At 32.3% G+C, this 144,179-nt stretch overlaps 2 protein-coding genes and 1 pseudogene across 2 annotated transcripts in view; all 3 read left to right on the top strand.

Annotated features, from left to right (window-relative positions):
• Window positions 1-38,997: 38,997 nt before the first annotated feature.
• Window positions 38,998-98,805, top strand: LOC148612226 (FMRFamide receptor-like). The gene is made up of 2 exons (XM_088593481.1): window positions 38,998-39,181; window positions 96,442-98,805. Exon 2 carries the CDS (start codon window positions 96,481-96,483, stop codon window positions 97,558-97,560), a length of 1,080 nt encoding a protein of 359 aa, XP_088449607.1. The 5' UTR covers window positions 38,998-39,181; window positions 96,442-96,480; the 3' UTR covers window positions 97,561-98,805.
• A 41,429-nt stretch (window positions 98,806-140,234) lies between these two features.
• Window positions 140,235-141,440, top strand: LOC148612227 (uncharacterized; annotated as a pseudogene).
• A 1,733-nt stretch (window positions 141,441-143,173) lies between these two features.
• Window positions 143,174-144,179, top strand: part of LOC148612228 (uncharacterized) — a 5,619-nt gene continuing 4,613 nt past the window's right edge. The window contains exon 1 of the mRNA XM_088593482.1: window positions 143,174-143,389. Within this exon, the coding sequence (XP_088449608.1) occupies window positions 143,249-143,389 (141 nt within the window). The 5' untranslated portion in view covers window positions 143,174-143,248. The remainder of the gene's footprint in view (window positions 143,390-144,179) is intronic.

The following is a 144,179-nucleotide window of genomic DNA, read 5'->3' on the forward strand; positions in this document are numbered from 1 at the left end:
CTAGAAGATTTATTGAATCGAACAAAATATACCTAGTATGCGTACTTAGCCTGGAAACAACCCATGAATAATGTACTTAATATCAGTCACGTTTGTAATAACCTTGTCTTTTTCAATAGATCAGTAACAAACTATATAGTGAGTTAAGAATTAAACGAAATTTAAAAATAAGTATTAATTTTAATTCTATTCAAAATTATTTTGAATACAACATTTGTGGGTAAAGTATTTGTATTCTTCCTAAATTTTAAGCACATATGAATTTAATAAAGCGTAAACAGTAATGAAGATTGGAATATAACTTGAGTACTTTTTTTTCACTGAACACCGTGTGGGTAATATGATTGTTGACATAGACAAAAATAAGGAAAGTACTAAAATGGAATTGACCAGCAAAATAAAACATTAACTTAAAACTTCAAAGAAAAAGAATTGTGCTTGTGGAGATTCCGTTGGTCTTCTTGAAGTATATTAAGTAAATATTTCATGTGTAACATACCAGCAATAATTAAGTTATGGAATGTTATTTGTGACCAAAAAAAAAATATTTCTTAACTACATTTCTTCACACTGTTTTATATATGTAACAATGATGCATCTATGAACGGTGCTTCACTGTAATAAAAGGAACAATTTATCAGACAAGATCTTTATTGGTATTGATGAAACTAGTTTTACTAACAAAACAGTATTAATTTTCATGCTACCGATCTACTTGAGCATTATGGGTTGAAGGTTATTTGTTATAATCATAGCTATGCGACTCTGTTGGTTACAGCTTTTATTTTGACGAATTTATTTATTTTAAAAGCAATCCTAAGTGACCAACTTTCCAACGTATTTGTATTTACCCCTATTGTAATTGTCTCAGATACCACTTTAATGAGATTTATACGTAAAAATCTTTGGATTTGATTAATTTACAATCTGCTAGGAAATATATTCACAATAGAAACTCTGTCGTTGTCAGCTAAAAAGAAAAGAGTTTTTTTTCTGAGTTGACTTTCAAAAAAAAATATTATTGCCCTAAAATCGTTTAAAGGTAAGGAAGCAGAGTTGTGGATAAAACACATTTCTGTTTTACTCATAATCATGTCCAAATCCGCTCTGACAATACAAACTAGATATTTTCGACATCCAAATCTGTTTCTTTTAGCAATTGCAAATACTTTCTTTGAAAGAACTTTTATTCGTGGGTACAATTTCTCGTAGTTTGGGAAAAATATCATTTCGTAGTTTCTAAAATTCCTTGATTTGACATCTCTATCATAAAATCGAATGGGAACTTTCCTTTTCGATGGAAACCAAATATCGTGGTTTACCAAACCCACAAAAACAAAGAAAATTAGAACCCACGAACAATATTACTTTTACAGTACTTCGAAATCCACTAAGCCGCAATACAGAGAAATTACGATTTGGTTAACATTCGGCAGTCGTCAAAGTAACATTTTTCGAATGCAAACATTTTTTTAAAAATGCTATTCAGAAGAGTTTTAAAGTCAAAGTTAATTGCTTTGTAAAAATATATCTAAATTATGTTTAAGAAATAATTCCTGGATGCCCAGCTTTATGCTAATTTTAACACGGTAATGCACTATATTTGTCATTATATTCCACCGAGCGAAAGCGAGGTATAAATCTTGACAAATATATTGTTTATCCAAAACAAATATAGTGGTCGGTCATGTGTTACTTCGACCTCGTTACGAATATTTGAACATATTAAAAACATTCGTAGTGGGGTCGTGCAATGGTCAAACTTGCAGCGTATTCAGGTCGCGAGGAAAGCGTAATATGATCGGGTATCATCGTGCCGAATTCGTGGTACACCGTTCTATGATCGTCACTAAACTGTTGAATCGGACCGTACTACACTGACGTCACGATCGAACCATGACTGTCAGACTATGACCTGTACAGTGTTCACACGTTTTGACTACGGCTTTACCACGATGCTACCACTCTCGGTGCGCCTTTACTACGATCACACTACGAATTTACAGCGACTAAGATGACCTTTAAACGTTTTGTGTAAATTCTGTAGTTGATATTCCTCCTCTCTATGACTATCCCCAATAAAATACCCCAATTGAAAGCATCGTCTGCAAGTTAAAGTATGGCATTTCTCAAGAAATTCAATGGCACTGTTTTCAAAACATATCATTAAAGATCTGGCAGTCTGATATGGGCCCGATTCATCATTATCGACAAAAAAGAACTTGTTCTTACCATCTTCATGTGCCTTATAAACAATAGCAAAATCTATACAGATAAAATGAAGACAGCCAGTATTAGGTGGACATCTGCAAGCAACATATTAACCAACGAGGCTTCCGTAGGCATGAGGGATTTTCCATCTATTGGGAAACTAATCATATAGTTCATGCAACATCGAAGTGTCAAATACTTAATACTTATCTCCAGCAAAACACCTTACAGTTATGGTTCTAGCAGTGGTCCGGAGTTGTCTTACTTCTGTTATCCCTTTCCCAACTAACTGAGGACGATCATAAAACATTGTTGGCTCTATCTGAATAAAGTCATAAAGTAAAGGTCCGTGCTTCAGCCGTATTTCGGTTATCAGTTGATTCCCAATCACTGAAATGCTACCTTCTTCCTGCTGAAAGCTAAGGCTTAACCCAAACTGACATTTGTTTCGTAAGGCGATTAAAATGTGATTCAACTGCAATATGCCCGTTGTCTTTGCAATATTATAGCTAGCTGAGCGAGGATTGTCTTGACGAAAAACATAGTTTGAATCGACGCATTCAAATAAAGAGTGTGATAGAAATGAAATCAGACCATAGGTGAAAATTGGTTGCTCTTGGTAAGCGTTGTAAAATCGTAATATAAACTAAAAAGTATAATTATGTCCTTAAAACGTGGAATGGACACACATACAAACAAACTTTATCAAATAAACGATCGAGCACATGGATATAATTTCAAGGAAAGTGTTTTGATACAATTCCTTTTTTCTCCAGTTTACAATTCTTTACTTCTCCAGTTCCCATACAAACAAAACCTTCCATAAAAGAAGTCTCGATGACTTAAGTTACAAATCAACAAACTTAATATATGGATTAGAATGCAACTTATGTGGTTTAGTATATGTCGGAGAAACGCAACAATGAATTAACACAACCAAATTCCGGACAGTTTATCAATACTTTAATCAACAAGATCATTCAATCCTCTTTATGAAAGTTCGTATTTTAGAAAAAAAATTACCATCCTACAAACAGTCCCGTTCTAAGTAAAAACTATCGTAGGGAAAGAGAGGAGTACTGGATACGCAGACTAGGTACTGCAATCCCTTACGGATGCAATGGCAACATCAAAAGTATAGGAAACCTTTCAAGCCAATATAACAATAGCATAAATGTGATAAATTTATTTGACAAAAATACAAGACGGGAAAGGGGTCATTGCCTTGGTCACTATACCTCACCTAAGTTACATGATGTCTCCATAGATGATCTCCTTCCTTCCATACAAAAACCTCTCGAACTTCATCACATTAGAACCAAACTTTATTCTATACCTCTCACTTTACTACGCTCCCTTTACAAAACAAGTCTTGACACTCCTGTTTCTGACATCACCTCATCATTATACAGACTTGTTGCCATCATTTTGGATATTTGTTTTCACAGACTCTTTAAACCAGTTTGTGTGAAAGGTCAAGATGAAGAAAAACGATCATTTCTTCCATTACCGTTTGTCAACAAAGGTATAGATGCAATTAATTTGGCTAACATCCTCCATCACAAAAACGTTACCAACAAAATTCCCTCATATTTCAAAGACAAACCCATACCAGTTATTTCATATTCCTATACTTCACCCATTGCATCCAAAATTTTCAATTATAAAAGGCTATTGCAGAACCTCGAGATTGGAGACTTCAAGGCTAAACCACCTGACTGTTCTTGCAAAAACTCTCCATTCAAATATGATCCTTCTGGTCACGTCGTTACAGGAGATTTAACCATCATCGAAAACGAATCTCTGCGTAATATCCTTTCTAAAGGTCCCAAGTACCGTGAACCACGCTCCATAAATTGGAATTATAACTTTAAAGTTCTTACGGATGCCGTAGAGGACTATGCAAGAAAATAGATAAAACGAGAACAAGACATTGATTCTCTGACAGACTGGTTAAAGGCCTGAGGTCTTTAATTTTGAAACGAATGAAAATTTTAAGTAAGTCAATGAGTGCCAAGGCTACATCGGTTTTCAAAGACCCCGATGTAGAAAAACATTGTCTACTATAAATGACAAATATGTTGTCGTACCAACAAACAAAACCCAAAACAACGTTGTTTTTGTCTGCAAAACGTTTTACATCCAATGTTTATTATCAGAGGTAGACGTAGAAAATAATAGCAGTGATAAGACCTATACAGCTACCACACTCTCCAAAGAAGAGATTGTGGAAAACCATAAATCTGTGCTATCCTCTTTTGGTATCTCTATCAAGGACGATGATTGTGGTTTACCGTCTATGTACTGGATTCCTAAACTCCACAAGAATCCATACAAACAACGTATATGCAAAATGTCCCACCAAACCTCTTTCAAAACTTTTAACTTCTATACTTCAAACTGTCAAAGAGGGTCTGCAATCCTTCCACAATACTTGTTACTCCCGTAGTGGTATTAATTCAATGTGGTTCCTGAAAAAATCGAAAGATCTTTTGGAAACAACCAGTAAATTATATCTGAAAATAATAGCATTAAAACCAATGATTTTTCAACAATCTTTACTTCTATTCCCCATACTAAGTTAAAATCCCGACTTAAAAATTATACATCGTTGTTTTTTCCAAAAAATGGTCGTCATCATGCACTTGTGGGTCCTTATGGTGTATCCATCTGTACCATGAAAACTGATTTTTTTCAACGAGTCATAGTTTTCCTTTCCTCGTTTGTCTACCCCGGACTTGACTTTTTATGAGCAACTCGGCGAGTGTTTCTAGAAAAGCAGAGGACGCTTACCCTACCCGTGCACCTGGTCCATGCTCCCAGTTTCTAGTGGAGTCCGAGTTGCTCATTTGCTTTTGTTACTTTGTATGTATGATTTTAGTTACTTTATGTTCTTTGTTGTGTATTTCTGTTTTCCATTTCTGGTCTTTGTCCCTGGATTACATTCTTTTGATTATCGCTATAACCTTGGTTCCCTTGATTACTCTTTAATAAATAAAAAACACAAAATTAAGGAGGTAGACCTAGGGTTAGGGACATAACTCTTGAAATCAGTGATATGTTTGTATCATATTCAATTTCACCAAAGCCTATCAAGCTTCCATTTGAAACAATGAAATCAGTCAAAGTAACTTTGATGTTTACTGGAGATTAACGTAAAACACTGAATACAAACGTTCCAATGATTTGTAAGAGTTGTGTCCCTTACCCTAGGTCTACCTCCTTAATCGAACTCACTTGTATCGCCTTTGTCATTAAATAAAGGGCTGAAGTTCATTCAATATAAGGAGAGTTAACAAAAGACAACACAATCATTGTACTATTGCTAAATAAGAAACTTTCACTTGGTTGCATATACATGTACATAATTTCATTTCACTGTAATATTATTTCTAATTGGTTTAGAATCTGGATCATAGATGTTAGAGACAACAAAAAGAAACTTGTTTTTAATGAACCGCACTTTCGAATTTTACTTTCAGAATAAATGTAATTATTTTTTATTTTAAATCATACCATATATATGATGTAAAATGCACATAACCTGTCAAAGCAATTTTTTTTTAATACAAAGTCCAACATGGTAGGTTCCGGAAAAGGGCGTCAAGGTCAATCATAAATATTATTTTTGGTTTTATAGAAAAAGAAATAGATATGGTGAAACGCAACAAATGCACCATCGTAAAACCTTAATGAAAATAGTAAATACTTACAGAGACCAACAAAAGCTCTTGAATAAGTGTAAACACACCTTTAAATATTGCTCTGAGAGGTCCCGACAACAAAACTAATAAAATCCATGGTAACCAGAACAATGACAATGACACCCCCTGACTGTGGGCAGGTGCATGTTTGCGGTCCAACTCCCCTAACTCAGTAATACATCGTCCATTTGGTACTTTAGCCACGGCCCAAACAACTGAACTATTTAAATGGGGGTATCTCAATACAATAAAAACATGCATGAAATTACATCTGGCGCAATTGTGATTTTATTTTTGTTTCCTGGTTTTTCTGAATTAAAACCTCCGAATTATTTTCAATTTCTGCTTAGATTATGGGATTTAAACGACATTTGGTCGGTTTACGATTAAATTTTAATAGTGACGAATTAAGATAGCATAGAGAATCTAAAAGCTATTCTAAATAATTGTCGTTAAAATTAAATTATGTTTTAATAATAGTATACTATCGTATATGCTTATGTTTTCATAAAGGCATTTTTTATTGCTTTAACCAAACTGTTTTGTTCTTGACAATCTAAAAATATCCATTTAAGTTATATAAACATTTAAGCACCATTTTTCTCTCCTTGCAAATTACTTTTTTAAAAATTGTTCATTCTAGTTTTCTGTACATGGATTTGTGTTAGTCTAAGAATTTATTCAATAATAATTTTGTATCACATCAAACATTCTTGAAAAAATAAATTACTTGCAATGTTAATTTGCAAGATGTCCAGAAACAGATGCTTTTCATTCCATCGAACATTTTACAAATCCACCCCGAAGTTATTTATTTCAATCCTAACTTTTAAGTTAAAACAAAAACAAAAAAATATATAACTTCGGCCTCTTAATTTGTAATTCCGGGGAATGGAATGTCTATCAATTTATACCGGGGTTGGAATGTTTAAATGTGTAACTCCGGGGTTTGGAATGTGCCGAACTTACAAATTGTCATTCCACGCATAACGGTCGGCTTTCAGTATGCGTGGAATGTGCGAAAGCTACACATTTTGGGTTTTCTACGCATGCTCCAAATACAAGTGTTACTTTCTTCCGTAATGGTGCAAGCAAAAACTGAACAAATAATCCAGAAACTGGGGGCCAGTATGATAATATGTAGAGGTAAAATGCTTCATTACGGACGGAGTTCATCATGTTCCGTTTGTTGGATATGTAAGAAAAGTATCAAATGTGTCAGTTTTGTGTTAGGCGTTATGCAGTAAAGACTTGACAGCTCGACGATCTGAGAAAATTATGAACCCCGTAAAGATCTTGCAATTTTGAAAGGAATGGAAGATATATATATATATTTTCCTAAGCTACATGTGCATTTTCATTTCAACCGTACATGATTTGTAGGAGTAAATCTAATCCCTTTTGGGATTCAGTTAGTCCGTATTTCCTCTGACCCTGCAACCCTCCTCTTTTTAGCTCACCTTTCCAAAGGCCATGTGTCAGTGAGCCATTGCCGTTGTCGTCGTCCGTCGTCGTCGATAACAATTATACAAAAATCTTCTCCTCTGACACTACCCGACCAATTGAAAACAAACTTGGTATGAATGTTCCTTGGGGTATCCTGCATAGAACTGATGAATTCGTCGAAAAACATGGTCCCCATTACTAAAATAGAACATAGGGGTCAGACAGTAGTTTTTCACATATATCTCCAAAACCGTTAGGTCAATCCAAATTCTTTCAATAGTTAGAATGATCCATATTTATAATTATTAGGACTACAAAAGTCTTCAGATTCCTTAAATAAGAGTTATTGCCCTTGAAAGGGGAAAACTGACTTTTTTAAATCGTTTTCAGTCAATATCTTGAAAATTATGATAGATTAAAAGAAACTTTCAATTGTTGAAAAGATCTTGTGATAAGTCCTACCAAAGACTTCTTGAGTCAAAATTGTTGGACAACTTCTTGTTTACTTATTGCCTTTGAAAGGCAAAATTCAACAAGGTGAGAGATTCAGGCTCCTGAGAGCCTCTTGTTTATTTGGATATTGATATGTCGGCATATCAATATCCAAATAAAAAAGAGGAGGGTTGCAGGGTCAGAGGAAATTCGGACTAGGACTCAGTGTCTTGAGCTATTTTATGATTTGGCCATCAGTGTCTGCCCAATCAGAAAATAGCTCTGGACACTGAATCCCAAAAGGGATTAGAGTAAATCATTTGCTTTAAGGCAGCAGTATTGTCATTTCCATAAAAAAGTATGAATGATTAGCTGTCTAATCTGTTGTTTGAATGGCATGTGCAGATCCAGGAGATGGGTTCATGTAGATGGACCCTCTTATGCTACAAACTGAAAGTAATAAAATGATTGTCACTGCAGCGAGTCCCCTCAAGACTCAAGTCAAACAGCACCCTCTCAGAAAGTCTGGTAATTTCTTATTACCATACATTCCTCCTTCTTTTTCTTACGTGGGACTTGGGTATTGATGTGTCAATACCATGGATTACCAATGATACACATGTTGTTCTGATGCTCATTTATTAAAAGTTGTGCAATATGTTTGATGAGGACCTTTAGATGTCAGCTGACCGTATATTATGTACATGTACTTGTACAAATGTATATGCACATGCTATTAGTTCTTTCTATGTAAGTAGATTACATGTACAAATGTACATGTCTAATAAGTAAACTTGTTTGAACATGTGGTCTGTTGGTCTGTCCATTCACCTATCCGAATATCTTATAGTAAATTTTATAGTTACACTGTATATGTACATGTATATGTATGTTAGGCATTATGCATCATACATTTGTATATATGATTCTAATGCTGCTGATTACTCCTTGTATGATTGATATTTTTGTAGTGTAGATGCACTTATAGAAACTACTCCGCCATTTCCGTTACACTTAAAAAAAACTGTAGATGCAGAACTTTCAAAGGAGACTTTTGCTCATATTATAATGATACTTGTACATGTACATGGAACAAAGTAGTTCCATCTACCAGATGCAATTGTAAACAGCTAATAAAATAAACTACAGGTTCATACACTGTGCATGTACATTGCACACATTACCAGAAATAAAGAGCCATAAACATTTCGAGAGTTTTTGCATGAAAAGAGGAGCTGAGAAAAATTGTAATGGTAAAAAATTCAACAAGCTACATCTACACGTAAACTAAGATTGGATAAACACCAGACAAATTCTTCTTCCTTATCAGCCTGTGTATATGAGATTTTCCTCCGTTTAACCAGAAAGGCTTAAGTAGTCTTGTTCTGATTGTTGTAGATGTGTGTGATAAACATTTTCCAATTCATGTATGGGAGTTTTGTCCTCACTAACTACATCTTTTTCTAATGTTTTCATTAAATGTAATAACATTGTTAAAGAAGTAATTTTTCAAAGTTTCACTGAGAATTCTCAGGACAAGTGGTGTTTTAGAAGTGAAATCATTGCACAGCTTGGAAAATAAGACTTTCAGAACTATTACACTAATGATACACCATGCTAGTAGAATTTGTTTTTTTTTAATAAAAACCCTAATACTTGTAAATAATACTGAAAATCTACATATCAGGCAGATACCTTTTGTTGATAACTGAAAGCATGGAGGCAAATGACTCACATATGTAAGCTATATTCATTCACTTTCGAAGTGTATTACAAATATTGTTTTAAAGTACACAATCTCAGCTTTTTTTACTACTCTTGATCAACATACACACAGATTAAACACTTACAGGCACAATGTATACAGGTTGATCTTGGTTCAGTGTGATTTTGGAATTAAAAATGTACATGTACACTGTACATAAATGGATGGCCAGCCTTGTATTGTGTCCTTACTTGCTCCAAGTGAACAGAGTTTGACGTGCTGCACCCCCATGAAGCTATTTGTTGAACATGTTATACCAAATCAGTTACCTTCACTTTTAATAAGGCTTCATGGTTTATAAATGTAAACTGCCATAAACCAGGTTTATTTTGTATAACCTGTTCAAAAATTAGAAAAGTTCCTTAAAAGTTTGGTTTCTCTCTCCCCAATGTACAAATGTATATGCATTTGTATTTCTATTGAAAGTTTTGTGCATGTCCACCAGCATATATGATAGTGGATGAATCTATTTTAAAAAAAAACACTGAGAAAGTTCTCTAGTTACTACATGACAACTTGATCCATGATTGGTTTTTAATTATTGCCAATTTAGTTAAGATTCTATTGTTCATGCGCATGTTTATTGTAACTTTTTTCAGATGCTGGTAGCAGAATATTGGCATCCGAGGCAGATAGAAGATTTACTTCTGAAAAACTACTGAAGTTCTTCAAATTTCCCTAAATTATAAATCATCAATTATTAAGTACCAGACCATATAAAATTCAGCCACTGCCTATGGTAAGGTGATTCATGGTGTAGAAAACAAGATAAACTCAGGGATCAGATGATGCTTTTTTGGTGTACATATGCTATATATTTTTACATGACGATAGTCCTTTGTGCATTTACATCTGTACTTTTGAGGAAACTACACTTTAACGTTACATCCCATTAAAATCAAGCAAATCAAGAATGATAACTCTTGCAAAGTCCTAATTTCATGTAATATCTATATAAATTATATGCCAAAAGCACACCCACAAAATGAGAAACTAAGACTGTTTATGTGATCCATAACAGTTTCTGAACAAGGAACAAACTTTGGGCTTGGCATGTCATTTTTACACTAAAAAAACATATTTCAGTCAAAGCGTACAATTTTGAAATTTTTGCAGTAAAGTTGGTTGCCATGGCAACAGGAATTATATCTCAATTATTTGGGAGTATGTCAATTGTGAATCTTCAAAATTGACCAATCAGAAGCTTATATAACCTGGCAGACAACTTGTTTAATCAAGCATAACTAAACTTTTATCACATTTTATTTTTTTTTTAATTTTTGATATTTTATTTCAATCTGTACATTTGTTAGTGGAAAACATCGAATACCGGTACCTTATCCCGGCCCCGTTTAAATTAGTATAATAAGAGAATTCATTTATATTTATTAGAGTGGATAGATTTTGTTAGTACTTGTTAGTATAAAGGTACATGTACTGATAACAATAATTGACATTTAAGTAATATGAAACAGATTGATATTTTGTATTAAAAAAGGATAAATGGCTAGAAAAAAAAATAAAATCTAATAAGCAGAAAAAGAACAAAAGAAATACCGAAAAAAAAAATAAAAAAAAATAATGAAGAATAGGTGTCAGGTCAGCTCTGGTCTGTTGAAATAACAAATGTACCTAAATATCAGATAGTTACAATATGGTCATAATGAAGGCAAGTATTATGTGTATTTACATACTACATATATATTTCATAATTAGAAATATTTACATATATAATAGCAGATATGAAAGGACTACAGGTCAATTATCAATTTATTATTAATATATTTGTTTTAATTATGACTTTTGTTGCATTATAAGAAAATCATAGTATTTGGAGCCAGGGGTTCCAGTAGATATTTGATTGTTGAAATTGTTTATTTTTGTAGAATATTTGTTTTTCAAAGTTTAGATTTTCTCTGACAAAGCTTTTTAATGTAGTGATGTTGAGTTCAGTACCATTCAATTTAGTTCTTAGAATATAGAATTTTCCATAAAGAATAATTTGGTTACGAATATAGTTCTTTGGATTTTTGTCTAAATTCCCAAATAGGACTAGTTCAACATTTAAAGGTAATTCTATTTCGGTTGTATCAAAAATCCATTCATTTAATCTTTCCCATAAATCTATCACCTTATGACATGACCAAAATAGGTGTTCTATGGTTTCTGTTTCTTCCCCACAGAAATCACATTTATCTGATTCTTTTATACCTATCTTATGAAGAAATTGATTTGTCCCTAGTATTCTATGAATTATTCTGTATTGTAGCCATTGCAGCTTTGAGTTTTTTGTTGAATATTTCATTTGAGAGTGAATCGCCTTCCATGAGTGGTTTTTGTTCAAAAGTTGGTCCCATTTTTCCTCACATCTTAACCCTATTTGGTTATTGTGATTTAATATATTATACATATCTTTTGATCCCTTTTGAGATTTTAAAACTATTTTTAATTTGTTAGGTAGTATTGGTCCATATGTCTTTTCTGTTTCATCAAAATTGAAGTTTTTTGATGTTATACATTTTCTGACTGCACAGACTAGTCCATGGTAAGTGAGAAAGTTTGTTCTTATTTCAAAAGTATTTTGAAACCCTTGAAATGACACATAAATAAAAATTTATCACATTTTATGGTTTTAGAGAAATTGATCTTGAAAATTGACCAAACAGAAGCTTCAATAGTCTTTGCCGATATCATGTTTAATCAAGCGATACAAAAATGGATCTTTTTGTAGAGGCGCTTGCATACATTATTTCTGCAAAGATTGGTTGAAATTTAGTAAAATGTGAAAAATTTATTGAGAACAGATGATGGACGCAAATTAATGGCAGAATCTCATGAGGACCTTTGGTCACAGTGAGCTACAAACATGGAGAACCAGCACACAACAAAAAAATGAGAACTTATGGCATATACATGTATATACCAAAATTAATTAAGTGTAAACACTAAAACATGTAGCTCTGAAGGATTACCGGTACAATTTAGCATTGCAACTCCAACTCTAAAAGCCAATTTACTAAGTATGAAATTAAAGATTACGCAAAAAAATTCTTCCTAGGATGCAAATATGCAATTTCAATGTGGTTTTAAAAAATATATGACACTGGATAAAACTGACCAGAATCAAAATGGCCACATTTTGAACTCCTCAGTATTTTTTGTTCCAAAATTTAGAAAAGTTTCAATAACTTAAAACCTAAAACAGGAATTTTCTTTAAAAAGTAAACAGACCATTATACCACCATAACAAACAATTATTTTTTTCAAAGTTTATTGAACAAAGGGTTTTCAAATTACAGTGTGACATGTTAATTCCATGGATGGACAGACAGACAGAGATGTAAATACATGTACCATAATAGGACCTGTCTTATATAGGCTTCTGAAAAACAATTGATTTTCCAGTCAATACATTTCCTCTACATGATTCTAACACGGTAGTTCCTTTTACAATTAAAATCTGGCAAATATTCTCAATCTATATTTTAAATGAGATTCTATTTGGTACTTCATTTGCAAAAAACTACAAACAAGACTATACACTGTATATATGCTTGGAATAAATATCTCATATTTGAAGTAAATTTAAATCCAGTATGTACTGGTACATATATCCCAGTTTGTATCAGTACATTTTAATGTCACTCTGTCTTGCAGCGTATTCTTTTGACAGCTTTCCAACCTAAAAAGAAAGACCAAGGAAAATAGCATCAGTTGGTTATGATAAAAGCTATCATGAATACTAAATCAATTAGGCCAGAATACACAAAATGATTCAAAATGTAAATACCGGTACAATGTACAATACAAGTGTAAGACATACATGTACCATCCCAAATTTATCAGCAGCAGTTTAGAAAATGCAGCAGATATGAGTAGTGTTAGTGAAAAAAAACAACAAAAACATAAACTTGACCTTGATTTCATTGATCAAAAGTCATCATACAGTTATGAATTTGTGATACAATATACATGCCTAAGATCTATGACCTTAGCATTAACAGGAATCAAAGTGCTGTTAGCACTGAAGGTTTTTGGTTATTGTGAAAATATCAGTATTCATGTATACATTTAGTTTCAACGAATATGAAATGTAAAACAAAACTGTAATCATAAATTTCCATTTCCAATATAATTTAGAACAAAGTTTTTATTCCTTAAAAGTTGAAACTGAACATAAATTAATATTGATTTCAGAGATATGCATACCTGTTTACCTTTGGGACAGTTCATGTCGGAGATTATCCCCCATTGGCACTGTCTCATGTACATGTAGAACATTTTTTACATACATATAAAAGCAAATTTTTCATGTAAAAAATTAATTATTTCATACATGTACTTTTTAAAGAAAATATACTAATTAAAACAAAACTCCCATAAATCTTACAATTTTCATGTGGGAGATTCAGGAACAGGTATGGATATAATTTGTGAATTTGTTAAACAAAACTAAACTCCACAAACATTTATAAATTTTGTTTCATTTCAAATATTACACAAGATCTTAAACCTGTCTAAAAATTAGTTTGCAATTACATTCAAAAACTCTGCTTAAAAAATAAATTTCCTAAATGTACATACAATGTAAAAAAAAATAGACACTTTTGATTGGTTTGAAATATCCCGCCCAATTTCACTTGGTCAAAATTTCCTGTTATCAATTATAGAATAGAATATATAATTTTCCAAATCACAGGGCCCATAAAAAGCTTATAAATCAAGTACAGTGATTGATGTAATTAAGTCAACAAAAACACATAACACAGTAGTCTTTATGTATCATAAAATGATGAAAAGATGAAGATTTTGACTGAAAAATTAAACAGAAAATGCTTAATACGTTAAATGCTTCTTGAAAGTCTTTTTTCATCACTCGGAAGTTTTCAGCTGTTTGCCTATGTGATGAAAAAGTTCGAGAGATACAATGTTTTGTTTACATTTTAGAACGTCCACGTGTGATTGAAACCGAACTCGTTCACTCGCTCTGATATTTTGTAAAAGACAGAGTATGTGATGAAATAACACACTTTCCAATATAGATCTTAAAATAAGTACATACAAACGGTTTTTAAGTTTATTTTCGATCTGAACATGTTAAAGACTGACAAAAAGGTCAGCTGAAGTCTGATAAAATCTCCGGCATGAGCTGTCAAAATTTCCGGACCCTTGTTCTTGATACATTTTGCTGAAACTAAATTTCCCTTAGCATGGGAATTTCCTTATTTCAAACCAACAAGAAGTCCCTTAAAATTATTTGAAGAATGATAGAATATTATCAATAATAATGATGCTGAACAAGTACCAGAAACATATTTACTGATTTTAAAAGAGATATAAGTTGATATAAAAGAAATTACACATAGACTATATTCTGTGTATTTTTTTTCAGAAACAGTAAAAAAGTATCTGACAAGGAAAAAAGGATAAAAAACCCAAAGAGTTGAAATTGAAAAACCATTAGCCTCCCTTCTTTGAAAAAAACGTTGAGACTTTACCTTGTGGTATTTCATGTCTACTGGTCTTGTTTCCCTTTGAGTCAATTATAGAAAGCCTCACAACTAGACCTTGAATTAAAAAAGACAGAAGCAGTTTAGAATAATGACACAAAAATTACAGATTTCAAGCCATCAAGGTCTTTGTTTGAATATACATATACATATATCTACATCAAATGCATATTAATGCTTTATGAATATTTAATCTGTTAATCACACAATCTTTTCTCCAAAAATTATTTAGAAAACGAATTATTTTTATCAGAAAAACTGTAAGCAATACTCACTAAATTGAAATACGACCCCTCCCCTACTTGTAAACATGCACTTTTTGACCTCAAAATTGATTTTTACCGAATCTAAAAAGTGGGTGCACAATGGTAATATGTAATAAAGATTTTTTTTAAAACTTCTTTTATACATACATTTGTTTGTAAGTGTCTTCCATGTGGACAAAAAAATGCTTCAAGGACACAAGCGCAGCTAGATAGGAAGTTGAACTCTGAACATATCATTGATATACATGTATAATTGTAGCTTGATACAGCTAGACAAAAAGGCGTATAAAACTACATATTAGGTTATAAATTTTATGTGTAATGTTCTAATAATAGCATATACTTTAGAAAAAAATAGCCCAGTTCTTCGTGTAGGTCTTTCTAGAAAAACAGAGGACGCTTACTCTATTGGTGTACCTTGTCCATGCTCCAAGTTTTTAGTTAAGTCGATTACATATTACTTATTGTTGCTTTGTATTAATTATTTTGGTTTGAATTATGCTCTTTGTTGTGTGTGTGTTTTCCATTTTTGGTTTATGTCCTCAGATTACAATCTTTCATGCTAAAATTTGTAGGAATAAATTTCTCCATAACAAGAGGTGCATATCTCCAAAACAATGTACATGTATGTACACTTGTAAATAATCATAGTGTAAAGTTTGAATTATATTGGTATAATACCGTCTTATTTACAATAGATTACACAAGGTAGGTATACCTACATGTACATAAAAGTGACTGGAAAAAAGGACAGAATTGAACAATTATTAGACTTACTTAAAATAATAAACCATAAGATTTTAGATGGACCCCAGTCAGAGTTTAATAAGTGTGCTAAACTGAAAGGCTTTGAAATAAACATGCTTGAATGAAACCAAAAAATACAAATACAAAAATATACATTTCCCTTTTTCCAGCAACACATTTTGGAGTACATGATGTACATGTAACTTAGAAATGGAGCTTCCAAAAATTAGAGCACAAGTATCTCTATTTGCACCAAAGTGGCCACTAACATTATATCTTGAAAATACTACACAAATGTACACACATTTACATGTACACTACCATCGACATAAATTTTATTTTCTCCCCTCTTCACAAGAAAAGTGGAGTCTGTCACCATTTTCTCCACTGTATCTCCACTAAATATAAAACTGAGAAAAAATTACTTCATTCCAATAATTTTCTGTATTTTTTCTGTATATACATGTAACTCAAATGATTTTAAACTTTAGGTTTTACTAAATATATACATTTGTATTGTCATGTCAGCAAAAGAATTGAATTACAAGCATATTTCAAAATGGCGACTCCATTGTGTTTGGTTGAGACCCTGTGACTCCACTGTGAAGATTGGAGAATGTAAAATTTAAAAAAAAAAGTTCTATATGATGCCCTAATACAGCCATATGTAGTACCATAAATTCCACTGAACAGTCAGGATGGAGATACAGCAACATCATGTATATCCAAACAAAATGCTTTCAATGGGTATAAATGACATCCAATACAATCAAGTTTCAGTATGTTAGACGTGTACATTCTGTACTACATACATTGTACATTTGTACGTATAAAGTTGAATAAATTTTGTACGTACACGAATATGGCTCTCATTTTATGGATAACATCTAAAATTACTTCATCCATTGGCATCTAAAAGTTCTCATCTAACATATTTGTCAACATTTCATTACATATATGAACAATGAAACTGCATGTGTTACATAAATGTACATGTACATGTAGGCTGCCAGGATCTTGACATTATGCACTGACTTTTTGTGGTGCACTGAAATGAAAAAAGCAAAAATGTGGAGAGGGCAGTGACATGTAAATTTAATATGAAACTGTACATTGACAAAACATACATTGTATCAAATTTGTAATCACATTTATCCTGGACTTATCCTGGATTGGCCCTATTTCCACTTAATTGGATTAGGCAGTGATAATCATAGTTTTGGAAAGCTACATTTGTTTCCATCTGCATGCAGAGTGACTGTGCTTTAAAATGAGACTATCTGATATACATGTACATGTAGAGTTTGTAAAATAAATGACTGGAGAGCTGAAAAAAGAGGTCATGAATTTCTCTGCCTCTCTTCAGAGCAGAATTAATGTATGGTGCTTTATTTTGTCTAGACTCTAAATAAGAATAATGGCTCTCACCATCATTTCTATGTTGACCACTATTGACTACTTCTGGTTTACGGCCGAACAGAGGCAAGAATATGGAAAAATTCCTCTTTTTTTCACACGAGTGTCCCTTCAGCAGACTCCCGACCTACCACTTGTGACTGTAACAAACCTTATTTGGCCTTCAGAGTGTACAAGCTGTGGGATGAATGTGCTTTGGTTCCTGTTTTGCCCCTGTCGAACCCCAAATGTAGCAAAAAATGACAATTTTCGAGTGACAGACCCATTTTCCCACATTGATCCACCACCCTGCCAGCACCTCCTCACCCCATCCCATGATTAACCATCTTTAAATTATACATAACAATCAGCATCAGTACCATTGCGCAACTACAAATGTAGCTAGTATAAGAAAAGCACTTGGGGTTGCAAGGTCAGTTGAGATTCCCAAGGAAACCAATATGCACACACACACACACACACAAACGTCTTAGAATGTGACGACTCTATTCGCTACACTACTCCATCGGATCAAATTGATACAGGGAAGATATGTAAACGAATAGAAAGGTCTGAAAAATTCCCAACGATGTTAGAACTGTCAAATTTGCGCAAATTTTTGGTCATTCCCTCCGCGGGACTCAAACTCATACCGCTGTGACATCTATGGCAACACCGCCTGCACAAAGTCCAGCGCCCTGGACCACTCGGCCAGCTAGACTATAAAATATAGCTTTCGCTGGCCGGATCGTTCATCCTCGTAGGATTAATCTAGGGCTGTAACTTAGTACACGATTTATGGTAGTACGGGACAGTTCATTTAGATGTTATTATCGTTAGGAATTTTCAGACCTTTCTATACGTTTACACAACTTCCCTCTGTCAATTTGATCCGATGGAGCAGTGTAGCGAATAGAGTCGTCACATTCTGAGACGTTTGTATAATATTGATTTGTTGTGACATGCATCATTAATTTGATCCTCTATCCTAAATAATAACATCTAAATGAACTGTTCCTTACTACCATACATCATGTACTACGTTACAGCCCTAGATTAATCCTACGAGGAGGAATGACCCGGCCAGCGAAAGCTATATTTTTATATAGCCTAGCTGGCAGAGTGGTCTAGGGCGCTGGAATTTGTGCAGGCGGTGTTGCCATGGATGTCACAGCGGTACGAGTTCGAGTTCCGCGGAGGGAACGACCAAAAATTTGCATCGCAAATTTGACTGTTCTAACATCGTTGGGAATTTTTCAGACCTTTCCATACGTTTACATATCTTCCCTGTATCAATTTGATCCGATGGAGAAGTGTAGCGAATAGAGTCGTCACATTCTGAGACGTTTGTATAATATTGATTTGTTGTGACATGCATCATTAATTTGATCCTCTATCCTACATAATAACATCTATATGAACTGTCTATTTTGTTATAACTATTATTTATTAGGTATACTGGCTACCTTAGCTCAGTCTGGAATATATAACCAAATAAGGCCCTACCCTCCTTTTATTTATGATTGTAATTCTAATTTACTTTTAGTACTAATTAGATTTTGAGATGGGTTTTCGGTGAGAAGCCAATACTTAACAGGGCAAACGGTTTATCTCCCTTGCTTTCCCAACCTGCTCATCGTATGTTCGCCGAAAAAACACCCCCTCCCTCACGACGCGCTAAATCTCGTACTATTTCCATTTATTTCATTAGATGTGGTGTACTACTTGGGTGCCCTTGACCAGATTGCCACAAATTTAATAATGACAGAAGTCCATTTATCTATGTGGTCAATTTGCATGCATTGTTTTGCATTACATTCTTCTAAGTTTTTATTTTTGTTAATATTCAACTCTAATCTTGGCATATAATCAACTTGTTACTGTGGCAGAGGCCTATTTAACTCTATGAATTTATCTTGCTTTAATTTATTTAAAATATTGTTTGGAACTAAATATGATATTCCCTGTAGGGATAGGCAGTTTTGAAAATGTTTGACATTCCCTTCTAACTTGTATAAAGATCCTCTTGATCCAAGTCGCCCGACTCCGATCCCTGCACTGAACTAGATGTTTTCTTATAGTTTCTGTGTGTCAACCTGTTAAAGGCATTTTGCCAGGGCTGTAAATCTTGATCCAACATGGAATCTTCACTTCCACGATTTTATGTGGTATTGGCCTTTTTTTCTTATCTTCTGAGGTTTGGATCTTGTACGAGAAGTGGTCCGATTAACTTCTCCAGCATTCATATTCACAACCAAGTGCAGATCTTGGTGGGACTTCCCCTTCACACCGGAGGTCTGTGACTGTCCTTTTCTCATCCCGCCGAAAGACACCCATTCTAACGCATGAATACCCTTACAGTATGATAAAGCTTGTTAAAGAGTAATCAAGGGAACTAAGATTCTAGCGGAAATCACAAGAACGTAATCCAGGGACAAAGACCCGACGTGGAAAACCGATAAACATAACAAAGAACACGAAATAACAAAATTAAATGAGCAACTCGGACTCCACTTAAAACCGGGAGCATGGACCAGGTGCACCGGTAGGGTAAGCGTGCTCATTATTCTGCAATCTTGACTTTACTTTTGTAAAATGCTCAATGGCAATTTATTCTATTGTACAAACAGGTGTTTTATACACATATTACATACAATGTATGTTTTATATTAGCTATACTATGAAGTGAAGAATAATCCACAAGCACGCTTTCAATTCAAGATAAACACAATCTGTACATCCATATCATGGATTAAAATAATAAATGGTTTTAAATGTAAGTACTGCATGTATAATCCTCATTCATAATCATTAACCTAGACTATACAGGCTTAAACTGAAATACATGCTGCAATCTTGTTAGGACATAATCCTGGTCTACACAGACTTTAAATGAAACAAAGCCGTACCCTTGGAACTACATAAACCTGGACTATACATGCTTTAAATGAAATAAATGTTGTACTTCGAACTACACAAACCTTGAATATACAGACTTTAAATGAAACAAATGCTGTACCGTTGAAACTAGATAAACCTGGACTATAAATGTCAACAAATTGTTCGATTTGACTACCTGGACTGTGCAGAATTTCTCAGGCACTCAATCTAAAGAAAAAAAACTATAAATCTATACTTCTGAACTAAATCGTGACAGTACTAAGACCTATTCTTCAATTCGCGTATTACATTTCGTTCTGTAAATAATGTAGTGTTCTCAAGTTATTCAGTTCTTAGAAAAAAACTATTTTTGGCTTCACGTAATGAATCATAGGCAGCCTTTTTGTATCTAAACCTGCCACCCTACCCCACCCGCGCACCCTTATCGAAGGAATGTTTCATCATTGTAATATAAGAGGGTAACAAGATCGGCTGACTTACGAATACGACTTTCAAAAAATAAATTAAATATACACTATAAATAGCCTTTTGATAATTAACTTCTAAAGTGTTTTGCCCTACCAAACTCGCACTTGTGCCTCCAGACGACTGATCAGTCAGTCCAGACAAAAAAACAACGTGTGGCTGGCTCCCATTCTTTGGTTGGATGACCAAAAAAAATTCCGTTTCCTTATTTGGTCATAACTATATAGATAAATTCTAACGACACTGGAAGTTTGCATGTACTTTAAAGCTTTTAAAAATAGTTAGATTTTTACCATAAACTCCTTTAGGTCCAATGACATAGATACATTTATTATTAAGCCCAGTCCTGCGACAGAATTATAGAAGCACTTTTATTTTAATCCATGATATGGATGTACAGATTGTGTTTATCTTGAGTTGAAAGCGTGCAATATTAATCAGTTAAGGACCTACGTGAATGTACGAAATTTTGGATACGTTCGCATATTTTTACATTTTTTTAAGGAATATAATTTTGTCTAGCGAAAATGTTTGAAATAAAAATTTAGCTTAATATTAAGACTTAAGAAAGATTCCTGTAATAAGGACAAAATTGATGTAAAGGTAGTAAGAAATTATACTTTTAAAAATTGGGATTTTTAATGGGAGAAGGTGAAGTCAAATGGAGGATTTGAGATTTTGAATGAGAAAAGGGAAAGCTGAATGAAAGCATTAAGAATTTGAATGAGAGGAAGAGAAACTGAATGGAAGAATGGGAATTTTTCCCAAAAAGTTTAATGTCTATCTAAACGCGTTCCAAATTAATGGCATAGTGACTTCGTCTCTGGAGACATTTTGTATTCGTATTCAATTTAAATTGAAGGGAGTATGTGTGTAATAACAATTGTAGGTAGGGTTGAACTTTACCAATTAATTATTTTGCCTTTATTTTTCCAATCCTTCTGGTATCAATTGGTCATGAGGACGTAAGGGTCAAAAGGTCAAATGTGAACCGGAGGTATGTCCTTTAAAACTGTAATCAAGAACAATCACTCTTAAAGCGAAGACCAAATGCTGAACCTGTTAGACAAAGACAACAGTGTGGAATTAAAACAAAACAACAGATAAACAACTGCAATGGGGAAAAAAATTAAACATATGTCTAAAAATGAATGGACTGCCCGACTCACCCAAATGAGACCAGGGACAGTGTACATCGGTTCAATAAACGCCCTCAACCACTTCTAAAAGCACACGCCGAGTTTTTGTGCAAAAATTAGAAAATTCTAAATTTTTCGTAATGACGAATATGACACAAAAATGCGTATTAACTGGATAATTAAGTGGAAAAAGTGAATGACTAAAATATGATTACGAGTGTCGAAGAACGGTTATACCAATGAATGTGCGGAACTGTTTCGCCCACGTGTTAAATCTTAATGCATTCTTGGCACAAGAGATTTTATTTTGGTTGTTCACGATAACCAATGCAATTAATTATCCTATTTATTAAATAGGGTTTCTCCGTTAATTGTTGCTATTTTCATCGTAAAAATCAATCAGTGTAAACGACAGATTGATAAATATGTTATGATGTTTTGGCGGAATAAGTGCGAGAGTGAAATACCGAATTTATTTCACAGCGTGAAATATAGATTTTTTTACACTGGGAATATTCGGTCAATCACTACTATCTATATAATTAAATCAGTATAAGTTATAGGCTTGGCTTTGTTTAAATTTAAATATTTGTAAGTACTGTCTCTGAATCTGTAATTTTTAATCTTTTGAGCGTACAAGGATAATTTGGTTCATAACTATGTCATTGGAAACTAAAGAGAATAAGGTTTCAAGTAGAACTCCATCTAAGAATCATGCAAATGTGATTCATGGTTGGAAACCCTACGTATTTTTATTTTTAATATTTTGTTTAAAATGTTATAGTTAACGGAAATTAACATGTGGCTTTTCATATAACTCTTGTTCTTAAGAGATAAAAATTATATATACTGTAGAATTCAAAATTAAGGGAAATAACCCTGTAAATGACACTAAAATACAACAGAAACAGTTGTATTTTCAATTTGGATTATCTTCTATGACCAGACAGATACATACCCTACCGGTCCATGCTCCAAGTTTTTATCCCTGAGTGCATTCTTTTTATTTTCTCTAGAATCTTGATTATTCTTTGTATAGACTCAACAGCTAAAACTTGGAAGTAAATCTACGTAGTGTAAATAAGTCTATTTTATATATTTGTGCAGCTTCACATTATAGTTCAATTAGTGTTTTGCGTAAAGATGAATTTGGATTTATTTAATTTCAAACCTTTAGCTATTCTATTAAAATACTTTTGAGTTACCGTTCTTTCACCCAATACTTATATATTTCAAAATAAATGATTTAAAAAAAAACTACTGCACTTACCATATGAAAAAGGCATTAATTAAAACATACCTAGGTGATATAAACATGCATATACAAGGAGTATACACAAATTGAAACACAAATGATTTGGAGGTAAGTTATGTGCGTTTCCCAAATAGATATAACTACTTATACAGATATGCTGCATTAGAGAATATGTGAAATTGTCGAATACATAATGACAAAGAAATATATGAAAACGGGAAGTCCAATAAGAGATGAAATGCAAGTGGTAGGTGAGAGATTCATCAGAAACGTTTCTTCTGGTGATGAACTTTTGAACTTTGTGGAATATATCAGATTTTTACTGTAACGTAGGACTCTCTGAACCAAAAGGTAACATCATCAGTTACATTGTAGTTTATACAAAGTGTTGTATCATTTCTTAATGCATCATATTTCGTGAAATATAATGGAAAATAAGCAACTGAATCATTTCACTCATTTTCACCAAGTACTCATTCTGGTGAGATAAAAATATTGCGAAGAACCATGTGTTCATTTGTTAAAAGATCGTTATCTAGAATGATATATTTGACCTTGTCTCGACCTAACACCATACATTTTAGAACTGCATACTTTTGAGTCTAAAAATTGCTTTTTTTAATACTATCAAATGTGGAGTTTTGAGAGTTTCAAGGAAGCATGATCCACATTTTAATTGTTGGTGGCAGAAAATAGTCAGAATAAAGGTTACTTTTAGCGTGTGTATCTCTGAAACTTCATAATGTTTAAAGTGTTGAGAATCATGAACCCATATTGTTTCTGAAATTAAGTTAAGACCTCTTGATTACACTGTTTAAAAATGTCCATTTAGATTTTAAGGCGAAATGGTTTGAAAATCACCAAATAGTTCAAAAAACAGTGTGATTATAGCAATTAGAAGTAGAGTGGTACCGATTTCAATACAAATCTACTGTATTTAAATAGCTCTAAGTAGATATACCAATGTGTCTTACTTATAACTGCAGAACACCTGTGTGAAAGCTAACAATTATGATAATCTTGTCATAATCGAACAGGAATTGTTGTATACAAGATGTGCGCAAAACAAAAAAAAAATGAAATTGTAAGTCGAATCCAGAATCAGGAGTGGCAAGTAATGAAGCCTTAGTAGGAATTTGGAATTTCTAAATCTGCAAAGGTGTAAGTTCAGTAGGAACCTATTTTGGCCCCTGTTTTCAACGTTTTTGAAAAGATTTGTTTTGGTCTATACTAGTAATAAATTCATCTCAGCCGATTTTGGCGATATCATGAATGTTGTTGACCTAATAGCGGACAAAATTAACACTATGTTAGCGAAATCTTCAATTTTGTATAGTATCTCTCAATACTACACAATGTATATTTAGATCAAGAATGAACACGCATGTGGCCATATATGCTTTTCACAAAAACCGTCAACCTTGTTGGTGCAACAAACGAGATGTGTTTCTGTTTTGGCCTATATCTTACCACACTAGGTGGTGTATACACTTACGTGTATAAAACAATAAAAATCTTTATTTTGAATAATTTCAAATTTTGAGGCCAAAATTGGCCTTCTCTTTTCGATAAATAATGTATAACCGTATTTTGGGATCAGACAAATCTGACTGGTTTCGTAAATACCCTCCGCCACAATGGTATGGACCCACTGGTTATTAAAAACAAAAATACCAACTAATTGCTTTGAATACTACAGACGATACGGGATAAATATTCATTGATTTTCTGCTAAAAGATATTTATAAGAAAAAAAATATACGAAGCAGTATCTATTGTATCACTCTATAGAATATATGATTAAGATAGTAATGAGATCGTGAATTGAATTGTTCAAGGACAAATCATTATCTTTAAAGCGGAAAAATCATATTAAGAATCTGTTTGTCTTTTACATAAAGTCTGTCGTAACACTGCCCTCGTTAGAGGGACAAAACAGGTCGTCGAGTGTTCAGTGGATAATAATCTGCACTATGTACGCGATAACATTTTGGTAGTATAGATTTTTTTAGAATATGTACAATTGTTAGAATACCAACTTTGCTATGGTAATCGTAAGGTCTTTTATGAAAGCAATAAGTAAAACTAAACTAAAGAAATCATTATGCAATAATTCAGTTATTGTAAAAATGGTAATTCATGTTAAAGTTTGTAAAGATATACATGTACGAAGAAACTGTTCAGAATTTGAACGAATCATCTTCGATGTTTGGTTTCGGGACAAAGTAAAATATAACGAGAGTGGATATGGTGAATATATCAAAGAGACAACAACCAAAACAGAATGAGAAATGTCAGCTCTTAAATATGACTGATTTTAAGGCCTTACTTAATTTCGAATATTTAGAGGAAAGGGAAACATCAACAAAATCTAGAAATACAGGATAATTATTCACCAATTAAAAAAAGAACAAATAAAAAAAACCAAACATACAAACAAACAAATATATAAAATCAAGCAAATTTAATTCAATGTTTAAAGTCATACACTATGATCGTTAAAAATGGTCGTTATTTTTTGTGTCATGATTTACTTACCTGATCTCCAGTTTGTGCATGATATTTTTTTTTTCATTCGCATCGTATTGCTACATTATGTGTACAGATCAGGCTCGTAGGCAGGAATTGATAGAGGGGAGTTCTGTAGACTCGCGGAGTCCCACACCTCGCACCGCGATGTGTTATCGACTTTCATAGTTACAAATCAAACAAAACTTCGACTTTAAGGAGGTAGACTTAGGGTAAAGGGAAACAACTCTTAAAAATCACTGGAACGTTTGTATTCAGCATATTACATCAATCTTATGTAAGCATCTAATTAACTTGGTATCATTTCATTCTGCTTCAAATGAAAGCATGAGAGGCTTAGGTGAAATTGTGTATGATGCAAACATATCACTGATCTACCTCTTTAAAAGAGCTTATTCGTTTTACAGGGGTTTGTCGTTTCCTGTTAATGTACCTTGACTTTGATGAATCTGTATTGTCTCATAATGATTATTTGACGCTTTAGTATTTTCTTGCCTATATGTGTTCCTTCTATCCACATCAAGTTCGTTTGTACTGCAGAATACTTATTTATTAACAGGTTGACTAATCTGCACTCAAACAAATTGTTATTCCTCTTGTGTAACATTGAAACTAATACTGCTTCATTATCACTTGGATTATCAGCATCTAATCTGATGATCTTATCTGATAATCAAAGGACTTTTTTTTTTTGCTTCTAGCTGGAATTTCTTGAACATAACTTATGTTAGAAATTAATATACAAAACTGATCATATTCTGTAGGATGGGGTTACATGTAAACTGTTGAGACTATGGCTAAGGGGCACAGTTTCAAATTGTTTAATTAAGAAAAAATTGCGTATTTCTCTAGGTATAGCTGACAAAAGTCAAGAAAGAATCGTCTAAACGGTAGGCTAGAACGTTTTTGGTTTGATCTTCTATCTGGTCCGTCCCGGGATAAAATCGTATATTATAAACTGCAAATTGGAAGCAGTTGTTTTCCACCATCCCAGCTGCAAAATAGTGTGCACTGACACCCAGATTTAATAAGAGTCAAGATATTTTGTCGATCATAATTTCGGAGCGGAGACAAGATTTATGACGATTCCAGAGCGGAAACAAAAAATGAATGAAAACAAAGCCCGCTTAATTGCAATATAAGGTAAAGAAATGTTTATTTTCAAATAACGTCAAGCGAATATTTATTTGTTAATGGGTGCATGCAGTTTTACTATATGAAATTTTCATAATGAAAAAAAAAAAACAAAGCAGTTTCAGTGCCAACATGTTCCAACCAAGAAAGCGTTGAAGAAGTTGTGTGCATTATACGACAAAATCATACACAAAAAAAAACAACGAACAAAAAAAAACAAAACAAAACAAAACAAAAAAAATTAACTTTATTTGTGTTGGTGTATATGGTTTCTATTGTACTTTCAGTGCATATCATACACTTATAAAACATCCAAAGGTTTTATATCAGAACTGTCTTCATGCCAAAATACGGTGTACGCTTGATGGATGTTAAGCAGATTAAGAGCGGAAGAAAGCAATTTTAATATCATGCTATTGTTTATTTTCATCTTACATGACCATCTTTTTATTGTAACAACCAAATGAAAGAAAAAATAGCTATGAAAAGCATTAAATGGTTTTGGAATAATTACCGAAAAAAGCATAACCTACCTTATTTATCAAGATAGGATTTCTTAAATTATGATAGAGGACATCAAATATAATTAAATTAAATATTTAATATTGAATATTTGAATTTTAATTGTATAATTTGCTTTTAGCAGTTTATTCTCGTGTGTTTGTGTTTGTACAATTATATATAACGCGCGTTTTTTTAAGTTCAAATTCCTTTGGTCATCAAGATTGTGAATTTGTCCGTATAATACTAAATAGTTATACTTAGACTGCGGGCAGAGCTCTGGACTGCGTGTTTGAATTATGAAAAGATGAAGAATTAATATTTTCTTATATTTATTAAACACTAACAAAAAAATAAGCAAAGAATGAAAAACTATTAACTACAAATTGTCTTAAAATAGATTTTTTAGATTTGACAAATTATAAGATGCTATTGTAAAAATGACATGCGTAAGACCTTCCACTCGTGTCATACAGGTAAAGAAATAATCATATAAACCTTGAATTGTTGAAAGCAAGATATTTTGTTAAAATGGGATTTTTGCTTATTATTATTATTTATTTATTTATTTATGTAATTATCTATTTATTTATTTATTTATTTATTTTATTTCATTTTTATTTCATTTTTTGTTTTTGTTTGTTTGTTTGTTTGTTTGTTTTGTTTTGTTTTGTTTTGTTTTGTTTTTGTTTTTGTTTCCTGTTTAAAGGGGGGGTGATGTCGAATTCTGATCAGTCGTTTACTTGTTCTCCAATCTCCTAGTTTGAATTGGAGACATTAAATGCATAGTGTACCTGACACTGCATGTTTAAAAAAGAGTTGCTGTAGTCTATCTTTATGCATGTTCGGTTCTGATACAAACATGGAACTAATGATTACCAAGAATTTAGAATGGTTTGTTCCTTTAGAGAGAAATTTTGCAAACAAGCCTTCATCACCGGGCGGAAGTTAGTTTTCTGTTCAATATTCGTAGTTTGATGTATTAATGGTTCTTTAAAGGCAAACAGCACAATCTTTTCTGATTTCTGTCACAAACATTTGCTTCTTTTAATTACAGCTCAATTCTGAAAATCATCGATTGAACAAATTGGGGAAGTTAAAAGGACTTTCAATGAGGTTCAGTTAGAATGCCGGGTTCTGGAAAATATGTCTTGTCAAATGTGTATGATTAACAATTTCGATCTCGATCCAGATCCACACATTTTACTTGCTTAAAGAACTCGAAAGCTATGGATAGGTTAATGCACTGTAACTTTTTCTTTAGAGTTTTACACAATTCTAGAGTTTGCTGAAATTATATTGGTTATGTATGTCAATTTAATCTTCTAGCAAACAAACTTTTTTGTATTTTTATAAAGGATTAAACTTTTTTCCAAAAAATAAAATCTATGTGTAAAATCGGACCATTCACTCACCAAACAAATATATCAGATTTGTGAGTGAATGGTCCGATTTTTAATATCCATAAATTCTGGAAAGACAGTGTTTAATTCTTATATTATAATTGCAATCCCAAAGTATATGAATGCACTTGTCATTTTTTGTGTTTTTTTTTCTTGTATACTCTCATTCAGTGAAATTGACACCCAAAATAGCTATTGCAAATTGCGACATTTGACCGACAACGTGATCAATTGGAACACCTCAGCCTTTCTAGTTACACAAAAGAAAAACCTCGGAGGCACTAGGCGGTTGGATCTAACCGGAATTTGTCCGACCCGATTCTAAAATCATAGTTAAACTGGTTTGATTTTTTTACCATTACTTTTTTCTTAGCTCCTTGCTATTAGAGTTATTGTTCTTTATTTCTAGTGCTATCTAACCAAAAGTTTTAGCGCCACCTGGTGGATAGAACTACTTTAATTCGCGTTAGACTACAATTCTGGCATTTTTTTCAGGAAAAAATTGTCTTTTCTGCATCCGAGGTTGTTTTTTGTGTAGCGGAAACGGCCGAGTAGTTCCGATTGACAACGTGATATGGTTCTCCATTTCAATATATAAAGTAAAACATGGGCTGCTAATAACAATATTCTTTCTTATATTGGCTCTGAATACGTCAGAAATGAAATAACCGTTTCAAGCCTGCAATCGGCTCTGTCTTGTCGAAGCGATGGTAGCCATTGTTACGACATGTATATAAAACGTTACACCGTTCACCGAGGTCGTATAAGGTAAACAACCAATCGTAATGCACGAAAAAGGCATGTGCTACCAGTAATTAGACTGTAATAATAAGCGCCATGATCCATAAAGACTGCAGTCATTTCCTCTTAAGTTACACGGCTGGCATCAAAACTGACCAAACAATAGGGTGTGTCTTTTTTCCATAACAAAAGAATCCCAGTGGATGCTTCTAAAAATGGAGACGCTTACAGAGACATCGTTTCCTCTAATAACCCTTCTACTAATTGGCTTCGATTTGTTTGTAGAGTCTGAGTTGCTCACTTGCCTTTATCTTTTCCTTTTGCTAATGCATGGTTTGTTTTGTTGTTATAAAGATATCAGTTATCTTTTTAAATGTTTTCCAGCATAAGTAAAGTCAATATACCATAAGTCTCTCGGACATTCTTCTGCGAACATCAATCCGCCGATCACAAATAAAAATTATTCATATTGAAAAAAAACAATTAACTTATGGATAAATTTATAAGATGGATATAATAATGATTTTTGTTATTGTGAATAATCAAAATTTAATTGCTCAAGCTTAACAGATTTTGAAGCGAAAGGGAACATGAAAATATTTTTGGCGGTTTCTGATTGGTGCACTGAATACTGAAGCCCAGTGTAAGTATTTTGTGGAATTAATTCAAGCGATTCAGACAGACCGCACTCAAATACGCCAAAATTAGCACTCCGCTATACCATATTTTAGTCACAGTCTCTTCCTCTTTATTAGACATGTCCTGCAATGGAAAATACAGCATGTTTCTTGCAAGGAGTCGGAACTGCTCACTCTTCCGAAGCATTTGAGTTTAACCAAATTTGTATTTTCATTTTTTGAACTTCTGGTTGTTTCCCATTTTTAGTTTTTTTTTTCATATATTTTTTTCATACTTTATAATTACACAGATGTGTTCTTGTTTATGGTATGTCCCTCCTTGATGTTTCCATTTCTATCCGCACTTTAATTTGTTATTTTTTTCAGGTTTTTTTCTTGAGGCTTGATGAATGCTTTGCTGGTGATTGGTGCTTTCTTTTCTTTTGTACAGCAAACAAAATTGATAAATAGGTCAACATAATTCAGTGATATTAATACTAAACATTGCTATTGCGAGAATTTTTTTCAATTTTGCTTTTGAAATTGTTTCTTTTTAAAATTATATAAAAATGTAATAAACGAATGACTGTATCTATTTATATCTATTCCTGAATCTGCAATCTTCAACAAAACTGTAACTATCACAATGCTCTATCGCGAATTCTAAATGGAAACATGTCAAAGCTTTTCATACGTTGCTATTCGTGCGTACTTCACTCAGGCTTTATATATGAAACTGTCTGTCTTCACAAGTAATTTGCAATTGTAGAAATCTCTATGGACTTAAAGTTTAAAGTATGTGTGTAAGGAGACAATTTATACTACTAATATCCCTGAGTATAAAAAATAATCTTTCTTGTGCTTATTTAGCCTTTTTGAACTATAGATGATGTGCTGTTGGAAAATCATTTTCTCCTTAGCCCTGTGTCATATATTCTCAGCTTGCCAGTGTAACAGAAGCTTTTAAACTTTAAACTTGTTTCCGTCCCTATCACGAGCTCGACGACCGATGTGATGTATATATCTCCATTTTTAGGGCAGATATTTTAAAATTGTTGTGGTTGCCATTTTCGAGGATCTTCTAAAAACATTATCAGTGGACACTTACGCTAAACGGTTTATCTGGTGAAGTCATGGTAATACCCTAAAATTAAGGTAAACATATTCTTATTCTAGTAGCTTTTGCGTAAACCACTGAGTCTCATCGACTCGGTGTAATGGTATCAATTTCCAGCTAAGCGTAAGAGTAAATAGGCAAAATTTCATGTGCCTGAGAAACTTGGGTGTTACTACATTAGATCAACTGGGAAATCAATGTCGTAACATTTATCATAGAGATAAGTTGAAAATTCTTTTGTCGATCTCCAGATTACGGCAACGATATTGGACAGACTTCACTTTGTCTCTTGTGTACTTAATTTCAAGCTCTGTTTGTGGTGAGATGAAGATAGTAACAACATATAGGATTATTTAGGGATAAACATCATCTATATGGCGGAAGAAATCTAATAGCACAACCTGAAGATAATTGCAAAATGAAATTTGTCAATAAGACCCATCATCAAAGATGCGTTGCTACTTTAACCTCTCTGCTCAATTTACCTTTTGATTGACTTCTTTGATCTTTTTTATTGGTAGTAATACTACAAGAGCAATATAATTGAGAATAAACAAATCGAATATATTTACACTGGTGGAAAATACAGCGATTATTATAATCGGACATTTTTTTTATACTGAAGAGTCAAATATTATGACTGTATTAATCAATGCGAACCACCTTACAAAATGAGGCTTCATTCATTTTTAAACATGGGGCTACAATAATAATATAAACTGGCTGAACTCGTCACTGCTGGATTTGGCTTTCTTTTTTAGATATACTTGGATTCTTCTTTTATATAATTATTTTTTTTTATCTTGAGTTTCCTTTGTATTTGTTTCAAATGCTGCTAATGATTGGTTACTCCTTGAAACACGTATACAGCAGACCGAAATTAGCATATATTTATACGATTAATATATATATAAATGTCTGAAATATTCCCATCGATGTTAGAATGTCAAACAAAAACAAAAAACTTTGCTTCGCAAATTTGACATTTCTAACATCGTTGGGAATGTTTCAGACATTTCCATGCTTAATTTATATTTCCTGTATCAATTTGATCCGATTGAACAATGTAGCGAATAGAGTCGTCACATTCTGAGACGTTGTATAATATTGATTTTACAGGTCTTACATTTTTTATCTCCAAAGCCCAAACACAGTACAACGGGCCACTGTCAACCATGTGGAGATAAAAGATGTAAGACCTGTACCCAGATACTGCACACCCAAACGTTTAAAAATTACTGCACTAGAGAGGAATACGCCATTTTTTGCAACGTGACTTGCAAAACCGAAAACACCACATACCTTCTCAGTGCCCATATGGTATGCAGTCCGTTGGCGAAACAGAACAACCTTTCAGTAGGCGTTTGAATGGTCATTGCAGAGACTTCAAATGTAAACCAGACCTCCCTTTAAGTCGCCATCTTAGATCTGCCGGACACACCCTGGAGGATCTCCACAACATTGTTGTTACGATCATGGATCATAATAACAACTGGTCAAAAAGTAAAAGAGTGTCTCGGGAAAGTTTTTGGATGAAAAAAAAAACAATTTCTTCAGATGGAATTAACGACAAAAATAATTCATTGTTAGTCTTGGTCTAAAGCTGGTACAGCACTATATGCTATACATCAATGCTACTGTGATTTGACTTTGTACAATTGTTTTCAACATTTCATTCATTTCTAGTTTTTGATAAAAACACCCCCGTTCTTGTTTTCATTCAGAATCCTTATCATTTGCTTATATGTGCGCTTGATAAATTTACAATTACACAAAGCGCGGTTAGCTTAAGAATCAATTTTATGATCTTGAACTTTGTTAGTTTTGTGTTGAAGAAGGATATCGGTTATCCGAAATATTCAATGTGATATTGAATGTATTCAATGTAAATTTTACCATCATTTGGTGATGTTGAACATATTTAGCCTAGTTGGCCGAGTGGTCTAGAGCGTTGGCTTAGTGCTGGTGGTGTTTTGCCATAGATGTCAGAGAAGAGAAGGGATTCGACTCCCGCTGAGGGAGCGACCAAATTTGCATCGCAAATGTTCAACCTTGCGTAGTTTCTTGAGACGTGATGTAGCTTAGACTTATATATATATGTTTAAGAAGCAAAAAATGTGACTGTAATTTCGATAAAAAATTACATCATGTGACTTTTACAAATGTGCAAATGTAAATACAAAGATACCAATTTATATATGATCGCAATTACAGAGTCACATTTGTGAATGTAACAATATCAGACATTGCAATAATTTCGTGTTTGCCCTTTCCACTTTTCGGTTTTTCATAATCGTACTTTTACAGACTAATGTAATTTGAACTTGTACAGCTTTGTTATCATTCAAGCACGAGTTTGTAAATGACTGTTTTCAAGGTTTGTCTCATGGACGTATCCCACACATCTTTTTTTCCGTTTCTAAAGATTACAGTATCAAAATATGAATGCATTTTATGGATATAATTGAATTTGTACTAAAAAGACAGACATGACGAGAAAAGGATGCCATATAATAAAGACAAATAAAATAAGTCATTACATTAATCGCGACAAATTATTTTAATTCTCTTCAGCATCAATACGTGCTTCGCTGTTTCCTTCGTTTGATTATATACGATAATATCTTTAACATAAAAGTGTTATATTGGCGGTCTCAAGCTAGGAAATTAAATCGTCTCTGAACATAAAACGGTATCCTGTTACAACAAAGTCTGATTGCTACATGTAATTACTACTTTTTACATGGTATTTCCATCTGATAGACATGTGATTTGATGAAGCATTACACTCTTGATAAGATGAAGATAGCGGCCGCTTCAGTTAAGGACGTCTAATATGAAGCAGTTTCAGACCTACTCGGAAGTATTTCTGTATTTTCTTAGTTCACACTGATTATTATTTAAAAGCTGCTTTAAATTCAAAATTTTGAAGTCACTTAAGATCAACGTTTCAAAAGAAACTGACATATTAAGTGTTTCCGGAAGTTCAATTTATGTCATGAAACAGTAGTGCGCTAGGGTACACCATATCGAATTACAAACGAAGACAAGGAAGAAAAGTATGGGTTAACAAGAGAAATCAATGGAATTAAATCTTAGTTTAGAAATAAAATATCATTTTTTAGAATAAAGTACTAATAGTTAAGATATAAACTTTCTTAAAAAATGTGACGCCATCCTTTATTTAGATAGTATGTTACGGAAAGCGTGGTACATTCGGTGTATATTAATTATATTTAATTAGTTATTAACTGGTTTATGATTTGCTATTTGCGACTGACATGATGACAAAATCTCTGTCTATTGGACTTGCAGCGTCTAAAACAAAGGTTTAGAATACGTAGTCAAGATGACGACAGAAACCAAAAATGGTTAAAATAATATTCATATAAATACTGGTAGTAGTTTTTGAAACAATCAGGTCAATTCTGTATAAAAAAGTGATTATATGGTCATGAACTAGTACATTATTTCTTGGAATAAAGAATTATTAGGTCAACAAGTCTAATCCATTATGGATGGTCTATGGGGTTGATACCCAATAAAACTATAATTGCAATTAAACACTGCATCTTTTGAGACCGTCCCAAGAAAGGAACTTTAATTTGTTAAATTTATATAATTTCTTTTTCAGATATCAATACTGAGGGAGCGAAAAATACTCAGTTTCTTCTTAAACAATGTGTAATGATTGCTTTTTATAAATTATTCTTTGTGCTGATGTAACCACTGATTAATCAATTATGATACTTTAGCATGCAAATGCTATTTAATCACCACCAATATATTCATGCAACAATGGAAAAGGGAGGTTTGGCGCGATGTAAAACCTAGAATTTACCGATCATTTCGTTTAAATGCATGTACCAAATCAGGAACATTGCAGTACCAGTTACTCCGGTGGTGTAATATCTATTTCGTTAGATTTAATTTGGACTTGACTTAATTATGGATCGGATTATTATTCGTTTGTTTGTTGTTATCCTTATTTGAATTAGTTTCTATATATTGAGAGTGTAATGTAGTGCGTATTTCGCTGAATTGACAATTTGTTTTCATTTCAGGGGCCAGTTACCGGATGTGGAAAAGTTTCCAGACCATAGCATATTTTGGTATTATTTCCTTTTTGACATGTTCCCCATAGTTACTTTTCCTCTATAAGTTTGATTGTAAAGCGAGCATCGGTAACTTAACATTAACAAACATTTTCTTGTCGTAGCTTAAGTTTAAATTTACGTATAGAAGAATGAGAAATTTGATAATTTAAAACGTAAAAGTGGGACCACGGTTTTCTAATAGAATCGAACTTACAAGTGGCCCTTAAGTGTAAGTTATTGTAAGAATCAGGCAAAATAGAAAAAAATCAAAAACATGCATGTCAATATAATTTCACCCAGGAGTGCTTTCTCTATTTAAAAGACTATTATTTAATCAATGGATTTGTCCAGAAATATAATGTTAGAATAATGGGGATTTTGTCAGAATTATCTGCCCTTTAATTGTTCATTTTCTGTGCACTTTAATAAAATCATAAATCAATTTACCAAAATGTAATGAAAAATCTTGTTTTTTTCCTTGATTTTAATGGTGCAAATAGTCAAATTATACTTTCGAAATGGTTGGGTTTTTTTTCATACGAAGTTTCACCCACTGCCTGATTCTTACAGATACTGACAATTAATATAGGATTAACCACCGTAAGGACAAAATAAAATTACCGAGTGCGAAATAATGTTGAAAGGAATATAAAGCAGACAACACACTAAGAAACGACAAACAAAATAATCGAAAACAAAACATAGTCAAAAATACCGATAGGCATTTCATTTACAGGAGTAAGCCATTATAGAATAAGACAGTTTTTGTTTCAATCACTCAAACCACAAAATAACAATTAAAAAAAAACAAACCTTTATATGATGTAATTTTCTTTTATCAAATTCAGCAACTTGATGTAACCAAGTTTACTCGAAAAATTATTTGACTCGTGAGATGAAATACTTGAACAAAGCATTATATCATTTTGCTCACATTTTGAAAATCGTCAATTGTCATGCAAGTTATGCATTCATCTTTGCAAATTAAGTAACATGTAGTGAATGAATAGAGAAAAGGAAGCAGCAGCGGAAAAGTTCCACAGTATGAACTCATAGCAACATTCAGTAATTAATGGCTTGCAGTCACAATTGTCATACTAAAGTCTTAACTAAGAGAAGAACTTTTAATTTGTCTAATTTTCGGTTTAATGAAAATTTCAAAGTCATTACCGCAGTGATAATCGTAGGTATTTAAGTATGGTACTTTCTGAAAACCAGACTGGAGTGATTCATTATATGCCAAGATAATCAATGAAACTGTTCAAATACATTTGTAACGTCCAAAAACAACTCTTTCTATGTTCATTTCCTCGGTTCTGCTATATATCGTAAAATATTTTTTGACAGGTTATAGTGTAACAATTCCGGGGGGGGAATTTTCCCATACCTTTCTGTAGAAGATGGTGACCAAATTTGAACTGGAAATATCTCCAGTGGGCAACTATCAATTGCACTTTTTAGTACAATTTCTTTGAGGTCTACTGAAGATTTAATAAAAAAAAATGGGATTAAAAAATGCATAAATCACTAATCATAGGTTTCATCCCGGTTCCAAAGCAGAGCTATACTGAAGAAATTATTGAAATTTTCTGACACAACCATAATAAAATTGTCTTTCTTTTCTATGAGGAAAAACAATATGAGAGCAACAATAAGTAAATTAAAATATGAAACTTTCGTATTGGTACAAACAAGCTTAAGTGAAGTTAACAATATTTATCTATAATAGGTTAGATTTGTATATGTATGTTGTAATTTACTAAGAATTTTTTGAATATTATTGTTACCTTATAAAAGATATAAAAAACATAAAAGCAAAAAAAATATTTCGTTTTGTATCAGAAAAAAAAATCTCACAAAGTCAAAGAAAAACAAATTACGTATACAGTTTGAGACATGAATGATAGTATAATTAATTAAAAAGCACGCATGCGCTAAAATAATCAATTATGTGAAAGCTCACCATCTTTTAAAAAGCAAATGCTACACACAGAAAAAAACAAGGTCATAGTGACAACCGAAGAACTTTTGAAGCGATCACATCTGTCGTTTGACCACACATTATTGATTCATTACTTTCTGTATCAGCCGCGTAAATTTTTTCAAGAAAATGGATGTTTTGACATAATTTACATGCAAAACGTATGAGCTGTGAAATGGAACCTTGATACGCTTAGACACTTCGTTGTGAAATAGTAAATGTCATTTGTGAATTTGAAGTCGTCTCGTTTGTCGCAGTTTTTGTTTATCGTTCCTCTATTGTGCCTTTATTTTCAAGGAAAAGAAATAATCAAGAAAATCACTAAAGGGATGATCATGAAAAGAAAGGACGTCATCACTGTCGCGCAAAATACAATTTAAAGACTGAACTAAAATACAGAACAATACATACATAATTTCGATATTCGATATTCTGTATACTTGTTTCAAGGAGTAAAGTCTCATCAGCAGCATTACAATCATATGGGGAGATCTTAACCCAAACACTGACTTTATACAAGAAGTACTAAAAACCAAATCTGTCGAAATAGGAAATTAAATCCATAACTGAGAGATTCTACTATGTATAATACAAGAAGTAAAGCCTCAATTTTTTTTGAAATTTAAAATACTGCAAATTTTGATAAATATGATAAATACAGTCTGATATAATTCGAGGTCAGACAAGTCTGAATTGCGTTCTTATTGTTGCAGTTTACCTTTCCAGAAGTCATCCTCGTAAAGTGTAGAACCAGATCGAATGCTTGAACTATGTTGTGTTCAGAAAAAAAAGATTATCTCCAAGGTTTTTTTTTTCGAGTTTCCGTTCCTTGCATGGCACATGTTGCAATGTTTCATTGACCTATATGAAGTTTCTATCTCACAGATGACAGTATCTGCAAAATATTGTCAGTAAGATTTTATGTCTTGACAACCCTTCGAACGTGAAGTTATATGCAATTGTATTTTATTATGATGTCTACATTGTTTTTTATCTTTCCTGTTTTCATGTTAAATTTGTTTTTGAATTGTCCTTATGTTTAAATGGTTTGGTATTTTGGCCGAAATCTGAAATGAAATATTTGAGATTTGTAAATCGTAAGAAGCTCATTGAAATGACATTAATTGGACATTGAGGACAAATTTGGCAAAATATATAACCAAGGCGATGAATATGATTAAAGTGTTGCGAAACTATATGAGCGTAAATCATTTTTTATATATATGAAAGTCAAGAAAAGGAGAAAGGGTTTGGAAAACCGACATGAAATACAATTAAAAACATTGATAAACAAGTTTAATACTGACATTTTGGAAAAATTGGATTAATTGGGAAATCCGGACTCCACAAGAAAACATAAAGCCTTTAAGCATAATCAGTCGACCTAATATGAAGAAACTGTGGTCAGTAGTAGGCAAAGAAATGTGACCAAATGAAATAATCTCATTCAAAGACGAGAGTTACAGATTGAATAATCACAGAGTCATTTTCGACTGCAATCGAATATAACGTCCATCTGATTAAAATAGGGTTGGTTTATTATTTTCTTGTGTAATCATTCACAGAAATATCGACAGTTACCTACCAAGATTCAAAAATTAAAATACAATACGCAAACATATTGATCTGATGAGTGTCATGTTAACCAGCAGAGGTTCTAAAAAGCGTTCTGTAAGCTATATCTTAATTATCTTGGGAGTTAATTGTTTATGCTTCTCTGAAGAATCAGAATTTATTGGAAACAAGTGAGAGATTTAAGATGAGTTTGTAATACAAATGTTTATTCGTGTAACCTTGGCCCAGAAGATTCCCTGCAATTAAAAAGGTAAGTGCTTGTCGTTTATATAATCGGGATGAAAGTGCAGTTTCTTTATTATTATTTTTTATATTTATATAAAGGTTGAGTTAAGGACGACATTGACTATTTTAACGTACTGTAAGTCGGGGCTAGTTAATTTTCGCTAGTGTCGTGGTAAGACCAGTATCGCGAAAATAAAAATGTGAAAATATATAAAACTCCAGTTGATTAAAAAAAATACCTAAAAGACTTCATTCCTTGTATTCACATGGTACAATCTACGAGTGATGGATTTTGCTTACTATTTCGATAATTTTAGTTTTAAGTACTTCTTGTACAAAATTACTCAATTGCGATTTTCCTATTTATTTGATTATAATGCTGATAATGAGTGGTAACACGTGTACATCATACCGAACTTTGCTATATATTTATGATTGGTATTTTTTGTATCTATTCTTTCATTTGATTGATAAGATAATAGTTCGTATGAAGTAGTATTGTAAGATTTTATTACAATTGTGGTAGAACTTATTTTGTATACTCAGTATACCAATTTGTTTTTTCTTCTATTTATTTTCGCGACTTATACTCTGTGTGTACTCTTCAACGAACGTTATTATTCTTTGAAGATTTACTTTTGCAATTATTTCTTGCTTGCAAAAGGAGTGAAAATAAATTTCTTGTGAAGGTAACTTAGTTTAAAGTATACTCTTAAATTATGAACATTGCAGAGTGAAGGTAACTTAGTTTAAAGTATACTCTTAAATTATGAACATTGCGGATTAAATTGCTAATATTGCCTAATCGTGCTTAATTTTTTTTCTGTTAAGATATACCATGACAAGTAAAAATTAGATATGGCAGCCCTTAGTTCATGTTTAAATATTTAAAAGTTTTCACTTTACGTACGTTTTATTGCTTTTAAAATAATTATAGGCTAGGGATTGATGTTGTGTATTATCGGTGTAGTCCAATGATGGAATGAAAGACCATTATAGGATAAGATATAAAATAAATCAAGCTAATTGTCTCGTTAATGCTAGCTATACTCAATAATCAAAGATAATGACTTGTATATCTTCCATGAGAATCAGAAAAATTATCATATTATACCGGAAGTTAGAGTCGCAGAGGAGCAGATGTCTTCCTAGAAAATAATGGGGTTTTCTCTCGAGGTATTATGAAATATAATTAACTGACAAATTTGCATTTTTTTTAAGTTCTAGATTTCTTGAAAATCGAATAATATGTAAAAGGAAGAAATAATCTGTTTTTTATCTTAACTTTTCGCTGATTGAAAAATGCATCATTGCCATGGATGTCGTTTTAAAACGATTTTTTTGTTTGTGTTCATATCGATTTTTTGTTTTTTTGTTTTTTGTTTTGTTTTGTTTTTTTTTATTTTCTGTTTTTCTGATTGGTTTTTGTTTGGGATTTTGGGGGGGGGTCTCTTTGTTATTTCACCCAAAATGTTTCATTTACAATTGATAACCCGATAAAGAATGTGCTTACAGATTTTAGCTCTGGAATTTAAGTTTTTTTTTAAACCAAACACTTTTTGACATTTTACATAGAAGAAAAAGTCTTTAAAAATCCTTTAACAGAAAACAGCCAAATATAGAGTGATCATGACAAAAAGGATATTTTCACCCACGACCCTGGCATTTCGACTGTTTTTCCAAGTACAAAAGTTAACATTACTAAAGTTAAATTTCGAAAATGAAAATAAATATCACTCTATTTTAGGAAGATTTTATCGGCTTGTTTCAATGTTAAAATCTATAAAGCTAATTGCCAGAAATTAAGAAATATCTATTGGTCTTTCCTTATTTTGCTTTTTTCTGAATTTCCGTTGCAGGAAATATTACTATGCCACCCATGTGTTTTCATTTCCTGTGTTCTGAACATCCCCTCAGTGCCAGTTCGTGTTATAATTCGGAAGGTATCTTCATCTGTTTTATCCGAAGAGTATTTCTTTACTATAAACGACATTCATACGATTTTGAAGTTTTTGCGGCAGTTATTCTTTTGCGATAGTTGCATAATGAAACTTTCATAAATACAATCGAGCGAGTATTTTTTTTTAATTTTATCTGATCAATTATTGTCTATAAAAAGGCCTAATTTTCGAAGATATACATCTCATTTTATGTCCAGTAAGACAAAGATCTTTACGTGATGTCTTTTTGCTTTGTATTTTTTTAATGAAAAGCAATCAGGCTTTTGTAGCATCAGAAGCTTAATGATGTACAAGGTAAGATCTAATGGCGATGAAGCATGATCAGTCTGAAATAAACGAAAATGAATTAATTAATGTACAAACACAGAGTTGAATAAGGGATGTGTTAATTATACGACGCCAATTGACAATGATTAGTTCAGCATCAAAAACGTGTATTGTTTCCTCCAGCACAATATTAAAAATATCATCTAATTATTTCCCAATAACGTCTTTCTCGAACTAATAATATTTTGCCATTAGGTTTATCAACTACCGGAAGTGCATAGAAGTCACGTAATTGACTATGTTGTATCGGATGACATTTTTGATCCGTTTATTTAACACGAATAAAATTAGTTGTCATGACATTCTGTGAGGGAAAAATGATTGGTATAACGTCTCTAAGTTATTTTCTTTCAGGAAATTAAGCAAAAGACAAATTAATACAAAACATAAACAAGCATAGGTCTCGTCCTGTGTTTTCATTTTGTTTGCTTTTTTTTATATTAAATCAAAGATCAATACTGTAGCTTCATGGCAATCAACTGCAGATTATTTTCCGTGTCGGATAATATGTACTGGAGGTAGATGTCTCGGTTTTTCAATTTTTAATTAATATTTCTAACATGTCACATTAGGTTCCATTCTAAGCATGCTAGTAGATGGACGACTTTTGTGTACATATTCTTCTTATCTCAAAATTACACCTTAAAAGTTAATTTGATTTCGGTACATCTAGTTTGCAGACACCAGTGACTGCATGCGTATTTGCTTAAATGATTTGGAATCCAAATTGACTCGTCATCAACTGAAATGAAGTCGTTTTACAAAATCTGTGAAGGCGTTTCGGAATTTTGAATTTGTAAATAAATCTGAAAAGTGTAATAGAGTTCGAAGGTGCAGCGGTTGCACCAGTATATTCGAAAGAAGTATATTGAAATACAGATGGTATGATTATATGTCATGACAAAAGTCTATGTTAATTTTTCTATTGACATCCATTGACATCATGTTAAAGTCCTCTCAATGTTGGATTGATTGAAATGTTGAATGTCTTGGTTGATGACATGCACTCCCTGTACAAAAAATATTAATTTCATTTTCAATATAACTCTGATTTGATTAAAATTCTTGTATCTTTAAACTTGCTTCGTTAGAGAAAATCAGGCCACATTTGATGAAGAACAATTTAATCTTTCTACATTACTTTATATGTTTATAAGCTAATCGCTTGTGCTAAAGTGCTAAAGTGATGAATGCTATATAATGGCAAACAAACTTGAAAGAAACACCTTCTTTGATTATTTCAGTACCAGTCCGTATAAAGTTCAGACACTGCCAATAGTAAAGTGATTCATGGTGTTGCAAAACCCATAAAAACGATGCTTTTTCAGTTTATATGTGCTATAATTTCACATCACAAGAATCTTTTCTGCATCCAGATCTGCACTTTTTAGAAAATAATACAATTATTTACCACTAAAATCAACCAAATGAAAACAAATCAAGAACGATCACTCTTGTAGATTTTCAATTTCATGTTCAATCAATATAGATCTTATCTCAAAAGCGAAACAACCAAATAAAAAACAAAGACTGGTTAAGTGTTCAGTAACTTTTTTTTAGTAAGAAATAAAACTGAATTTTGACATGCATGAATCACCTATCGTCTGATTTTTTTTAAAACTGCTACCTTTAAAAAAAGCATATAATTCAGAAATTGCTGTTCAGCAATAGCAGTGAATGAAACTCATTTTAAATGTTGAAAGTATTATTGAGTACATGTACATTTGTCATAAACTCTTTTTCAAGTGTCGATATTTATCACTGTAAATATTTGAGACACTAACTTGTTTGCCCCTTTGTATGGAATTCACCTGTAGTATTTGTTTTAGTATTGAATTGATATATTGGTTCCCTTGGTTCCCTTGATTACTCTTTAATAAATATTATTCGAATATTTGGATAAAGATTATTGCACTGCATTATTATTCGTGATTTTGGTCGCGCAACAAATTCAAATTAATAACGAAATTTCAATTTTCAGTTGCAAACTTAAGTGTTCTCTTAAAACCCATGGATCAGATAATCCACGAATAAAGGAAAATTCGACAAATCACGAAAAATGATATCCACAAATTTTTGTACCTTTACACTAATGTTGCCTTAATTCGATAAATCTTTAAATGATTTGTCGGCAAATCCATTAGGAAATATAGATATAGAAGGGTTTGGTCTTTAGTCTCACTTTTGAAAAGTAAACATAATTCTAAAATCTGAAGGGAATTAGTTATTTAGTTATACGTCGTATAACTTTTTACGTTCGTTTTTCATATCTACCTCAAATCTTCTGAGCAAATAGAAATTAAAACAAGGGTTTGGATAATTTTAATAATGTAATGGTTAGAAAACATTTTGTCCTTACTGTAATGACACCTTTCAGCTCTTTCGATGGTGAAAAATTAGACTAAACATTTTTTAAATATATTTCTGTGCAGTCGCCAGGACTGCACACTGGCATTAAAATCGCATAGTTTCGAAAAGAATCTTGCCACTCTCACGATGGAACATAATATATTACTCCTTATTTTTCAAATGTTTCCGTTTATTCAGCATGTTCCAATGTATTATTTGTTTTTCGTTCTTAAAAAGCTTTTACTGAAATGACAGATAAATGATTTTATCCCTTCAAATCCGATTATAGACTGCTAATTTTAGTGTAATAGTTTTTAAGTTGTTTCCTGAAAAACGTAATCAAAGCGAGTTAAAAGAATCGAATTGACGTATTACCAATTTCCGGACATATGTTCTGTACATTCTAAACCAAAGGAATTTACTACGGTTCTAATCTTTGAAAACGGACACATTTTAATTAAAATTTGATTAATCAAGAAGGAAGTAAAACAAATGACTACTTTTGGTTAAATATGTAAATAAGAATAGTTTTAGCGGTTGACACATTATAAGAAATGTCACTAACTTATTTTGTCAGAAGAGCGTAATGTGATTGCTAGAATATTTTCTCATTCTTTATGTTTGTTTCATATACACTTGATAAAACAAGGAGAAAGCTAGTTAAAACATGAAATGCGAGAGAGGCCTTCACCAATGTTGAAAGCTTACATTCAATAAAAATAATTATAAAACTATATCTAAAATTTGCTAACAAATCCGTTTATATAAGTTTGATAGCTACGTATCATGCACCCATTTGTGAGGTTCCTGAAAAAAAGTATTTATGAAATACTAAGCATCATACTAATATAAAATAGCAATATTATACCGCGCCATTGCTGCTTATCTTCATTAAGTAGTAAATTTGATTTATTGCACCGCATTTATAGAACTGATGTTTTAATACTTTTTTAACAAACACAAACCGAATCTCCGGAAAATCTTTCTAATACTGCTGAATCGTGGTTGCATCTTCAAATATGTATATGATTTGCTGCTAGTGACAATATAAGGTTTTAACTTGTGTTTGAACACGTTTCAATTTATTACCTTTCTTTTTTAATGTCTTTGTCTTGTTTTTGTTTGCTTTTGTTTTGTTTTAGTTTTTGTTTCCACATCTCCTGTACCTGAGGCATCACATGATGATATTACGATTTTGTTTTTACTCGTAGACTTTTTTCATGTGAAACTCAATGTTCTTAAACATCTTTTCAAAAATGGTTATCAAAATAGGATGAACATTTATGAAAAGAATATTTAAGTCGGTAAAAACAAAAAATAAAATAAAATTTTATTCAAAGAATAAAACCTTGACTGATAATAATTAGTTGGTGTTACGAAGCACAAATTAAGGAGATGGAAAAAAATTTTTAATTAGCTTATTGATCAAACATTTGCGATGCAATTAAGTCAGAAACCTATTCTTCTGCATGTAAGTTTATGATTTTAACGGTGTATTCAACTGCACCATGACAACTGATTTGTTCAATGTGTCATAGTTTTCCTTTCCTCTTTCGTCTACCCCAGACTTGATTTTTTATTGGCAACTAGGCGGGTGTTTCTAGAAAAGCAGAGGACGCTTACCCTACCGGTGCACCTGGTCCATGCTCTCAGTTTTTAGTGGAGTCCGAGTGGCTCATTTACCTTTGTTACTTTGTATGTATTATTTAAGTCATTATATGTTTTTTGCTGTGTATGTCTGTTTTCAATGTCTGGTCTTTGTCCCTGGATTACATTCTTTTGATTTCCGCTATAACCTTGGTTCCCTTGATTGCTCTTTAACTCATTCTAATCTTTCTGATTGACATATGCCAATTTAAAACATTTAATATTAGTCAATGATTTTTAAAAATAAGTTTTTTTTTGTATTGAAGTAGGGATTATTTTTCTTATAATCTGTCAGATTAAATGGTAACATAAAAAATTACTGAAGTCAGTATTAGACAAAAGCTCCAAGTAATAGTTAAACAGAATAATCAAAGTCCATCTAAAAATATCAAGCAAAAACGGACACAAACACTGTTAATACTGTTAAAACTGTATAAACCGAACCAGGAGAAAACCGAATTTCACTCTTAAAACCGAATTAATTTCAAAGTCACGTAGAATTTCTTATTCAAAATGTAGTAGCTTTACCTGTCTTAAACAAACCCTGTCAATTCTGAATTCAGAACTCTTTCTTTATTCATTCCCTTAATTAATAAGTATTTTTTACCTTTATAAACCAATTCCTGCCAATCAAAATTTAATTATTTCGTTAATTGATCCTTGACACCTCTGAAACTAAATAATAACTTATTGATCACTCACCTGGAAATAATGAACTGTCAACAGGTAAGTACATTGTGGATGAATGAAAGAAATTGTAAAATTGATTTTAACTCATCTAAATTGTCTAAAGGAGTATAAAATATTAGAAATGTGATTTTTTTTCTCGGACATCTGCGGTTGATTGATTACGCATTTGTAGTTCATATTTATCTCTCTACCTTTCAATACTGTTAAAATAACATTCAATCTTTTCCTTTCATCTTCTTACATGTCTTTCTAATTCAGTTTAAAGGCATAATAAAGAGGTTTGCTTGAAACTTAATTCATTTTCCACCGTAATACCCGTCCGTCATAATATTATATTAGAATATTTTGTAATCTTCCGGTCTAATCGGCAGACCAATCATAAAACACCTTTAGTTAAGGCGACCAGTTTGAATTTGCTATAACATTATATACAAAACCAACAAATCTTGGTTTATTTGAAGTATACAATTACTGCCAGTCGCTGCTTTGAGACCTTAAAGAAGGCAAACACTGTCAGGTTGCAAGTAACACTAAGGAAACCGAACACGTGTCTAAACTGAACAAAACCTTCAGTCTCCTTGCTGTTCGGTTTGGATAAGCTTAAATGTATATCTAAATATAAAATGATAAACTAGTGTTAAAGTAAAAACAAATGAATCATTCAAGGCAGTGACATTTTGATCTTAAAAGTGATTTTGTATACTTTTTCGGAGGGGGTTACCTGTTTTTCTTATTATGGGCAGCTGCAGTGTATGCGGTCCACTGAATTTGACTTTAACATAAAATCTTTCTATATATTTACAAGCTTTTCCCCCACGTTGAGCGCCTCTTAGTTGTCAAAATGACTGGTTTCAAGGTAACTTGTTTGAAAACAGACAAATGGTTTAATATCAAATCGTTTTTTTTCAAACGAAAATGTGTTTCAAATTTCAAGGAAAAGTATCTATTCTTTACTGCAATCTAAACTTACTGTCTACTAATTTTGTATGGGTTAATTTAGAGTCAGGTTTGAACTGGCATAAAACGCCTTTAATTCTAGCGAAATTCTGGTAGATTTTCTTAAGGTAAAAAATGTTTGATGTTTTAGTATGCTTTGTGTTTTTCGTTTTCCTATGAGTACTTGTTCTGTGCGTGTTGTGATTTTGATGTTATATTTGTTGCTTTATCATAGAATTTCTCCTAGTTTATTCCTACGGTATAACCTTGTTCTCTGATTTATCCAAGGGATTCTAATTATACATCTATGCGTTTCGTTATGATCCGTCATTGTGTAATTTAGTTTAAGTGCTGGAAAATAGTATCTATAATAAGACGATAGGTCAATACATAAAATAAATATCCCATTTTCGAATAATCCGTCTTTGTCGTTCTAATATTTTGTTTGTTATGAAATATATGATACATGACTGCTATTGTTGTTTGGTGTAAGCAATAGTTTCCTTTGTGTACGCGTGGCATAATGTTTACTTTCTGGATGCGCTCGTATGACTGTACTTCTGTAATTAAGGACGACATTTTATTCAGAAGAAAGATGCCGCATTTATTTTTTTTTCCCCAAATACACATTAATTTCCTTAAATCTACACCAGAACAAAATCTTAGAAGTTCATTAGTTATGTGTGGGCAATAACAAATATACTGCTTTGCAATCACTGAAACAAATGGCAACAGTAATAAAGTCATCACCAGGCCGCTTCAATGATCACAAACAATATTACCATCCCTAAAATATCGTGTTATTGGTAAAAAACGTTACGCTTTTGTTCTCAGAGATTTTTTTCACCGACATTCCAATGTTATGTTAAATAAATCTTGTCGTAATATTTTTCGTTTGCTTCAAGTAGATTTCGGTGAACCGATGAATTTTGTTCAAACGTTTTGTATTTTAAATAAAATCTAATTTTTGAAATGCTGCTTTTAATAATGATAAAAAAAATCATCAAAAATATTTGTTTGGCAGACGTGATGTATTCATAAGATCACAACATTTAGTTAGAAGGTATATATGTAAAAGCTAAGGGTCGTTAAATTAGAAAACAAATTCAAAACAGATAATGCTAAAAAAGATGACAATAATACAGAAGAAATGAAAATTGACTTAACAAATTTACGAGGTAATTACCGCTAGTAAGTTTTAATTTACTTTCATTATATAGCGTTATGATGTATATTACAAGAATAATACTTGAATGCATAAACATACAAGAACAATTCTGAAAACAATTGATTTTTTTTTACTTTGAGTTATGATATTATTATCTACTAACAATAATTAACATTTTCAAATCTAAAGATACGGCATCAATAGAAAGTTAGATTGTATTGAACTGAGGAATATTTTCTGAAACTAACTGACAAACACTCAGTATAACAGAAAAAAAACTGTTCCAAAAATGCAATTATTACCACCTAACACTAGAATGTTCCACTCCAGATAATTGAAACCCTTAAAAGTTGTTTATAATGACACTGTTAGATATATGTTTTGGATTGTGCGTCAGTATATCAATCATCATATGCGTCACTAGAAAATATCTTGAAGTTTTAAGAAATTTATTAACCGAGTTATTTTTTACAAATACTTCCACTTTGAGGTATTTTGTCCTGAAGTATAAGGAATTAAAGATTACTGTTAACTTGAATGTTATTTAACTTAAATAAGAGGTCAATATAGCAATATCATGTCAGTCAATGTTACGCTTTTGAACTCGACATTGCCCTAGATCAAATTGGTAAAATCGAAAATTCGTATGGATTAAAAATGATATTTGATTGTACAAAAAACCCATTACATACGAAACATTCCTGCTTAATCATGACATTAATAACGAGTTGTCGCAATGCACAACATATGCGAGATACATCAGATATCTTGTTTACTTTATATATCCTCATTTTAACGTTTGGGTTACGAAAACTCAGTTGATCAAATAAGTTGAATTCTCTTGAAAACTTAATTAATTTGTCTTTGTTGAAATTGAAAATAATAATCTAAATGTTCATAATTATCTGAAACAAGCATTTTTAGCACCTTTTGTAAGAATCATGAACTTCTGTAGTATGTATTATGTAATAAAAAAGACTACTTTTTTTTCATAAAAAAGGAGCTGCTTTATGGATCTATGATGAAATGTATATTTTTCATTCCCATCTGGCCACATTTATAATCCAATAGCTTCTATTGTATTTTAGTGTCATCTATAGAGTTATCTCCCCGGGTTTTGATCTACAGTACATTTTGTATAATGACATTCCTGTAGTATTTTTTTCATGAGAAACTTCCACACTGGTAACACGTACATTAACACTAAAGATCTAGTATGAAGTCTATATTTTGGGGTTGGAGCGTTAAAAATCCTCTTATTGAAACAGATATGTTTTACGAATAGATTTGCTGTATGAATTGACTTTATGTAGATGTATATGTTAGTAAACCAAAAAAGTTCCATGCATAAAGGTATAATATTAAATAATTCAAATTTGTGTTGTGTAATGTAACTTTGTAGCTACCCTTATTTAGAATATTGTAAACTTAATTCAGATGATATTTGAAATTACAAAAAATCATTTTAAGACAACTGTTACTATTTCCACAAGATTCCACGAGTGCTAGCAAAAATAAACTCGTTCAGCACGAATTTCGCTCCGGTATTTTTAATTACCGATTAACAGCTAAGTATACCGTCGTAATAATATATTCTCTACTGATTTGTACCAAATTTATTAGCATAACCCTTATTGTTCTGATTATTTCAAACGTTTGATTCCTATCACTGAATATGATTCTGCTACTGTTTGTATTTGTATATTTTAACAAAATTATTGGGATTTTAGGCCTTTCAAACACATAAAAATAAATACAATGAAATATACAGTAATTTTTTTCAACATTCAAGTCTTTAACCTTTATTTTGCTACTAAGCACTTAACCATTACTGATTCCAAAACCGACGTAAATGTGTCGCATTCTTAGACTAATTGTGTTTAAAATTCCTCTAAAAAGATTGTTATTTTCGGTAAACCGTTTTTGAAAAAAAAAATACTTTCTTAATTATCGTCAACACGTAAGATGCGTGACAAATAATAATTCCACTACTTATACAAAGTGTCTTTACATGTCATTTAAGATGAATCTCGGTCTATTGGCAAAACTGCTAATCCGTCGGACGCTCTTTTCATTATAATTGATGATCAAAGCTGTAAAATGATCAAATTTTATTGTTTTAAAATTTGTGAATTGAACTGTTCAAAAGATTCATATTTGTTCATCCAAAATATTGTACAACTAATTGCAAAATAAATAGCTTCAGTTTCACGCAGTTAAAATTGCTGTTTATAAAAAAAAACAATTTAAAAACACACGAGTTTCCCATGGAGGTGTCATGCCGACATCTTCATTCTATGAGGGATACATTTCACTGTTGAACCGCTACTACCGATATACATGTGCTTTGTAATAATTTCACTTACTGACAGGTGGCAATTTTATATTGCCCATTTGGTGGAAATATACCGGAAATAATGAAGCGTAATGGAAACGGGCTGTTAAGCGCTATAAAACTTGGTTTAACCTACCGTTTTTAAATGCCTGTACAAAGTCAGGACAATTGTGGAGGTTTCCGGTTTTTTATTGTTATACGGACATTCCCTTTGACTATTCCTTTTGACTACTGTCTAGATTTTATCAGTTCAATAATTTTGTTATTACCCTTTTGACTATCTAAGAAGAGTGAGAATACTGTCAAATAAACTCAAAGGCATGTGTACATATAGTTTATGTTGTTTATATAACTACAGAAGTTTAATAGTCGTCGTCCCAATTTAATGGACCGATACGAAGTTTTGATCACATAGAAGTGATAAGACATCTTTAGTTAGTTTTCATGACTTGCCAAATTGACAAACCACCGAACTGAACGCGTATAGGATGATATTATAGTACAATGTGACTGGTGTCGCTGCGGAGTAGGACATACTAACATTTATTATTCTCCTTTTTGTTTCCTTTTTTTGTGTTTTTTATGTGTCTGTGTGTGTGTGTTCTTTTGTGTGCGTGTAGGGAGTAGCACTTTGTATTGCAAGGCCCTCCGTTTTTTTACGTACTATCATGTTTTTCCTCATCTGCAGTTGTTTTGTGTAATGGTATACTATTACGTTGTTTACATTGTGTATGTGCATCATTACTTTTTTTTCTTATTTCACATTTTGGTCGTGTCTTTGGACTCTGATATCCATGAATTGTCTTTCTTTTTAATGCTTCAGTATGTCATGCCGATATTTACTAATATATCAGTCATGTATCCATACAAACAAATGTGATCAATCGGTAAGTAAGCCATTCCTTACTTCAACCCGTTAAAAAAATGGAAACAGAGGCATCTAGTATAAAGACGGTTATTTAATATCAAAGAACTCTCGTGTTCAACGATAAAGGATTCCTCGTGCTCTATAGAAAGCATGCAATGGACACAAGATTCAATCGGGCACATTATTACCTAGAACATTTTGCGTTCTAGTTTCTAAATATCTGATACTTTAGCCACTATGCAAATATAAGGCAATGAAACGTGTATATGTCTTATATAGAAATTTGAAATGAGCCCCAGTGTAATACTAAAGTGATTATATATTGTGCCAGTATAATGTCATGCTTTAAATAAATTATAATGCAAATAATATGGGGAATTGTTCATTCTAATTTAAAGAGCGGTAGCTGACCTAATATAACCTAGCTAAATAGGAAAGTACAAATAACATCTTTATTTGTTATGACTCGCATCGGAAATAATATAGTGTCGCTGGCTAGAGAGCAATTATTTCACAGAATGTCAACGACACCTCTTATTAAAATTAATTTCACTCTCAGAGAATCTAATGGATAGCCTTAATGGACATTGAATCAGATGTTTGTCTGAAACATAGAAATTCCACTTAATAAAGCGTTATCACGAAGGAAAACTATACGTCCGCTAATAACTGGCAATATCATAATACAGTCACTGTTTTGTAAATAATTCAGGGCACGATCATATATGGAAAAAATAATCTTTCGTTAATAGTTTTATTCGTGGTTACCTCTTTCAGTAGTGGTTTCAAGTATTTACGAATGGGGACCCAAACTCGGGGTCTCAAATTTCTCGTTAAGTAAAAGGAGAATGTATGTATGTTATTCAATTGTGTTCATAATAAAATGTTAAATAACATATTGGTTTGACTGTTTATGTACCTGTCCATATCAAATTCAGACACTGCCTATATAAAGGTGATTTATGGGATAGAAGAACCCATGGATAAGATTATGCTTGTTTGGTTTACATAAGCTATATTTTTATGTGACAATAGTCCTTTCTGCATTTAGATCTCTGTACTTTTTTTTTTTTTTTTTTTAGAAAACTACACTTTAACATCCGACTAAAATCAACCAAATCAAACCAAATCAAGAGCGACAACTCTTTCAAAGTGCCCATTTCAAGTACAATCTATACAAATTTATTTTAAAAGCGCAACCCCAAAATGACAAACTAAGACTGGTAATGTGATCTATAGTGGTTTAAGGAATAAGGAATAAAAAACTGGATTGGGTTTGTTTTAACATGCATGAATAACTTCCTGTCTGATTTTTTTTCTAAGACTGCTATTTATCGAACAATTTTGCTTTCTTATTTTGAATTTTTAAATGTTTTTACAAATACAACAGTTAATCCAAACTGTCACGTTCGTAAGGGATTCCCTCCACGAACCCACTGCATGTCTCCTACGGTGCCCATCGCCTAATTTTTTTTATTTTATTTTATTTTATTTTTTTTTTTTTTTTTGGGGGGGGGTGGTACATCCCTCCTTTCTCCCTTTCCTGCATTATAAAAATTACTTTAAGAATTTCGATTATTTCTCAGTTTCTTCTAAAATAATGAGTAATGATTGTTCCCTTTTTTGCAAATTGTTCTTTGTGCTGATGTGACCACTGATTTACAAATTATGACGCAATAACATGCAAATGCTCACAATTGTATATTTACGCTTCCTTGGAAGAGGGAGATTTAGCGCGCTGTAAAACGTGCATTTTACTTTTCATTTCGTTTGGAACGCCTGTACTAAGTCATGACCATTGCGGTACCAATTACTCCAGTGGTGTTATATCTATATTGCCAGCTTTATTTTTTACTTGACTTGATTATCGATTGGATTGTTGTTCGGTATTTTGTTGCTACCCTTATTTGAAAAGTAAAAGAGTAACCAATGAAACCAAGATTCTAGCGAAAATCAAAAGAAAGTAACTCATGGTCTTGTATACCAGACATGAAATACAGACACACACTATAAAGAACGTAAAACAAGCAAAATGATACGTGCAAAGTAACAAACGTAAATGAGCAACACCGGTAGGGAAAGCGTTTTCTGCTTTTCTAGAAACACTCGGCGAGGTGCCAATAAAAAGTCAAAGGTAGATCATATTGATATAATAATTATATATGACAGTTTTAAAAAGAAGAAACACAGTTTAATTCTTCATTCATTCTTGTAAATTTTTTCATGTGGTCGATAGTCCCAATTTAATCTTTATATTTTGAGATTGTTCTTTGCCTTTGATTTCATAAACATGGAAACCGTTTTTTTAACTAAACCCGGAATAGATAAGAGTGCTACTTTAACCAGACACTTTTTTGAGGCCCTTCATATCAGTTGAAAATATTTTTGAACGTGAGTACAACGGCAACATGTCTTAACAGACAGACATTTGCATTCCTGTTCGGTTTTGAGGCTTCCCTGGATATTTAATCGTACAGTGACTTCTTTTTTACAGTTTTATGCAGTACCTAAACACTGAATGTTCTTATTTTTCCAACAAATCAGTAATTGGCCAGTCATATACGTTACTGTGAAAAGTATTAGAAATACAATCAAAATTATAACTAACTACTTCATATTATCTATTTTTGTATCGATGAACAAAGAGTATTACTCCGAATTTAAGTCAGTAATATGTTTGTATTATTTTCAATTTCACCAAAGGCTATCAAGCTTTCATTTGACACAGAATGAAATGAAAGCAGTCAAAGTTACTTTGATGCTTACATGACATTGATGTAAAATGGTGAATACAAACGTTCCAATGATTTGTAAGGGTTATGTCCCTTACCCTAGGTCTAACTCCTTAAATAACCCAGATGACCATTGACGTCAAGTACTACTAATATTACTTCTGATAATGACATATAAAGTGTGTAGATCATGGATCATTTCACATTTATTTTAGTCATTTTAAGATAAATTGGCTGCCACATAGAATACTTAATTAGAATTTAGGTAGTTAACCGGATATCAATCTGTTATCGCACATGTAATGACCACTGACTATTGTCTCAACTCTTTGCCACAACAATGATACCTAGAATAAGTACTTTGACAAAATACTATTTTTGTTTTATCTCATCAACTCAATTCATCTATATATTTCAATTGTTTATATAATTGACGTTGTAGAATCCAGAAAATTTCTATTTACGAAGTTACACGAATCATTTACATTAATATCAACAGTTATGTACAAATACCCGAATCAAATTTTAAAGTTATCCAAAATTTATGCGTTTTTGTTACAAACCACTAAACAAAGCATAGACTCTAGGGGTAGGAACGCACTTTTGTTGGAAAACTTTGTTGGTTATTCGCAAAATTTTGGCAAAAATTTGCCAAAAAAAATAGCCTGGAATCTTCCTTCTCAAAATCTCTGGAACTTGTCTGATTTTCCTGGTCGCAATATTATTAAATTGCTAAGCAGGTACTTATATGTATGGACGTTTAAAGTTCCCACATTTCCATTGAATATGTATTTTACACCTGTGTAAAACAGCAATATGTTTTTACAGAGCACACTACTCCGGTTTAGACGGGTAGGTCCACAGTGTATTTCTGTTCTCAACCACACACTGCATACATTTACATTTTTATAGGCAAGAATTTTCTTATCACAATCAGCCATTTACCCATTTTGTACACAGTTTAAGCTGTTTTAACGTTGAACCACACATCAGAAAACACCCCGCTAAATGCGTAATTCCTGTATTCATAATAGATTTTTAAAGTCTAACAAAGTTTTGTTCAACATATATTTACGTTTTTTTAAGTAGGAATAAGGGCTACAGCTACATTTCAAATCTACAGTTGCTGCTTGCGTGAAACATGATACTGAAGGTTTTGTTATGAATGCGAAAAACAGATCACATTCTATTTGTTTTAAATACCAAAATCACAAACAAGTGTACACCGTCCACATGAAGGTAAACGCTATTTAATTTTACTTTATATTATGGGTTTATATCATGGGTTATATCAATTGTTCCATATATAAAACATAGTTCAAAACTATGTTTGCCAAACTGACGTAAAAGACAAGATTATATAAATGTCTAAGATTCCTACGAAATAGGTTATCAAACCCATATTGCTAGGTTTGATCACGATATATATTAAGGCTAGATGAGAGACAAGGAATTCAATTTTAGCGGTACGACTTATTACCACGTAAGAAATGCGGACAGCACTTTGGCGATCTTTAATGTCAATGCCTCCTATTTTTAATTAGATTTTCTCTAATAGTGATTCAAATCAGACAATAACGACAGAGGTTTGTGTTTATTCATTTCACAGTAATCATCGTTACGAACATGTCACGGAAATTACTAGTATGTCATGTTGGTTCAACGCATCGGAATTATACAATACAGTATTTTCCGAAAACATCCCAATGTCGTAATATTTGAAAAAAAGTTTCATAAGGAAGCAGATAAAAACCTACCATTATGTGTATGTCCAAATCCGTGTTGAACATTAGACGAATTCAAATGTTGTATTTTGATAAGTGAGTTGCTGCTAGGATTACTAACATTTACTCATCATATACGTTTTACTGAAATGTATAATTACTCTTTTAAAATACAATGCTTTCTATAATTAAATGACAATCAAGTAATTGTTTAGAGTATCATAATTTATAACCATATAATTTCTTAACCAGGGATAGGTAGGTAAAAAACAAGACTGATAAACATTTTTTAAGGTATACTGACAAAGAATCACATATAAGTTTTTGATACATCAAGGATTGGCAATCGATTGATTATTGAGATATTTTTTGTTCCTATTACGATGAAAAATTTTGAAAGGGTCATCTGAGGTTGTAAACAAATAGGAAATCTTAATTTTTCTAGGAAAAAAACATTAGCCCTACCGGTGCACCCGGTACATGCTTCCAGTTTTCAGTGGAGTCAGCCAGGGTTTTGTTTCTTTGTACTGGTTACACTGGTTATGACAGGTTCTTTATTGTTGTTGGTGTAGTTTTCCATAGTTTTCCAGTCTAGTTGTTTTTTTTTTATTATAACTGGCTCTCTTTACTTCGGTGTCGGAAAATATATGAAAATATTTATAAAATGCAAATGAGATTTTTAAGTAGCAAACTTTATGAAAAATAGATAGAGGTGATTCATGCATGTCAAAAACCAACCAAATTAAGTTTCATTTCTTGTTCAGAAACACATAATCAGTGTTATTATTATTTATTTTTTTTCATTTGAGAATTCCACCTTTGAGATAAAAATTATATAGATTGTACATGAAATTGGCATTTTGCAAGAAGTATTGTTCTTGGTTTTGTTTGATTTTGTTAATTTAAGTGGAAGATAAAGATAAGATTTTCTCAAAAGTGCAGACCTGAAAATAAATAACATATGTAGATTGAAAAAGCAGTGTATGTTAGGTAGGATTTTCTACACCATGAATCACTTTACTATTGGCAGTTTTTGAATTTTACGTGTACTGGTACTTAAAATGGAATAATATTACATATCTTATGGATAATTTTATTTTTATCTTATCATTACTTTGGAAAGTATATGAAAATATTCATAAAAATGCATTACATTGACAAATAATATTTACCCGCTTCTACAATATGAACGAGTCGAAAAAATATTAAAAAACATTATGCAAAATCCATACTAGGTTGACTAAGATTATTTGAAGGGCTGAATTTAATGTAAACCATCTATTTTTGTATATTTATTTCTGCGGAAGTCAACCTTGTAACCTTTGTTCCACTAATTTCATTCAAGTATTGCATTTGCGATCTGTAATATGAAATAAATGTTCGTAATTTTAATTTTTTTTTCTGTTGGAATCAATCGTTTTGTTGTGTTTGACACAAATGGTTTGTTTAAGAACTTCCTTGTATTTCAATATCCTGTATGTCAATGACTCCTAAATCATTGATATATTTGTTTCCACAGCAATCAAGCGTTTGCGATTCTTCACGATTTGCACTTTAGAAAACATGACTTTGGAAATTACATCAAAGAAAAAGAATTAACGAATCAGATGTCCGCTAATTTGATTTTGAGAGAATTTATCTTACAGTGGTGTTGATTTCAAATATTTATACTATTTCAATAACTAATATATCCAGAAGATAAAAGGTTTAGCTACCATATTTTCTTTTATGTTTATCCTTTTTGAAATAATTTCAAGGTTAAGTTGTTTTAAATTTGTATTTAAGTAGTAGTCCAGCTAAGAATCATGCAAAATTTTTATTTTTGATATTTTGTTTGAACAGCCATAGTAAACAGAAATTTAAATTTAGTTCTTCATATAACTCGTGTTCTTAGGAGATAAAAATTATATAGAATGCACTGTAGATTTCAAAATTAAGGGAGATAACTTTGTAAATGACTCTCAAATACAATAGAATCTATTAAAATTTCAATTTTGATAATCTCCTAAGAGCAGGCAGTAAGAAAGGTAAAGTACGACTGTCACTGTGTGAAGCTTGGAACCAAGACAAACAGAAGAAGTATACAGTGGATAGATGTAACGTTTTCCCCGAAATATGGTATTACTTGAATGCTAACAGTAGTAGACCCTAGGTACCCAAAACGTTTCCCAAAAAGTCAATTTGTTTATATGATCACACTAATTGATGTACCTCTTCTGAAATTTTTAAGAACACTCATTGTGCAGATTTCTATCCGTTAGGACTATTTTCTATTTTTAGAAATCTGAGGCATTTACCCAATTGAACAACCTCTGGTAATAGAATAGAACAGTAACCGGGCTCTTATCATCCCAAATTATTATAAAAGCTTATTGTTCAGTAATAAACCTATATATAAAAAACCTCTATTTTTGCAATTGCATTTAAAAAACATAATTCAATTTCCGTTTAAAATGATATTTTATGGACCATTAATATCTAAAACTATAAACAAAGTTTTAGAAAAGTTCCCTGTGTTGTTTTGTTTTTAATGGTTAAATGATCTTGAGGTTTGAGGTAAGACTTTGGAAAGATTTCTTTATAAGTCAAATTATAAATAATACGTTTATGGCTTAAATGATCTTAGTATTCAAATAGGTCACCCAATATAAAAAATATAATGACTTATATTGAATAAAGAGCATTGCTCGACACAACATGGCGCAACTAGGAGCAAAATAATGTTAAACAATTATTCATTTTCTACATAAACCAACAAATTAATATTACTGGTACAGTTCTTTTCGGGATAGAGTCATATACAACCACAATATAAAAATAGAAAACTTTATATCTCATGCGGAAGAAAACAAATTATTTTCTTAACTCGTAAAGGTTAACAAGTTATAAAACTGGCATTTAAAAAGTTATAGGTTAACCGTACTGTCTCCTCGCCAAGAATATTTCAATTTGAATATTTAATCTGAAGGAATCTTGGTGTACCCATTTCAAACATTTATGTTCTAGAAGTTGAACGCCTTACTTGGGCTATCTTCATTTTCTGTCTGTTTAATTTGGAAACTTGGATATCATGAGTAATTCATTCGTTCTGATGATTGAAAACCTTACAATTTGGATTATTTCCCTTACCCCATATCTATTACCTTAAATTAAACTGATGATTGTATATCGTCTCATTGAGATGGAGGCAAATGTTTCGTTTTCTTTTTAGTGAAACTTTCTACAAACGTTGGTTAAGTATTCAGTCATTAAAACAAAAAATAAACCTTCTGATGCTGGTTGTTTTAGTTTTCCGGAGATATGTAGTTTAGTCATGTAATTTAAAATGATGAAAATACGAGCAAATTTTGATATTAAAAATAAAGGGTCATCGACTTGTTAGCCATTGTTTACTCTAAACTAATGAAATGTGTTTATGCACTGAATAGCATATAAGCAGGTTAACCAAAAGTATACCTGATGATTCCAACACGTTGCTAAGAAACCTGTATATTAAAAAACAAATATTCTACCGACTTTGATTGTTTACGGTAAAAGTAAAGCTAATATGTAATTTTAATGCGTTGCTAGGAAACATCTGCATTAAAACCAAAAAAATCCCACCGGCTCTGACTGTTTTATGTTTAATAAAGTCACTAGTTGATCAAAGTTATGTAACTGAGTTTTTTTACCTTATAAGTGATTTATCGGCTGTTTGAAATTCAATATGTTTTGGAATCCTTTACTTTATGATTTTTGTCTGAAAACAAATGGGTTTTTTATTTATGGAAATATATATACACAGCTTATAGCGGTTATGTAACGCAATGGTCGATTTAGTATTCGAAATGGGGTCCTTTTCATATTTTTGTAGTTGAGTGCCTAATTTAATGATTCAAGTATTCGTCTAATTATATTGGTTTTCTACTATAACTATTTAAGTAGTTTAATTAGATGTTTTTGATTAAATTTATAGAATCCTCAGTTTAATAGAATTTATAGGTTGTTTTAGACTGTTGTTGTATTCGGAAAGACATGCGTTCTAAGTCTCGCTCTGATCTTATCTCTTTTATCACTCTGTAAAAATTAGGTTTTTTTTATTTTATTCTTATCCAGGTAGCTACATTAGTATATTAAATATCTCAACTGCTGCTAAGTTTTTACTTAAAAAGTAGAGAAAATAGTTAACAGAAAAACGCGTTTCAAATTATAAATAAGGTTAAAGGATCGATGAAATTTGATGTTCAGTCTTATTTAAAATTGTTCTTTTCTTCTTTCGTCTACCTAAGATCTGCCAATTTTAAGTGACTCAGCAGATGATTTTAGAAAAGCAGAGGCTGTTTACCCTCCCGGTGCACCGAGTCCATGCTAGTAGATTTTAATGGAGTCCAGGTATCTCACTTGTTTGTTTCTTGTTACATTTTATTATGTTTATATTTAATGTTCCTTGTCGTGTGTATATATTTTCTTCGGTTAGACTTTATCAACGGTACATGTTCGTTTGATTTCCATCTATACTCCTATGGAATAAAGTTTATTGGAGGTGGTAAATATCAACATAAGAAAATCTGTAGACTTTGTTTGGTTTATTATATTTGTGATGTCCGTCAAAAGTCGTTATCTTGTGTCATGGGATAAAAATATGACAATCAATATATATATATACTGATGTCATATCTCTGTGACAAAGCGATACCCATTGTATAATATGATTTGTCTCAATAACAACAGAATGGTTAAAAATAGTCAAATTAATAACGTGCTATATAATGTTATCTTTGTTTCATAAAGGTTTTTCAATTACTCTAAATGTTCAGAAAGGACGCGCCTAAATTCTATTTTAGACCCAAGATATAGCAAAATGCATTGCCGAACAAGACAGATTTTGGTAATTATGTTTTATCATGTACAGACAGATACTGAACAAAAAGCTCAATGTCATCACTAATTTGAATCACGATGAAGTAATGTACCCTTTTAAATCGTGCATCATTTCGGTTACACAATTTGGTCACGTCGTTATTTCCTATCTCCAGGATAAGATGTTTTGGAAAATGCTCCAATCAATAATAAAAAAAGAAAATTACTCAAACATCTGATTCTTGTATCCATGCTATTTCGAACGACGATTACTATTAGCTTAACGCCGAAAAAAATTAACGAAATAATACATGTTTGTAAAGATTTATATATGATTATAGCTAACGATTTCATGAAAGCGATTTATGATTAAAAGGACATGTTTACAAATCAACAATTAACGAAAACCTTAAATCATTTTCAATGTCATTTTATCGCAAAGTTAGTTCCAACATATACCTATACTTTAAGCTGTCTGTTGTAACGAAACAGAGCACAGTAAATGCATGATCTATTCAGTGGTGGCGGGATTCAACTTAAAGTAGCATCCATTGCCCGTTGAACGTATGTTTTATATGTATTTTTGTTCTGTTATGTTTGTCAGCTTCTATTTAATACTCCAATTTAACATGCAATTAATACAGCTTACAGATTATTGGTGAAAAAGACACATAATGCCACTGATAAAAACTACTTTTCGAAAAAAATATGATTCCAGTTGGTATACAAGACTATAAAATTGGTGGAACGCCAACATTAATATTGTACACAGACTTATATTGTAGTAAGACATATTTAATAATTTCTCAATAACACGAACAAAAGATCGCTGAAAAAATATATCATTAATAATAGACTAACATGAAGCCCTGATGGAATTAAATGTCTGAATGAATCCATTGTCAATAGCTGAATAGTATAAAGCTTTGCAGACCTGTCACGTCTACAGTTAACGTGATCTCTTGAAGTAATATATATTTGGGTTTTTTTGTCTTCTCCGTAGCGTATGACGTAGATGAATCATAAACTAGTACGACTATAAAATATTTTTGATTATTTGACGAAATCGAAAAATTATAATATACGGCGGTTTTCTGTCAAACTAAGAAAGGTTTTTTCTGACATAATCCTGAAGAGAAGTGTCAGCTTTATACAATATATTGCGCTCTACGTCGTCCTAACAATATCCCTGTTCAACTATTTCTGTTAAATGAAGTTGTCCGGTAAACAGGAAGTAGTTGAGCGAGAGTAATCTAGAAAAGAGGGACAAGATTCAAACTTTGTAAAAGTAACATACGAAGTATTTAGACATCTCTTTCAATCAAAGCTGAGAAATTTGTTACAGAAAAGTGTAACGGACGGATGAATTGACTTAAGTAACAGACAAGCTAATTGTAATATAACCCTAACTCAAATGAGCGGGGTATAAAAATGAATTAACTGGTTAAGCGCTGTTTATTGTATAATTTTGGGTGAGAAGGAACAAGATTATTGTTGATTACTTTGTATTTGTCGTTTTATCTTATAATTATAATAATTATATTATGGTCTAATTTTTCCTACGTATAAAGAAAGCATAATATATTCCACAATACATTTGAGTTCTTGTATTTGCTGTTAGTCTTAAATGACCCTCATAATTGATTTTATTAATATTTAGAAAATAAACACCGCATTATAAAACATCTTTTAAAACCACTCATTTAGTAGCATTTAATTCTGGAAGTCCCACAAAAATTGTATTTCCATTTTGAACGATGCAACAATCTTCGTTCTACATCTAATTAGAACTGTTTTTCATTTAGTAGTATTTAAATTGAATTAGGAATTATGTCATTTCTTGAACACCTATTTCGTACGAAAACATGCAATGAATACTATTCACGCTCACTTGGCAATTTTCTTACAATTCAAAATGCAATCAATTGCTAACATGTTCTATTGATGCAAGTTCAATTTGATTTCTTGAACAATAGAAGGATATTTTAAAGTAATGATCCACATTGCACCATTCTTAACCCACGACACACTCTGTCATAACATGTGTTCAGAATAATGATTTTACATGATTAAAGCAATGAAGATTGTTTGCTATAAAATTTATCATGCCTCATTTTTGGTTCATTATTGCAATGCACGAAATGTCATGATATATGATCTATGACATTTATTCATAAACTTCAATGTTGAAAATAATATGTTTAAAGATTAAAATAACCATAACAATGTTGGTTTGAATTTGTAAATTATCTCATCTTTTATGGATATGACTATCCTTACCACTTAATTTTATACAAATTTCAGCCCATTTTACACGTTCAGACATTTATTTCTTGTATCCTACCTTAATTGTCTGCATACTCATAATCCTCAAGGTGTGGTCCAGGAAAGAACTATAGAAAAATTATTACAGAACTAATGTTTCTAATGATAATTCATATAATGTAACCGTATAGTATTATAATGGGGGAAAAACAATAATTCATGTCTTTTGTATTTTTCAAATAGAAATATAATACTTACGCAGGGTTTTACATTAACTTTTCTAACTAGATAGCAAACAGGACTATTTGATAGATAAATTAGGTAGTCTTCAAAATAATTATGTGGTCCAGTCCTTAGGACCAATAAATTTTAAGAATAGATTTAAGTAGCTACCAATTAGAAGGACTACCAATTAAAATTTCAAAGTAGTAGTTAGGCACAGGACTCCTGGACTACTGCTAGTGTCGAACCCTGACTTACGATTTGTTTTGTTGTTCAAATTCTTGTTTTAATTACTTTTGGTGTGTTTTGGGTTCTTGGTTTGTGTGTTGTATAGTTTTTGTTTTGTTTTGTTTTGTTCTGGTTTTTTTTTTTTTTTTCGTTGTTTCGTATTTTTTGTTATTTTGATTTATTTTGTTGTGTTTCTGCGGTTTATTGTTTAGTTCTGTTTTGTTTGTATTTTTTTTTTGTTATTTCAGGGGGTGGATTCCATCACATCTGACTGTTTTTACATGCAACATGAATAATGTAGACCAGCGCAGTTTCATCGTTTTCATTTAAGAAAAATGAATAATACACTTGAACAGTACTTAAATAATAAGCCTTTCATAATCCATCACGATGAAGATTTACGACATTAACGGTCTGATTTATCTAATTGAAGATCACAGATTTATCACAGAAGTCATTCACATATAGCAGTGACTGGTCATGATCCCTTTATTGGAATTATTGATAGCTTTCGAAATTCCTATCTGGCTTTTATTGACAAAAATAATAAACATTGAACTACTCCTAGAAAAAAAAACAGAAGAAAAAGGACATCCTTCTACTGCAAAATATATATATTTTGTATAGCTTTCCATCTTATCTTTGGTAGTTTAGGTTTACATTAGATGAGGTATGGATACTTGATGTCAAAAACATGATTTTCCATTTTAGTTGATTTTTTTTTTTCAGTGTTCAATTGTAAATAATATATAACTTGTTATTTTGTCAATTCGTTTTCATATCCTCCGGTTTCTTCCTCCTCGACTGACTTTTTGTTTGTTATACCCTATATTTTTGGTTCTTGTTGTTGTTGTTGTTGTGTTTATTTTCCGTTTTCTGTGGGTCGTAATCGGTCACTCACTTGTTGCATGGGCAGTCATGACAGAATTATCAATATACTTGTATGGGCACTCATGCGTTGGTGAAATTTAAATAATTGCCAGACTAATGTACGACTGTTGCTGATAATATCAAATAAGACTTTGTTTAGCTCCCTCACCTGTATATCATATAGTTTTGATGCTAAAATGTCAGCTAATATTTTTTCTTGCTTATTTGACCTTTGCAAAAACAGCATAAATTATTACTTTTATAGAAGTGACATCAAGGCACACAAACTATTCACCACACTAACTGTGCTATAGTGCATATGTTCCTTTTCCAGGAACAGCTTTCGTTTAGTATACTATAAACAAATCTCATTGGAAAAGAAAAAAAAATGTTTGAGGGAGAGTTAGCAAGGGAACGAAGATTCTATCGGAAATCAAAAAATGTAATCCCGGACAAAAGGCCAGACGTTGAAAACAGACACACAAAACAAGGAACATGAAATAACCAATGAATACATACAAAGTAAGAAAAGTAATGGGCAACCTGGACTCAACTAACAACTGGGGGCATGGACTAGGTGCTCTGCTTTTCTAGAAACACCGACCGAGTTGCTCATAAAAAGCCTAGGGTGGACGAAAGAGGAAAGGAAATCTACGACCCGTTAAATTTATCAGTTTTCATTTTGCAGAGACCGTAACAATCTACGAGTTCATGATGAAGCCCGTGATAGATTGGGATAGACGCATTATTTCCATAAACAACCTTATAGCGATTTTTGTTTATTTTTTTTTTTTCGAAATAGCATTGATTAACACGAAACATGTATTCTGGGTAATAAAAATGGGGAAAGTTCTAGAATAAGGTAATGTGTTGATACATGTATTAAAAGATTGAGCAGAAAAAACCCTTAAAAATAACTTTTCAAGAAATATATTAAGTTATTCAATAAAGAATAGTTATGTTTTCAATGACAGAATTGCGTGTAATCATAGATTTATTATATCGACCGACACAGTAATTCTTGTTTTATGCATTATGTTTTTGAGTCTAAACTGTGATACTACTTTTGTCCTTATTGCGATAAAGCATATGTTTTTACTGTAGCATATATACTCAGAAGATATGACAGATGTCGTCTGCTGTCTAGTTATTATTTCTATATACTGTTAACAGCCTACGCCATTAGATCAATCAAACTGTATACAACTTAGATAGAAAATCTAGGTAATCAGGATGTTTGTTAAAAAAAAACTGGGGATATAACAAGGATTTCATAACAAAAAACTTTCCAAATAACATTTTAACATGTGTTTTATGGAAATATGAAAAAAAAAACAGTAGGGTTTTTTACAGTGCAAAAGTTATAAATGCTATGAATGAAATGGATAAAACCAGAGGAGTTCGTAAATCCGACAAAAATGACTAAACATACCAGCAAACATACACGAAGTTTGTAGTTATTTTGTCTGTCTGTCAAAAAGCCACACTCCTTGCATCTCAGATGATATTTTATTCCCAAGGACTTTCCTACTGGTTATTTAGCGTACATCATAGAACACTTTATATTGTTTTTTTTTTAATAACAGAGGGAGAGTAGTAATGTTTGTTCCAAGTACAAAGATTTTCCTTGATCAAATGACATAATGAATATAACTTCTTTTTTCGATTCATACCTATCCGTCCAAGCCATTTTTCAAATCCATAGTGTCTTATGTTTTTTCATGTACACTTAGTAACCCTAAATAAATATGATTGCTGTATTACAAGAGAGTGTCGGATGCAGAATTTCGAGTTCCGCTATTAAATTAGATATCGTCTGCAAAATGTAATCAAGTAATTTTATAAAACATACTAACTTTAGAACTGAAATTGATTTGCTCAGGCAAAAAGAAGCGACATAAACGTTAGAACAATATAAAACTTACAGTGTTTTAGTTAAAAGATAAAAAAGGAAAGAGAAAAAGAACAACACAAAGGTTCGATAATGATTTTTGAGAACTTTTGACTTTTAAAAGTACTTATAAAATAATGCATACTTAGAGGAAAATAAATTGCGTTTAGTTAACCACATAGCATGATCCCTTGTTTTGGTAAAACGTATTTGGGTTATATAAAGACGTGATCTGTGTTAAGGTCAATAAGGAAGTTTGAAGTCTATAGTCAATAAAACAATATCAGATTTATATTTATTCATAAAAATATTTATCGCAATCTCATAAAAGATAAACTATTTGGCATAAAGTGGCAAACTATGTAAAAAAAAGTTTATTTAGCCTTCACTAAAGAAACTAAATACTGTCTTGAAAGGTTGGTCATTTGAATTAGTTAATAAGCAAGAACAGAAAATGGGATAAACGTTGTTTACTTTGTTGAGTCTTCCTTTGTTTTGTTTTGTTTTTGTGACGGTATGGAAACCCATCACCTGGTATCCATAGTATTATTAAATCTCTATAAACCTAAACATTCTTGAATCCTATACAGCATGCGCATAGTTTAACATTCTTGAATCCTATACAGCATGCGCATAATTTAACATTATTTAATCCTATACAGCATGCGCATAATTTAATATTCCTATTAGAAGGATTTGTATCAAGACAATCAATCTTTGACAAATGAATGCGTGAAAAAGCGAAGACCATAGTCTTATTTCACTTGTATTTTTCACAATGATTTTAAATAAATAGGAATAAAAGATAGCATAAACTTTGTTGAAGACAGACACCGACAAAAAATAGAACAAAAATTAATCTGTGGAAGGTATGGTTGATAAAAATCAGAACAATGTGTTAACTTTAAAAGAAAAACTTAAATGCAACAACTCACCACTTGTTCAATGCGTTGAACTTACCATGCAGTTTTAAATAGACAACACTTTGTGAATACAAGTTAGTAACTACAATATTGTTTACGTGTTAGAATAGTGGTTGATTACTTCGGGTGAAAAGCAGAGGACGCTTACCCTACCAGTATACCTGGTCCACGGTCCGAGTTGCTCATTTAGTTGTGTTTCTTTTGTACAGATTATTTTGAACATATTTAATTTATGTTCTTTGTTTTGTTTGTGTGTTTTTCCTGTCTGGTCGTTGTCCCTGGATTGTGTCCGTTTGATTTTCGGTAGAATCTTGGTTCTCTTGATTACTCTTCGACATACTTTGTGCTTACATGTGTATATGCTATTCGACATTATTAGACTAATGAAGTACACATATTTCATGACCTTGTTAACATGTGTACTGTACAAATTTAATACTTGATATTTTATAACATATGTACTGTAAAATGTAATATGTAATATTTGATTTCTGATTTGTGTACTGCACAATGAAATATCTGATTTTGTTATTTACATATGTTGTGAACTCACAAAAGGGCATAATGTACTGAATACTCTGTAGAATAGGCTAAGAATATGAATGAAGATATTTATTTGACAACATTTATTCATTTGAAGTCATTTCCTTTCATCTGATATATCTTTGAAGTGAACTTGTTTTCATGTCTGTTGACTATAACTGTTTTAAGACCTTTAGATAAAGATAACGTTCTATTTATAGAACAGAAAAAAATAATAAAAAAACTCAGACGACACTGTCTGCGAATATGGATGCCACCTGCCAAATGTGTAATATATTGTATTTAAACTACAAACTAATCCCGGTCAGTGATTATTCTGGATTCAGACCACATCAGGAAATTAACGTTTTGTATCTTCCATAGAACTGCGCAGTTAAATCAAGATGCGCACGTCATATATTTTTAACATTAACAAACTATCTTAGTTGTGTTTCTTCTTGTTTAAGTTAGCACTAAAGGACCAAACTTGCATTGGATCGAAACTAAACTTATTTTGAATAAAGTTGTTTTTTTCAGTTGTTTTAAGAACAAATACTTTCTCTTTTATTAGAAATTGAATTTAATTGCACAAATCCTGATTAGTAACTCCTGTCGGTGAAATATTACAGCGTATTCTGTTATAATGAGGCTTGTTTGTGTCGGAAAGAGATACGTGGCTAAATATGGTTGGCAATGACACGTAAATTTGGAGATTAGGAACATACTGAATATTACAAGTCAAAATCTGTATCCAATGCGGTATCAATCCGAGACTCCGGCCCATGGGGGTGATATAGGTCGAGGGTTGGTACCACATGTGTGATACAGATTTTGACATGACATATCATGTTCATAATATCATATGTTTTAACTATACTTAAAGGTCCGTGAAAGGGTGCGATATAGGGTTTTCTAAATAAGTCTAGGTATGTGGTATAGGGTATACGATATAGGGTAGATGATATAGGGCTAGGGGTGTGATATAGGGTAGATGATATAGGGCTAGGGGTGTGATATAGGGTATGTGATATAGGGTAGATGATATAGGGCTAGGGTGTGATATAGGGTATGTGATATAGGGTAGATGATATAGGGCTAGGGGTGTGATATAGGGTATGTGAAATAGGGTAGATGATATAGGGCTAGGGGTGTGATATAGGGTAGATGATATAGGGCTAGGGGTGTGATATAGGGTAGATGATATAGGGTTTAAACAAAGACTTATAATGCATATACACAAAAATATTAATTTATATATAAATTTTATTCAAATTATGTGATATAAACTAATAAAACCATGTTCTATCACTTTAAATGATCTATTTGTCTACAATGATTACACATCACATTGTACTATATCACAAATCGGAATTTAAAATGACAAAATATAACATTCTTACATCTGGCTCTTTCTTCACTAATACCATTACGAACAAACGAGAAACTTTTGTTTCATTTTACTTGTTAGTTTGGTCATTTAATGTTTTGCTTTTTGTGTCTTTTTTATTTTCTAGTGTAACAGTCAGTATTTATACCTAGAGAACAGTCGTTTGACTTCCGCTAGAAACTTGGTTCCCTTGATCACTCGTACACATTCCTAATTTTCACATCAATACTGCATGCAATTTGTACTACATAAAACTTTTATTCCTAATAAGTTTTCGAAAATTCTATATTTGATCGGTTTTATTATGAATCAAACTTTTCTTTAACCTACATCTTCTCTTTGACAACGTCTACGAAATATATCTTTCACAGATATATGAATATAAACATTATTTTGAATAATCATAAAAATATCATATAATGGTTTAAGTAAACACAACCCAAAACATTCTTTACGATATTTTGTATTTTATCTGTAAAATAAAAACAAATAAGTTTTACTTAAACAGAATATTTGACTAACTATTAAAAGATCTGAAATTTAAATTGAATTTCAACAGAAGTTCTGTATAGGAAAAATTTAATTTCTGTACTTGCTTGATTAATAAATGAATATAAAAATAAATCAAAAGCGCAAACATATCTGTGCATTTGTTTTGACATTTCAAAATATAATTATCGATAGGACTATATAACGCTGGTTTCAATTGCCATAGAATGTTTTCTACAAAGCAATTTATATAAACCCTGATGTTTAAAAAAAAAACAATTCGAATTCTATGTTGGTCAAGTACAAAGGTAACAATCTTTATTCAATTAGCAGTTATGAAATGAGAATCAAGTAAACACAGGGCACAGAATGTAAAGAAAGTCGTTTAAATGATTTAGAAAGTATTTACCATGAAAACTGTTCAAACAGGAAAACATTAAAGAAACGAATGGAATAATGCAAGAATAATCAAGGGATCAGGATTCAAGCGGAAATCAAAATAATTTAATCTAAGAATGACAACCAGACAGAGAAAACAGACAAACACAACAAATAACATGAAAAAACAAAAATAACACGTACAAAGAAACAAAAGAAAATTTCAACTCGGAGTAAAAACTTGGAGCATGAACCCCTTCAAGTGGCTCATAAAATGTCAAGTTCGGGGTCAACGAAAAAGGAAAGGTAAACAAATCGTTTCTCATGGTGCAGATAGATACATAGTAACAATCAACGAGATCATACAGCAATGAAAATAACTGCTTACCTTCTTTCAAAATATTATCTGATTCTTGAAATATACAAGTACACAGTGGTGAACTCCGAGGTCAATGTTTACATTTTCTTTTACTGACATATATTACTGACATAGATGAAAATTGTTTTCGTTCCCAATGGAAAGAGAAGCAGATATAATGAAACGCAACAAATATACCTCCGTATAACCTTTATAAAAATAGCACAAAGAAAACATATTAATCACCAAATGGTCTTCTACAAGTGTATACACAAGATTAACTTAGAATAAAAAGCCCGACAATAAAAGTAATTAAATCCATGGTAACAGAACGATGACACTTCTTCAAAATAAAGAAAAATGGCTCATCTAATGCTGATACATAGCTAGGGTCTTAAAATAATGATAAAAATGAGGTTGAAACAATAATAAATATAGCTGGCATAACATGAAGGAACATCAATTAAATTCAGAAAAATATTAATTATAATTGACTTTAATATCTTGAACAAAATAATAACTACAATTTCTTAGTTGATGTTGACTATTTCCTGTCATAAACACACACTGTCATGTTTTAACATTTTCTCTTGATTCCAAGTACAACGAGCATTTAAACATCAGAGAATATGGGCTATTAGGGAGTTAGGAGCTGTAAAAAAGTTATCTAGAACAATCTCCACAAAATGGATATTGCTTGTATTCGTTCCTTTTAGGAACATGCATGGAAAGGTATTTAGGGATGCTTGTAGCTCCACCGAATTATTGTAAAATAGATGAAATACAATTAGCACTTATGATGGTAACATATTTATCACGATTTACTTCAATAGTGACATATTTCATCAACCGCTACAGGATCGAAGACGAAAAAGGAAACTTTGCCTTTTTTATACAATATTAATCAAAAACTTACTCTGCAGCACAAACTTGATGTTTTTCACCTTCAGCTCAATGTGAAGTTATGTTTATACGAAGAGTTCCTGCTTGATCGCTCTCTGCACCATTGAAAAATTTAAGTTTTCATGTAACTGCATAAAAATAACTTCCTATTCAAACACACAAGATAAAATTGGCTGATTTGTACAATCTACAAAGGTGCAGATAACTTTTTCAAGATATATGAATGATTCATCATGGTTTCGCCCTTTTTGCTTAAATATTTATGTCACTTCCTTTTATTGCTTTAAAAATATTTATATTGATAGTATTTTTATTTGCTTCATTTGAGTGATGAAAAAGCTTGATTTCAAATATGTTTTGCCTTCATTTTTTGGAACTCGCTATTGTTACCGACATGTCATCATCTTTTAAATTAAACTGACATACCGGTCGAGTTTACGTGGGTGTTGCCAGTTCACCGCTTGTTCTTTGCTTTTGGGACATTTTGTGGGAAAGGTAGGACATATGATATATAGATATAACTAGTAAGTTAAAGTCAATAAACTATACAAGCTATACTGAACTTATCTATAGGGCTGGGTATATAGGCAATAACACTGTATCGACTTGAAATAAAAACAATATACGGATTAAGCATAAAATCGAGATTAATCGCGAGGATTCGCCGAGTGTTTTATTTTTTGTTTTGTTTTTCAGTTCGTGCCGAATTCGTATATTGTTTATATTTCTAGTAAATTTACTGTTATTATCATTATACTGCAATCTTAATCACTTTTTAAATCAAATTAAATTAATAAACCACGTTTTTATAACATTTTTCGCCATTAGCGACCCCCTGTATTGACGCTACGATAAACAGGTAGATCGTGCAAGGGTGGAAAAGTAGGCGGAGCCAAAGTGCTATGTTCTATCTGTGATCGTATATCACCACTGAATATATTGTCAATACATTTTCTTTACTCAAATAAAACGATTGCAGTTTAAACGTTTGCCACAAACAAGAGACTTTGCAATGACAATAATAAATCTACCCCGAACACACACAAATTCAAAATAAATGACCGGGCAATATGAACATTGAAAAGACAAGGATTATTAAAAAAGAATTCTAGAAATGTAACTTAAATATAACGGAAAAAGGCATGGTGTATATATCAAAGAGACAATAACCCCACCATGATGAAAATGTCAGCCCAAGGCCTCCCATTTGTCTTAAATGAGCGACGAAGAAATCTTCATACCACTGGGCCGGCTGCAGCTGCCCCCGAAACATCATTATACGCTGGTACAGCGACGGAGTTGCCTCTATATACACAAGTAACATAAAAAGTAAACTAAATATGAAAACGAAACAAGACATACAAAGGTTAGAAATTCCTGACTTAAGACAAGTGAAAAAAATGCAGCGGGGTTAAAGTACTTTGGCGTGATTACAAACCTTTCCTTTTAAAATGTGGCACCTGTGGGGAAAAATATCAAACAATTAAATACGCCTTAAACAGACCGGAGAGGTATGAATCCCTTGTTATAACGGAAATAAAAACTGAATATAAATACACAAATGTACGAATTACGGACTACTAGCAGTTAACTGACATACCAGCTCCAGACCAGTTTAGACCTACAAAGAATTATTTCCCCATCGTATGTAAAATCAATCCCAGTTCTTAGAGTACATTTGGATTGGATGACAAGCTGTATCTTCTTCGGGTCAAAACTTGAGCAATATTACTAGTGGAAAATTTACTGGTCGCAAGTGTAAAAAAACTTATTAGTAGTGATCTCAATTTATGATCGAACGCGTCGGTGTGATTACATTAGTTGCCGAGAATAATTCATTTTATTAAACCGTAGTAGACCTATAATCCGAAAAAAATATCTAGAGTAACGGAAACTTCTAAAAGATGCTGCACGTGCTAAAAACGTGACTAACAACTAACGAAAAGTGAATAAACCTGAAGGGTCTTCTAGTTATTTTCAATTTATTCTTAGCATGTATTAAACTAAAGCTTTATTTAATCTTAGAATTTATTCCGCCCTAAATTGGTTTGGATTAGACATTTTCTGTATAAGTAACATAAGGAGTAAAAAACACCATTACCAGACTGATAGGCAAAAATATCAGGCAATAGTCAAAAGGTATAGTCAGAAGAACAAATGTCCATATAACAGATGGTAATATCAGGGCAAAACGGGGGAGTTGTAATTGAAATGGCCCCGACTTAGTACAGACATTTGCGATGGAAATTGTTGGTTCATCCAAGTTTTATGGCATGCTGAAACTCCCTCTTCAATGACGGTAAATTGTACCAGTAAATTGAAATATAAACAGGCGGCACGAAATTGCCGCTTGGCAAACTTGGTAAAATGTTACAAAATATCGACTTCTGAAACTTTTCAAAACGAAACAATCAATGAAGTTTAAAAGCATCTATTTTTTTCAACGCTCCTTTATTCGTTTATGTATCAATTAATGTTCTTTGTACTAAACCATGCGGCACGAAGATTTGAATATCCTAAAAGATATCGCATATGCCATAACCAGAATGTTTGACCTGGGTAAGGTTTCATAAATCATCTCATAATGAGATCTTCCTCAAATTCTTACTCAACTCAAATTACGACAAATCAGATCACTTGAAATTGAAGATTTCAGCAAAATCTCAACTTGAGATTTTTTTATGAAACACAGACCGGAGATTTAAGTATAGTACTGTCTAAAAACCCGGCAGTGGTGATTCAAGTTTTATAAAGATATTTGGTAAAACTGTTCAAATACATTTGTTACGTCTTAAACAACTATTTCTATGTTCATTTCCTGGGATATGCTATATATCGTAGAGTATTTTGACTGGTTATAGTGTAAAAATTCTGGTGGGGAAATTGTCCAGTACTTTTCTGTAGAAGAATGTAACCGAATTGTAAGTATTATCTCAAGCAGTTCCCATAAGGCCTACTGAAGGATTTCCAATCAAAAATTATTTTGGATTGAGAACTGCATGTATCTCTAATGATAAGCATCTGTCTTGGTTTAAGGCTGAGCTCTTCTTAAATCAATCGTTTGTGATCGCCTTTATTAATCTAATAAAATATAAACAATTTGCACTTGAAACGTTGCAGAGAATGCTTAACTAAATGGCAAAATAGTTTCACAGTTATGTTAACGTAATTATTAATTCATCGAAGGAATATGAGTTGATAAGGGCTCCAAAATGGTTTGCCAATGAGAACTTCAATACGTTTTTCGTTGACCTTATGTGAAGACACATTTTAGAAATTTCGAACAATTTCACATCACTTCCTTCTTATGAAAAGAGTTATAGTCATTAATCAATGGTTTCATTTAGTGTTAGCAGAATCCAGTGTAAAAAATGTTCCCGTTACAATTTCTATCTGTAAGCTTGTTTACAAGGTTTATTCTCATTAGCTTGATAAATCTCGATGAAATCTTTCCAACAACATCATTTATTTACCTGTATTTTATAAGGAAATTTAAAAATAAATAAATAAATAAATAGTCGCAAATCCTCGAAATTTTATAAAAAATACTCTATATTAATAACCAATAGTGATGTATTTGTAATTGCTTAAAATGTGACTAGGCAAAATTGGAGTACTTGACGTTTTGAAGTAGTCAATTTTACAAAATAGAATAGTCTTTTGGACAAAAACAGAAAGAAAAAGTACAATATGTAAAAATGAAGGCAGGCAACAATTAAAAAATAATGTGAAGTCTGTTTGCCATGACATTCCAGCTATATACAGTGTAATTGGAAAGAAATGAATAAGGCGAAATACCAGATATACAAAAGAGGGGTAAAAAAATGCAAGAACGGAAAAGGACATCAACCGAAAAAACACTGAAAAGAACATCATGAACACAACTTTATTCATTGTAAAAATGCACTTAACAGTTTAATAATTACTTTGAATAACAATAGAAAATTGATGCCATGGTTTCCCAGAAAATATGGATATAGTTCTGAATCGATCAAATTAATTACCTTATGGGCATTTGCAAATCATTTTAAAAGACAGTTTCCTTTCTCGATGATGAAGATTATTTCATCATGACACCTGAAAGTCTTCTTAAAGAGAAATTAGTTATACTTAGTTTTAAGTATTTCTGGGCTGTAATTATTGTTACTGCACCCAAGTGTATGAAGAATTATGTTTTATTGAATCAGCTCACTGATATAAAATGTTTTCCCCCGTTGATCGATTGTCAAAAAGTGCTTTGTTTGAATAAAACCAAAGATAAAGTTGACTGGAAACTAATTTAAATCGCAAGTTTTTTTTTCTTATTTACGGAATTAAAAAAAACACGCAGGTTGATGGTCTTTTAACCAAAAGTAGATAAATTTGATGTTAAAAACTGCGAAATAAAAAATATGCAAAAACGAATTAAGTAACGAAATTAACAAATATTTTATGTTTCAAACGAATTAATTAACGAAATTAACAAATATTTTATGTTTCAAACTTATTCTGTATGTGCTGATTTGGCATTTTGAGATAATTGAACAAAATATGAAATGTTGAAACAACCATCAAGAACATGTCTACTTCTTTTACAAAGGTCAAACCATTTACGGTACCATATGCTGTCAACGTGACTTGGGTTATATCGGTTACTGGTAAAGATACCACACATTGCATTTAAAAACTTAGCTTCAATGTAACATAGAACCAATATTAAATGTCATGCGAAGCCGAATGCAATGTTTTATCGGATATTGTTTTCTTTTATCGGTGTATTTTTTAAGATTTCTTCTATAGGCACACTTTGCACTGTTGTGGTTTTATAAAGTTCTATTGGTTATATTTACCACAAACGTTCAAATAATTAGTTTATCTCATCGTCGCCAATTTATATATTTATCTTTAAAGATCACGAGATTTGATTGTTCAGTATTTTAGAAAAGTAAATCGTATTTCTTTATTCTTCTTTAATTTTTATTTACGCCTCTGAATATCCTAAAAGTTAACTTGTCGCATTTATACTATTCCGATTAACTTATGCCTGCTGCACTCATGAAATGAAAGCGTAATTCTATGTGATTTCCACAGCAGCCGTTCTCATTAATTGTATTGTAGAATATGCTATAGCCCCGATACTTAAACTACTGTATTTTTATTAGTAATTTATAGGATGGTTCTTAAAATTTAATTCTTGTTCCACAGAAATTATCTTGATTCAATGTGTGATCACTCAAATGCCAAGGGCAAATAGTAATTACGCTTAAGTTATTCAATTCCATGGAAAAAATCAGCTTTCTAGTTGACTTTCTAGCTGACGAGCTTCTTCCCTATTTAATAAGACAGCTATGGTAATGTTTCTTGATGCATTTTTTATGCCCTCTTTATCTTCGGCCGACACATCTACACTTAACGCATGTAAAACATTACTTACTTTACTCTCAATAATTTTGTTTAAATATTGCATATTTGATAATCTGCAAAACATTAAATACAATAAAAATTTGATGTGTTACGAGGAAAAAAATATATTTATATGTTTATAAAATTGAAAAAATCATATAGTTAATGAGTTAGCCGACAGTCAAACTGACAACCATATGTGGGAATCCCTATAAAATGTTTTGCGTCATCGTCCATTTAGTTTTTCGCACTTTAAGGATTTTGTTATATCGTTTTCCGTGTATTTGTTTTATTAACATGCACTGGTTAACCACAGCATTGATTATGCTATGCATTTTTCATATTTCTCTAAAAATAAGTTCTGTTTTGAAGTATCGTGTACTTTCCTAAGTATATGCACCAAGTACAAGTAAGATTTTGCTAAATTGAGTAATTGACCTTAGAAGCATGCAAATGAAGAAAATGAAAGATTTTTTTAAACGTAAAGTTACATATTCATGAAACATATCGACAAATTTTTAATAAGTAATGGAGTTGAGTAAGGGTAACAACAACATTAATAAACACGTCTCCGATTTATAATCAAGTCAAGTCCAAAATAAATCTGGCAAAATAATAGATATTACACCAACTGAGCATCTGGTACCGCAATGGTCCTAATATAATACATGCATTACAGACGAAATTGTTGGTTAAATCTAGGTTTTACAGCGCACCAATCCTCCCTCTTCCTCTTTCATTACCTGGGATGTTACTATCAACGCTCAATACCTTAATAAGTCAATTGAGGTAATGCACTTTACAAACAAAAAAATGTTGTTTGAAGCTTTGTCTACAGGAATGATAACATATTTCTTATGTAGTGAGGTAAGACATTCTCACGATCGTTGAATACGGACTTTCTGGAGATTTTCAATATGATTCCCTGCCAACAATCGGAAAGCACGTTTCAGATGGAAAACAGTTTAGTTGAGTATCTCTTTTTTATTGCCTTTTTATTTGTTTGTTTATGTTTTACAGACATTATACTATGTAACCAAAAATTTTGTTCTCCACGTTATCAAAAGTTTTCATGACACTTTAAGTTTCGGAAATAATAACGGGCCACGTTGGATAACGCGGTTGAACGGCGGACATCGCAGGGCACGTCGTCGGGCCATGGTAGCGGAAGCCTCTCGGGCCAAGTCTCAGGTGTTTGTGCTATTTACAAAAAGTAACAAAAATACGAACTTGTTTCCCTTTTTTGATTAATAAGAACACTTTTATTCAATAGACTCTTTTGTAGTATTTGAAGGGCTTGCTCAATTTTCACTTCTGTGAGTTAAATGCTATCAATGTTCATTCAACTTTTTAGCGGTTACTCTCCTATTTACAACGCGGAAATACTAACGGAGAGTGCCGAGAAAACTAGTACAAAAGGGTCCATACAGCTTTTAATATTTTTATTTTTATTTTTTTAATGTTAAATTCACATCTTCTTGTTAATCAAGATAAGCTAAAGTCAAAGCGATGTTATATCATTTACCTAAAAAATCAACATCACTGACATTCTGTTAACAGATATACTAATGTTTCTTTGAACGTCTTATGGAAATCATTCTTCTGAATTACACATTTTTGGCCTTTTGATCGTTTGTTTATTTATTCGACCGTAATACACCGTGATTCTCTGGAGCTCCTCAATTGTAAACGTTTATTAACTGTATTGTAAAAAAAACGTGTAACTTTTATATTCCCAGCTGTCAAAGATGGTCTCCATTCCTACCACAACACTTGTTATTCCCGCAGTGGTATTAATTCAATGTGGATCTGTTTGTCTGTTTTCCATATCTGGTCTTTGTCCCTGGATTACATTCGTTTGATTTCCGCCAGATCCTTGTTCCTTTTATTACTCTCCTAAACTTAAATTAGGGTGCCGCATTACCTTGCTGATAGCTATATATATACTAAAGTTGTATAAACATTGAAACATTGTCCGTCTTTTTGGCCGACAACAATTTCTAGTGAATATTTCAAATACAATCTATACATAGTGCAGAAATTAAAATTTCTACATGCAATAATAACTATTTGAAGATTTTTTTTCAAATCTCGAAGGTACGAAACTGAAAAAAATATTAGTACTGTTATTTATGTAGAAATTGGTATCAGAAGATTAAATTTTTACCGAAATTCAAACCCTAAACACTTATGTAAAATAACAGAATTTTGGAGCAGACTTTGTGAGCGTAATATCGATAAATGATAATAGTCAAGTAGTTGTTCACAGTAAAGCGATATTTTCTCAACTTTGTTTCTTTCGTGGGTTAATGTCTTTCCGAAAACAATTAATCTAGGAATGGACCCATTCCAAGTTAGTCAGTTCCCTAGCTTCGATTACTTATGATACGGATAAACTCTCCTTCGGTTAAAATATTGGAAACAAACGGCCAAAACATGAAAACATGAAAACATATAAAATCAACATTCACAATGTATACAACAAAATAATATACATTTATTTATATTAAACTGAAGATAAGACAAACAAGACTGCACATACAAAAAAAACTTTAAGTAGATGCAATGTGAACTCCCAAAAAATCTGGAATGACATCATGTGATCCGAAAGGGTAAGCATGTCCTGATACGCATGGCCCATCATACAGTCATCATATTGTAAAGCGTCTCATTTCCCCTTTATTTGCACAGAAATTGATGTCGTGTTATAATAACCCTTTATCATTCTCTCTTGTCTCTGTGATGGTTGTTATTTATTACTGGTCTTCGTTAGAATCGTGCAGTGTGACATAAGGTCATCAAATACACTACTTTGAAGATTTATTTTTACTATTTGAACCATCAAAACTTACGGCTTAATCCAATTTTGCTTTATTATTCTAGTAAAAATTGGAATATTTTAAATGAAAACTTGCAAAATAAACCAAAAAAAAAAACAACAGATAACTGTCAAGTGATACCATCCCTTATCAAACATATTTTGCCAGACTAGTTGATTATTTGTCAATCATGTTCCAGATTTCCAAAATTTCGCCTGCTTCTTACAAAGATTTGTACTTAAATGCTACAGATATGAACAAACATCACGCCAGGTAATAAAAATATGATGTTGATTATTATTTCTATCGAATGATTGCATAACTTACTTGGATGTCTGTGGACAGAGATAAACATATCTTTTTTGTGTACCAAGACAATATTGATCCTCTGAAAAAAAATTGAATAATTTGTTTTTATATTATGCTTTTGTGGATTAATTTGTTCTGATATTATGCCTTTGTGGAAGATTGTGTAACTGTATGAATTAAGAAATACTATTTTTGATAGCCAAGGGCTCCCGGGAAATCAAGGATACAAATTCAAAAGAAAATATTTTAATGAATAAAAAGGTAGGTTTTATTTGCAATCATACCAGCCTTCTTTTTATTTTATTACTTCATCGTTAAAAAGTGCACAAACATTGATAACGAGATACTAAAATTTTGCAACTCGCGTAACTAAAAAAAGGAAATAAAATGGAGGAAGACACGAAAATCAACATTGATAAATATGAACACATGAAAGAGACAGCTTATGGTAAATGAGCAAATTGAATTTGTGTGTAAATAAAACTAGATATAATTGATAAATATACCCTTTTGTTATTGCGATATTTTTAGAGGTTTTTGAAAAAGCAATATTGATAGGTATCACCTTGCAACTAAACATGTCTAAAATGTCTTAGCGACCTGTTGTATTTATCAATAACCTGTCTTAAAAGACAAAAAAGACCTCTCCATGTATTTGTGGTTTTTGGTTTCCAGTTATACGATGATGCAGTTTTTGTGTATTACCATATCAAAAATAGTTCGTATAATTACGATTTTGACAGGTGTGACCTTATATCAAGAATTGTAGTGCTAATAAAAACTCTCAAAAAGTACAATGTAGATTGGGTAAATTTATAGGTTGCAATAAAAGGCAATTGAGATAGGCATGAGAAATTTTTAATAATAATTGTGTTTAATATAAGGTTTACACCATTCAATAGCTGTAATGTTAAAAATAATAAACTATAAAGATAATACTGAATGTGGCAAGTAAGGCACTCCAGGGGAGGATAAAAACACAAGAAATGAAATACAAGGAATTAAAAGATTAACATTGATTGGTGTTAATTAATATAATCCAAAATCAAGCAGAAAAAGAAAAAAAAACGAAAACTTGAAAACATAATGCATGTATTCTCAAAACTAGCATGGTGAACAGTAAATACGACGTTGGTATTATTTGTATTATAGTAGGTTTTTTTATCCATTACACAGTAAACTACCTCTTTGGTAAATAAATTGTCAAATAATAAATACAATTGATTGTAACTGAAGCTGTCCTTAGACATAATTCAAATAAATTTAAATGCATTTTCGAAGTGTTTACCGTGTCATAGTTTTACATTGCTCTTTCTTCTATCCCGAACGTGATGTTAAATAAGAAACCCGGCGGGTTATAAGGCAGAGGATGCTACCCTACCGTGAACCTGGTCCATGTTTCGAGTTATAAGTGGAGTCAGGGTAGTGTATTAACATTTTGGGTACTCAGTGGGAGCCCTTGTCAAATATTTTTAGATTAGAAGAAAGAAGATGAGTGTTCACACTTGGATATTTTTCTTCATATTCTTATCGTATGGGGCTTTATATCATTAGTTTATCTATTAAATTAAAATAAGATTCAAAGTGGTGTTCTTAGAGTTCACCCGTCATATACATAGATGACAAATTGAAAACTTTCCCTCTCTGGCAATGCACCAACATCTTCAGTCTATGAAATATACATTAGATACTTTCAAATAAGCTTCTTAGACAATGTTTATTCAGCCTTTTTTGCTACTGTTACTACAGACGCCTTATGGTCTCCATTATGATTTGAACAACAGATACGTACTTTCTATCGAGCAAATGAGACAGAAGATCATCAGTTAGATTTTACGTCTTACCTGGTTGACATTTGGCGGAACAAGTCATGCCAACCCTTCCAGAGAGCCTGGTGACTTTTTTGCGAGAATACATGTTGCGAGATCTTTATTTTATTTTTTTTTTTTTTGTATGTGCTGCCTTGTTTTATTCTTATGTTCAGTTGTATTTGTTGTTGTTGTTGTTTCTTCTGTTGGTTAAATTATGCATGTATATTGTTTCTGTGTCTTAATTTCTGGTTTTGTCTATGTCTTTGCTTTGGATTCTGATGTCACTTAATTGTCCTTTGTTAGATTCTCGATATTTTTTTTTTCATTTTGTTTATTCTATTTTATTTTATTTTCGCCGATGTATCCTTTAATTGCACTTAAAGTGTAAGCAGAATCATTCCCAGATATACACTCATATACTCAAAAACACAATGGAATTGTGCAAATTGAATAAAAGATTCCTTCGCACAAACACCAAATTAATAAGTCTAAGTCACTTACACTACGCTTATTATTTTTACTTCTTGGCTTTTTTTAACTTAGCTTGTCTCCGTCTACCTATATACACCCCCGGCTGTAATATAAGATTTAATAGTTGGAGGTTTCAATTTGTCTGCGCCGTATTCGTCATTTTAATCAAGGAGTAAAAGTCAGTCAATACCAATGTGATGTTTTACGATTAATTTATGAAAAGAAAAATTACCATTATATCATATGCTATGACAATCAATAAACTCGAATTTACTCCTTTAACGTCTTGAATAATGAACTTTGTAAAATTTTGAACTTAAGATGGTTTATCGATATTCAATTCAAAGTAATAAACTTTTTGATAATATTTAACCCTAATATCGAAAAAAGTGTATTATACCTAAAAAAAACTAATTGAGTAGACTAAAATTAAAACAAATATCAAATACAAATACAGCAAAGCCTGCCTAAATCGAACCCTGTGTGATCCAATAACTTGTCTGAACCATATAATACACTTTTAAAAGGCTCTTTATATCTGTAAAATGTATTTAAGTATGTTTTTAAATTTGGGTAACCGAACACCTGTCTTAACTAAACAAATTGTAAAGTCCAAATGGGTTCAGTTTGAACAGGTTTCCTGTATTTTATATAAGCGTAGATTACATAACGCAATGCTACATTTATTGTGAGCAATTTTGACTATATAACGTTACCATACGTATTTGTGGAATTATTGTATAAAGGTCAAGTTTTACTAACTTAAATTAGGGTTGTATAATAAGCCGCTTCTAAAATTTCAACAATCAGACAGTAATTCTGTAGAAGAGTAATCAAATGTTACGTCAAGAAATTTGATCTTTCAGGAAGTTATAAGTTTTGAAATAAAATGTTGCAACTGAAATCAGATTATTCCCTTGTAGATTTGTTTTTGCTTGTTTGTTCGTAAAGTTTACAAAATAATCATTTAGATTCAAGAGACTTATTCGTGACTGGTTTTTTTTTCTTCAATATATAATAGCTATATTAACGTTAAATAAAACTATTGCAAAAGGAAACACATCTATCTAATTAAAATATGTAAACCTCTTCAAAATATTAAGATACAAAATAAAACTTGATGGTTTTCATTCCTCTTGACAGAACCCAACAACTATTTTGACCATATATTTACAAATTAATTTGACTTAGTTAAACATACGGTTAATACAACATTCGATACAGATTTTAACACATCATGTTCATTATATCATATATTTTAACCAAACTTCAAGTATGGTCTGTTACGGTATGCGATATAGGTCTAGGGGTGTAATATAGGGTATGCGGAAAAAGGTCTAGGTTGTGTTATAGGGTACGCGATGCAGGGTAGACGACAAGTTTAAACAAGCACTTATATTGCATATACAAAAGTCATATTTTAGTCTAAATATATGGTATACTATATATTGAATTTTACATGCCAAAATCTGTATCATATGCCGTATCAATCCGCGACTCCAATACCACCACAGGGGCTACCAGCCCGAGGGGGTATAGATCGAGGATTGATACGGCATGTTATACAGAATTTGACATGACATGTTCATAATATCATATTTTTACCATACTTTAAGTGTGCTCCGAGTAGGGATGCGATACAGGGTGGGCTATATAGGTTTAGGGGTGTGATATAGGGTATGCGATATAGGTCTGGTGTGTGATATTGAGTATGCGATATAGGGTATACGATATATGGTTTCACAATCACTTATAATATATATACAAAAGTAATCCAGGGAACCAAGATTCTAGCGGAAATAAAAAGAACGTAATCCGCGGGAACAAAGACCAGACATGGAAAACAAACATACACAACAAAGAACATAGAATTATAATACATATAAAGTAACAAAAGTAAATGAGCAACTCGGACTCCACTGAAAACTGGGAGCATGGACCAAGTGCACCGGTAGGGTAAGCATCCTCTGCTTACAAAGAACAAATGTTTTATTCTGATATATGATATATGATATATTCCGCTAACTGGAATTTAATCAAACTTTCTTCTAATGCCAATGTACACCTTCTATTTTGCTTGTCCATCAGAAGGACTTTTAGAGTTTCTAATATGGTTTATAGGGAGGGAGCTAGTTTGTGTGTATCATCTGACATATTACATGTAAGATTTGCTCACATTTCTAGTATCTAGTATCATATTCCTTTGTTTGGGACATTAAAATAAGTAGGAAATTTGCTTTGAAATAATTTTGAGTGTTTTGCTATTTTGTCTAAGAGTGTAAACCATTGTTGATTTCATTATAACACTATTAAAATTTACTCTGTCAGAAATAATTAAATAATGAGTCTTGCACGAAGTTTGAAATATCACCAAGCGGATGGGTAAAAATATATATGTAAAAAAGATATTTCATAACGGTTTCTAATATTTTATTTTTTTTTCTTGACAAATGACAGTGTCATTTTAACTTTTGCTAATATTTGTCTGGTTGTAATAAAAAGACAATATGACAACAAATTAACAATGAAGGAAAGGCAACGATAAATCACTTGTATTTTATCATTGCTTATCTTAGCTACTTGAGAAACGAACCCTAAAGGAGAATTAACACGGTTTCTCATAATAATTAGAAAATAAACAAAGTCACCTTGACTATATTTTCTCACGACAAAGAGCTATTGATTTCTTTCTTAGTTGTTCTAGAGTCTGTTGTAACAGGGATTGACCGCATTTATCAATTTACCTGTCTAGTTATACAACTCAGTTGTAGGGATTTTGTTATTTAAATTTTAAATATGAATGATTTCAGATAGCGATTTGTCATGTCACTTAACACAATCGATGTACTTGCGAAGACAATCGTTTTATCGGTCCGTTTGATTATAATCACATCATACCTTTAATATATAGTTTATTCAGTTTTATAGAAAATGTAACTCCGAAGGTGCTTTAGCGATCTTTTTGTAATAATAATATTCTTAATGTAATCTACAAAAAGTTAATTTCTAGCGCGGCATAATAATTTTCTGTTTAACTTTTAAAAAAAAGATATGGCATTGATAATACCAATTTGTAAAAAAAAAAAAAAAAAAATTAATTCTATTTCTGCTAAAATACATGTACTTGTTTTTCAAACGTCATCATCTGTCTAATGTAAAATAAAACAATGTTCTACAGTAAAAATGAAATTTATGCTATAACTTTTTTGTAAGAATTACAAGTAATAATGCTTAAAAGGACAATAAATCTGTTTTTAAACGTATGTTAAGAATTTTATGTTACCATATACACTAACCAATTAAGGAGGTAGACCTAGGATAAAGGACACAACTCTTACAAATCATTGGAACGTTTGTATTCAGCATTTTGCATCAATGTCATGTAAGCATCAAAGTAACTTGGACTGAGTTCATTCTGTTTCAAAAGAAAGCTTGATAGGTTTTTGTGAAATTGAAAACGATACAAGCATATTATTGTTTTCAACAGTTATGTAACTTACCCTAGGGCTACCTCCTTAATTAGATAAAAATTAACAATATGAGAAATTATGATACAACTATTTCATAAGAATATCAAAACCATACACTTTATTAATCTTACCCAAGAACTATCAATAGATTGAGTTTTCATGTGAAGGAAAGCTTTGAAATTAAATGACGGATAGGCTATAAGTACCTTTAATTAAATAATATGTTATCATTATTTTTTTAGTCTTTTCTAACTTATTGTATTCATTTATTTGCTTACTTTAATTATATAGCATCAAGGAAAAGATTTTAAGGGCGTACACAACACCAAAGGGAATTAACTCTGTAAAATCAGCAAAACGTTATTTTGTGACATTCTGATATCAAACTCAAAGCATCTTAGTGATCAAACGTTTTATTGATAAACCTACTATATTTTCATTGAAATTGTTCCCACGGAACATGTGATTAAAATTTCTTGAAATTTGTATATTTTGCTTCTTTTATTTAAGTAAAACACTGAATACAATTTCAAGCAATTTAATCAAGCCAAAGACATTTTAGAGAAGATGTTTAATAAATCATCTGCTTGCAAGTTTGAAAAATTGATTGGGTATGTAAAAATCAATGAAAGTGATGATTGTAGAATTATACAAAATTAAGTTCTTTTTAGAAGCAAGAGGCTCCCAGGAGCCTGAATCGCTCGCCTGGTTATTTTTTTTTTCATTTATAAGGCAATAACTCTAACAAGGATTTTTGGCTCAAAGAAGACTTCATCAATTTAAAGTTTCTATATATCTTTTCTAGTTTTCAAGATATTGGATGAAAACTGCTGAAACATTTTTTGCCTTTCAAGGACAGTTACTCCAAAAAGGAGTTTTTCGACAATTTTGACTCAAAGTAGATTTTGGTAGGCCTTATCATAAGAATCATTTCAGCAATTGAAAGTTTCTATCTATCATAAAAACATCATTTTTCATCCTTTCAAAGGCAATAACGCTAACAAGGAGTCATTTGACAACTTTGAGACCTTAAAGACATTTGTAGGCCATATAATATCGATCATTTCAGCAATTGAAAGAATTTGAATAAACCTTACTGTTTCGGACATATATGAGAAAATTTTCTGACTAACCGGTTTGTTCTATTTTTAGTAACAGTGGTCATGTTTTCCACGGACAAAACATCCTTACATCAGTTCTATGATAAAAACACTAGGGAATATTCATACCAAATTTGTATCCAATTGTTGTAGTAGTGTCAGAAGAGAAAATATTTAAAAGAAATACCAATCAAAATAGCAAAAATGTTGAAAATGAAACGAAAATTTAAACGAAGACAGATTACATTATTCTGAACACAATAATTCCATATCAGAATTTGGCTGAACCTAACAGTCTTGGAGATGTGTGCGAAAAACTACTGTCTGACCCCTATGTTCAATTTTTAGTAACGGCAGCCCTGTTTTTTTTTCTTCTTCTTCTTCTTTTTTTTGATAGATCGGAAATCCCAACATCAGTTCTACACAGGATACCACAAGAAACTTCATACTAAGTTTGGTTCTAATTGGTCAAGTAGTGGCAGAGGAGATAATTTATCAGCGTAAACCGAAAATTCACCACAGATAGATCTTATCATATTGAATAATTTTACCTTGTCAGAATTTGGCTACACCAAAATCTCTTGGAGATTTAGGCGAAAGACTACTGTCTGAACCCTATATTTATTTTTAGTAACAGCGGTCATGTTTTTTTTTCAAGGATAAAAAATCCCAACATCCATTTTATGCAGGAAATCCCTAGAAACATTCGTACCAATTTTAGTTCTAATTGCTTAGGTACTGTCAGAGGAGAAATGTTTTTAAAAATTGTTAAAGCAGACGGACGCCTCGTGGTGGCATTAGCTCACATGGCCTCTTACCAGCTGAGCTATTAAAAAAAGGACATACTTATTGTCATTTTGTAAGGATAATATCGTGTCTGGTTTTTATGTATTTTTAAACTTTAAATTTATACACTCCCGAAGGGAGCGTTTATGGTTGTATTATCAACTTGGTTCTGTATACTTATGGCAAGAAAAAGCATCAATATCCGGCTTGTACCTGCATTTGCAGGAGCTGAAAAACAGGATAATGGCAGCTTCATGTGCGTATACTTGAGCCCCAAACCAATCTCGGAAAATATTTGCTAGTTTCGATAAATAAATACAAATCGAATCATAGTTTTTCCAAGACAGGGTTGGCCTTATAATCCACAATATGGCTCCCGGATGTTTATGAAAATAATTCTCGGGTTATAAAAATTGCGAAACGAAACGAAAATAATCGATAAAAGAAAGAATTGGAACGAAACAGTGCGATAAAATGAATCAAATCGTAATAAAAAAATAATTAAACTATACTAAATGAAACAGAATGCAGCGAAACTAAAAACAAAAGAAATCTTTTAAGACGTTTCGCAAATTTTAAGAACCATAATGTTAACCAGTGCCGGACAATTCGACCCAAAGACATTTCGGACCACGAAAACAATAATTCTATATGAAAGCCGGATATTTCGGCATATAGATATATCAGACCATGACAATTAGTATAATGCTTTAGGGCAAATATATATCATTACAAAATTTACCATACTTGAAGGTATAACATGTGAAATAAGAGCTCCGTTAGCATAGTTTGAATATACATGTTATAAAGACTGTTCTGTGATTGGTTTACTTTTTATTCGACATCTTAGTCATTCAGTGCGTACAGGTGCAAGGAAATTATGATAAGAATAAATATAAACATTATTTCAGTATCTATGGTCCAAAAAGGACAAAAAACTTCTAACGATAACGGGAACTCAGACTTACAATTTCAATAAATCATTTAATAATATTCTTTCTAGCGCTTCACATCTTTAGAAGAAGAAAGTTAAATTGTAAAAAAAAAATGTGGGCTTTTAGTGCAAGACTTTAGAAACAATCAACAGGAAATAATAAAAATATTTGATTACAAGTTTAATACTGGTATATAGGGTTCGTATCGTATTCAAACTAAGTGACATCGGCTTTGTTTTATTGTGGTTCCGAATTGATCTACGGAACACTATAAATAACAAGTACTTGATCCGACCAACTTATGGTATCTTTTGTAAGTGAAACCAAGGGATGCAATTGATGTGTGTTAATGTTAGAAACAACCAACTTTGCAATGTTTTATTCTATAGTTAAGAAGTAAAATATAATTATGCATGTAAGGCAGAGGCATTTGCACAAAATCGTTTATATCAGTCTAAAATTTTATTTGAAGGGAAGTATTTGAAAATTTATCAAACAGATCGCAATCCAGGGACACCGATCGACCAAACAACAACAAAAAAGACAAACACAACAAAGATGACGAATTTTAAACTAAATAATACACACATAGAATAATAAGTAAACGAGCAATCTGGACTCCACTAACAAATGGGAGCATGGACCAGATGCACCGGTAGGGCAGACACCCTACGTTTTCTAGAATCGCCGAACTAACAACTCTATCAAATGTGACACCGCTCTGTCTAAAAAGTGATCAAGGGAACCAAGGTTACAGCGGTAATCAAAGGAATGCAACCCAGGGACAAAGACCAGACATGGAAAGCAGACATACACAACAAAGAACACAAAGTAACTAAAACCATACAAACAAAGCAACAAAACCATATGAGCAACTCGGACTCCACTAAAAAATGGGAGCTGGTATGAATGTGCAATGTAGCTACCATGCTTTATATATCACATATCCAGATCAGATTTGATACAGAATGAAATCAGCCCAAGTTACTTTGATACTTATATGAGATTGATGTAAAATGCTGAATACAAACGTTCGAATGATTTTAAGAGTTGTGTCCCTTACCCTAGGTCTACATCCTTAAATTGTTGCTTAAGCTACTCATGAACTGTCGACATTAAAGTGAATACTTCCTATAAATTAAAAGAGACTCCTTTGATTTACAAGTAAAAAAAGGTAACAAGGTAACAATACGTCAAACGTAAGTACAAAATATCAATTTAGAAATAGAAGTTCATAAAAATCCACTAAAATAGATAAATCAAAAACTTTTATTCAGTTCAAATTACTAAACAATTCTTGATTTAGGTTTCAAACTAAAGTCAGATGAAAAACACCAAGCATAACTCTAGTCATTGTTTCCATAGAATCAAAGTTTAACAATACTCTTTGTACATAATACAAGCGACAATACCGCAATATTATAGAATAATATATATGATTTGTTTATGGAAATTACTACTGCCGAAATATTTCGCAATATATAATTCTCATGTAAGAGTACATTCGAAAAGAATTTATGTATATAATCTCTGGAATAGCAGACGTATTTCATAAAGAATCGTACAATTTGATTTTATTCCAGCATAAATCTTTGTAGTGACAGCAAAAAGGAACAAAGACAATGCAGCTTTTCATCTTTTATAACTATAAATTAAATAGAAACATATCTTCGAAGGGGATAATGTAATTGTGTCAAGTAAAACCTCATATCTAAATAGCTTATAATGACTCTCTTTATTGTGTACATGCAGTTTACAACGTATATGTGCCATCGGCACTAAAATATAGGTCGCGACCACTAGTTCTATGACACTGGGGAAGATAAATATAATTGTGTTACTGTTCAAGTCATAAGTTCTCTTTATGGTATGTGAATTTAACACTTGATATTACCTCTGTAGTGATATTGTATTTCAAAGACTGGTTACTTCAGCAAGAATATTTAAATCAAGGGACAATATCAAAGCTGACAGGTGTTCTTTTTATAACTATAAAAACAGAGGTTAATTCTTGATGTAGGAATCCAAAAATATTAATGAAATTGATATCGAAAATTTCGATATGCTATATAGTGTTTCAAGGTGTAACCTCTAATCAGCAGCCTTAATGTGACATTAATATCCGTAATGACGTAAACCGAAGCGTTTATATTAAGTAATAATCACCTAAAAACCGAAGAAGCTAAATTTCTATGTCTCATTAGGAACATACATAGAAACAATTGCAAGCTTAAAAAACTATTGGAAAATTTACAGGCTTGTTGACTTTTAAAGAACGATTCAAGTAATCCCTTTAATGCAAAGATTTCAATCAGTTCATTTCCCGATATGGTGGTCTCATCTGAATTAAAAGTCGGAGAAAACTGTTTTCTTTTGTATTACCATTTATATAGGACAAAGTCGTCGTAACGTTATTAAAACGAGTTTTCAATTGCATGCACAAGTATAACCTTAGAATTTGTGTCCAAAATAATACGTACAAAGCAACAAAAGAAAATGCGCAACTCGGACTCCACTAAAATCTGGGAGCATGTACAAGGTACACCGGTTGCGTAAGCGTTTTCTGCTTTTCTTGAAACAACTGCCAACCAGTCCAAAAAAAGTCAAGTCCGGAGTAGAAGAATGAGGAAAAGAAAACTGCACGTTGAACAAATCGGTTTTCATGGTGCAAATGGATACACAGTAACGAACCACGAGTTTATGATGATGACCATAAAACTTCTGTAGTAATGACTTCAATCTTGATTTATTGTAACGAAATGTCCGAGTAGTGAAGATTTAACTGTTTTCTTTATGGAAAAAAGCAACAATCAATCTTTATTGAGAAAAAGATCGTAGTCACGTCCGTTAGCTATTATTCCATGTATTGTTACCTTTGCAAGCACCGTATTCGGGAGGTAAGAAGAAACAAAACTGCTTGAAATAGATTGATACCGTGGAATACAGACGGCGAAAATTTCCAGGTTTACAGCACAACGTAATGATATATATATATGATGGTGATAAATGAAGTGATGAGTCGTATTAGTTGAACGTTTAAACCCCAAATATGCGATTTTATTTTATAGAAAACATTTTTCATAGTTTTTTTACACGTTACTAAAACAAATTTCACCGTTTACTTTTCCAATCAAATCAAAACGAATAATTAGAGTTTAAATCGTGTTACAGTCACGATAAACCAGAAATTTACAAGGTTGTCTGATTCAGTTCTACTTTACATGTCAACAATGATTGTCGATGTCTGCCTACGACATCTGGTAAAAATAATGTATTCAAAGACAACTTTAGAAAATCACATCACAGTACGCATATCTAATTTGTTTTTATCCAGCACACTGGAAACTAATGTCAGAACATTACACATACACCTTGTTGTGGTGCAGTCTTGGTGTGCTTGTCAGGTCAGCTTCAAAGTGGAACGCTACAAATGACGTACTGTATTCACTGAATTAGTGTATGTACCTGGCAATGAATTTTTGTTTTCATTTACCGTGTACTATTCCCGACCGACTCGTTTGGCATGTATGCCTTTTATGTGTTTTAGTAAGATATGATTAATGTGTTGCAAAATTGCTATACAGTTGTAATTGCGTGGAAACTGTAGGCATCTATTTCCCAAGAACACCTATTCCAAATAAATTAAGTTATTAAATTTGTATATAATAAATATTATATCATCCACTGATATTTTTTTTATCCTTCATCATTTTATTAATTTGTTTGTTTGTTTATATATTATGATTTATTTATTTATTCTTTATTTATTTATTTATTTATTTATTTATTTATTATTTATTTATTTATTTATTTATTTATTTATTTATTTATTTATTCTTTATTTATTTATTTATTTATTTATTTATTTTTAAACAAATTCGTAGGACAAAATAAATGTATTACCTATTATATCGTTATTTTACTAGTCTTTGATTGTTGCATTGTTTCATTTCTTTCAGAGTTTTTTTTTGGGGGGAGGGGGTGAATTTTAAAGTATGGATACTGTATATACATATATATATATATATAATACAAAATCACCAGTAACGAACGCTGTTACAAAAGATGTTAATTTGTCTGCTTTAACAATGGAAAATAATACTCTGTTAAGGAGGTTGACCTATGGTACAGGACATAAATATTACTAATCATTGAAACGTTTGTGTAAAACATTTCACATTCTGACTACGCCTCAAAGAAACTGGACTGATTTCTATCTTTTTCACATGAAAGCTTGATATGCTTTTGTGAAATTAAAGATGATACAAACATATCACTGATTTTAAAAGTTATGTCCTTTACCCTAGGTCTACCTTCTTAAGGTTTGGCTTGTCTTTTTTTGTACAATGCCCATAGTCGATTATTTGATCGGTTTCCATCGGTAACCATGATTTCATCATTTTATTAAATCACAACGTGAAAATAAATTCCTAATAATATTTCTTATATTTTGACTTGCATGTGTAGAAATTACAATACTTTGAAATGTCTGAAATAGAAATAACACAAATCGTGGTCGTTTCACAACCAAGGGAATGATCACAACTCTTTTTCTTATGACTTCTCTTTGATTGCACTATCTGCCTTTCTCTTCATACCACTAACTAACCTTTTAGGGTCTTATTTTTTTGGAAATAATTAAGGGGTCATTAGGCTTCAAACGAAAGCAATTGCAATAAAAGACTAGACATTCACACGGCTGTCAACATTTATTTCTATCTCTATTGACACGACAAAATTGCTTGACATATATCTCCAATTGAATGTCGATTCAATGACCATTAATGAAGTCTTTGAGAATTGTAGAACTTCCCTTGGGCGATATTATGCGATTACTCAAATATAATCTGTCAAATACACAATGTAATGCTGACAAAAATAGAAATATAGAAATTCTTATAACCAGATCGATTTGATTTAAACATATGGAGCATTTTTAACACACAGCTTATATTTTATCTAGTAGCATATTACCTGAAAGAACCATAACAAGATTTACAATCTTCCGATCACATATTGTTCAAGTTCCGTCAATTCCGGGATAAAGACTAGACATGGAAAACAGACGCACACAATATAAAACAACATAAATAATACAAAAAAGAAACAAAAGCAAACGAGCAACTCGGATTCCACCAAAAACTGGTAGCATTGACCAGAAGCACTTAGTAAGACTTGAATTTTTTCTACTCATATTACTCAAGTTCTCTGTATTTAATTATAGATTCTTAAATATAAACATTACTTAGTTCTTTCCATCATTGTCCGTATTTTCATTTGAAAGGGCTACAAAATTCACCACATTGAAATCGAATACCCGATAACGTTTTAAGTGTCAGTCTCTGTCAGAATAAGGCAGTGGTTGAAACATGGTATGGAAAAACCAACATTTTGATAGTTTAATTTGACTATTTGCACCATCAGAATGAAGGAAAAAATTATATTTTCCTTATCATATTGGTGCACTGAAAATGAACATTTTAAGAGCAGGCAACTCTGTCAAAAACCTCATTTTCCCCACATTCTATTGAAAAATTTCAGAGCAAAGCCAGTGATGCAAAGATCATATAATGGTCATTTCAAATAGAAAAGCATCCTTGTGTGATATTTCATTGTCAGATCGGTGGGGTTTTGTAATGTATGTTTCTGATTTTTCCCATTTCGCCTGATTCTTAGAAACACTTACACTTAATAGCACACATGTAGAACAAAGAAATAAACTGCTTTTTATGTACTAAATTTGAGAAATAAATTCGCAAACAACTATATTTACCTTAACTTCTCACGCTCTTAAAAAAATAACAAATTTTATTCTGTGAAATATCATAAACATTTTTTTCAAATCGTCTGACAAAAACACATGGTTAGTGTTTGAATCAAACATGCTTTAAAAAAACAAGAGATAGGAGACATTTCAAGTATTCATCTGATAAATTGCCTGACGCCTTACAAAGGTTTTAAGAAAATAATTCTGAACAGTTATAAATTATTATTTTAAGTTCCGATCTCGGGAAATTTTGTTTAGAAGCGATATGTACTAGATGACCCGAAATAACCATCGAAATGCAGCTTTTTAGTGGTTCGTGATATGAAGTTGTTTTAGAATAACAGAGCTAAACGATGATCTATGGTGTAATATGAAGTCGTCTGTATTTTTAAACCGCAATAGAATACTAACTTGGTAAAGTGTTTGGAACTCAAAATAACAAGAAAGCTAATGTTTTCAAAATAAAATATATTATCAAATCTGATCAAGCGATTACAATTGCACTAGGTTAGAATAAGACGCAATCACTATTTGGAAATAAAAACGTATACGACAGTCGTACGTCTCAAGTAACTTTGAGCACCTTCGATATCCAAATAACAAAAATTCCAGTATTTATGTGACCAAATACCCCACCCTTTTACCTCCAAACTTTTCTTCATGCTTAATTATGTACTCTGTAAACCACGCAATACTAATTTGCATACCCATATCTAATTTACAAACTTGTATATCAAGTTTAAACTATAACGTAACAGAACTATATATATAATGGAATTACCCCTATATTCAAACAAAACGAAATATATTGATAAAATTCATTTAAATGAATGTCAAAATACTGCATGCCTGTATTTTATAAGAATATAAGAAGTAGATGACTACCTCAGGAAACGGGATTTTTTGTCAAAAGACGTAACCTGTAACCCATTTTTTACGCTTTTGTCAATCTAGGAAAAAAAACCTTGAAAACTCCATTTGCCTGTCATTTGTGGGTATTGAAATGAAAGTGCAAAATCGGAAGTGACAAAAGATGTTTTTGCCGTCACCATTCGCTATTTCAGATTAGATTGTTGTCGATAAACAAAGTCTTTATCAGATCTATGTAATTTTTTTTCAGAAATTTTTCCACAAAAATACGTATGTGATATTTTGTTTGTATGTTTATTCAAAAAATTTCTTTTGCTGAAGCAAGCATGATTTTGTAGCAAAGACTGGTCATTTATCGCCAGAGAGTTGAAGATATTACTCCTAATAAAGCAAAATGGAAAATCCAGTTGCAGATGTTTTAATTGCTTCACCAAATAAATCTTTAAAAAGTCTCAATTGAGAATAAGCAGTTATTTATAATTTCATCAGTTACATAGTTAATATCTTACGTTATAATAAACATTTAAGTTCCGCGGCATCGAATTATGTTTACATCTAGTTTAATTCTTAATAGTACGAAAAAAAAACAAAAAAGAAAAGTTCATTTGAATGTATGTCAAATACCATACACCAATTCAAAATATGATGGTTTTTTTACAATGAAATTTTATCATCTCTACCTTCGCTGTTTTAAATCGTTTCTATTAAAAAAACATTAATAATGCTGAGCATACCAGACACCAACTCAAAATATAATGGTTTTTTACAATGAAATTTTATCATTTCTACCTTCGCTGTTTTAAATCGTTTCTATAAATAAAAACATTAATGATGCTGAGCATTCAAAGGAGATACATTTAACATTTAAGTGAAAATAATACCTATTCAAGATATTGATCTGATTTGGTTCATCAACTTTTCTACTGCTTCACACTTTATTCTGCGTTATGATACTGAAAGGGAAGTAAAAACAGTTTGAACATAGGGTTTCCTCTACCTATTTCTTTGCGTAACAGCGCAGTGGTTCTTAATGTTTAATAATATACTAGTGTAGAAATAACTTAACCTATTCCTTATCAATAAGAACCACTTTAGATAAGGTTGAGCTATGTTGAAGATCGTTTTTTTTAACAGTCGTGACATCTTATGGTTATGTATTGTTTTGCTCTCATAGAAACACGGACATGGATACAATAGATCTTCATCTTATTTTTGAACAGAGATTATAATGAGAAAAAGAATGTATTAAGAGCAGGCATATGAAATGGACATTGACATTATGTTGATAATGAAGCCGGTGCATTGGTCTAAAGCAGTAATTAGAAAATATTGAATTGTATTACATCTGTGATTTTATTAATGATGAAACCAAAAGCGATCCGAGCTTCCCTACAATATACATGGAAAGTAGAATTAATCTTACTATAAGATAATTGTTCTACAGAGGGATTAGAACGTAAATACACCGAAGCTATCTATCGATGCTGTCAGTAATATACGAGTTCTGTGTGTATGACTCTGTGATGATTTAAGTCTTTCATTTTATATTACAGCTTGGAACATGATATAAGAATCCAAATTAGGGACAAGACATGGTATGCCAAAACGGCGTTGTGACTAGTCAACCAGAACCATCCATTGAATTTAAGGAATTTTACTACCAAGCACGGTTCGTTACCGGGCTTATATTTTTTCCGACAGTTTGTGTTTTAGGAATGATCGGAAATATACTGGGAATAATTGTCATGTGTCAAAAGCAGATGCGATCGTCGACTAATATATATTTGTTATCACTAGCGATATCGGATTGTATAAAAATTCTTAGTGATGTGTTATATTTTCTCGTTATACTTTTAACGGAAGTAGATCCAACGACCGGAAACAAAGCCTTGGGATTTGTTTATCCTTACGCTCATTATATTTTCAACGCTTCTCTGTGTGTTTCTGCGTGGCTAACTGTCTCTGTTGCTTTCGAACGCTATATATACGTCTGTCACCCAACGAGGGTAAAACGCTTGTGCTCTATATCAAGAGCAAAGACAATATCAACAACTGTATTTGTGATAATGATGGTATTTTCTGTACCTTATGCTATGCGATATAAAACGATAGAGGTTCCACAAAATACGACACAAAATGTATGCTATGATTTACATTTGACGGATTTATGGACGAATGAAACATTTGCAAGGACGTTCAACTGGTTGCATTACTTTGTCCGCTCTATCATTCCTTTATTTCTATTAATTATACTTAACACATGCATTTTGTATGGAATTAGACGATGTCGGTTAGGTCGACGAAAACATAGAATAACTGTCATGTTAATAGTTGTCATCATTGTATTCCTAATCTGCATTGTTCCGGACGCTATAATGTCCACGTGTCTAGGTCTCGGGTATTACGAGGAAAACTATTTAGCACGAGGAATTCGTGAGATTACGGATTTACTGTTGTTGATAAACACCGGTGTAAATTTTATAATCTATTGCATTTTTAACACTATATTTTGGAGGAATTTTCAGGAATTATTTTGTCCGTGTTGTATAACACCAGGTTTTTATATTGAAGATAGTAATGTCCGCCGTTTGTCGTTGATAGCAAGGGGATCTCTTCGTCTAAACGTTAACCGAAGGAGCATGAACGATGATAAGTTATTAACAGATGTTTAACAATTATCGACGAAATCAATGCTTTATACCAATCAAAATCGATGTTAATTGTTATTGTTAATAACATTTGTTAAGCTTTCTTTTTTTTAAATTATTACAACAGACAAAAAGTGTGGTGAGAAAAATTACCATGAGACATTCACAATAGCTTGGCAACTCGATTAAAATTTAAACAGACCTCTTCCCAGAGCAAAAATAAACGCAAGTATACATTAGTAAAATATACCACACTGGCTATTCATACCTTTCTTTAAAGCTTCTGTTTAAAACAGTAAGTCAACATCTGTGACTTATTCTATTGAATAAACGAAAAGGGACCAATGTTAAAAGTACTAGATAAAATGTTTGGCTAACGAGTTAGTTGTTTGCTTCCGGTAAAAAGAAAACGACGGATAAAGCACTGGATTTTTTTTAATTATACATTTAAGCAAGACAATTCTATTTTTAGTATAATACCAAGAAACACCGTCATCTGAATCTCAAATATTTTTATTTACTTTGAAAATTTCTCTTTTTTTCTTTAAGTATATTTCCTATCTTTATACTGATAATCTCTAACTTTTTTCAACGCATTTTCCTTATGACCTTTCGTCTTTATGGGAAAGGGAATAATGATGCTCTTTTTGCACTATGGTAAAACAGGTTCTATTCATCTAGCTAACACATCAGAACATAGCGATGTAAGCTAATGTTTAATGGCTCGCTGATAAAATATTGCATTTAAATGAATAGGATCGCTTCTATGTACTCGTGGATTGTTACAGAATAAGAAAAAATTCCTAATAAGGTCATTCTATCGGCTTATCAATGGACGTTTCATATCTTGTGTATCTCGAATTATGTCGAATTTGCCATCATAGCAGTCTGTGTGTCTGTTCATGAGTCATATAGTTTGTTTGTCTCAGTATTTAATATTCTATTTAATTCAATAGGGTAAAATCTTACACCATTATTTAACAAAGAGCGTGAAATCGCACAAACCTTTTTATACATGAGCCAACACGACTTTAACATATCTTTCAATTGTTCCTGATGTAATATTATAGAAACACTGATTAATGTGTACTCAAGAAACCTAAAAAAAAATGAGAGGGTCATAGCAGGTTTTGGCAGGAATTATCTGTATGTATTAATGACAATGCCATTCCTTCGTTTGATATTCAAAAATCGTTCTAGTTATTTACAACTATGCAAGTACTAACCGCAGCTCAAAAATTCAGTCTGAGAGTTTGAAAGTTACTTTCCTTTGCTCAAATTTTAAGAAATGAAGTCAAACGTCTGGAATATGAAAAATGATTATTGAAAGGGTCACCTGTAACGAATCCGTTTTAATGTAAAAATATTTTCTCGACAAACTGTGTGTATGTATATGAACTAATTATATCTCTACAAGCAAGAATAATATCTAACTGTAGTAGAATTTTACTTCTAACTGGACAAACCAAAGTCTGTTTATTTTACCAAATATATTGTCCTATATGGGAAATTGGGCTTTTACAATGAAAATGACTGTTTGTGTAAGAGTAATCAAGGGAACCAAGATTCTAGCGGAAATCGAAAAAATGTTATCCAAGTACAATAGCCAGACAGGCAAAACAGATATATACAACAATAACCATGAAGTAACCAAAATGATACGTATAAAGCAACAAAAGTAAATGAGCAACTCGTAAAATACTAAAATTTTCAAAGCCCGCTTTAAAAGGGTAAAGACAGATTATATAATAAAATCTTTTTGATACTATTTTATATAAAGTAATCTGGATCATAGTTCAAAGCTTGTGGATAAGTTTAGATGTATGTTGGAACAGCACATAATAGACAAATCACTGATTAAAAATCGCTAATGATACAGACAGATTGACATTATACCACAAGCAAGGCTACACTGCTAAACATTACATATTTGGTTAATATATGTTACTCGATTCATATGGCATTTGAGGTACTAATCGACGTGATACATAAAACAATCCTGTGTTTGTCGATTGATACGATAAGTAGGTACTAGTCGTCGACACTATAGATAATTGTACCCAAATAATTCACGATTCCTGGACATACACTAAAACAGTCAATATAATTGAAAAGTTCACGCTTACTATTCGCTAAAAGTATGCATATTTTCTATATGTTTTAAATTTTTGAGAAATGTTTTAGATTCAGTGCTATTGTAAGTATATATGTTGGTATCAAGTTTGCAACTTGCTTGGTCGTAGCTAAATGATAACTGAATATACTCCAATCGACCAGGGACCACGCTCTCCGAACACTTGAGGATGTTTGTATTGTCATTTCTGTTTAAGAGGAATCAAGGTAACATTATTTAGATAGCAGTGATTTACCGAATGTTCCCAGTGTAAAACGTTTCGATAATTGACATTGTGAAATAAATTCGGTAGTTTCGCTCTCGCATTTTCTTCAGCCAAAATGTCACAACACGAACATCAATCCGCCGTTTAGAACATTTAAAATTAATGTTGAAAATAGCAACGAACAATGGAGGAAATCTATATAATAAATAGGATAATCAATTGGTTATGGCAAATCACTAAAATAAGATCACTCGTGCCAAGAACGCATTCAGATTTAACTTGTGTTTGGAACATGTTTCGGATATTCGTTAAATCTAGGTGTTCTCCGGCACTAATGATCAACTTTGGTTTATTCACTCATTCTGATTAATTATCCTATTGATATAATAAAATCATCAAATATGAAATGTAAAAATGATTTCATGATTATCAATATACAATCGATGCCATTAGGCATTTTCGTGGTCCTAAATTTTTTTTATAAGTGAATGTTATACCGTACGGATGCAATGACAACATCAAAAGTATGAGAAACCTTTCGAGCCAATATAACAATAGCATAAATGTGATGAATTTATTTGACAAAAATCCAAGACGGGAAAGGAGTCATGGTCATCGTCACTTTTCGTCACCTAAGTTGCATGATGTCTCCATAGATGGTCTCCTTCCTTTCATACAAAAACTTCTTGGACTTCATCATATTAGAACCAAACTTTATTCTATACCTCTCACTCTACTACACCCCCTTTAAAAAACAAGTCTAGACACTCCTGTTTCTGACCCCACCTCATCATTATACAGACTTGTTGCCATCATTTTGGATATTGGTTTCCACAGACTCTTTAAACCAGTTTGTGTGAAAAGTCAAGATGAAGAAAAACGATCATTTCTTCCACTACCGTTTGTCAACAAAGGTATAGATGCAATTAATTTGGCTAACATCCTCCATCACAAAAACGTTACCAACAAAATTCCCCCATATTTCAAAGACAATTCCATATCAATTATTTCATATTCCTATACTTCACCCATTGCATCCAAAATTTTCAATTATAAAAGACTATTGCAGAACCTCGAGATTGAGAATCAAGGCTAAACCACCTGACCCTTCTTGCAAAACCTCTCCATTCAAATATGGTCCTTCTAGTCACGTCGTTACGGGAGATTTAACTATTATCGAAAACGAATCTTTGTGTAATATACTTTCTAAAGGTCCCAAGTACCGTGAACCACGCTCCATAAATTGGAATTATAACTTTAAAGTTCTTATGGATGCCGTCGAGGACTATGCAAGAAAATGGATAAAACGAGAACAAGAAGACATTGATTCTCTGTCAGAATGGTTAAAGGCCGTGAGGTCTTTAATTTTGAAACGAATGAAAATTTTAAGTAGGTCAATGAGTGTCAAAGCTACATCTTTCCAAAGACCCCGATGTTGCAAAATCATTGCCTACTATACATGAAAAATATGTTGTCGTACCAGCAGACAAAGCCCAAAACAACATTGTTTTTGTCTGCAAAACGTTCTACATCCAATGTTTATTATCAGAGGTAGACGTAGAAAATAATAGCAGTGATAAGACCTATACTGCTACCACTCTCCTCAAAGAAGAGATTGTGGAAAACCATAAATCTGTGCTATCCTATTTTGGTCTCTCTACCAAGGAAGATGATTGTGATTTACCGTCTATGTACTGGATTCCTAAACTCCACAAGAATTCATACAAACAACGTTTCACAGCTGGATCTGCAAAATGTACCACCAAACCTCTTTCAAAACTTTAAATTTCTATACTCTCAACTGTCAAAGAGGGTCTGCAGTATTATCACAACACTTGTTACTCCCGTAGTGGTATTAATTCAATGTGGATCCTGAAAAATTCGAAAGATCTTTTTGGAGACAATCAGTTCAAGACTATTATCTGAATATAATAGCATTAAAACCTATGATTTTTCAACACTGTATACTTCTATTCCCCATACTCAGTTAAAATCCCGACTTAAAAACATTGTACATCGTTGTTTTTCCAAAAAAGATGGTACACCTAGATACAAATATATAGTTCTTGGTAGAGAACTATTCCTTCACTCTTATGAGGCTGACTTTATAGCTGATCTGATCAAAAAGAAACAATATCGTTTGACTAGCTCCTTCAATCTCAGTTTCCGCTATATAGATGACGTATTATCTTTAAACAATCCTAATTTCGGGGATTTGATACATCGGATCTACCCAAAAGAACTTGAGATAAAGGATACTATAGACACTGTGAAGTCAGCTTCTTATCTTGAACTACACTTAGAAATCGATGGTAAAAGAAAACTATTGACCAAACGTTACGACAAACGTAATGACTTTTCATTCAGAATTGTCAACTTTCTTTTCATCTGTTGCAACATCCCTTCGGCACCTGCGTATGGAGTGTTCATATCAAACTCATACATTATGCCAGAGCTTGCCGAAACTACGCAGACTTTTTGTATCGCGCTAGAACTCTAACAAATAGACTTCTGGAACAGGGTTATGTTGCTACAAGATTGAAGTCATCACTACAGAAGTTTTATGATTGTTTGTCTACGTTTGTCTACCCCGGACTTGACTTTTGATGAGCAACTCGGCGGGTGTTTCTAGAAAAGCAGAGGACGCTTACCCTACCGGTCCACCTGGTCCATGCTCCCAGTTTTTAGTGGAGTCCGAGTTGCTCATTTGCTTTTGTTACTTTGTATGTATGATTTTAGTTACTTTATGTTCTTTGTTGTGTATGTCTGTTTTCCATGTCTGGTCTTAGTCCATGGATTACATTCTTTTGATTACCACTATAACCTTGGTTCCCTTGATTACTCTTTATAACCGTTAAAAATGATATTTTGTATATTATGTTATCAATTCCGCATTTTGCTTGACATTCGCATTCTCACCAGCATTGTTTCAAGTCTAATATTTTAAATTCATTTATTATGCACGTTTTAAATACTGAATGTTGTCACTTTAGAAATTATGGAGATAAAAAATAATGATTAAAAATTCTAATCTCAATAAAGAGCCATTAACCATTATATAATTTTATTAAAATATCACGGTTTCATAATTGAGCCCTTATATAGGAAAATTGCAACAACATTTGAACAAAGAGCAATATAGCATTACTTCGTCAGAGGAAATGCCAAATAGTGGTTAATTTGATGGCTGTTTTATCATTATATTGCGATTATGAAATATTTATGCTATATAAATTCTACATCAAATTTATTCCGTGAGGAAAAAGTCTTTGGTATTTGACAAATTAATGAATAATATTAAAAAATAACATTTTCATGTTTTCTTTGAAAGCAATTGACAAATTCAAAGCTAGCTGTAGGATTGAACATATGATATAGCGGGTATTTTTTGCAAGTGTAAAATTTCTCAATTTGCTTAATGAGTAAGGGTATCATTTTCGTGGTCTTATGTTTTGTGTCTATAGATACGGTATATAACAGATAACTGTGAAACATCTGGTCTTTTATTTTCTCAATTCCCCGAACTCGCGAATATAGCAAAATTGCGGTAGATTTCAGATTTGCTTTTCCTAATTTGATACAGCTAAGATGGCGAACATGCACGCAAAAACCAGCCAATTGGTGGCACATGACATTTTGTTTTCAAAACATTTTCATCTACATCTTCATGTATTTCAAATCGCAAATGCATCATTACTCAAAGTTGAATGATGGTTATTGATAAATTCAAAGAGAAATAAATTGAATAGAAGGCATTAAATTCATTGAAAAGGGAAGATAACTCTTTCATTTTGCTTAAAATTTGGTTGCTTTCTTAAACATTTGCCATGTGCCATCCATATCATAGGAACTACATGGTTTCTAACTATACAGTCTTTTAAAGCTTTGCATATGCAATCAATAACCGCAGTAATCACGAATAATTTATCTTGGAACATGATCGGTGAATATAATTTTTAAAAGGGTAACTCTTAGGGTTTTGAATAGTTCAACAAAAAGGAAGCAATCGTAGACATGTAATACTAGTAAGTTACAGAAACATTCAGCTTATGGTCAAATACGAGTCTATCGACGCACATATGCACATAAACTGCACCTTATAACCATATCTAACCTTTCTAGATTAAAACAGAAGGGAGAATGCACGTAAACATGCACGTGTTTACCCACATAGATGTCTGTAAGTTTTAGTACCCGTTAAAAAAACATAGCAGGAAACTCTTTCACTCGTTTTTAGAAGTTAGTTTCTTTGATCTAATGTTGCTGTACTACGGTCAAGAAAGATGTGATTTTTAATCACTCGTCGATGACCAAGTTTTCCTCTTTACTGTAAACTCTGAGTTAAAATAGGGACATTTTCAAAATTATTACATATCAATATTTTTAGATTCAGTGGTTTATATTGATATCTTCACACACATAATGAAACTCTGAATTGATTGCTATAACAAGGTATGAGTGGTTTATTTTTGGAAATCCCTTTTTTTTTTTTTGTTTGATGTAAGTAATAATTATTAATAATAAAATTGACTACATTGTCATGATTTAATTTTATCTGTTATTCAATTTAATTTGTGTCGATATATAACAACATTGCCCAATAGTAAGTTTGAAAACAACAGTACTAACGACCGAAGATGTTTATGGTCTCCGTAATTCCATTGCTACGGAAAATAAAAGTTTCCTTCGGTCCGCTTGAATTGTATATTTAGATTTTGTTAATTTTCTTTATAGTTTCTCGGTTAATTTTCTAACATTCTAATATTCTAATAAAGTTTGTTGTAGTCCACAATACTGTTTTTTTTCACAATATACATGAAGCCCTAACTGGGTCTTATATAAGGTATAGAAATGATGATCTTACTTCATTTCATTTTGGTAGCATTCAACCACTTCGTACGGCTTTTCGAAGAGGATACATTATTGTAGTATTAACCGTCTGAAGATGCGAAAAAGTAGGTACACACTTAGTTTATCATATTACTTAAACGACATTTTCTGTTAACCAAGAAAACATGTAATTATCTTGTTTAAATTGGCGTGTCTATCTGTAATATTTTCTCCTTTAACATTCATGGACATCCTAAATACATTAAGAACGCTACCCTTTAAGGTCATCATACACGTAATATTCAAATTGGATGCAAAATTTTCATCGAACAATAGCTTAAGATAATTTTATACCCAACGTTTAAACATTTGGCATATCGGTTTTCTTTACTTAAGTCGTACTTATAACTATCCTTTTTTTTTCTTTCTTTTTTTTGTCAATATTTTTAGTATGGTATGCACCGTCAGTTATATCGTGTGTATCTTTTTAACATTGTTCACTTTCTATTTATTTACTTGAAGACTGAAGGTATGTATGATATAGGTGAAGGCATCGATGTCATATGGGTCAAAAGTTTTTTGTGAGCCCAGTTCTCTTTACCATGTTCCCAAAACATGTAACATAATTTTTTTTTTCATTTTTTTCTTTGCTCATGATACATGTAGAACTTTGCTGCGCTAGATTTACTATGAATTTCAATATTTTATTTTTGAGTACAACCTGTACATTCAGTGTGTTTTAGGTTTGGATCTTCCTATTTACTTGGTATTAATGCTGTTGAAGAGAGGTTATTCACTTGATCACGTATTTGCAGTAAATAATTGTCATATCTGTATTTGTATATATGAGATAATTGGCATTTCTGTATTTGTATATTTGAATTGTTATAATATAGGGTTATTGCCTTTTTATTGGAGAATATTGTCTCGAGCAGATAGCTTCCGATTTCAATATACTCTGCGAGGTATGATTTTCCAAAATATAAATGCAATAATTCTATATTATAACAACATTTCTAACATTTTTCGTATCATTTAAATTAATTTTAAATGGAGACGCGGATATTTTATCCAATAGTACCCCTTTAAGTGTTCGTATATATGACACATTTATGCTTTTTGTTTTAACTGTCTTCTCAATGAAAACAATTTTTGCCTTTGATTGTAATTTGTTAAAAAATGAAAAAAATTCAATTCATGTTGTTTACTAGAACATTTCCCATTTATGCATCATATTCAGACAATTTATGAGCAACTCGACATGAGCGCGGTGTTTCTTGAAAAGCAGTGGAGCTTACTCAACCGGTGCACCGGTTCAATGTACCTAGATTTTGGTTGAGTCCAGGTACTTTTGTTACTTGTATGTGTTGCTTTGTGTATATCATGTTTTTTTTTATATTTTCTTGCCTAGTCGTCATTCTTTGGAGGGAGTGAGGCATTCGAATCCTGGTTCCCTTGATTTCCTGTTAAAGGTTATTTTAGAAAAAACCTTAAGTACATAAAAACTGTTCAAAATATTCTTGTAGGAGACTTTATTATCCAATTTTATCAATAAATGTCAATTGTTTTGACATTCTCTGCTAAAATGAATAATGTTTTTTAGATTTATTGTTCAGATCGGAATCAAAGGCTATTCGCTATGCCATGTCCACGTTTTTATCTTTTTTTAAATTGGTTTACTATAAATTGATACATTTTATATTAAGGTTTATAACCAAAATGACGGGGACTTATCAAATTTGCATGAAGAGGTTTTTATCAATTTTACGTAAGTACTCATGCACTGTCTGTGTGAAGGTTAATCGTGCCTATAAATTTTTTTACAACCAAATCAGTGTTAATCAACCGTAAAATTCACTTCCAGCTTCAGTAATAAACCTTTATATAGAACCCTTACATTGCGATGCAGAAAATTTAAAATTACTTTATTAAGTTGATATACAAGCTATTTTTGAAATCACATCATCATTTATAATTTTGTCAAACTAACTAATACCTATAAATCAACCCTTGCTAAATTTCAATATGAAGTATGTTTGTATCTTAGTGCGTTAGGTAGCACTCCAGCTAAGAATGCAAAATGTGATATATGGTTGGAAAGCCTACATATTTGTATTTTGGATATTTTGTTTAGATGCTTTAGTAAATAGAAATTAATATTTGGTTTTTCATATAACCTGTGATCATAGGAGATAAAAAATTATATAGGATGCACTGTAGATTTCAAAATTAAGGGAGATAACTCTGTAAATGACACTCAAGTATAATAGAATCTACTGGATTTTCAATGTTGATTATCTCCTAAGATCAGACAGATCGGAATGAATAATTACACATTTAATACACCCATAGAACAACTCAATTACAAAAATAAAAATATGTAGCCTTTTTTGGGGTGTATCACATTTTTCATATTTTGCATGATTCTTACAAAGGCAGCTACTTAAGTGTTCATAGAACATTTATGCATAAATAGATATTTTCTGTATTTTTTTTTTGTATACAGATATGCATTGTGGTACATTAAAGTATCGAAACTGCTTGAAAAGAAAACCAAAAGGAACCAGGATCCAAACGGACCGCACTCAAAAGAATACAATCCCAAGACCTAGACCAGACAAAGAAATTAGACACATATAAACAACGTACACGAATTAACCGAAATAGCACATACAAAGAAACAAAAGAAAATGAGCAGTAAATATACTAAAAACTGGGAGCATGGATCAGGTGCATCGGTAGAGCGATATTTTTGCATATATAAGCCTATGAGTGTCATGTCTCTTTTTGTTGTAAATAAATTGCTTATCAAATCAAGTGCTTAAATTTTCATCAATTTTTTTTCCCGTAACCTGGTGAGGCAAAATTTCAAAAATAAATTTACATGGTAGAACATATATTTGGAAGGCGTTTTGCATTTGTACCAACATTTATGCATAATTCAATCCGTGTTTCCCGCGGTCGTCAGCGTGAAAATTAATAGTGCCTATAAAAAAACTTTTCATCACGAAAAAGATTTTAACTTTGATATTTCTCAGTTATAGTTTTATTAAACCAGAAAGACAGAAAGAAATGTGTTTCTCCATTAAGAGACGTTTAATTTTATAATTGCCATTCACTATGAAGAAAAAGTGAAAAGGTCAATTTTAGAGCTCACTTATTTATTTGACTTTACGATAGTTTATGCGGTTTTCATTACTTGGTAGCAATTGCCTGTTACAAAATTAAGAAACGTATGGATCTTTTACAATCATTACGTTGATCAGGGATCCAGAAATTCCATTGTTGGTGTCTCTAGACTATAATTTTGTGTCTCTGAAAAAGTTAGATGGACTAGAAAAAATAAAACTAAAAACATTTTGTTTATAAAACAGGTCTAGCCAATGTTGATGGTATCCAAATGATTATGATGATATTAAAAAAAAAATTCAATCATGTTCTTGCAAATCAGGGTCATATTTGAAATTACAAAAAAACATGTCGAAAAGTCGAAAAGCATGGCTGACATATACTTGAATGAGATAGGGTTTGGAAGAACTTATTTTCCTGGTGGAAGTGTATATTAAGCATACACTGTGTAATGTCAACTGCGTATTTTTAGGGTTTCATTGAGTTTCGTTGAGTTCGTTTTTCTGTCTACTTTTCAGTTTACTTGCGTTGTGCCAATTGTTCTTTGTTGTTATTTCCTTTTTTTTTGTATGTTCATTTCATTGCTTTGACCACATTTCTTCTGTCGTTGTTAGCTTCGGAATGCTTCTTCTCCTATGCTAATTTGTAATTCAAATCATCTACAGTATCTTCGAGAGATTATTAAGTTCATTTGGAAACTCCAACCTACATATAAAAGATTACTATTTGCTTATTGTACCCAAAGTTTCATTTTTGGTCTGAATTGATGTTTGTTGTACTTTTCATAAAGATATTTCATGATATGCTATATCTGGTTTATTCCACCTTTCATAGTAAAAAGACTGTGGCAAGTCAGAACCATTTCGGTGGTTTCCGACTTTCCAGTTTTTTTTTCTCTGATACTCCTATTTGTTAAACGGACTCAATTTGACTACTGACTAGATTGTATCAGATCAGTAATTTTGTTATTATCCTATAATTTAATATGAAATAACATCAAAGAATTACCAAATCACTAAAACAGTACAATTCAATGACAGTTGAATCCAAAACCGTGGCAGAATGTGAAAACAGGAAACATAGACGATGTATATACCCAATGTAACAACTTATTAATTTACAATAACATGTAAAAACTTAAAATAAGGAAAATAGACAACATAGGTACCCATGAGATTTGATGGAAGTTTGCAAGCTCCACGCAGCGGCAGACCTTCGTTTTCTCTCTTACTGGCTGATGCAGACAGGCCTTCCGAAATTATCGGGTGGTATTCAAATAATACATCAATCGAATAACGTCGCGTAATATCATTTACTTTTTTTAGACTTTCCAAGATTCTTGCATTTTCTGAGAGGGCTCTCTGCAGCATCTAGAGATACTTCCAAACGTCAGATGCTGTTCGGAGCTTGGGAAATCTACAGAAATGTCTACTTAAATTGAAAGGCAAAGTCTGAATGTTTGTGCAATAGCATCTTGTGGACACAAATGATTTTTTCAATTCTCATACAATTATAACATTTTTTTCTGTTCTACTTATATTTGTCAAGACAAGAATAGAAAGTATGCGCAACAACTAATTTCTTGTGATATCTCCATTTTGTTTTTAAAAAACAAAATGAAATACTCAGAAATATGCTTAGCCATTTAGTACGCCGACGTCTTTGTTTAATTAGATGGGATTATTGAGGTCTCAAGAACAATTTCCCAACAACTCATTCTAATAATAACGGAAGGCTTTGACGTTTCTATGTCATAAATATATTCTTTAAGTTGAAATAGCTTTTGTTCCTAATGATTTGATGTTTGTCTATGCCAAGGTATTTCCTTGTTGGCTTTTTTGTTTACTTTACGTGTCCTTTTTTGTTATCAATTCTGGTGGCATAATATCTATACTGTTTATTGTTTAATTAAGGTAAAATATTCAGTTTTAATATACGTGGCAGAATCAGTATTTTAATGTATTAAGGAAACTGCATTCTTTACTTACACAAAACATCTGGTTATCCGTTGTCGGTTTTTCTATTGTTTTGTTGTTGTTGTTGAACATTTTGATACGGTTTCATTTGTTTGTACATGCATGTTTTGTTTCTATTGTTGTTGATATTGATTTTAGTTCCTGATATTTATTTTGTAGATATTATTTTGATGTTCCGATATCCTTAATATTTCTTCGGCGGGTGTTTCTAGAAAAGCAGAGCACGCATACTCTACCGGTGCATATGGTCTATGCTCCCATTTTGAGTCCGAGTTGCTCGTTTACTTCTGTTTCTTTGTATGTATTATTTTGGTTGTTCATATTTTTGTTGTGTGTGCCTGTTTTCCATGTCTGGTCTTTCTCCCTGAAGTATATTCTTTTTTTTCCGCTAGAACCTTGTATTCCTTGATTATACTTTCGATTTACACGTGAAATGACACATAAAATATAAAATTTTATTACATTTGTAGCCTTCGTTGGAGTATTCGAAAATGATGTCTAGTCATTATAATTATTTCCTGTAATATCTTTCTACATTGTCGGTGTCCTAAGTGTAAGTTTTTGTAAGAATCAGTGAAAATTGACAAATCAGAAACAAGCATGTCACAACCCCACTGACCTGATAATATTATTATATTTAAGGATGATTTCTCTATCTGAGAAGATGATTGTTTGATCTCTGCATCACTGGATTTGCTCTGAAATTTTTTGATAGAATAATGGTGAAATAAAGTTTTTGACATATCATCTGCCCTTGAGATGTGCATTTGCAGTGCATTTCAATGAAATATAAATCAATTTATCAAAATGATATAGAAAATCCTTGATTCTGATGGTGCAAATAGTCAAATTCAACTTTCCAAATGGTGGTTTTGTCATACCATGTTTCACCCACTGCCTGGTTTTTCCAGAGACTGACACTTAATATTTTGATTTTGAAAATGACTTTCTCCTCGATGCATTACTGTACTTTGTCTGTTCAATTAGAAATTTTATGTTACGCAGTGATAGTCCATAATTACAAATATATTTATTTTATAAAAAGAAAAACCTTATCAATTCTAATTCATATCCTCAAACTGCGATACGTTATTTTAAAATCTTACGTCAAAGGGCTGGTACATGTTTCTAGTTCGAATCCTTATTTCTTAGTGTTCACTTATTTATACCAAAATACCAGAACACCAGTTTTCCTTGATTTTTATGGAATATTTCCGGCTTTCGATGGTAACGAGTTAGTGAAGTATTCATTAGAAAGAGTTTTTGTTAGTTATGGTTGTAAGGCAGGCGTTATGGCATTTCTGTAAATTTTCCTTCAGTGCAAATTTATATTTTAATTATTGGACTTTTTATTTGTCATTTGAAAACAAGTTTATTTTTTGATACTTTTGTTTTCCTTTTTGAAATGCTTTTACCACTTCTGATGTTTTGTCAACTAGCAAACGGATGTTTTCTTTTCTAGTGAAAGCAGGATTAACAAAGTGTCAATAAAACAATGCCGAAAGAAAGAACGTCAAGTACTTATAAGTTAGGAAATTAGGAAAAAAACTGTTTACTATGTTATTCGAAAATAATTAGTTTAACCATGTAAACTCCTTTGAAGAGAAAAAGCCACGAACAACAACAACAAAAATACAAAAGACAAAAACACCAAAAAAGAACAAGACCACAAAATAGTTCATACAGAAACAAGCAGCCGAATCTGACTATAAATTCTTGGGGAACACAGATGCTCCATTAGAGTAAGATGTTTTTGCTTCTTGCACTCAACGCATTAACCATTGAAGATCACTGCCGGTTAAACAGGGAAAAATAAATGACAGATGGATTTAGTTTGTCGTGTTGGAAACTTGCATTATGTTGTAGTCATTCATGTCAGGACAACCATAGAACTTTTAAACCAACATTAAATAACCCACGTGGAACATTAGAAATTATCAGGACTATGTAAAACAAAAAGGTACTCCATTCGTGTTCTTTCCTGAAATAAGATTATCAAGTGGTGCAAAGCGTATTCTTGAGGGGAAAATGAGCAAAAACATCTTTTTTGTGCTCTTTCCTTCCATTTGTTTTTGTGAAGGAGAATTTTTTGTCATAAACTACATAAACAAAATGTCAATACTGTTATTTTTCGAAATTTACTAAACCTTTTCCTTGTTATTGATATATATATTAGGTCCTTTTGGTGAAATAGCTCTGAGTACAGAACAATTAAATGTGTATGGCGTCGAAACAAATGTAGTAAATCATCATACATCCGGAAACGAGAACGACCAAAAGTCCAAACATATCTTTTGTAAAAACACTAATTTGGCGAATAAGCGAAAATTGTAAACTTTGCCGGTGCAATTCCGATTGTTTATTAAATAATGTATACTTCTCATATACTTTAGTGCTTATTAATAAGTCGATCGTTTAATTCAAAATACTTTGAAACTGATTTCAACGCATTTTATGTAATTCATTAGTTCGCCCGTCCGGACGGGCATTGTGAGCTATTGCCATCACTTTGCATCCATTGTTATTGTCGTCTCTATCCGTCTTCGTCGAAAACAATTTTTCAAACATATTTTCCTCTGACGGTACTGGACCAATTAAAACCAAACCTTATATTAATGTTTCTTCAAATATTCCGTCTATAATAAATTTGGAGATTTGTTTATCTGTCGACAAAAACAGATCATTTGGGTCAGTCACCAGTCTTTGTCAAAAGCCGGAACAAGCAATAGAAAAACAAAGACTTCTTAGGCTTTTTGGTAAAATAAGATCTAAATTTCCTGCAAATATTAAGTATATCCTATGAGTTATTCCCCCTTTATTGTCATTTTTCCATTATCTTACCGACGTTACTAAAATAGACTCAAAGGATAGGAACACTTTTTTTTCTCTCCGAAATTGGAAAAGAGATTCTTACCAAACTTTGTTAATATGTTTCCAAGTATAATGTGCACAGAGCGGTTGTAAAGTTTCTTACCTTTTGATTAACATTCACTGTCATTCTTAACAAAACCACTGGGTCAAACAGCCGTTTTTTTTTTTTTGCTTTTTTTACTTCAGTTAAAGAATTCAGCATCATGATTTAATCTAATCATGGAAATATTTTGAAAATCAGTTGAACCTTGTCGGAGTAATTGTCTTTTTTGTGTTTCTTTTCGCACTTTTGCGTTACTATCTTTAAGATCAACCCCTCTGAAACTTCGGCTGCTATTTTTGTTTAAACTTTATAGGCATATTGACCTCCTCAATGCTATTTACAGATAATCCAAATTGTTCTATTGCCCAAATTGGTCAGTGGGTAGCAGGAATAATAAAGATATGTGGGCTTCTTAAATTTGATGAGCTTTTTGTTCTAATTGATACGATTATTGATACGATTTAAAAATGTCTCTTTTTGGGCGACTCAAGCTCTTTAGAGCCTCAAGTTAAGTATTTTACTCCTATGACAAAGTTTGATGCTTGATTTTGGCATCCTTTTTCAATGTTTGAATAATAAGTATAGCATACCGAAATTTGCAATTACTATCAATGGTATTTGTGTATTCTAATAAATCCCATACTGGCTTCAGAAATCCAATTGATAATACTTTATTCTTTCCTTCTGCACTCGTATTTTGTTTCGGTGGCATATTGAGTATACCTTTGTCCTAGAAGTTGTTCTGTGCTTTATAATGCGTCAGATTTGTCAAGCAAAAATGCACTAGGTTAAAATGCACTAGAGTGATATGTTACTACAGATAAGGCCATGTGGATATAAAACTATATTTAGACCCTCATACAAATATATATATATATGTTTCATCTTTAGACTATGCAGATAAATGAAATAGATATCAAAGGGGTCAGGGTTCGAACGATTATCAAAAAAGTACATAGTTCAATGATAACGGCTAGACAAGTAAATGGGAAATTCGGACTTTCATAAAATCTGGCAGCACTAACCCGGTACATCGGAGGGGTAGGCGTCCTCACTGCTGTTCGAAAAATACCTGTTTGAAAATTTTTAAATTCTTTTAAGTGCTTCATCTTTAGAAAAATCAAACCTCTATGTTGATAAATCAGGAAACAATTCCACCTGCTAAAAACACGTTAATGATAGTACTGAAATTAAAATTTATTCATAATTATGTATGTAATACAACTACTTTCTGACATGGTGGCAGCGATCTAAAAGATCTAATTTCATGTATTGATATGAACCAAATAATACATTTTTTACTAATCATATATATGACATGACGAAATCTCAAAAATTTTAGATTTCGACTATAATTCACATAAAATATAGCAGAAACACAAGGTTTTGTCTTTAAATCAAACTTAAACTTATTTTCCAGTCTTCTCTTACATATCAACCATTGGATGCTGTGTTTTATTACTAATATTTTTTCAAACAGTTTCCAAGTCAGTGTTTTACGGCTTTTACAGAATGTCAAAAAAGCAATGGCGAATTATTTGTATAAATGTCTCACACGAAATACTACATTTCCAGACACTTCGGTGTCTATTTACATTCAATTTCCGTTCTCAATTGTCAATACAAGAAATTTATCATTTGGATCCGTAAACCTACTTGTCTTCACAATATCCTTATAATTATTGATCAATTTACCTTCGTCTCAGATTAACTGCACTTTAGTAGGAATTTATAGTCAAGTAAAAACTTGGTTCGTGGTCGCCATTACAAAGTTGATTTTCATTCCGGATCTGAATTTGTTATGTTCGTGGGACGAATAACAAATTGAATTGGATATGCCACAAGAGTTTTCTTAACAGTAGATTTATTTTGTAAAAATATATATATGTATTAGTATATATTATCAGAATTATTTACTAATTTTCTATGTCATCTCGTCTTTGTTAAAACATCGGATGGTCTATTTAATTTGTGAATTTAACTGGAAGGAAGAAATATGTTACATTTTTATTCCGTGGTTTGCCATAAGGTGATGGCGATTTACGTGTTTGTTTCGTTTCTTTTTTTCAGTTTTGTTTGCTTAATTTGTTTTTATTTTATTTGGAGTTTGTACAGTCAGTTTGGTCATCTTGATATCAAATAACTCAAAATGAAAGAAGATTTTCAAACAATCTCTCTCTCTCTCTCTCTCTCTCTCTCTCTCTCTCTCTCTCTCTCTCTCTCTCTCTCTCTCTCTCTCTCTCTCTCAGCTACACAATGGTGCACTATATGTAATGTGTTAAAGTTTCTGGCTTGTTACATGCTGGGGTTGTCAGGCTATAATACGGAAAACCTGACCGCAAACCGTAGTGGTGCACCGTGTTGGGATAGATGTCACGTTTCTAGCACATTAAAGAACCCTGCTGTGGTTTTCGATAGGAGTAAGAACCTTTGCGCTCCGCCACATGGGGCTTAATTGCCCGACCCTACCCATCCCTTTCTTTTCAAAATTTGTCGACCATATTGTCCATGTGTCCCATCCTTTTTTCATATCATCATCGTCATCATTTTATGTTTATTTTATCATCCATTTCATGTTCATCGCCTGAATATAGCTGAGATATTGCTGCTGGGGCTTAAACTCCAACAATCAATCAATCAATCTAACCATAAATATAAATTGAACAATTCAACGACCACAAACAAATAAGGGTTACATCACAATTACACTATTTGATCCATAATCAATCCAAGTCCAAAACAATTCTGACAATATAGATATTACCCCACGGGAGCAGCTGATACCGCAATGGTCCTGACTTGGTACAGGCATTTCAAACGACTTGGTGGGTAAAATCTAGGTTTTACAGCTCGTTAAACCTCCCTCTTCAATTTTGGCGTGAATATACCGGTGGTGAATAAATAGCATTTGCATGCTATTGAGTCATAATCGGTAAATCAACGGTCACATCATCACAAAGAACAATTTACAAAAACAATTAATACTCATTATTTAGAAGAAACTAAGTATGTTTCAACCAAGGACTGATATCTAAAAATGTACTTGGTAAAAGACCTTTTTAGAACGCATTTCCTTATACCTCTGATTCAGGAGTCGGTTACACAGATACTTACTACGTTCAAGGAAATAAGAGTATATAGTATTTGCTCTAGCGTAACGAATCAATCGTGAAATATAAAAACCATATGCAGGAGATGAAGGTATATTGCTGCACAGGTGAGGAAAATTTGTAATATTAGAATTAAAGTCGTCTCTCTTTTTTTGCTGGGATGACCACTGTTGCCATATTTGAGATGAAGGTCCAAAAAAGATGTCGAACAAGCTGTTTCTATAGTATCCTTTATCTCGATCTCTTGTGGATATATTGAACGTAACAATTTACCAAAAGAAGGATTGTTAATGAACAAAACTTCATCAATATATATGTATGTAAAGTTAAAGGATTTAGCATCTAATGTATTTCTTATTCTCTACAAGATTCTGAAGAAATTCAGTCTCGTATGAATATAAAAACATCGTCTTGGCGAGTGTTTCTAGAAAAGCAGAGGACGCTTACCCTACCGATGCACCTGGTCCATGCTCCCAGTTTTTAGTGGAGTCCGAGTTGCTCGTTTGCTTTTATTACTTTGAATGTATGATTTTAGTTACTTCATGTTCTTTGCTTTGTCTATCATACCAGTACAACCTGGTTAACATTTTATTTTTTTTATTACCTGATTTATTACAAAGTGATATTGTCCCGTCTTTTTGCTAAATGTTACGATATAAGTTACTATATTTTCTTTCATTTTATGGTAGGCATGTAACTATACGATATTTATATATAAAGGTTTTAATTGTAATGCTTAATCGGTGATTACCGAAAGATGAAAATCAAACACAAAGACAAACAGAGTAGACACAGGAAAAATCACAACAATTGTTTTCATGTGTGTAAAACATATGTTTAAGACCCATATTGAACAGTTTTATCCCTATGAAACAATGGAAACAAATGTTTTATATCATTAGATGATAATCATACTTTTTTCAATAATCCTAAGGAGGACATAAAATCACTTTATGATTTTTATTTATTTGTTTTTCGTAAATTAACTTGTAGGTCCTTTCAACTTTCAGTTTTTGTTTTTGTTTTTGTTTTTTTTTTTTTTTTGGAATTTTATATATATATATATATATATATATATATATATATATATATATATATATATATATATATATATATATATATATATATATATATATATATATATTCCTTAGATATAAAAAAAATATATATATAATCTGAATATTAAAGGAATCAAACTTAAGTAAACTTCAGGGCTAAGACTTTTCAAATGATATTCTAAATACATAGAATCTTTAACGTATTTATATCATATTTTTAGATTTGAATATAACTTTTTTGTATATGCATTATAAGTGTTTGTTCAAGCCCTATGTTGTCTACCCTATATCGGATACCCTGTATCACACCTCTAGACCTATATTGCATATCCTGCATTTCACTCTTAGACCTATATCGCATACCCTATATCACACCCCTAGACCTATATCGCATACCCTATATCACACCCCTAGATCTATATTGCATACTTCATATCGCACCCCTTCACAGACCATACTTGAAGTATGGTTAAAATATATGGTGTTATGAACATGACATGATAAAATCTGTATCAACCCTCGACCTATATTACCCCGCGGGCATGTGGCCCTTGGAATGATATAGAAGTCTCGGTATGATACAGCATGTGATACAGATTTTGACAGGTAATATTCGGTATGTGCGCTCCTGAAGGGATATAAAAAGTTGAGGAAATTATAAATCAAATACACTATGATACCAATCAAATTATGCAAGATGGCAGGAAGGGGATTCCGGTGCATGAAATCAAAATATCACATACAATGGCAGACCAAACAAGCAGCTCTGAGACTTTTGAAGTTATAAACTAAATCATAGGGAGCGTTTCAGGTACCATCTGTCTCATATCATATATAACGCTCCAAACTGAAGATTGTGTACCTATTTTAAATGTTCTACCACTAATTGAGCTTAAAAATACCAAGCAGGCATAAGCATACAAGTGAGTTTTTCCTCCTTCTTTTTTTGTACAAATAACAATAACAGATTTGAACCCTAATTACTACCATGTATGATACTGTGTCTATTTTGGAAGTCTAAAGAATTGTACAACGATATCGATAAAGATGTTATAAGAGAATATTAACGGGCAAAATTTTCAGTCAACTTATGACCTTCTTCAATGCTAGGCATCAACTGAGTGCGTAGGAGAGATACAAAACTTGAACCCAACGCAATACATCATCAAGTGAATAGATGTGACGTATCAAAATTATTGTCAAAAGTAAAACATTGAAACACAATTCGAGATGGTCTTGAACTTTGTGAGAAATTCAACTAGAAACATAAACAAAAAGAAAATAACTATACAAGCATGGAAAACTTTTGTGTGTGTGTGTGTGTGTGTGTGTGTATGTGTGTGTGTGTGTGTGTGAGAGAGAGAGAGAGAGAGAGAGAGAGAGAGAGAGAGAGAGACGAAGTTCATTATTTTAAAACCCTTCCCGCTTCAATTTCTGTAGATCGCTCTAGATCATATTCTGTTCCACAATTTGTATTTGCACTTATTTGAAATCCTCCAGAGCGTGGTTTGGAAACGTGTTAGGTTGACTTATTGGAAGCATTATTGGAAGCAAGGGCTTTTTGTTATGTCGCTCCTGTACTAGTCCATATAACTTTCAGACACTGCCTATGATAAAGAAAAACCCAACGAACAAACGGTGATTTTTTTTATCTCCATATGGTATGCTTTTCTGTGACAATAGTCCTTTTCGTTTGGAGATCTGTACTTTTGAGAAAACTACACTTTATCCTTCCGCTAAAATCAACCGAATCTAACGAAATCAAGAACGATATCTCTTGCAATGTGCCAATTTCATTCACAATTTATATAATTTTCAAAAGTGCAACAACCAAATGACAAACTAAGACTAATTCTGTGGTCTGTAACTGTTTCTGAATTAGAAATAAAAGTGAAATCGGTGGATTTTTTTTATACATGCACGAATCACCTCCTTATCAATTTTTATAAAGACTGGTATTCAAATTATTTCTCTGTGATGATGACATTGAAATAAATAAATCACATTAACACTCATACAGTGCATGTTACCAAACATTTTGTAACATTTCCCCGTCACCGTGCTATTAAATTTTGACGACTTCGTGTGCAGCCTTTAAACCTTTTGTCACCAGGGGATCGATTTGCACCTGGAGTTAAGCTGGACTTAGCTATTTCTGCCCGTACTAACACTGATTGGTTGCTCAGGTAGCTCAGGAAGGATTTTGGATTGTATATTTTTTTATTCGGCAGATGTCCAGTGCTCACAAATGGTAATGTGGCTGTTCTTTTTGGACAGAGTGGTATGTAAGGACACAAGAAGGATCCGATAGCTATCAAGTTTACTGGTTGGTTTCTTTTTTTGAAAGGATTTAAACGGAGCTGACAGTTGCTCCATAATACTATTTGTCATCTTCCGGGAACTAAATTTTTTTTCTCTGTCCATACAAGAATGGTATAATCCCCAGGGTTTTCAAAGCACCGATGACACTAATCAAATGTTAACTTGTAGGAATTGTTTACTTTACCGAAAAGGAAATTCTTTGTATTGGACTCGCCTTCATGCATTGACGAAATTAATACAGATTTGACAAACAAAGTGAGGAAAAGTGTAACCAGTTCAAGGTAATCCCGAGTGATGAATTCTCCTTTCAAACAGGTTGAAATTCAATTAAGAAGTTACAGTTCTCTGGTACAAATTAAAGGACAACGGCCACTGGCTGTGGCATAGGAATGGTAAAGGTCGAATAAAAAAAATCATACGTTTCCGTTTTCATCTTCTAGTTGCTTCTTTGCTTTTTATAAACAACAAAAGTGGGGGTATTTCATCAATATTTTCACTTGGGGAATAAGATATTTGAAATAAAAAAAACTTGCAACGCTGCAATAAAGAGTTACATCAGTATATGATTGATTGATTATTAGGGTTTAACGCCAAAGCAGCAATATTTCAGCTATATTCAGGCGATGAACATGAAATGGATGATAAAATGAACATGAAATGATGATGATGATGATGATGATCTAATGAAAAAAGGGAGGGGACACATGAACAATATGGTGGATAAATTTTGAAAAATGGGGGGATGGGTAGGGTCGGGCAATTAAGCCTCCTGTGCGGAAGCGCAATGGTTCTTACTCCTATCGAAAACCACAGCAGGGTTCTTTAATGTGCTAGGAACGAGGCATCCTTCCCAACACGGTGCACCACTACGGTTTGCGGTCAGGTTTTCCGTATTTTAGCCTGACAATCCCAGCATGTAACGACCAGGGGTACCTCATTCCACCACCTGGGGCACACAACCCAGTTGCTCTGTGGGCAGAGCGCCCTAGCCCGCGGCTAGGGTTCTGAGCACTATTTAGTCGCCTTTTACGACAAGCTTAGGGTCTATGCTTTTGACACGCGGACCCGCACGAGGGTACATCCAGTACAAAATATTAAAAAGTTAACATTAATGATAGCATAAATGTTTACATCAGTATAAAATGTTAAGCATCGTCTTAAGCAATGGATGAGAGTGGATAACTTTATGTTGTTTTAATCACGTACATTCTTTGCAAATTCTTTTTGAATGACTTTGTGTACTGCGTATGCCATAGAGTTTTTCAAAAAGAATTTAATTATCGACTGCATATAACGAGAGTGAATATGGTGAATATGTCAAAGAGATAACAACCCCACTGGGATGAAAAATTTCAGCACAAGGCTACCAATAGGTCTTCAATGAATGACGAGGAAATACTTATACCGGAGAGCAGGCTGTAGCTGGCCCCAAAACAACACTATGGCGCAAAAAAATATTTTGTTGGGTTTTTTGCGCGTGTGCGTGTGCGTTTCTTCGTTTTTTTTTTTTTTTAGTCTCAATTTATAAAAATATTCCAAGATATTGCAAGGCTCTTTTCTGGGGTATATTTGAAATTTAGATATTAGAGAATAAACTTTGCATAACGTCAAACACGTAATTCTAAAATGCAAAACGTGTCAAATTATACTGCAAAAATATAAAACCTTTGAAATAAAACTTAATAATTTGTGAAACAACATATTTCTGTATCAATATATTAATGAAAATTAACAGATAAATAAGATATAACATTTCTATATACTCGTAAACAAATTATATACGTGTGGTTCATAATTCAATTATTTAATTTACCTCAGTTAGTTAAAAGATAAATGAAGGCAAATTGTGTTTGAAGTGTCTTTTATTTCAAGCTCTGCGTTTTTACTAAATTAAAAAGTTTGCCTTTTTCCTAATGTTTACATTTCTTAAATATCATTTGTTATGAACGTTGCTTTAATGATCAAGGAATGGTTTTATAATTACTCTCTTTGTGAATCTCATGTCCTTTTTTATCCATTTCTTTTCAGAACTCCGGAACTTTATGTGAGTTATAAAGAAAAAAAAACAACGTACGTGATTATTCATTAATGACGCAGTTAAATGTAAAGTTAATTCATCTCTTTTTTCTGTTCATAGACACAATACGTACATTCATAACAATTATCGCGTATTAACATAGCATAAAACTAGGAGAGGAAGTGCAAATTCAAAATACAAATCTCGGTTGGGTAGGCTATTCTGATTTAAACAATAGTTATGAAATTTAGTCTGACATTGTGTCGTCCTTGTAGAAATCTAATATGATGGAGGTGTGAAGTGTCGCAAGTAGAAATTAATCAAATGCAACTTTTAGTTTAGGTTGGAATAAAGCAATTAAACCGACAGAAAAAAAAACAGAATTAAATAGCATTTAGCAAACCAACTCTGAAATTATTACATGTTGGAATCACTTTAAATTTGCAATGGTAGCTAAATAGTAAATTAACTGACTGTTGTTGTAAGTAATGTTTGATACAAATGCTACATTAATCGGTATGAAAGAAACAATTATGGTTGTGTGAATGTTTGTTTATCTAAATAGCTTGTTGCTGCACAAGATGCCTTCGGTCAAGCTACAGAAATCTCCATAAAGACCATCCTCCTTTTAACCATAAAACTGGATATCTTTGAATATTATTAAAATATTAAGTATTCGATTTGGGCGGTTTTGTGTTTAGTTATACTTCCGAAGAGTCTTTTACAGTCACAAAATATACAAATACGCGCCAATCTTATATAAATATAAAACAAAATCAGTATACAGTACACGCGAAGAAGGGGTACCTCCTCATGCAGCTTGGAACTAAAAACATTAGAATGCTGCGTAACACTATAAGGTGGCATTTAACAAAATAAAGAATAAAATTTAGGAATACTACATAATGAGCCCAATACTATATGAACAATGCAAAAATCAGTACAGGTTTAAAAGATGATTTGTATCATTACAGTGTGCTTATAATTTTTGACAGAATAAAACATTATTGGCGCGACATGTTGCTAGATAGGTGCTTCATAATAACAAAATACTCTTTTACTATAAAGCTAAAGGCAGTTTGGAAACAATTAGTTTAAAGTTTTACAATTAATTTTCCGGAAATTCTTTATTTTGTTTCGGTGAATTTTTAATTTTTATTTTAAATTCTTTATGACTTAAAACAAAATATTAAAAGAACCACAAAAGATACGATATGAACAACAATAGCTATAAATTCATTCCATCTCATAAAAAGAAAAAATATAATATAAACAATAATATACTAATTGTATTCATGTAAAATTGAGGATTGAGCAAATATAGGGAATGGTTCTACATTTTGTTGGAAAATCATTTAATCAAAGATGCATAGGAGTGGAATAGGATTAAGGTTGTGTGGGTTTATTGAATGCTTGTTACCATTGCACGGTTTGAATATAACGCTTCTGTCGATGACAAGAAATGAATAACAGATGCACCTATATAAGTACATCAGTTACGACAAAAAAGTTCAAGCAAATCGGTTGATGTTTTCAGAAAAATCATGCATTATTATCCGACTGGTTCACCTGGTCAATGCTCCCAGTTTTAACCTCATATTGTTTTGGAAGTCAGCCATAGACTTGGCGATCAACATGTGTACATTTCCACCAGTGAGACAGAGTCATTCAGTATGATATAATTGCTTACGCATTCCAGAAATATGTCATCATTTGTGTATAACATATCCATGATTTTACAATATTCTGTACATGACATCTTGTCAAAATGACAGTGATATTTTAGGCAATAGTAAGAAGCAATTTATTGCAAACAGGCTATTAATATAGATTAATGTATTGAAATTTTGTTAGTTTTATCCCGAATTGAAACAAAAATTCAGCATATGTTATCCCGGAAATAATCTTCTTTTTTTTTCACTCTGGATCTCCTATTGCTTGCCCTTAATTTACTCTCTCCAAATTTTAAAAAGCAAATTTATTTTTAGTAAAACGTCCTGTTTTTTTTTAAAAGCGTCCTTGATACGAGTGAATTAAAGAATGCACTAAAGAAGGGCTTCCTTGATATAGTTTAAAGATTGGAACACCTTGACGGCAATACGCACCATAAATACTTCTGAACTCACATCGAACTAGTCTTGATTATACTTAATTCGAGATTAGGTTCTTCCTTTTAATTTAGCCATAAGACCTGCTTTTATGAGGAATTTTGGTGCACTTTTGTCGAGTCTTTGATTTCGTATACATGTAAAACTTTGACATTAGAAAAAAAAGAAAAAGCAAAAATAATGCCTCGCTCAAAACTAAGTGACACGAACAAAAATGATTATTAATTTACTTCTCCAAGACTGAAAGCTCTTTTTGTTTAATACTTTTTTAAAGTAATTTAATACATTTTTATCTGTCTTCCTTGATTGACTTCGTAAATCTATTGAAACGTTGTTAAAACACATTAACAGTAGACATGTATAAATAAACTATATACTGCGATGACCTTACTATTAAGGCAGTAAAATAATTTTGCTATTTGAGTTGACATATTTATGTCGTCCATACAGCCATAATGTGAAAATACAAATTTCGCAAACTTATAATGCTGTGGCATATTCTAGAGTTTTATATAGACCCTTTTGTGCAAACTGGGATAGTCGATAAGCATGCGTGAAGCATGCCCAATATACACATCTACGAGGAAAATTATTTTGTACCATCCAAGCCCTACCTCGCGGAAGTGTATATTGAGCATGCTCATTTACTTACCACAAATGGTCTACTGGCATTTTTTGTGTTGTTTTTCTCTAAAAAAAAATGTACTATAAATGGTATGAGTGTACATTAAGACAGGTTTATCATTTAATCTTTGTTTACTTTTGGTTTTCTGTATTCCTTTTTTCGTCCATGTAATTTATTTTATGTTTCGTTCTACGTCTCTTTGTTTGGTTTTCGTCTCTTGACTTTCGAATTTCTTATTCCGCTTGAACTGTCGATATATACCCTTTGATTTATTTACAACTCGAAGTAATTCAACTTCATCAGTATTTTCCTCGTCACTTTTTTTTTTTTTTTTTTTTTTGGTATTTGACAAAAAACAGGAACAAATTTTTAGTGCGAGAACCTTTCAGCAGCAAGGCCTCTTCCACACATTCATAAGATTGAAACACATGTAAGGTTTAAGGCTCCTTAAACTGAACTTACATTGGAGTAATCTCGATTTTATCAAATAATTTGCTATTCTATTCGCACTTAAATAAATAAACTATTCACTTTTTTTCCTTTTTTTTCTGAAATTTATAATTTCTACTGTATCGTTAATATTTTAGTTCACGGTGGAGAGAATTTTTCAATAGACTTCATGCTCAACTTTGTAACATTATAATTGTATTCGGGATAATCTACAGTTGCGATCACTTCTAACCTCTCTTAAATTCTGTCAGAATCTGTCAGGATTTCTGTTCTACGACAGCAGATAGAACAGAAATCCTGACAGATCCTGACAGGGTTTAACATAGGCTGTCCTGGGTCAGGACACATTTTGCCCTATTCCCAGACAGATCCTGACAGAAACTGTCCTGGATCGTGACAAAGAAAATACGAAAAGCTGCTCCAAACTATCATACCCCTGGACAGTTCCAGACAGTTCTATTCTGTGTGACGTAATTAAGAACAGGAAGTCCGCGATTAAATTTAAATGAAACTGTGTGACATATCAATAGCCAAATAAAAAAGAGGAGGGTTGCAGGGTCAGAGGAAATTCGGACTAGGGTGACTGATGCCTAAATATTTCGGTCAAAATTCTTCAAAATGCCACCTTTAGCAAAGAACATGAGTGATATTCAGTCCAAATTCTTTAAAGTCAAGGGCGCAGAAATAATTTTTGTTGGTACTGCATGCCATACATAAAAGTCGGGTAAAAATTTTTAAAAATCAAGTTTAAAAATAGCAAGGCTTCCTTCCCTTCGTACGAATCGGGATTTAGGTGCTACGGCTTTGTTGTAATTACGTACATGTATTGTATGTATTCAGTCAGAGAAGTATTCTCGAGCTAATGACTGTCAGAATCTGTCAGGAACTCTTCTAATCAACGTATCTGTTCTACTTAGAACAGTTTCTGACAAGAGGGTGTCAGGACCCATGACAAGTTGTGACAGAGCTTGTCCGAAGTCCTGACAGACCCTGACGAGGTGTGTCGCCGGTCAGAACAGTTTCTGACAATTAAGAACTGTTCTATGACAGTGAATCCTGACAGGATCGAAGAGAGGTTAGAAGTGATCGCAACTGTACTTATTACTTCAAACTACAATGTCATGGTATGAAGATAATGTATCTGTAGCCTTAAAAGGCGACACGGAGAACTGTTCGTGCCTAATTAATTCCGTAAAAAGAACCTTTGAGATGACAAATTAAACTCTTGTTGTTTGGCACCATGTGTTGTGGTGACTACTTATTGATCAGTTTTATTATTTTACCTTAATGATTTGGCTTATCTGGACTATGCGACAGAATTTACATTAGTAAGCGCCTGTAAACTATGAAAACACAAAGGCTACTTTAATTCATTGTCATAACAGATAATCGAAGAGGTTTTTTTTTCATTAATTGTTATTACTGTTGTGTCATTGTGTCATTTCTTACACAGAACTTTAGTGTTTAAGAGACTGCCCATTTAGAAACCAGGCAGTTTCTATGATATTGGAGGCAAATGGTAAAATTAACCCACGGAATGTTTTGTTAAAATTTAATGTTTGTATTATACGTATGTCAAATAGTACTAGGATTTGTTTTAAATCGAAAATGGGTGGCTAAGAGAATGATTATACAGTTCCGGAAGAAAGTAACCAAATTTTGCACAAAATGGAAGAGTTAACTCCCTTTTTCAATGCATTTCTGTTCTTTCTATTTGATTACTTTCTCCTTAACCGTTGCAGTTAATCAAAATCAATATTCAACTTTGAGAAAGGACGCATTTGCGATATTAAAGAGTAATCAAGGGAACCAAGGTTATATCGGTAATCAAAAGAATGTAATCCAGGGACAAAGACCAGACATGGAAAACGGACATACACAACAAAGAACACAAAGTAACTAAAATCATACATACAAAGTACCAAAAGCAAATGAGCAACTCCACTTAAAACTGGGAGCATGGACCAGGTGCACCGGTAGGGTAAGCGTCCTGTGCTTTTCTAGAAATACCCGCAAAGTTGCTCATAAAAAGTTAAGTCCGGGGTAGACAAACGAGGAAAGGAAAACTGTAACCCGTTGAATAAATATTGAATAAATAAGTTTTCATGGTGCAGATGGATACACCACAACGATCCACGAGTTCATGATGACGACCATAAAACTTCTGTAGTGATGACTTCAATCTTGTAGCAACATAACCCTGTTCCAGAAGCCTATTTGTTAGAGTTCTAGCGCGATACAAAAAGTCTGCGTAGTTTAGGCAAGCTCTGGCATAACGTATGAGTTGTGATATGAACACTCCATACGCAGGTGCTGAAGGGATGTTGCCACAGATGGAAAGAAAGTTGACAATACTGAATGAAAAGTCATCAGGTTTGTCGTAAAGTTTGGTCAAAAGTTTTCTTTTCAATCGATTTCTAAGTATAGGTCAAGATATGAGGCTGACTTCACAGTGTCTGTAGTATCCTTTATCTCAAGTTCTTTGGGGTAGATGCGATGTATCTCCGAAATTAGGATTGTTTAAGGATAATACGTCATCTATATAGCGGAAACTGATATTAAAGGATCTAGCCAAACGATATTCTTTTTTTCCGGATCAGATCAACTATAAAGTCAGCCTCATAAGAGTGAAGGAATAGGTAACAAGTAAAGGAGCACAATTTGTTCCCAGTAGAATGCATACCGTTTGTTGAAAAACACGTCTACCACATTGGACAAATATGTTGTCGATTAAAAATTCCAGCATTTTGTAAACATCTTCCTCTGTATATTTGGAAGATAATTTGGAATTATTTCTTACAAAGTATGGGGAATCTCTACCAAGAAGTATATATTTGTATCTAGATGTACCATCTTTTAAAATAAATGATACTTGTTATGTCCTGTGTCACCACTGCCTGGTATTTGCATGTACACCCTCTTAAAAAAGCAATTATATGAGGGGAACCTAACTTTCTCAACGCAGTTGGAGATTTGGACTAGACTTTCGATGGTAACAGTACAATTACGTAGAACATTAAAACAATCAAATAAAGAAGTCTTATTTATTATCTAGTTTTTTTTTTTTATTTGTTTAATTTGCTTGTTTGTTTGTTTGTTTGTTTGATTTTGTTTTTTTTTCTTTTGTTTTTGTTTTTGTTTTTTTTTAGGGGGGTGGTTTGTTTGGGTTTTTTTCTTCGGTCAATTTTGTTAGCTTCTTTTTTATACAAGTTAAGTATAATTATACATTTTGTATACGTGATGTTATGATGTTTCATTTTGATAACATGATTCCACTTACGTAAGAAGAAAAAGGTCATCACTTTTTACTGGTTTGTTTTAGCTGCCTCTCATATTACAATTTTCTTGCATGAAACTCAGCATCCGTTTCATAGTACATTTTCTCAGGAAACATTCACTTTTTTTAAAACACTAAAACTAATTTCAGTGTTTGATTCGTTTTTGCTGTTTTTATCTTTTGCATTATGTTTTTGTTTATTCGTATTTGTAACTTTTGAACTGTTGTTGAGTATACAATTATAATGGTGGCCCTTCCATACCTTATGCATGTTATTATTTTACTTCAGTAGCTTGTATGCTTGTTCGTATGTTTCTTTGCTATTTTATATTTGTTTGTTTATATCTATGGGGTTCTTTTTATGGTTTAGTTTTTTCATTTGATTTTCATATGAAGCATGTTTTAGATGATACTTGGGACTGTCTATTTCTCCTAATTCGTTCTATAGCAGCAAACAAGGAACTTCTAAGATGATCACCATATGTTACTACTACGTCTGATTAATTCAGTTGTGTAATTGTACCTTACAATTTTTATTTATCTAGACTTTATGGCAGATTATTCATCAGTAATTGTCTGAAAACCAGGAATAGTTCATTGTCATAACAGAAAATAGAAAGAAAATCTTTTCAATAATTACAACTACTGCCGTGCCATTGTGTCACTTCTTACAAATAACTAACCATGATATCAACTAGTCTTTGAAAAAAATATGAAGAGAACATTACTTTCTCGCTGTAGTAGTATTTAGATAGCAATCCAGATAAGAATCATGCAAAATGGTATTCTTGGTGAGAAAGCTCTCATATGTTCATTTTTTGGTATTTTGTTTAAAATATTGTTGTAAACAGAAATTAATATGAGGCTTTTCATATACCCTTGTTCTTAGGAGATACAATTATGGATTTGCAATGTGGATTATCTCCGAAGAGCAGACAGATTGGAATGAATAATTATACACTTCATCATATAGACCTATTAAGCCTCTTAATAACAAAAATAACCAAAGTACTCATGTACTGAATAAATTTATATCGATCGTTTGAGTTTTTACGCCTTAAATAATCGTCAAATTGCAAAAATATGGGATAAAAGCAGGGATGAAAGGAAAGTACGGGATCGAATTCAAACGTATCTAAACACAAGCTTATTGTTGTAAATGGTTAATATTGATCTCTGATTTATTTGTTTTTAATTCACCATTCTGATTACGAAGGACATATTATAAACACACAACACAATATGTGATGCATTGTAGCATGCACTGCGCCAGTTTACGAAATATTCAGGTTCGATGATGGTTTACATGGAACACCTAGATGAATTAATACAAAGCATCCAACACATCGCATAATTGAACTACAAACTACCAGTTGGCCTTTCCCAGTTTCTAATTTTTCAAGTCGAAATTCAATTTACAGATCTCCAGGTCGAAACTGTCTGTATCAAACCATTCAAACTTCAGCCACAGTCATTGAAATAAATCATGTCCTTAGATACATGTCCCTCTCAACTAAGTAAATTTCTCGTTGGTAAGCTATATAGCTCGAGTCCTACAATTCATCGCATAGACACTTATATGTCATGTAAAAGTGCAGGGGTAATAGTTTCAGGGGTAATGCTACCCTTTTTGTTAAATATTAGCAAAAAATGAGCGGCAAATAATAGCCTTGAACAGGGAGTGTGGTTCCTGTTTGGAACCTCTTTCTTTATATAAGTTTCTTGATTGGAACCACTACCACTTTTTGTAAATATATGGACTTGCCATGCCCTGCATGAAATAACTGAAGACAGCTCTTCCATTTGGTACTCAACATTGCTCTTTTTCATTTCTATGATCGATGACTTTATAATCTCGCAGGCTTTTCATTTCAATCTAAACATCAAATGGTTTATTAGGCAACTTGTATATATAGACACATTTAATATAATATAATGAACGATTGGTTAATTCGGGTAAATGCATAGCAATACATGTAAATAGGTACTGATGAGGTTAGAGATCAACTATATTTAATTGGATCGTTGTTAATGCAAACCAAATTAATCAGCACATTTAGTTTGCAGTAAAAGTTGTTACTTGGGTTTGTTTATTGATGTAGATAACATAGCATTAAATATGATATGACCTAACTATCGGCATTTGAACCTTAATAGGGTATGCCAATGGGACTATTTTCATGCGGTAGTGTAAGATAATTGCAGATGCTAACAGGCTTCACAAATTTAAAGGCTCTGGCGACTGCTATATCAATTCTGATCTTCTATCTAAATTGATAAAAATGTGTAGCCTTTTTTGGATGTATTACATGTTATAGAATTTGATGATTCTTACAAAGACTGCTACTTAGATGGTAACACTAAATAAATCGAGAGTCAGTGTACCATGTAATATGTGCCGTTAGTGGACAGCATAAGTGAATTTTAGTTGGGATAGCAATTAAAATGATTAAAATTTCTTCCATTTTAGGAGCAACTCCGCGGGTGTTTCTAGAAAAGCATACAAATGCACCGGATCCATGCTCCCAGTTTTAGTGGAGTCCAGGTGAGTTATTTGATTTTATTTCTTTGCACGTGTTATTTTGGTCATTCCATGTTCTTTGTTGTGTGTGTCTTTTTTCCCTGTGTAGTCAATATCCAATGAAAATCTTCTTTTTTTTTTAATATCGCTCAAATTTTGGTTCTCTTTGGGTACTCTTTTAGTTATGCGGTTTTGTTCTGTTTTCATTTGGTATATTAATATCGTTTTTCAAACGCTAGTTGGTTTGTTTGATTTCCTTTTCTGTTCCTATATGTTGGGGGATATTATCTTTTTATTTTTATTCCTTTTTTTTTTTGTCTAGACGAGCGAAATGAAATTACACATCATGTACCGATATATATGTGATTTAATGCTTTTTTAAAGGTATTCGTTACTAGAATGAAAGAAAAAGGAAATCTTTTTTTTTTATTTCAGATTTGCTCAACAGTGTCTGAAATAAAATTCCCTCAATGATGAGGGTGAGACTACTCTGTTCTGCATTTCTTTATTGGCAATCGACAGAATTTGCCGAAGGTGGCGAATCACTACTTAAAAGTTTTTAATTGAGTTCGAAAAGCCCTGTTTTTAAGAGTGGTTTGCTAAAAACACTAGCAGTACGGTTTCTGAGGTGAAACGAATGGTATCATTTATAAATTAAGAGGTGTGATATAGGGTATGTGATATAGGGTAGACGATATAGGTTAGACGATATAGGGTAGACGATATAGGGTTTTAACAAACGCTTATAATGCATATACCAGAAGTTATATTTTAATCTAAATATATGATATAAGATTTCATCGCACTGACCAAGAATAGCAATATGGAACCGAGGACGAATAGAAAAATGATAAAATATCGACCTCAATTTAATTGAATTGTGCTATTAAAACCACGCGGTTATGGTCAAAGTTGTTCGTAAAATGTTTTGTTGTTAGTCTGTTGTTCGAGAGGCAGATTCAACACGAAGACCTTGAAGTAGCTTTTGAATGATTTAATATCTTCAGCCAAACGAAAACTCTTAATTACAAAAACGATACAACGGAAGTTCACAACAGGTCATATAAGACCTGTTCCAATTGTTTATCTACATAAATTTTACGACAGTATTTAAAGCATTTTAAATAATCAACAATACCCAAATTAACATGACAACTTAGATATTCAATTATGTAACAGATTTAACTTTTACACAATTATCAATAAACGTTATAATTAATATTACTCAAGCTAAGTTTCACATTGATTTTTTTTAATATAATTTATAATCTGTCACAAACTAACAAAGCTCAATAAATGTCACATTAAAAGCACTGCGAAATAACATGCTAAAATATATACTATAATTTCTAATATTACAAATGAAAATCATATTAAAATATCGTAAATACAAAACCATATTCACTCGATTTTAATCTCTTAACTTGTTGAAAACAGGGACATAAAGTTTTGTGACACATATATTTTATTATCATTCGTCTTAAATCGATCTGTGTCCTCTTGAAAAAAATAGATAGCATTTTCCAATTTCAATACAAAATCGTGACGTTAAGGTGATATTATATAAAGTTAAACTGTATATTTTCTTTCAGTTATCATATTAAGCTGCTACTTCAAACAGAACCATCAGATGTTCTCTTGACATCTTAGGGAGATTGATAGAGTCTAGACGGCAGAGGAAGATACGTTTAAAGGGCTCTTGTAAGCCAAATATAAGTACAGTTTAGTAACAAGATCATTATCCCTGTGAACAGTGCAAGCTCAAATGTTTAAACGAGTGAACAGGTGCGTTTGATAGGTACTCTTGTTGTTGGTATTAAGTGTGTAAACAGAATGTCTGCCAGGGCTTAGTGGTCGGACGGTACCAATAATTATCAACACAGCAAGAATACTCGCCCGATGAACATTTGTCGCATTATTTATATTGAACCTTAAGTGATGTACATTATTTCAGCGTATTATGAATTATATATAAATCATTCATTCTAGTGTAATTAGTGATTGGCATTCATGTTTTTGTCATCAACTTTGGTCTCCTAATCATTCTTTAATCCCCTATTACTTGCATGCTTGTCAACGCACCGAGGCAAGAAGATTCGTTAATCATTGGTGAATTATGTCTTACCTTTGCAATCGGAATTATCAATGAGAAATATCACCTTGTCAAAATAGCATTTTGTCTACTAGTTTGCTCGGTACACATGAATGTAAACATCGGCAGTAGAAACCCTTTTTTAAGTTATGTTAATTTTGCGCATTTTGGGAGGGCAATGATTGACGAATAGTAGCATTTTGTCAACCCTTTCCAAAAATCTTTGGACTCGCTTCTGGTATTTAAAACTGGACGTAGTGTACTTGGACTTAGCACGCCATAAACTGTCAATTTTAGATCAACTGCATTATGACAAGTAACCCACCAATTTAAATGGCCGTATCTTCTTTTGAAATATGTATATTCCTCCGCAGACCTATATCTGCTTACTGGTTTACATCACTCCGCTAGCATGAGATTGGAAATAAAGGTGCACATATAGACTTTAACCCCCAAAAAAATCTTCAGTTTTTTTCGTTATTTTGCTTTGTTCAATGTTAGGTCTGAAAATTGTTTCGAGTGCTGCAATAAAGTACATAATCTCTGGAATGCCGAAAGTACAGAAGGTAATTAACCTCCAATTTTAACAAGTATTTTCACTTAGTAGCTTTCTAAAACATGTACAAACTCATTAGCCCCAACAATAAATCATTTTCTTGTAAAATGCATCACTTTAGTGTAGAATTGAGAAGTTGAACAAAGAAATAGGTTAGTTGGTAATCTCTAATCTTGGCACTTCCAAGAAATATTTTTGCTTAATTTGATTTTTAACTATTTTACTAAAAGTACATTGTTTAATATACGCAAGCGAAGTTAATAGTGAAAATTTCGTTTTCTTCCCCTACGATGTTTTGTCTAGCATTGGATTTCGTTTTTATCCTAAAGTAAAACATACATGTGATACATCATATCTTTAAATCATAAATGGTAGACTCTGTAAGCTCTAAGACAGTATCTTCAATGTTCATTTAGCCTAACAGATAGATATAGTTTGCTGTAATGAATATATATATATTTTAATTTCATAGTAGAATTGAAGTAATAAGATTTAAGCTTTTTAGTATGGGTGTGTCTAAAAATCAGGCAAAGGGTTATTCATCATATCTCAAGATAATCAATGAAACTTTTGTTGTGTCCCAAAACTCCTGTTCTAGTGTTAATTTTCTTGGATCTTCTATTACAATTGCATGACTGGTTATGTGTAAAAATTTTGTCTGGAAATTTTCCGGTATTTTCCTAGACAGTAACCTAACTTTAAGTGTTAATATCTCACATGACCAACTTTTCAACCGTACTGTTTCTATGAGAACCATTGAAAGATTTCAAATCAAAAGAATTTTTGGATTAACATATGCATGTGCATATATACCAAGCTTCTGCATCGTTTTAAGGCAGAGCTGTATCTAATATCTCATAAATTTATAAATTCAAAACAACTGTCTGTTTTTATTCACTAGAGATGTTTCCATGTTTAGTGAGTATTAAAACTGATGTATTGTTGAAAAACTTGAAGAACAATTATAACTTCATTCACATTCAATTTCAGAATTATTTTGATTTATTTTTTTTTAATGGAGTAGTATGAAAATAATTTTCAATTACGGCTGATTAACTCACAATGCCTCATTTTTTTCGGCCAGGATCTTCTTCAATTTTAGTGTATTAACTTTCTATTAAATGATGTAATGTTGCCATAAAAATCATATCAATTTTAACATAGCGATTTTTTTATACCTTTTACTTCACATGCAAATTTCTACAGTTAGGCACAGACCATTTTCTTTCCGATGGGGAGGGGTAAAAAAAATGGCTCAAAACAATCCCAGACCCTTCACCCTCAGTATAAACAATTAGCGGTGTGATATTTAAAAAATAAGAATTTAAGCCATAATAAATCAACAGTAACAAAATAATAGAGCTATGCGATTAAAACAAGGGTACAAGTATTACTATGTCAACATTGCATATCGTGTACGACGCGACTGGGAGGCACATTGTTATTTTCGATCCGTCTTCCATAAATATTAAATCGTATGTATTGTGTTAAAGTGAAATGGGTAAAACATAAAGATTTTTTTTATAAGCTTGATTTGGGGGGGGTGGGGGGTAACTGGAAATGAAAGATACAAGTTCGTCTAATTAAATCTATTAAAATCACGCTTGAATTGACATCAAAATCATTTTTTAAAAACTATATCAAACTGATAAGGAAATAGAGTATTGGTGATTGTATATTACATCATTAGAATACTTGTTTATTGTCTAAATTGTCGTTGCCATGGGAGAGTTAGAATTCTTACGTTGTTAGTCTGTCTGTTCCTTTCAGCGATGACATTTGAATTAAACAAAATCATTAAAATTCGCACTTTTTATGATTATTTCAACTTTCTTGATTACATCAATCACAAGCCGGAAAACAATTACATTTCGCCAACAGGAATAGAGAGGTATTTTGTTTTCTTTTTTTCCCTTGCCATGGATAACATAGAAGGAAGAGATGTATTTTGAATTCTTGCGTAATATATAAAGTGTATTCATGTAAATAGGTACAGAGAACAAAGCACATTCTCACCTAAAGTATGGATGGTTCTACTGAACTTTTAAACTCTCGCAGAAAAAAAATGTTTTTTTATAAATATTATTAAATTTTATAAAGCTGTGATGATTATAGCTCACCACCTTCTGTTCTCAACAATTTATGTAAACCTATGTGACAAATTACAAATATGTCTCTACTGTAGTTCTCGTAACGTATGTATATAGGAACTCATTATGAATGTGACTCAACATTATTCCTTCCAATACATGTACACGAATCAACTTCTTATGCATATTATGTAAATTGCATTGAATTTGTTCTCTGTAACATAGTATATTGCTGTTTGAATAATAAAGATATATAGGCTAAAAACCACTAATTCCACTTCCCATAGGCTTCTATGCTAATTTCACAATATTCAATGGCTTCTCTGGACTTTACCTTAACTTTAACCTGCAGAGGACTATATATCAGCATGATTCTACATATGTCAGCTCACAATCCTCAAAATGGCATGTGGGGTTAGCAGACTTGCAGTGCAGTACTGGTCACCGGAAGTGAAGGGTCTATAAATAGCATGGGAAATCCCAGTGTTTTCACAAGATAGGGGTATATTTAAAAATCATTATGGAGATTAGGCTTCACATCACAAGAAGCAAAATGCACCTATAAAATGTACAGAAATGTTTTTCCTTTCAGAAACTGTTTAAATTTTTTAAATAAGATGAGAACTTTTTTTCACAGCACTATGAGGAACAGGGGTAATTTCTGCGTAGGACTATTTTTGCGTACGTTCCAAATGCTCATTGGTTGAATTGGTGGTCTGTAACCTAAATATACACGGTGTCATCCCAGTTGTCCCACATTTTATAATTACAGGTAAAAATGTGTGGGACAAGTGGGAATTGTGTACATGTTAATTAGTTGTTTTCACACCCTTATTACAATAGGTAGTTATGTATAGTCTTTTTCTGAATATTATCTAATTGTATTATGTAGTATCTATAGATAAATTGTTCCTGAAGTATATTTATTGCTATAAAATATGTAACTTATTATAAAATAAAATAGATCTTTTCCAATCCTTTGTACTGATGCCTGGTAACAGAGGGAGATATTCCATGTGGATAGTTTGAATGCATTTTGAACTGTGCTTTTTGATGATGCTTTTTCCATATTAATATTTTTCTCCTTGGGTGATAATTGAAACAACAATAATTTTGTCTAATATTTATTAATTGCTTTATGATATATTTCAATATTTATGAAAATAACAAGATTCACAAAAATTAACAGAGAATGATAATAATGCACTATTACAGTATAAAACAAACAGTAAAATGTTCATACACTTCTACCCAATGTGAATAAGCTGAGAGGCTGCATCAGCATAATTGATAACTGTGATTTCCCCGTTGCGTAGTCTTTGTTTGAGTAGTTGCAGTCTGTTGTCAATATTTCTGTATTTGCGGCGCTTTTTTGTTGGTAGTCCCCCTGCTCTAATTTGGATGATATTTACTTCATTGGCTGACTGGATCTGCTTGAGATGAGTAATGAATGTGTAGATGTTCGGATGTGCCTGCTGTATTTGTTTCTTAATCTTGGAATGCCATCCCTCTAAGTGGTTGGTTGTTCTGGATTCATCATGGTCAAAGTGGTTCCAGATTTGCTGATCAGACTCTACCCACTGCGTTGTTACATAGTCTGTAAATGGTATTGTGTTGATGTTAATATCGGCATTTTCCAAGTCAGTCAAAGCATTAAACCACACATCTTCTACACTCTGCAGAGGAACTAAGGGTAGCACTGCTGCTCTGCGTACCAGTGTCTGTGTACTGTGTTTGTAGTCCTGATTGCACCGCCAGTAAACCCTTTCTTTACGACGATTCTTTACCTGGAAACGGTAATTGTTGTGAACAAGACTTTGTCCACCTCTACTGTTCTCTATGAATTCTATGTTTAGCTGTGCATTAGCCATTTTGACTTTGATTCAAGTTGACATTTTTACTTTCTATATATACCTCTTTTGAGATGTGTTCACATTGATTTCAACAAGCTGAAGTGGCATGTTGCTCATAAGCAAGCCCACTTAGAAAGAAATTGATTAGCCAATTAATGTGGTCAGTTATTAAAAGTTATTATATGACTGCTGGTTTAATTAGTTAAAATAATTAACTTCACTTATTATTATTATTATTATTATTATTATTATTTTTTAATTCCAATCAAAAATATGTATCTACATGTATATGACTAGATGGTGATAGTGGAGTACTAGAAAAAGACTATAACTTTGTCAAAACACTAATTAATTATTTGTTGTTATAAGAATGTTGGACAACTGGGAATATAGTTTTTTTCAAATGTGGGACAAATGGGAATAAACCATATACACATGTAAACTGACACACAGAGATATCGTCAACAAAACATTACTGCTAATTACAAACTAAATAAAACAAAAGTAGAAAGAGAGTAATAGGAAAAAGTAAAAAAAAAAGTCACTAGGTTATAGTTTTTAAGTATTACATATGTCCGCCTTGTCTCGCTCAAATGGTTCACAAATTACTCTTTCTACAGGAAACACACACGTGGCATTCTTATGATGATTATTCTTGCTTTTGTGGTTGTAAAGCCACTTTTATTTTTGTCATCATGAGTTTCTTGTTAATTGTCATATTGTTTTCATCTTTCATTTTATACAAATATTTTACAATAGCAGTTTTCCGTGACATGATGTATGTATGACATTTTCAAAGATTATAAATGGCAGCGGACTGTTCTTTGTTGTCTTATAGTAGGAATTATAATTCCTGGAACAATCAACTTATAAGTTGTGTGGTGGAATAAATGGCATGTCAACACATGCTAAACACGGGGTTGTTGACATGATTGTTATTTTTTTTATTTTTTTTTTTTTTTTGACATATTCACCATTTCCATTCTCGTTCAGGGTCGTGAATACCATTAAGGCAACGAAGGTAACTGCCTCCCCTAGAATTTCGGTAACATTTAATAAATTATTTCCGAAATATAATTAAGCATTTGATGTTTGTTTGTGTTTGTTGTTGGGGTTTAACGTCCGAGCAGCAATATTTCAGCTATATTCAGACGATGAACATGAAATTGATGATAAAATGAACATGAAATGATGATGAAATGAAAAAGGGATGGGACACAAGGACAGTGGGGTCGACAAAGTTTGATTGCCACTGGAAATAGGGAGAGGTGGGTATGGTCGGGCAATTTAGCCTCCTGTGACGGAGCCCTATGGTTCCTACTCCTATCGAATACCACAGTAGGGTACTTTAACGTGTGAGGAACGTGGCATCTTTCCCAACATGGTGCACCACTATGGTTTGCGGTCAGGTTTTCCGTATTATAGCCTGACAACCCCAGCATGTAACACACCAGGGGTACCCCATTCCACCACCTGGGGCACACATCCCAGTTGCTCTGTGGGCAGAGCGCCCTAGCCCCCGGCTAGGGTTCTGAGCACTATTTAGTCGCCTTTTACGACAAGCTTAGTGCTACTGCAGGCCTATTCTTTTAACACCCGGACCTGCACGGGGAATTAAGCATTTGAAAGGTCGATTCCCAGAGAACCTGAAGTCCATTTTCTATGGCAATTTTCTGGTACTGTTGTTGGTAAAAAAAACTTGACCGCTGAAGTAGTTGAAAATTATGAAAACCGAGGCTTTTATTAATAAGTTAGTTTCTTTTCCCACTGAAAAAGGGGCATTCCATAATGAAATGAAATTCGTCTCCAATTTTAGAGTCATACAACTTATTACAGATTCGTTCACCTCTTTCGATCCCGTTCCATCGCCCTTTTTCGATTGGCAATTTGTGATTTGTGATTCTGAAAGCGCAAAGAGTGAATAATTCCTTGTCTTCAAGAATTGTTCAATAAATTTAAAATTTGAACTCCGTTTTAAATAACCTATAGTTTACTGCTTTTTAGGGGGATTTCGGGTCATAGCATGCCACCCTTGAATAAATTGGTCTTTCTATTTTGTTTTAATGCAGCTATTAACCAATCGGTATTCAAAACTGCTTGGTATAAAAATATATATGAGTAACCAGTATCGTCCAATATTTTCTTTACATGTTTTAACCAGGAAAACACACAATTGTTTTCCATGTATAATTTGAATAAGACATCGTAGGAAATACACGAAAGTTTTTTGTTTCTTTTCCGATATCAACATTTACTGGTATTATACCAAGTTCACTGTATATCATATAGTTGGGTGTTGATGACTTTAATTTGAGTAAGAGTTTGCAAAACCTTAGTTGAACCTCAGGGGCGTAGCTGCCTATACGCAAATACGCTGTTGAGTACTTTCGGAAAAAGTAACAAAAATAAAAACGCACATTTTAAAGATGAAATAAAGGTTTTATGCAATGACTCACTGGAGGCCTTGAGCGACCCCCCCCCCCCAAGACCCCTCGCCGTAATTTTGCGTACAAATAAAACAGGCCTAGCTACGCCCCTGAATTTTTTCTAGGCATGATATTGATTTGCTAAACCCCATATTTCAGCCCAATCTGGTAAAATAGGTTTAATAATTTTATTTTATCCCACCTTTTAGAACTTCATACATTGCTATTCTAGCCCTTTCTTCCTGGTCTACATGTCATTGAAAGCGGATGTTATTTTACCACTTATACGGCTCTCACACTATGCCGAATATCCTTGCGAATGACATAAGAATGTCATTCGCCGCTCACTCGCAATGATTGTATAGCTATCACTGGACATTCGTACTCACTCTTAAGTAATCGTGGTCGTTCGAGTGTTTTAACGAATATTAGGAACATGCTCCTAAAATTCGCAAGGAATTGAAATTCTCAATCCGATCGTTAAAAATTCATATGTATTCTTAAGCCAGTCGTATTGATGGCAAGCCATTTGCATTGATCGTAATTCATTTCTTATATGTTTGCAAGGTTGTTTTCTTTTTCCATATAAGACTGATACGATATTGTTACCAATGCTTACGAGTCATTCAAGAATGAAGCGAATAGCTTACAACTTTTAAACGATATTCAAGAGAATGTCTTACAAATGCCTACGAATGGCTTGCCAATGCTAGCGAGTGGTTACAAATGCATGCAAATAAAATGCGAACATTAAGATAATATTACAAACATCTTGCGATATAAGTATGAAATTAGCACGAGTTTTCCGAATGGAGCCAATTTTTTAAAAATTAAACTACCCTTTTATCTCTCGAAAAAGATATTTCAATGTCAGTTGATAAGGGCTGAGTCTGTGTAACAAGATGCAACTCTAGCAGTGCTAGTTTCACAGCACGCAGATATTACTCATCGTGCTGTTATTGGTCTACAACAAGAGCCGCAAAATAGGTGAGGTCATACTGGGTGAGAAACTCGCTGTCCAGAGGGCAAATGATGCAACATTCACATTACTACAATTTAATGGAGAACCTTTGTCATAACGACTCGGATAGTTTTATAAAATTTACAAGTATACAACCGGAATTGTTTGATGAGCTAATGGGTCGTATTAGACATAGAATCACAAAACAGAACACAAGATACCGAGAAGCTATAGAGCCTGGATTAAAGTTAGCAGTGACCCATCGTCATTTAGCAACTGGGAATTTATATGTTGACCTGTCGTGTAGTTTCCGCGTTGCAGATAATAGCATGAATATGTTTGTCCCTGAAATGTGCAAAGCTATAATTAACGAGTATTTAGATGAAGTTCCAGCACCAAACACAAAAGATGAGTGGAAAGAAATTTACCGACGAATTTCATAGACAATGGAACGTACCGCACGCTTGCGGGGCACTTGACGGCAAACACGTTGCTCATTCTGGATCTTAGTATCATAATTACAAAGGATTCTTCTCTATCGTGCTGTTAGCATTGGTTGATGCCAATTACCGTTTCCTGTGAGCTGATATAAATATATAACGCTTCAGAACTTTTAGAAGTTATTGAAAGTGGGGAGATTAACCTGCCTGACGACGAACCACTTCCAAATAACGACAGGCCACACCCAGTGATGGCGTTTTTGCTTTGAAATCATACACGATGAAGCCATGTTCATGTAGAAATATGTCCTATGAGGCAAAAAATGCTAATTATCGAGTATCACGTGGTCGGCGTGTTGTTGAAAACGCCTTTGGTATCATGGCACTCCGCTGGCAAATTCTCCTTAATTACAACCATTCAACAGAAAGTTACTACCGCTCAGCTCATAGTTAAAACACGTATGGTACTTCACAACCTACTACGTACCAGGTATCCTCGTCACCATTAAGCCCTGATAGACCAAGAAGATGTTGATGGAAATTTAATCCCAGGTGAATGGCGAAAGCATGCTAACATGCAAGACACGGAACAAGCAAGATATCCTACCAGAAAGTCTACAAAAGCCAAAACAAGACCAGGAATACTTTAAGCTGTATTTTAATAGTCTAGCAGGAGCAGCCCCATGGCAAGATACTATGGACTGAATACAAACTATATGTAATAAAATTTCAGAAACGTAATTGTCATAAATCGGTAAAGAAAAAATATTCCAGGCCCCAATGCCCTATAACATGAAAATATTCTGATGTGTATTTGTCGTCATACAATAAAAAAAAAAACGAACTTTTATTATAGACTGAAATTTTCATTGAAGTTTACAAAAATAGTCTCATACTATCTGTAATTTTATGACACAGGGCAAGGAATTTATAATGTTAAATTTACTGAATATTATCGTGAAAGACAAAGCTGAAAAAAGACATCATAGCAAAAAAACTAGTAAAGTATATCAAAAGAGAAGCCAACGCACACAAGCACAAAACGTGCACAGATATAAAAGTTAGATCAAATGCCCAAGGTTCTCTGGTCGGTCCATTATCGTACATTGTAATAATGAAGAAATGTCAAATATTGAGCTGACATTGATCTCCCAGGAAGATGGAAAATAAAAAAAAAAACAATATTCATAGGATTTCTTTCCATGGAACACATGAATAAACTGTTACGAGGTTTATAAAATAATTATAAGTGAGTTCAATTTTGAAAAAAAAAAACAATCATGATGAAGTCACATTGACCTACTTTTGCTTAGATGCTGACCGATATGTACACGTATAATGTATGTGTATGCGTATACATTACAAGGTTGTGTGCTCGTACAATGAACACAGTTGCTGAGATTTAAATGTGAATGCAAATGGATGAGGCAGAAAATGTAGGAGGTGGTGTTGGAGATCGTGGCGGTGTAGCAATTGGTGTGATAGAATTGTTAGATCTATCACCGGAATCATCGAAATCTATTATTTCCGCTTGGGTTTCATTGCTTTTCTGTTCATGTTTTTTTTTTTCATTTGGTCATCTTTGGTAGGACAACATGTAATTCTATCCGATTTCCCTCTGCCTCGACCCCTTCCATCTTTTTTTTCCACCTCTCGGCATAACTTGTTAGTTCGAAAACTAAATTCAAAATGAAGGTATTCGAGAAGAATTGTAAAAAAAAGTCGCAACGCAAGCGTTTATATTCGTTTTATTCTAATTGACACTCGCAAGAATTCGTTAGATTCGCAACGATTATTGCAAGCATTCGTAAGGGTCGTAAAGGCATTTGTATCATTCAGAAGTTAATTGTAAGAAATTCTTGTGTATTATTGCAAAAAAAAAATAACAAGGTTCGTACGGAATTCGTTAAATTCGCTAAAATTCGCAAAACACTCGCAAAGATTCGTAAGACAGTTGTAAACGATCTTAAGCCCCCATGATTTTCAATATTTTAAAAACCTAATCTTATTATTTCAGACGAATTTTCTGCGAACGCCAACAATTTTTATTAGCAGGAATATTCGGCATAGTGTGAGAGCAGCATTAGCTATGGCAAGCCAAAGTGGACAAAAATGAGTGTTTTCAATATTAAAAAATGATTTTTTTTTAATATTACAAATTAGATTTCTAATATCACAAAACACTTTTTTAATATTAAAAAATCATTTGATTATTTATTAGAAAATGGATTTCTTGTATTCAATTTCAATTTTTTAATATTAAAATGATTTTGTAATATTAAAAATTCATTTTCTAATATTACAAAATATTGATTTTTGTCCACTTTGGCGTGCCATATTTAGGTATAAGATTGAATTACTTAACATATATTAATTAATACATCAAATTAAGGGTGAAAAGAAAGCATATGTGACCTAAGGCATATGACACTCTTGCTTAATATAATATGCCATCAGATTAACACATGACGATCTTACGATTACCGTTCACGGAAATAGATCGGGTTTACAAACTGTGTCGTTCTATTAATATCCTTTACAGTGAATCACGTGAAATGAAATATCGTTAAAAGGGGGAAGCGGTGTTATTGTTCTCTTATTATTTCCTCGTCTGTGAAATGATGCAGATCACACGAATAGGTTTAGGTTTGTTGGCACTGCTAATAACAGTTGAGGGATGTTGCTTTCCGAAGCAGGTCGAGGGACTTCAGGGAATGTCTCTTGGTATGGAAGTAAATGGTACAGGGTTTGGAATAACGGTTAGTATATAGTGCATGCATCTATTTCATGACTGATTGCATCCTGCACAGTATAATGCAGGCGCCGATTATATTTTGCCGTTTACTAGGGTGGACTTTCTAAATCCCAAGCTGGCAAAGTTGTGGGAATATATATATGTGATAGAAGTGTGTATCTGTTTGTCCGCCCGTCCGTACTTCCGTAAGGCTCTCATACATATGAATGGAATTAATGAAACTTTCTCAAAACATTTGTTAGATATTTTGATCAAATTTAAGAATATGGGGAAATTTAAGAAAATTAGATGCATGTTTTCAAATTGCCCCGTGCAGGTCCGGGTGTCAAAAGAATAGGCCTGCAGCAGCGGTAAACTTGTCGTAAAGGGCGACTAAATAGTGCTTAGAAACCTAGCCGGGGGCTAGGCGCTCTGCCCACAGAGCAACTGGGATGTGTACCCCAGGTGATGGAATGGGGTACCCTGGCATGTTACAGGCTATAATACGGAAAGCCTGACCGCAAACCATAGTGGTGCACCGTGTTGGGAAAGATGCCACGTTCCTCACACGTTAAAGAACCCTACTGTGGTATTCGATAGGAGTAGGAACCACTGCGCTCCGCCACAGGAGGCTAAATTGGCCGACCTTACCCATCCCTCCCTTTTTCTAGTGGCAATCAAAATTTGTCGACCCTACTGTCTTTGTGTCCCATCCCATTTTTCATTTCATGTTCATTTTATCATCCATTTCATGTTCATCGTCTGAATATAGCTGAAATATTGCTGCTCGGACGTTAAACCCCAACAATCAATCA

The sequence above is a fragment of the Perna viridis genome, chromosome 7, assembly GCF_037379345.1.
Source record: "Perna viridis isolate PV_CMFRI_1.1 ecotype Kerala chromosome 7, ASM3737934v1, whole genome shotgun sequence".
Lineage (NCBI taxonomy): Eukaryota > Metazoa > Mollusca > Bivalvia > Mytilida > Mytilidae > Perna > Perna viridis.

What these genes read in the sequence shown, in the direction of transcription:
- LOC148612226 (XM_088593481.1), top strand. Translation starts at nt 96,481, where the DNA reads ATGGTATGCCAAAACGGCGTTGTGACTAGTCAACCAGAACCATCCATT.